This window comes from Pteronotus mesoamericanus, unplaced genomic scaffold, assembly GCF_021234165.1.
Source record: "Pteronotus mesoamericanus isolate MK-2021 breed Mesoamerican mustached bat unplaced genomic scaffold, CSHL_Meso_final scaffold_705, whole genome shotgun sequence".
In the NCBI taxonomy this organism is placed as follows: Eukaryota; Metazoa; Chordata; class Mammalia; order Chiroptera; family Mormoopidae; genus Pteronotus; species Pteronotus mesoamericanus.
This window is the reverse complement of record NW_026555326.1, coordinates 14,973,840-15,097,821: the sequence shown is the minus strand read 5'-3', so window position 1 is coordinate 15,097,821 and position 123,982 is coordinate 14,973,840. Positions and strand designations below refer to the sequence as shown.

The 123,982-nt window shown below is 46.6% G+C and overlaps 4 protein-coding genes and 1 non-coding gene across 12 annotated transcripts; 2 read left to right on the top strand and 3 right to left on the bottom strand.

Moving 5' to 3' along the window:
* Positions 1 to 25,388: 25,388 nt before the first annotated feature.
* TDRD10 (tudor domain containing 10) lies at positions 25,389 to 46,137 on the top strand. Its single transcript, XM_054562865.1, is given in 8 exon segments — positions 25,389 to 25,454; positions 41,931 to 42,030; positions 43,070 to 43,143; positions 43,145 to 43,198; positions 43,460 to 43,605; positions 43,869 to 44,023; positions 45,832 to 45,902; positions 46,105 to 46,137. Coding segments are annotated over 8 exon segments (699 nt in total).
* Positions 46,138 to 47,243: 1,106 nt separating this feature from the next.
* UBE2Q1 (ubiquitin conjugating enzyme E2 Q1) lies at positions 47,244 to 56,743 on the bottom strand. The gene is made up of 13 exons (XM_054562899.1): positions 56,402 to 56,743; positions 54,223 to 54,327; positions 53,799 to 53,903; positions 53,147 to 53,197; positions 51,470 to 51,610; positions 51,171 to 51,255; positions 50,880 to 50,940; positions 50,595 to 50,685; positions 50,418 to 50,476; positions 50,279 to 50,327; positions 49,909 to 50,004; positions 49,488 to 49,554; positions 47,244 to 49,020 (listed from the first exon to the last, which is right to left on the bottom strand). Exons 1-13 carry the CDS (start codon positions 56,726 to 56,728, stop codon positions 48,989 to 48,991), a joined length of 1,269 nt encoding a protein of 422 aa, XP_054418874.1. The 5' UTR covers positions 56,729 to 56,743; the 3' UTR covers positions 47,244 to 48,988.
* Positions 56,744 to 66,461: 9,718 nt separating this feature from the next.
* CHRNB2 (cholinergic receptor nicotinic beta 2 subunit) lies at positions 66,462 to 77,375 on the top strand. The gene is made up of 7 exons (XM_054563030.1): positions 66,462 to 66,589; positions 67,759 to 67,904; positions 68,085 to 68,129; positions 68,554 to 68,663; positions 69,482 to 70,454; positions 73,385 to 73,551; positions 75,653 to 77,375. The coding sequence occupies exons 1-7, from the start codon at positions 66,526 to 66,528 to the stop codon at positions 75,675 to 75,677; spliced, it is 1,530 nt and encodes a 509-aa protein (XP_054419005.1). The 5' UTR covers positions 66,462 to 66,525; the 3' UTR covers positions 75,678 to 77,375.
* A 1,424-nt stretch (positions 77,376 to 78,799) lies between these two features.
* On the bottom strand, positions 78,800 to 121,484 carry ADAR (adenosine deaminase RNA specific). Of its 8 annotated transcripts, none has more exons than XM_054563264.1 (17): positions 121,426 to 121,484; positions 107,152 to 107,315; positions 106,420 to 106,656; positions 99,468 to 100,888; positions 97,492 to 97,675; positions 96,860 to 97,008; positions 96,157 to 96,301; positions 95,837 to 96,027; positions 86,295 to 86,520; positions 85,866 to 86,037; positions 85,473 to 85,566; positions 84,800 to 84,922; positions 84,383 to 84,516; positions 82,615 to 82,797; positions 81,993 to 82,105; positions 81,521 to 81,648; positions 78,800 to 81,379 (listed from the first exon to the last, which is right to left on the bottom strand). In XM_054563264.1, exons 3-17 carry the CDS (start codon positions 106,432 to 106,434, stop codon positions 81,142 to 81,144), a joined length of 3,516 nt encoding a protein of 1,171 aa, XP_054419239.1. In that variant the 5' UTR covers positions 106,435 to 106,656; positions 107,152 to 107,315; positions 121,426 to 121,484; the 3' UTR covers positions 78,800 to 81,141. The 8 variants fall into 8 exon arrangements, with proteins under 8 accessions (XP_054419239.1, XP_054419243.1, XP_054419246.1 ...); XM_054563268.1 differs by having other exon boundaries at positions 86,373 to 86,520; XM_054563271.1 differs by lacking the exons at positions 106,420 to 106,656; positions 107,152 to 107,315 and having other exon boundaries at positions 121,426 to 121,477.
* LOC129062508 (small nucleolar RNA SNORA77) lies at positions 86,703 to 86,808 on the bottom strand. The gene has a single exon (XR_008528294.1). It is a non-coding gene; the product is annotated as a small nucleolar RNA SNORA77 (small nucleolar RNA).
* Positions 121,485 to 123,982: the final 2,498 nt, after the last annotated feature.

The following is a 123,982-nucleotide window of genomic DNA, read 5'->3' as shown; positions in this document are numbered from 1 at the left end:
AAGTTCGGGAGAAGGTGGCAGCAGCTGCACGTCCTGGCCAGCCATGCCACGGAGTTTAGAGTCCCCCCACTTCTGCACTGAGCGGGTCTCGGCCGGGCGCTGCCTTCAAATGCGCCCAGGGTGTGCCACGTGCTTCTCTCACCCCAGAAGCGGGCCAATCGCTCCCCAGGGAGCCAAGTGAGCCGGATCTGCTCCCTCCACGTATTCTGTAAACGTTACTTTTGGTGTGTATGTGTGTGTGTGGGGGAGGTGAGGATGCTCAATAAAAGTGGGCGCAGAGGCAGCGCTGAGGCACCACCCCGCGCCTTGAGAATCTGTCTCTTTCCCGCAGCCCAGGCCGCCGCCGCCGCCTCAGGATTGGTTGCTGAGGAGCGGCTCGCCCCGCCCCCGCCAGTCTCGGAGGAGGCGGAGCACGCAGCGATAAGGCGCGAAGGCTCGGCGTAGGGACTGCGGGACAGACCCTCGGCCCAGGAGAGGTAATTGGTTTCAGGTCGCGGGCTGCAGGCTGAGGGGCGGTGGGGATAGGGGTGTTGGGAATCAGTTGTGGAACTCGCCCCTATTTCCACTCCAGGGTGGGAGGGCGCGCTGTTGCCGAGGGGCTGGCTGGTCGCTTGCTTGCACCGGGGGTGTCTTCAGAGTTATTTTTTTATTTTTTATTTTTTTGTGGGGATGGTGGGAATGGTGGAGATGGTGGGTGGGAGCGGACGGCAGTGACTGAAGGTGTGTAGGTGGGTAGCGCTTTGTGAAGAACTGTCGGTCACTCTATGTTAAAAGAGGCCTCAGCCATCCCCTTCCTTTTTGAAGAAATATTAAAACTTTTTTAGCTTAAACAAAAAAAAAAAAAAAAAAAAAAAAGGGAAAACCTAAATGTGCCACAGCGTCTCATGCAATATGTTCTAAATCCTCACTACAAGCCATGGAGACTGCGTGATCCTGGCCACTCATAGGTTTCATCTGCATGAGCGGTGGTGCTTTGTGAGCTGGAATGGCAAAGAAATGCTTACATCGGCCAGTCTTAAAAATGTTTCTTGACTTTTTAGAAAAAAAGGTTTATGAGATGTAATTTGCACACCATAAAATTCACCTTTTTAAAGTGTGCAATTAAAAGGTATTTAATATTTCTGCAGTACAACCACCACCACAGTCTAATTTTAGAACATTTCTATCACCTCAGAAGGAAACCTGTGCCCCTTAGCAATTACAACTCATTCCCCTCTCTTCTTCCCAACCTAGGCAGCCACTAATCTACTTTCTGTCTCTACAGATGTGTCTATTTTGGGCTTTCCATATAAGTGGAATAATAGAACATTTGGCCTTTGTGTCTGGCTTCTTTAGCATCATGTTTTTGAGATTCATCTATGTTGTAGCATTTATCAATACTTTATTGCTTTTATATTGCTGAATAATATTCCATTATATGGATATACCACATTTTATTTGTCCATTCATACCAGTTGTTGGATATTTGGGTTGTTTCCACTTTGTGGTCATTATTTCATTATTATGATCAATGCTGCTGTGAACATTTGTGAACAAGTCTTTGTGTGAGCATAAGTTTTAATTTCTCTTCTTTTTTTTGGTGGGAACTCTGTACCACTGTTGCGATTTTTCTGTAAATTGAAAATGACTTCAAAATGAAAATTTTTCTCAAAAGTAACTTTATAATAAATTGAGTATGCTGTGTTGAATAAGAGTTTTCATACAAACTCTTTTGATTTCTGTTAAACATATTAAGAGAGAAAAAACTAATCTGCTGTTAGTAATTTTGTTTAAAATGCACTACAGACTGCATTCCTAAGCATTTTCCTAACCTATTTCTCACCATCTGAAAGTGAATGATTCTCTATTTACTCCAGCATTTTTCCTTGTAGTTCCATTTTACTTAGCAGGACTACTCTTATATTTCTTTTTTACAAAATGAATTTTCTCTTTTCCTGATTTTAGTCAGGAATTATAACTATTCCATGTATTGTATACCCTCAATTTTATGCTTAATGCTTTTTCAATTTCATAAATAGTTGCATCATTAAATATTTTGAATTTATATTGGCATTTCTTAAAGTAGACTTTGAAAAACAAACCTGAATATGTAATATCATACTCCTGATGAAGTCAAAGCTCTTTCCCTCCTCTCCCCTCCCCCTTCCTTCCCTCCTTCCTCTTTCTCTTCCCTCCTTCCTTCCTTCTTTCCTCTCTCTCTCATTCTTCTTTCTCTCTCTGTTTTTGTTCTTGCTTGGTGGTATTTTTAAAAATATATATTTTAATGATTATGCTATTACAGTTGTCCCATTTTTTTCCCCTTTATTCCCCTCTGCCCTGCACCCTCCCTTCCATCAGCATCTGCCCCCTTAGTTCACGTCCACAGGTCGTACATAAAAGTTCTTTGGCTTCTCCATTTCCTATCCTTTTCTTAACCTCCCCCCCGTCTATTTTGTACCTACTATTTATGCGTCTTTTTCCCTCTCCCTTTTCCCCCATTCTCCCCCCTCCTCCTCCCCTCTGATCTCCCTTTCTGTGATTCTGCTCCTGTTCTAGTTGTTTGCTTAGTTTGTGTTTTTTTAGGTTCAGTTGTTGATAGTTGAGTTTTGTTGTCATTTCACTGTTCGTAGTTTTTGATCTTCTTTTTCTTAGATAAGTCTCTTTAACATTTCATATAATAAGGGCTTGGTGATGATGAACTCCTTGAACTTGACCCTACCTGGGAAGCACTTTATCTGGCCTTCCATTCTAAATGAGAGCTTTGCTGGATAGAGTAATCTTGGATATAGGTCCTTGCCTTTCATGACTTTGAACACTTCTTGCCAGCCCCTTCTTGCCTGCAAGGTTTCTTTTGAGAAATCAGCTGATAGTCTTATGGGCGTCCTTTTGGGTAACTGTCCCCTTTTCTCTTGCTGCTTTTAAGATTCTCTCCTTATCTTTAATCTTGGGTAGCTTAATTACGATGTGCCTCGGTGTGTGCTTCCTTCGGTCCAACTTCTTTGGGACTGTCGGAGCTTCCTGGACTTCCTGGAAGTCTATTTCCTTGGCCAGATTGGGGAAGTTCTCCTTCATTACCTCTTCAAGTAAGTTTTTGGTTTCTTGCTCTTCCTCTTCTCCTTCTGACACCCCTATGATTCGGATGTTGGAACGTTTAAAGCTGTCCCGGAGGTTCCTAAGCCTCTCCTCATGTTTTTGAATTTTTGTTTCTTCGTTCCGTGCTGGTTGAATGTTTATCTCTTCCTTCTGCTCCAAATCATTGATTTGAGTCCAGGTTTCCTTCCCGTCACTGTTGGTTTCCTGTATACTTTTTTCTGTTTCACTTTGCATAGCCTTCACTTTTTCCTCCATTTTGTAACTATACTCCACCATTTCTGTGAGCATCCAGATTACCAGTGTTTTGAACTGTGCATCTGGTAGGTAGGCTATCTGTTCATCGCTTAGTTCTATTTTCGAAGCTTTGATCTGTTCTTTCATTTGGGCCACATTTCTTTGTCTCAGTGTGCCTGTTACATTGGGAGGGGTGGAGCCTTAGATATTTGCCAGGGCGGGGGCCCCCCAGGTCCCTGAGTTATGATGCTGTATGTGGGGGAGGGGCCCGAGAGGGAACAGTGCTGCTTGCCCAGCTCCTGGCCAGCTTTCTGTCACTTCCCCCACTACCCACAAGCAAATTGGGCTCTTCTGGAGCTGATTCCCAGGTGGGTGGGTTTGTGAACGTTCTAGGACCCTGTGGGTGTCTCCAACAAATTCTCTCGTGAGGCTGGGAGTTTCTCCTGCTGCTGCATCCCCCACAGGTTTTTACACCCAGAGGGTTTGATGCTTTCTTTTCCCGCACTGGAGCCCTGGGTTGCATGGTCTGTTTCGCTCCCCAGCTGTTCTGGGCTTATGCACACGCGAATGTGGGACTGCCTGGTCCACCAGCTGCCACCTCGCCGCATGTCCTCTCCGTCCCGACTGCCCATCTCCACCCTCCTTCTGGTCTGGGTGAATGTTTCTTCTTTAACTCCGTGGTTGTCGGACTTCCTTACAGTCAGATTTTCTGGCAGTTCTGGTTATTTTTTGTTTTTAAATTTGTTTTTCTCCTTTTGGTTGTGCAAGGATGCAAAGTGTATCTACCGACGTGTCCATCTTGGCTGAAAGTCTCTAATTTCTCTTAAAAAGGTATCCAAGAGTGGAATTCCTGGGTCATATGGAATTCATGTTTAACTTTTTGATAAACTGCCACACTGTTTTGTAAAGTGGCCACACCATTTTACATTCCTACCAGCAATATGAAGGTTCCTGTTTTTCACATTCTCAACACATTATTTTAAAATATGTATTTACTTTTAGAGAGAGGAGAAGAGAGGAAGAAAGGGAGAGAAACATCAGTGTGCAAGAGATACACGATCAGTTGCCTCTTGAATACCCCCCACTGTGGACCTGGCCTGCAACCCAGGCATATGCTGCTGTCAAGACTGGGAATCGAACCAGTGACCTTTCCGTTTGCAGGCCAGCAAACCCACACCATGCAGTCACCCACACCAGCCAGGGCCTCAACACATTCTTGTTTGTCTTTTTTATTACAGCCTTCCTAGTGGGTGTGGAGTGGTTTCATTGTGGTTTTGATTTACATTCCCCTAATGACTAATGATGTTGAGCATCTTTTCGTGTGGTTATTGGTTGTCTGTATATCTTTGGAGAAATGTCTATCAGATCATTTGTCTACTTTCTAATTGGTTTCTTTATTTTCTTGTTATTTATTTATATGGTTCTTTATATATTCTTTGTCTTTTTAAAAACACAAATAAGATACTTCTCCAGACCAAGTAATAGAGTAGAAACTCATGATTTTGGAGTCATGTGGTCTGGATTCCAAAAACAGCCTTCTCCATTAATGAGCATAAATTGTTACCTTGGATAAATGACCAGATTATTGTTTTTCAGCCTCCAGGAATTCATCTGTACAATGGGGTAATAACATCCAGCTCTTAGAGTTTCTAGTGAGGAAAACAAATGAGACAACGTATATTAGCTGTTAGCACCTGGCAGGCCCTTAAAGGCATCTTTGAAAGATTTATGCCAGGCCTTTGCTTGGGGGGTGTTGGTGCCTGCCCTGTTCCAGAAGGCTATAGACTCATTTTTGTGGATTACCAGGAAATTGGGACTAACGCCCATAACCCTGATTCTGTCCATGAACCTCTCTGTTTTTATTTATCCATACTTCCATCTTTTAATTATCTTTTAGTTCTATTTAAATTTAGTTGCAGCTAGAGCTGTTGTTTCCTCCCACAGCTGGGAACAATTTAAAGGAAAGAGTTACCATTAAAAAAAAATTTTTTTTTTAAATTTATGTTTCTTCTAAAGTAAAGAAACCTTTTAAAATGACCTGGACAGCTTTTGTATTTGTAGGAAAAAAAGCAAGGCTTCGGAGTCACAGACCTGTGGTACCTCAGTATCTGTTTTAATCTTAAGCAAATCATCCGATGTCCTTGAGCTTTGCCTTTCCCATCTGTAAAATAAGAAGATAATACCCCACAGGTACCCCATAGGAAAGGACTGGTGAAATCCATAAAATGAAACCCAAATGGCCACCATGTATTGAGCTCCTAATAGAGGGCAAGTGCTTTAAGCGAAGTACCTTCACCCACTGATGTAGGGTAGAGGTATTTTGTTTCTGCCTTGGCAGATAAAATGTGCCCAAGGTCTCTGGGCTGGACTCAGAGCCACACCTCTCTAACTGCAAAGGCCCCATTCTGGCCACAGGCTGGCCACTGTGCAGAGGCGAGTGTGGTTGTAGTTTTAAAGTTGCTTGTGATAACTATTTTCTGTTTGCTGTTATGACAGATTGCCACATGTTTAGTGGTTTAACAATACAGCCTACAGCTCTGTAGGTCACAAGTCTGACTTGTCTCACTGGGCTGAAATCCAGGTGTCGGCAGGGCTGCGCCTTCTGGGGCTCCAGGGGAGAACCGCTTCTTTGCCCTTTCCAGCCTCTAGAGACTGCCTTCGTCCTCTGGTCCGTGGCGCCCTTCCCCTGTGTTCAAAGGCAGCAACAGCGCTCGAGCTCTTGTCAGAATGCTTTGATTTATTCTTGCTTCTCATACATCTCTCTGTCTGACCCTGTCTTCTGTCTCCCTCCTTCACTTTGAAGAACTCCTGTGATTACTACATTAGGCCCACCTGTATAATCTATAGTAAGGTCACCTAATTTTCAATAGCAAACTTGATTACATCTGCAACTTTAAGTCCCTCTTACCATGAAACTAACATGTTCATAGGTGTGATATTGTCGTTTATAGTAAGAAATAATATATTTGGGCTTTGTCCAGTTCCTGGCATAGAGCTCCTAAAAACTTTGCCTCAGTGTGGAGAGCAATGAAGGTATTTTTTGTTATATAATGATGTGACTTTGGAAAACCCCTAAGGAAGGGGGGGCTGGTTGCCGGGGGAACCATCCTGTGATTAGAGGGCTGAAATTTTCCTTTGGTCCTCCCCTCTTTCTGCCCCACCTATGGGGAGGGAAGAAAGGCTGGAGGCCGAACCAATTGCCAATGTCCAACAATTTAATCAGTCCTATGGGACTGAGCCCTTAACCTATGGAATCTGACTCTCTCTCCAGGTAGATAGTATCAGAATTGAGTTGAGTTGTTGGATACTGACTGATGTCCGGAGAATTGCTTGGTAGTGTGGAAACTCCCACATTGAAATTGGTGACTAGAATCCTTAATAGGTGCTGGGGATTAGGACATGGACCCCTTTGGGGGGTCATCATTCTGCCTGCCACAAAACCTATTTAGTGGTTACGTGCTGGGGAATTATCCTGGCACTTTAGCTGTGGCAGGTTGGCTTTGCAGGAGAGCCTTCTGGGAAGAAACTGCAGCATGTAAGTCACTTCCATTTGTGATAATCAGGCTTCCTTCCACCGCAGAGCCTTCCCTCCTGCCTCAGGGTGCCCAGAGCTTCGGAGTCATCCCCGGCATTTCTTGCCTGTTGATTAATGGTGGCAAAGATCCAGTGGAGGGCAGTTGGGTCTCAGCCAAAATACTTCATTTCACTTTGAAATGAGCCAGTTGGGTCTTCTCTACTTAGAGAGTAGAATGTAAACAATAGTATTTTAAAAAATTGTTTTATCCTCATCTGGGGACATGCTTATTGATTTTAGAGAGGGAGGAAGGGGAGAAGGGAGGGAGAGAAACCTTAATTGTTTGACTTTTGCACGTACCTCAACTGGGACCAAACCCACAGCCCAGGCTTGTGCCATGACTGGGAATCAAACCCACGACTTTTGGGTTTATGGGGTGATGCTCCAACCAACTTGTCAGGGCAACAATAGTATCTCTGACCCCAGCAATTTTACTCTTTGGGGAGGCCAAACTAACAAGCCTGAAATAATTGTAGAGCCACATAAGCATTTAAAATTTGTAATAAGTGCATTTGAAGATTAGAAACAAGGAAAATGGAAGTACAATCTGCTAAATTAAAGCACTCTTAGACTTTTTGGGGGAGCATCTACTATATGCAAAATAATGTGCTTAAAGTTCAACATGCTTAAAGAGAAATAACCAAGGCTTTGCGCTCAAGGAGCTTAATCTTGGAAGGATGAGAGAAACTAACCTTTGTGGAGTCTTTGCTGCATTTTTCAAAATTTTCCTGGTCTCTGTGCCCGCTTGCCAATCAGGTAAACATAGTCTTCTCTGCCCAAGTTCTATTTTATTCCTCTTATACCAGTTACTATATTTTAATTATCAGGCATGCTCCAGGAAGTAGGCTGAATCCCTCTTTCGTGTGGTTTTATTAAATTCTTATAGTAATTCTGGGTGGTAGGTGTTACCTTCACCTTGGAGATGAGGCAGTCAGGTCTGCAAGAGGTCTGGGTACATAGACTTAGTGGTCAGCCCAGAGTTGAATCCATATCTAGTTGCCCCCAAGTAGCAAGCCACATAATCAATAAGACATATAAATAACTCACCATAATAAAAGATGGACCTATTATGTTTTTATCAGACAGAGAGAGAAGAAAATGGTATTGGAGCACAGAATGAAGAAGTTCATTTTGACCCAGTAAATGAAATCATATTCAGTCACGGGGGTAGGTTGGGGGATTCTCGGAGCCCAGTTCCCCTTCCTGCCCTTGGTAGCCGTAGGCCCTGTTACTTAACAGTGAAAGGAGGCAGGCAGTTTCTGCAGGGCTCAGGGGAGGTGAGGTCCTGAGAAGCTCTGCCAGCTCTTTCCAGTTTCAAAGCCGAGGGTCGGGGGCTTGCTGGGCCGTGCTGTCCCCCCACAGTGATAGAGGGGACCTTTGGCCCTCAGACCCTTGAAAGGAGACAAGCAGCCCTTCCCCCAAACCTATAAACTCAGACTGGCCTCATAGGAAATACTTGAGCTAATGGAATAGGATTTTAGAAAGAAATTTCTGATAATGACTCTAATGTCCTGTTAAGACTTGTAACTTGACCCTAGTTGCAAACCAACAAACTTGGATTAGCCTGTAGCAGTTTCATAACTCTTTGTACAAGATGAAAGCTGTGGATCAGAGATGAAGAATGATTGATTGCTTATAGTAATAACAGTAGCCAGGATCTTGTTCTCATATTAATATTTATTTTTTATTGAGATATAAATCATATACCACAAAATTCACTATTCTAAAGTATACAGTTAGTGGGTTTTAGTATATGCACAAGGTTGTGCAAACCTTCACCATTACTTGCAGAACATTTTCATTTTCCCCAAAATAAGTCCCTTACCCATTAGCAGTTCCTCCTCTTTCCCCCTTACTTCTGGACCCTGGAAACCATTAGTCTACTTTCTGTCTCTACGGATTTGTCTATTCTGGATATTTCATATAAATGAAATGATACAATATGTGGCATTTTGTGTTTTCCTTCATTTAGCATAATATTTCTAGGGTTCATCCATGTTATAGCACAACTCAGAACTTTCCATTTTTATATATATAAATTCCATTATAGATATATATATTTATATACATATAAATTCATTCCACTTATATATATATATATATATATATATATATACACACAATTCCATTATATAACTAAATAATATTTTATTACACGGCTATACCACAGTTTGTTTATCAATTCATCATTTGATGAATTGTGTTTCCACTTTTTGGCTCTTATGCATAATGCTGCTCAGAACATGTATGTACAAATTTTTGTGTGAATATATGTTTCAGTTCTCTTGGCTACATACCTAGGAGTGGAATTACTGGATCACAAAATTCTATGGTTAACTTTTTGAGGAACTATCAAACTGTTTTCCAAAACAGCTGTATCATTTTATATTTACACCAGCAATGTATGAGTATTCTAATTTCTTCACTTTCTCACCAAAACCTGTCTTTTTTTACTATAGCCATCTAGTGGATGTGAGGTGGTATCTCATTGTGGTTCTGATTTGCATTTCCTTAACAACTAATGAGCATCTGCTCATGTGCTTACTGGCCATTTATATGTCTTCCTCGGAGAAGTATCTATTGAAATCCTTCACCCTGAGCCGTGTGACTCAGTGGGTTGGGCTTCATCCCCCCAAACCAAAAGGTTGCCAGTTTCATTCCCAGTCAGGACACATGCCTGGGTTGTGGGCCAGGTCTCCGTTGGAGGCGTGTGAGAGGAAACCCATCGATGTTTCTCTCTCACATCCCTGTTTCTCTCCCTTTCTTTCGCCCTCCCTTCCCCTCTCTCTAAATATAAATAAATAAGATCTTTTAAAAAAATCATTTTGTCTTTTTAAGAGTTCTGTTACTGGATATGATTCTAAATATTTTCTCCCATTTAATTGTCTTTCACCTTTTTTATAGTATCCTTTGACACAAAAGTTTTTAATTTTGATGAAGTCCAATTTTCTAATTTTTTGATTGCTTGTGCTCTAAGTGTCATATCTAAGAAACCATTGCCTATTCTGACATCACAAAGGTTTATATTTTCTGATAAGAGTTTTATAGTGTTAGCTCTTATTTAGGCCTATGATCCTTTCTGAATTAGTCTTAAGCATAATGTGAGGTAAGGATAAATTTTGCTCTTTTGAATGTAGATACCCAGTTGTCCCAGCACCCTTTGTTAAAGTATTTTCTTTCCCCATTGAATTATCTTGGAAACCTTGTCAAAAAACAATTGACCCTACATGTACCATACTAGTAACTACATGATGCCGAATGGATTAAAAACTTTCAAATGCCCTCTGTTTCTATAATTACTACAGAATGGATAATCTGAAAACCCTCTCTCAAGAAAATACTTGAAATAGAGGTTAAAATACAAGAAACACCACTTTTATTTATTTTTGAATTTTATTTTCAATTACAGTTTACATTCAGTATTATTTTGTATTAGTTTCAGGTGTGCAGCATAGTGGTTAGACAATCATATACTTTACAAAGTGATCCGCCCAATATTTCCAGTATCCAACTGGCACCATTCTAGTTATTACAGTATTATTGATTGTATTCCCTGTGGTGTACTTTCCATGACTATTCTGTAAGTACAAATCTGTACTTCTTAATCCCTTCACTTTTTTCACCCTGTCTTCCAACAGCCCTCTTCTGGCAACAACCATGAGTCTATTCTAGAAAACCCCACTTTAAAAAATATTTTATTTATTTTTAGAGGGGGGTAAGGGAGGAAGAAAGAGAGGGAAAGAAACATCCATGTGTGCTTGCCTCTCACGCCCCCATCTGGGGACCTGGTCCTCAACCCAGGCATGTACTCTGACTGGGATTGAACTGGAGACTCTGGTTTGCAGGCTGGCACTCAATTTACTGAGCCACACCAGCCAGGGCTAAAAGAACCCACTTTTAAATGCATAGCTGAGACCTAAGAAAATAAGGAAAATTGAGACTTCTGGCCAAGAGGAAGGCATAGGTAAATAAAATTTGCCTCTTTGCAAAACCAAAAGAAGGAGAAACAACAATTTAAAAACAAAAAATAACCAGAACTGCCAGAAAATCTGACTGTAAGGAAGTCCGACAACCACGGAGTTAAAGAAGAAACATTCACCCAGACCAGAAGGAGGGTGGAGATGGGCAGTCGGGACGGAGAGGACATGCGGCGAGGTGGCAGCTGGTGGACCAGGCAGTCCCACATTCGCGTGTGCATAAGCCCAGAACAGCTGGGGAGCGAAACAGACCATGCAACCCAGGGCTCCAGTGCGGGAAAAGAAAGCATCAAACCCTCTGGGTGTAAAAACCTGTGGGGGATGCAGCAGCAGGAGAAACTCCCAGCCTCACGAGAGAATTTGTTGGAGACACCCACAGGGTCCTAGAACGTTCACAAACCCACCCACCTGGGAATCAGCTCCAGAAGAGCCCAATTTGCTTGTGGGTAGTGGGGGAAGTGACAGAAAGCTGGCCAGGAGCTGGGCAAGCAGCACTGTTCCCTCTCGGGCCCCTCCCCCACATACAGCATCATAACTCAGGGACCTGGGGGGCCCCCGCCCTGGCAAATATCTAAGGCTCCACCCCTCCCAATGTAACAGGCACACTGAGACAAAGAAATGTGGCCCAAATGAAAGAACAGATCAAAGCTTCGAAAATAGAACTAAGCGATGAACAGATAGCCTACCTACCAGATGCACAGTTCAAAACACTGGTAATCTGGATGCTCACAGAAATGGTGGAGTATAGTTACAAAATGGAGGAAAAAGTGAAGGCTATGCAAAGTGAAACAGAAAAAAGTATACAGGAAACCAACAGTGACGGGAAGGAAACCTGGACTCAAATCAATGATTTGGAGCAGAAGGAAGAGATAAACATTCAACCAGCACGGAACGAAGAAACAAAAATTCAAAAACATGAGGAGAGGCTTAGGAACCTCCGGGACAGCTTTAAACGTTCCAACATCCGAATCATAGGGGTGTCAGAAGGAGAAGAGGAAGAGCAAGAAACCAAAAACTTACTTGAAGAGGTAATGAAGGAGAACTTCCCCAATCTGGCCAAGGAAATAGACTTCCAGGAAGTCCAGGAAGCTCCGACAGTCCCAAAGAAGTTGGACCGAAGGAAGCACACACCGAGGCACATCGTAATTAAGCTACCCAAGATTAAAGATAAGGAGAGAATCTTAAAAGCAGCAAGAGAAAAGGGGACAGTTACCCAAAAGGACGCCCATAAGACTATCAGCTGATTTCTCAAAAGAAACCTTGCAGGCAAGAAGGGGCTGGCAAGAAGTGTTCAAAGTCATGAAAGGCAAGGACCTATATCCAAGATTACTCTATCCAGCAAAGCTCTCATTTAGAATGGAAGGCCAGATAAAGTGCTTCCCAGGTAGGGTCAAGTTCAAGGAGTTCATCATCACCAAGCCCTTATTATATGAAATGTTAAAGAGACTTATCTAAGAAAAAGAAGATCAAAAACTACGAACAGTGAAATGACAACAAAACTCAACTATCAACAACTGAACCTAAAAAAACACAAACTAAGCAAACAACTAGAACAGGAGCAGAATCACAGAAAGGGAGATCAGAGGGGAGGAGGAGGGGGGGAGAAGGGGGGAAAAGGGAGAGGGAAAAAGACGCATAAATAGTAGGTACAAAATAGACGGGGGGGAGGTTAAGAAAAGGATAGGAAATGGAGAAGCCAAAGAACTTTTATGTACGACCTGTGGACGTGAACTAAGGGGGCAGATGCTGATGGAAGGGAGGGTGCAGGGCAGAGGGGAATAAAGGGGAAAAAAATGGGACAACTGTAATAGCATAATCAATGATATATATATTTTATATATAACATTTTATATATGTATATGAAAAAAAAAGAAGTAAGGAAAATTAAGGGGACCCAAAATAAACAGGTAACTGAAAAGCAGAGGAGTTTAGCTGATGCCTCAGGGTCTGCCTGCCTCAGAAACCAAAAGCTTGGGTTATGATGCCCATGTCCAGTAGGAGATGACTCCTTGGGCCTGGGTGAGGGAGGGAGTGATAACCGATGCCACTGCAGAAACAGGACCCTTGAAAGGCTAGACCCTCAGTGGAAGCGTGAACCACAAAAGCTTTGGTCACTAGCTCAGGGTGGTGTTGAGGGAAGCCATTTTGTCTTGGTCTGGATCTGGAGTCCTTGGGGCCAGCAGTCTCCCCAAGAACGTATTACAATAGGCCTGGTTTTATGTGAGTCAGGGTTTAAATTCATGTTACCTGCATGATCTAGGAACCTCAAACTACAATTAACCCTTTTAATGTTAAAAAACCCAATTCATGAAGAAACATTTAAACTGAATGGACGGAAACTTCCTAAACCTGATAAAGTGTACCTACAAAACAATGAACAGAAAACTTTATCATTTGAGAAACAGAAGTATTTTAAAATAAAAAACAAGATGTGAGTACCTATGTGACTTCTTCTGTTTAATATTTTGTGGGAGGTCTTAGAGCAAGTGGGAAAATAAAAAGAAACTAATGGTGTGAGAATTAGAAAAAAACAAAACTCATTATTTGCAGGGTAGCTACCTAAGTTGAAAGCCTAAAAGAATGTTAGATGCTAGAATTACTGAGATTTAGCAGCATGGTTGACTATAAGATAAATATACAAAAGTCAATTTCATTTCTATACAACAGAAACCAAAATACAAGGAGGTAGAAGTAATTCTAATAAAAGTTATGTGAGCTGTATGTAAAGAAATGAGATTTTATGGAATGACATTAAGGAAGACCTAAATAAAAAGAAATACCATGTTATGGATAAGAAGATTCAGTTTTGTGATTCTTAAATTGATGATGCCGTCAATGCCATTTTGATCAAAATACACCAAGATTTTAAAAAAGATAAGCTCCTTGTAAAATTTATTTGAAAGAGAAAAATCCCATCAATAACCTTACCTTTCTGAAGAAGAGTAAGGGGCACAGAGAGGAGAGCAAACACTCTGCTATAGTAACATGACCCTGCTGTGGGCACAGTGCTAGATAGTTGATAAATGGAGCAGAAATAGACCGACATATAAGCACTTTGAATGTGTGTATAAAAACCAGGTGGCATCGCAGATCAATTGGGAAAGAAAAGACTATTCAATAAACTGGTTCTGAGATGTTCTGCTACACCTACAGGAAAAATGAAGTTGGTCTTTTACATTATATGGATTCTAGATGAATTAAGGACTTAACAACAACATACAGCAAACATAACCCTTAGCGACACAACTTTGATAGCTTTCCCTTTGAGATTAGGAATAAGATGTGGATACCAGCGATTGCTATTTCAGTCAACAATGTGCTGGTGGTCTTGGTCAGTGAAGTAAGGCACGGAAAAGGAAATAGAATTGGAAAGAAAGAAACAAAAGTGTCATAAATACGGGTGATATGATTGTGGTAATAGAAAATCATGACTAGTTATCTGTATTCCCAGCCTGTCCCTTTCCTTTGAACTCTAAACTTGCGTATTCAGTGGCCTATTTGTTATTTTTACTGGGGTGACTAATAGGCATTTCAAACTTAAAGTGTCTGAGCTGAGCGTCTGATAGTCCCCAGCCTGGTTCTCCTACCCTCTTCCCCATCTCAGTAAATGGTCTGAAACCAGAGAAATATTCTTATTTTACACCTCACATTTTTCTCACTTCAAATTCAAGTCTCAACAGCAAATTTTGCCTCTACCTTAAATGTATACCTAGAATTGAACAATCTTCTGTATCTGAAGGGAGGAGGTTGATAGAGTATCTCTTTAAATGTGTGAAATAAACCCTGGGAGGACATAAAGATGGTAGCCTGTGGTGGAGGAAGGACAAGAGGTGGAAGACGGCAGCACAACTTCTGAATTTACCTCGTATTATTGTTTTGACTTTAGAAATATTTAAATGTTTTGATAATTAAAGAAATCAAAATTACGTGTTGTTGTTTTAAATACTCCCTAAAAACAGAAAACAAATTGGCGATATAACCAGTTTGGTGTTAGAGGAAAGAATTATTCAAGTTGACCTTGGAACACAGTATTTTGACTGTATATCCTCAGGAGGATATACTATAGGGATAAAAAGCATTGCAAAGATATCTTAAATTTAGTAATTTTGTTGTCAGAATAATCCTGGTATTGTTATTCGAGCCTGTTATATATGTAAAGTAGGGTAAAACAGGCAATTAGATTAATGTTAGGAATAGGATTTTTAGCATAAGAGAGAAGATAAAAATAAAAGAAGTTAAATACAAACTATGTATAGCTCTTACATATGGATTGGAATCCCTGATAACAATGATTGTTTTCCTCTTTAAAGACACTTATTTTCTTGCTTTGTCCACTGAAAGACCTTGGAGCTTCTATAACCCAGTAAATTCCTAGCTCCTAGATTGTGTGCTCCAACCACCATTCTCCACGTCAGGAACCTGGCCTTCTTAGGGAAATGACTGATTCCAGAGCCAGAAGGCTAGAAAGCTATCAAAGGCTATTGAGGTTTGATTGAAGGGACTGGTTGAATTTAGAGGCGTGCTATGTGTTTTTTTTGAGCTGATGTTTGCAGATGTAGAATGAGGTATTTGAGATTTGTTTCAGAAGAGATGGCAGCATCCTGGCCAGTATGGCTCAGTTGGTTGAGTGTTGCTTTGTAATGTGAAAGGTCGCTGGTTGATTCCTGGTCAGGGCACAAGCCTGGGTTGTGGCCTGGTCCCAGTTGGGTCAGGTATGAGGCAACAAATCGGTGTTTCTTTCACACATCAATGTTTCTCTCCTCTTTCTCTCTCCCTTCCTCTCTCTCCAAAAGTAAATAAATAAATAAAATCTTTTTTAAAAAAAGAGTTAAGAATTATTATTGCTAAGTGTTAGGTATATAGGCATTTGTTATTTCTATGTTGAAAATTTCCAAATAAAAATAAAGAGACACACGAATGAACGAAAAGGAGGCCCCACAGCTAAGGTGGGACAATTTGTACATCAAAAATACTAATGACTACATTTGATTAAAATGCACTGATGATAAACAAGCAATCACTTGTAATGGTACCGAAGGAAAGAAAGAAAGAGAGACAGAGACAGAGACAGAGAGAGGAAGGAAGGAAGGAAGGAAGGAAGGAAGGAAGGAAGGAAGGAAGGAAGGAAGGAAGGAAGAAAGAAAGAAAAGAAGAGAAAGAGAGAAAGAGAAAGAAAGACTCCAGGGCATAATTGAAGGTAGGATGGTAGTTAATTAATATAAAACTTGATGATTAAAGGAAAAGAGTAAGTGTTGATCTTGCTTTTCCAACACAAATGCTATTTCAGGACAAACAAATGACCCTAGTGGATGAGAGAAAGCTTTTCCTTACAGAGGAAGTCTAGCTTGTAAATGCAGAGGAAATGATTGAAATATAAAGTGATCATTTTGCAAACCATAATAAAAAAAATCTGTTGCAAGCAGGGAGGGGTTATTATTACAGGATAACTTCATTAGGTAAAAAACGTTGGTGGATAGTTTTACAATGGAGGGATCAGGCTGCCACCATCTGAACTTGGTGATTAATTTAGCATCACTAACAGTGAGACGATGTAAAGTATTGCAGTGTTTTTGAAGGAGATCACACTATCTAGAAAGTATTCTAGCCAAAAAAATATAAGTAATAACATATCTAAAAGCTCAGTGGCTAATTTCCAGTCTGAAGAAAATGGCGATAGAAGGTCAAGTTAAATGCTACCATAAGGAAGTACTCTTATCCTGAAACACCAGTCAGAAAGAATATATGCACCCCTATGTTTATAGCGTTATTTACAATAGCCAAGATCTGGAAAACAGCCCAAGTGCCCATCAGTAAATGAATGGATAAAAAAGCTGTGGTACGTTGGAATATCACACAGCTATTAAAAAAAAAAAAGATCTCCTACCCTTTACGACAGCACCGATGGACCTGGAGATGATTACGCTCAGCGAAGTAAGCCAGTCAGACAAAGGCAAATACCATATGATCTCACTTATATGTGGGATCTAATGAATAAAATAAAATGATGAACAAAATAAAACAGGCATGGATTCATGGAACAGACTGACAGCTGTTGGGGGGGAGGGGGAAGGGGGGCTGGATGAAAGAAGGTGAAGGGATTAGCCAAAGAACATATGTGCATATCCCAGGAACTCAGACAACAGTGCCGTGAAGGCCAGGGGAGGGGGAAAAGGGGACACCTGTAATAGTGTCAACAATTAAAAGAAGAGGAGTCCAAGTGATTAAATACATCAAAGCAGTAGGTTAAGTGAGCTGAGCTTTCGAACCACTTTGTAAAGGAGGTTGACTGTCTCCTTGGGAAAGACTTAGTATTTAAAAAGGAAATGATGAGGAAAGACATTTGTGACATCCCTAGAATTCTGCAACCTTAGCATTTTTTTCTAACTCCTTTTTTCCCAAATCCCCAAAGAATATTGTGTACCATAAAGAAAGATTTAAAATAAAAATTTAAATAATAAAAGAAGAGGTATTCTTGTCTACAGGACAGCTGATCTGGTTTCTGTAACAAATCAAAGTCAGGGAGAAATTAAAGTAGAGAATCTGATACAGATTTAAAGAGATTTAGAAGAGACTTGAGGGAAATGACAACCAAATATAACGAGTAGAAATTGGTTTTGATCCTGATTTGGGTGGAAAAAATTTGAAAAGATACTTTTGAGAAGTGGAATATACCTATTAGTTGATAGGAAACTATTGTAAATCATCTTAGTTTGATAATGGCATTGTATCTACATACAAAATTATCCTTTTTTGAAGTGTAAAGTATTTAAGAACGAAATGACATGATACCTGGAGTCCGCTGTAAAGCTCTAGCCAACAGGGTGTGGAGAGGCACATGAAACAGCTACGGCAAGATGGGGATGGCTGTTGAAACTTGGGGCTGGGTGTGGGGGGGGTTCACTGTGCCTTTCTCCTTCTACGTGTGTCTGGAATGTTTTATCACACGAGGTTAGATATATCCGGAACCTGAGCACTGCCTGTCACACCCCCAGTGCCCGCCCTGACCCAGGCCAGCGCCATCTCTCCTGGGCCCTGTGAGCGGGTCTCGGCATCCCTCTGCTCTGCAGCCTCAGTGTCTGCCGTCTCCCTCAGGACTCAGCCAGAGTTCCCCGAGGCCGCACGTGACCCGGTCCCCTGCAGCCCTGTGCCCGCGTCTCCTGTGCCCTCTCTCTTGCTCACCCCACGTCAGCCTCACAAGGCCCTGCTACACCTTGACCCTGCCGTTCCTGCTGAACAGACCTTGGCCCTTGTTCCCTCTTTGCTCAATGTCACGTCAAAGGACCTCCTCGGCCGTTCTCCCTAGGTTGCAGCCCCTCTGCTCCTGTCTGCTCTCTAACTTTATATGTCTCCTTAACGCTTACCGCTATCAAACTTACCATGCACGTTATTTACTCACCTTATTGATTATCTGTCTTACTCAAAGAAGATAGGCCCCGGGGGAGGGGTTTTTGCCTATTCTGTTCACTGTAGCAGAAACCTTTTGTAACACAGACTAGGTAGGCACTTAATGAATATAAATATTTGTTGAATGAATAAGAGAAATGAAGATACTGAGTATAAACAAGTTTTCCAAGGATTTTTGTAATAAAAAGGTAGGAAAACAGGGTGGGAGGAAGAGGAGGATATGTGGTCAAGGCGTCGTGTGTCTGTGGGTACTGAGGTGGCAAGTGTCAGAGCTCACTTGTGTGCTCATGCAGTGGGGAGGGGAGTTGATGCACAGAGAGAGGAGATAATGGAGCCTCAGAGGCCCTGAGACGGTGGGGAAGCTGGGGGGGATCTGGGGCAAGGACAGGGGTTCCACAAAGAGGGGTGCACATGGAGATGCAGGGTGTGGACATTCCCTTTTGATTGATTCTGTCTTCTCAGTGTTACCGCTGAACAGAGTACCTGGAAGGGTTGGGTAGGGAAATAGATGTGTGGGAGTTCTGCGTGGGAGAGTGGGGTCTGATGGTTAGGAACGTGTGGTAGCGATGTTGTGAAGTGCTCTCCACAGAAAGTGTATCTAAGGGGGATGGTGCAGTGAGAAACCAGGGCATCTGCGATGGCTAAAGGGGAAGCAAGGACCTGGTGGGGTGGGGGTGGGGCAGAATGGGTAGCTGGAGAGTCAGGATAGAATCTGGAGTCTGAAGGGTGGTGGGAAAGGGTTTGAAGGATCACAGCCCCAGAGGGGAGCTGGAGAGCCAGAGGTGTGAGCAGGAATGATGGTTAGAGAGCGCAGGGCTGAAGGCGCCGCTTAGAGTTGGGCACAGCCATTGGTGATGACAGACAGGGTCCCCGCGGTGCCCCAGGAAGAAGGGAGCTCAGGTGATGGGGGCAGCCTTTGGATCTTTTCTTACTGTGTGTTTGTGACTTTGATCATTTCATTTATTTTTAAAGGTGTATTTGTGTTGGCATATGCACGCCAATCGACTTTCAGACACTCAGGTTGTACCATACACAATTGTGGCTGTTCAACTCTTTTTTTTATCTGCAAAATGTTAATTTCTTATGGTTCAAACTAACATCTTCCCAGTTTTTTTTGCTTTAAACAGAGCTCCAGTGACCCAGCTTGTGCACCTGTCCGTGTGCCTGTGTGTGAGTGTGTCTAGGACCCGCCCCTGCGTGTGGGATCAGGGCACACACAGCACACACGGCTTGACTAGGAGGGGAGACTGCCCCTGCCCCAGAAGCAGCAGTAGCAGCAGCAACAGCAACATGCCTCTGTCCTGGCCAGTGTTGCTGTTGTCTGGCTAGTGAACTGCTGCCAGTCTGATGGGCATGGTGTTATTGAGTGTGTAGGCATCTACATAACTTGTTTGTCTGGCATAAGTCAGAGGTCCATAAATGCGGGTGCCATAATAAATGGTACGCTGTGGATCCTGTCAATGATGTTTTCAGTAATGATTAATTGAAAGGGATATACTGTTGAGTGAAATAGGTTATGGAGAAGAAGGTACAGCATAATGCCATAATCTTTACATAGCTGTGTAGCGCTCATATTTTGGTGGTGGGTTAGGTTTATAGGTGGTACTCCTATTTTGCTACATATATATATATATATATTTTAAATCCTTACTTGAAGATATATGTATTGATTTTAGAGAGGAAGGCAGGAAGGGGGGGGGGGAGAGAAATGTCTATGTGAGAAAGGAACATCAGTCAGTAGCCACCCGCATGTGCCCTGACCGGGATCAAACCCGCAACCCAGGGATGCGCTCTGACTGGGGGTGGAATCTTCAGCCATCTGTTGTTTGGGACGACACTCCAACCAACTAAGCCACCTGGCCAGGGCTTGCTATCCATATTTTGAAACTTTTCTACAGTAAACATTGAACGCTTTTGTAATTAAAGATTCTAAAAGTTAATTTCATTATTTAAAATGAGATTTAAAAGATTCCTAAGGGGCATGAGGCAATTTTAGCTTAATGTACCAAGAAGCCTCCTGTCAAATCTATAATCGATCTGAAACACTTTTAAATAAATAAAACTGCAGTAGTCTCCCCGTACCTGCACTTTTACTTTCCACATTTTCAGTTACCCACAGTCAACCACAGTCTGAAAATGTTTCTGGAATTTCCCGTTTAATAAACAATTCATAGGTTGTGCACGGATCTGAGCAGCATGATGAAATCTGGTGTTGTCCTGCTTGGGATGTGACTCATCCGCTTGCCCATTATTATATCCATGTCGTACGTGGAGTACAATAAGATATTTTGAGAGAGAGACCACATTCACAATCTTTTATTACAGTATATTGTTGTAATTGTTCTATTTTATTATTTTTGTTAATCTCTTATGGTGCCTAATTATAAATTAAACTTTGTCATAGTTATTTATGTATTAAAACAAAACATAGTCTATATAGGGTTTGGTACTGTCCACAGTTCCAGGCATCCACTGGGGGTCTTGGGGTGTCTCAATATCCCATGGATAAGTGGGGACAACTACTGTATTAAGGGGCAGGACAAAAGTCGTAGGGAGTGTCTCTTCAGATTTTAGGAGTTCGATGGTGGTGATTTTTCTCTCCTCTTACCCTCAAGCACATTTCCTGAAAACTAATACTTCCTGAATCTATTCAATACCATGAAACAGTAGTTTTTGACCTTCGCTGCATATTCAAATAATCTGGGGAGTTTTTAAAAAAATACTGATGCTTTAATCCCAGCCCCAGAGAAAAAGTAACTGTCCAGCGGAATCTCATTTGCAGTCAGCACTGAGAAACATCGCTATGGAGCAAGGGTTGGTGAACTTGTTCTGCAAAGGGTCAGATAGTAAATATTTTATGCTTTGCAAGTCGTATGCCTCTGTTGCAAATACGGTCCTCTGGGATTGTCGCATGAAAGCAGCCTAGATGATAACTAAATGAATGTGTGTGCTTTTGTTCCAGTAAAAGTTTATTGATTAAAAAAGGTGGTGGGCTGGATTTAGCGTGAGGCTCTGGTTTCCTCACACCTGCTATAGAGGATATAAAAATGTTAAACTGCTGTGGTTTTGAATGACATAACGACAAGAATGTAGGATTTGAAGTTAGAATCTCTGGGTTCCAATCCTGACTCTAAATTGGCTGTGTGTCTTAGGGAAGTCACTTAGCCTCTCAGATCCTTATTTTATGCTTCTGAGAATGAGGACGATAATAAAGTACACTTCACAGGATGGTTTTAAAGATCAAATGGATTAAGGTAGATGAAAGTGCTTTATAAACTGAAAATGCTAAGCACATATTGCTTGTATTCACAAATTGCTTGTTGCTCAGCATCTTGTAGATTCATGTGTAATAAACATTAAATATTTAAAAGTAAAGCAAATTAGAAAATTTGAATTTAAATGTAATATAAACATGAAGACTGAGAAAAATGAGTTACATATAATGCATTTCTAATTTCCTCAGCCAGCAAAGTGACTTTAGATTGGTAAAAGTGGCTTTTAAAAGAAGGTTGTATAAATGGCACACGTTTTTTCCAAAATAGAATTTTCTAGGGAAAAATTGGTTTTTATCACAGCAGTGGAGTTTACAAGTGCAGCATGCTGGTGCGGAAGCAGGCGGAGGCTGCGTGGAGAGGCGCAGAAAGGGGTCAGGAGTGGAGGCCCGCGGAAGCGCTTCGAGGCGGGCAGCGGGAGCACGGCTGTGACCTTCGAGAAAGCACTTCAGTAGAGCAGGGACAGGAGCCAGACCGGGGGCAGTTGGGAGGGCGTGGGCGGAGAGGAAATGGAGGCATTAGGCGGAGACAGCTCTTTCTACAGGTTTGGCAGAAAAGAGAAAAAATAGGGTGTAGTTCCAAAGGGCATCAGGGTCCTGTGACCATGTAGCTCAAAGAAAGGGGATGGTGCTCAAACAACCTGGAGACTGAGGGGCCCTAGTTGGCCCAGTGGGGAAGACTGGGACCGGGGACCCCTGGGGAGGGAGGCAGCCTGAGGGCAGGCCCGGAGTTGAGAGTCGGGGTGGAGGGGGAAGGTCCCCTAGCCCAGAGCAGTGGAGACCAGGCTGCAGTGAGAAGAGTGAACGGGGGAGACCCGCAGGGAAAGTGGGGTGGGTAGGAGCAGCCCGTGGGAGGCCGACCGGAGACTGCCCCCACCCACGCCCCGTTCCCCTGCCTCTCTTACTCTCAGACTTCACTCCACCCCGTGGGTAGGACAGGAGATCACCTGTGTTCCTGCTAAACCAGATGCTCCATAAATGCAAGGCTTATGTTGAGTTCAAATCAGTATCTACTGTAATTCTCAGCATAAGGCTTGCACATAGCACGTGTTTGCTGGCTGTCTATTGAATGCATGAAGGGAGAAGTGACAGAAGGTTTCTGTGAGCACAAGACTGAGTCGACCTTGCACAGATAGGGATGAAAGCGAGATAGCCTAGATTATTTGTTCTGGGAGCCCACCCGCTGTTCTTTGTGAGAAGACTGAGTCGACCTTGCACAGATAGGGATGAAAGCGAGATAGCCTAGATTCCTAATAAATTTAAAGTCACTTCCTCCTGGGAGCCCACCCTGACTGCTTCTCTTCCCTCCACATCTGGATTAGATACTCAGACTGTGTGCCCTCACAGCTGCCTGTACCTTCTTATCATGGAATTTATCACCCTTGGTGAAATGACCTGTTAACTTGATTGTCTTGTCTGTAGCCCCACTGGCCTGTTGAGCTTCAGTTGAAGGCAGGGCTTATAACTTTCTTGTCTCTGTATTTGCATCACTTAGCACAAAACCAGGCACACACAACACATAATAGACTCTGACTAAGTATGTGTTCAGCTGATTACAGAGTAGCTGCTTGAGGATCTAAAACGATGAGAATGACTTGTAAGTCTTGTCTCAGGTCTTTTTCTCTAGGAGGAAATTTGGTACCTTCTGAAAGGCTTCAGCCCTCTCCATGTGCAAAATCCCAGTGGCTACAAATGGTAATGACTGTTCTTCCTTTGTTTTCTTTGGGAGGCAACTTCTTTCAGTCCATTTTTCGATGCACTGACACTGCAGGCTAGCTGTTGAGCTCCAAAATCCATACTCACTTTGTCTTGGCAAAGTAACATTTGGGAAGCTCTTTTTTTGTACTTAACCCTCTGACTTGGCAGCTAATATTGTCTTGTCCACACAGCCGTGATTCAGAAACCCAGAGCCCTGTGTTGTGTTTATTTTTTGGTAACATCCTTACTCTGTTTTGTGACTTGAGGTAAGTACCTCCCTTAGCCTTGGTTGCCCCAGAAACTGGACCTACTCCTATTTTCCCTTCATTATTTTCAAGACCGTAAAAGCCCTTTGAACTTTGGGGGGAATAGTATGAAAGAAGCCCAAAGCTATATGTAGCTAGGTGGTGTTCAGTGATAGTCAATGCACTATCTTCTAATCCCCGCCACCCAGCCCAGCCCAAGTGTGGGCCTCAGTGACTTGTACGTGTGTATGTCTGGAACTACCACCGTCTGTGGCTGCAGAAGGGGAGAGAAGAATACCTGCATTGGGGTGTGGCACCTCCTGCATCTCTGTCCTGAGATGTGCTCGGAGCTGCCCTGTCTCCTTCCTTCACAGCTTTGTGTTTGTGGATCTGGGCTCTGTGCAGAAAGTGGCGCTTGCAATCCAGGAGCTGAATGGGAAGCTTTTCCACAATCAAAAACTGTCTGTGGATTCCAACAAAAGCTCTCCTAAGAGAACCAGTGGCATGGCCGAGAGGCCTGGGGAGCTGCAGCTACGAGTTCTAGGCTCTCCATGCCCTGGTGGTTTCGTGCTGCCTCTTCAGAGGGTTCAGACCTGGCCTACTGTTTATCCTCCTTTGGTCTGGTCTGACTGAGGAGAAGACAGGGCTTGGATGCAATCAAGGAAACTTTTATGATCTTTAACAGTCATGGGCAAGGTTGGGTACAGAAAAGTTGGAATTTTTTTAAAAAAGATTTTATTTATTTTTGGACAGAGGGGAAGGGAAGGAGAAAGAGAGGGAGAGAAGCACCAGTGTGTGGTTGTCTCTCATGCCCCCCACCCCCCGGGGACCTGGCCAGCAACCCAGGCATGTACTCTGACTGGGAATCAAACTGGTGACCCTCCAGTTTGCAGGCTGGCGCTCAATCCACTGAACCACACCAGCCAGGGCAGGAAGTTGGAGTTTTTAAACAAAGGTAAGGCTGTGTATTCTGGGCAAGGACAAAAAAGGTGGCTAGGCAAATTAGTCAGGGCTTTTTCAACTTCAGATATTGAAATTGAGATTTTTACTTTTAATGTAGCAAATAAGGAATATCTGTTGCTTGCATAGCCTGTTGGCTGCTGTGGCAAGGTTAAGACAAAAGTGAACAAAGTCTGGTCCTTCTTGGCACAAAGATAAATAATGTTAAAATATGAGGTATGAAGGAGACAGTTAATGGTGGGAGTAGTGCATGGTGAGGGCTGCCTTTGTGGACAGAGAAGGGAAGTTTCCTAACTAACCCCCAGAGTTTCCCTCAGGTGAGGTGGGCCCACTCTCAGTAGCTAGAGGTGAACCAGGCACAAAGGATCCACTTCAGAGCCTGAACTGGTAGAGACTGACTTGGCTGCATGTATGAGAAAATATGCTATGGTGACTTAAATGTTAGCTGTTTCTTTTCTTTCCCTGTAGAAGAATTCAGGAGGCAGGGAGTCCAAGGTTGTATGGGAACTGCATGATGTTATCAGGATTCTGGGCAGGAAGAAGGGGAGAGGCAAAGGGTAGAAAAACACAACTCTTGGCCTTACATGCAAAGGAGGCTGGAAAATGTAGTTTTTAAAATAGGCACATTGTTGCTCAGCTTGGGCTTCTGTCAGCGAGGAAGGAGAGAACACGTTTTGGCCGCAGCTACAAGGTCAGCCACAGCTGGAGAGGCTGGAGATGCGAGTTGAGAGAGGTGGATTGGAATCAGCACAATGAGGTTGTCGGAAGTGGCCCCCTTGCTAGTTCCAAGCCATTGTCTTCCTTTCTCTCCAAACCCTAGCTCTTTGGGAGGGAGACTGTCAGGTTCTGCTACTTACTAACCTTGGAGGCAGCCAGCTCTGCTCGCAAGTGTCCATTTCGAGCATCTCACTCTGCCCCTCCCCTCTTTTGTGCAGTCCACAAACTTAGACAGCATGGACTCAAACGAAGAGCTTGTTCAGCAGCTTGAGGCCTACTTGCAAGATGCAGATCGAGTGCATGTAGGGCGGGGCCTGGGCCTGAGAATTTGCACAAGTGCCAGGTGCTGGAGCTCCAGGTCCTGGGAGCACATTTTAAGTAGCAAGGCTCTAAAGACCATAGGTCAGTGATTAGACTCATTGGGATCGTAAAACCACTGCCCCCACCATTTCTTCATTATTCAGCTCTCTTTATTCCCTCACTTCCCTTCTAAGATTCCATAGTTACTACCACCTTAGTTGAAACATTCTTAACCCCTTACTCTGTAGGTTTTATCTTGCAAAAACCCACTCCGAGCTGAACCCAGCCCTCTGCCTGGTTTAAAGCTGTCCTCCGCTGCTGGAGACAATCCTACCACCTTGTTAACTGGTCTTGGTATGTGTTCAGTCACAGCCTTCCTGCTCCTCCAAACTGGCTTGCCTTGGAATTCTCTAGTTTTTTCACCTATGCTCAGTCTGCTGTTAAGCCCATCTAATGAATTTTCCATTTTAAGTAGTGTATTTTTTAAGTTCCATTTAGTTCTTTTTTCCCCATTTCTCTACTAAAATCTTCCATCTTTTCACACATAGTATCTTTCTTTTCTTTTAGGTTCCTTAAAATATTTATGATAGTGCCCTGGCTGGAGTGGCTCAGTGGATTGAGCGCTGGCCTGTAATCTGAAAGGTCGCCGGTTTGATTCCCAGTCAGGGCACATGCCTGGGTTGCGGGCCAGGTCCCTTGTTAGGGGAGTGTGAGAAGCACTTGATTGATGTTTTTCTCACACATCGATGTTTCTCTCCCTCTCCTTTTCCCTCCTTTACTCTCTGTCTAAAAATAAATAAATTTCTTTAAAAAATATTTATGGTTATAAAATCATTTTCTGCTAATTTCACCAACTGAGTCATTTGTGGCTCTGCTTCTGTTGACATTTATCTCCTTGATTATGGGTCAAGGCTTCTTTACAAATACAGCAATTTTTATTGAGTGTTGGATATTGTGAATGTTACATCGTAGAACCTTTCTATTATGTTCTCTAAGTAGTGTTAATTTTTTTTTTTCTAGCAAAAAAACCCAAATTACTAGCTGGTCTTTTGATCTTGTTCAAGTTGGTTTTCTTTGTTGGGATTGGTATATGTTAGTTTGAGCCTTAGTTCTTGGGCAGAATCCTTTTCCTCAGGGTTGGCTTTCAAGCGTCTCAGAACACTTACCAAGGTCTCTACCCTCGGCTGGGTGGGAGCCCCACGGTTTCCCCAGCGCGGCGGGACCTCCGGTATCTTCTGTTCCCCTCGGAGCTCCTCTCCCTCCCTCACGCCTGCAGCAGCTCTTCTTTCCAAGGCCCCTCAGAACTTACGCTGCACATGGGCCGTTAGGATTCAGCCAAGGACCCCAGGTGAGGCCCCTGGAGCTTTGGGACTTTTCGGTGGCTCCTTCCTCTCTGGTAGCCTGTCCTGCAAATTTCCGTCACCCAAACTCTGACCTGTATGTCTTCTGCCCGGAGAGGCCGCCACTGACCCCTGTGGCGGTGGTCTGTTTCCCTTTGCCGTGGGTGGGGAAACGCCACAGTGAACCGGCGCTCACCTCCTGTGCTTTGCTTTCCTCAGGAAGATGGCGCTGCTGCCCGCTATCGTGATCTGGGCTAGAAATGGTTAGTTCATGTACCGTGTCCTCTTCTGCAGTTGTGTGGGATCGGCGAGTAAGTTCTGTCATGCCAGAACCAGCTACTAGAAAAGAGAGTGTTGGGGCTCGCTCTGTTTTTCTGATGGATATGTTTCCCCAGGAACATTCCCAATACTTTTACATTAGAAAAAAGTAACCAAAGGAACACAAGTCTCCATACATTTGGAAATTTAAAAAACACGTTCCAAAGCAAACAACACATAGATCAAAGAAGAGATTGTTACAAACATAAAAATACTCAGTACTGAACAGCAAGGAAAATACTTCCTGTCAGAAGCCGTGGGACACAGTGAAAGCAGCGCTCAGAGGGAAGTGGATGGTGCGGAGTGTGCAAAGGAGGAGCAAAGAAGACAGGCTGAAGACGAGTGAGCTAAAAGTTGACTGAAGAAGTGATTAAAAGTAAAAATAAACCCAAAGAGAGAACAGGTTAACAAAACTTGAAAAACAAAGTTTTTTTTTAAGTGTGAAATTTGTACACAAAGCTATAGTTTCATGTCAGTTACATATTAATAATGCTGGGGGGGGGCATAAAAAACAAAGCCAATAGTAGACAGTAGCAAAGCCAGAATTTCATTTTTAAAGAGATTAATGCCCTGACCGGCATGCTCAGTTGGTTGCATGTTGTCCCGCCAAGCCAAAGGTTGCTGCTGGTTCATTTCCCGGTCTGGGCATGGGCCTGGGTCAGGGGTTCGGTCCCTGGTCAGGGTGCATCCAGGAGGTAACTGATCGATGTTTCTTTCTCACATTGACATTTCTCTCCCTCTTTTTCTCCCTCCCTTCCTCTCTCTTTAAAAATAAATAAAATCTTTACAGAAATTAATGAAATAGAAAAATCTTTGGCAAGATTAATGAAGAAAGAAGGGGAGAAAAACTAATAAATTACTACTTGTAATGAAAGAGGTAACTACAAAATGGAAATAAATTTAAAATTTGAAGAATTGACATATTCCTTAAAGTACGTCATTTTTAAAACAAATATAAGAATGCTGATTGTCCTATAATCACAAAGTAGTTGAATCATAGTTTATGATGTCACAAAGAAAACATCAGGCCCAGACTGTTTTTATAGGCAAATTTTACCATATTTTCAAGAAACATAAAATCCCAATATTACATAAATTCTTCCAAAGAGTAAAGTAAGAATGATATTCCCCTGTTCATTCTATGAGGCCAGCGGAACCTTGATAACAAACCAGGCAGGATACCATAAGAAAGAAAAATTGCAAGCTGATTTTATTCATCAACACACATGCAACATTTCTAAACAAAATATTGGCCAAATGAAGTCTGTATTGGCTGAGGAAGGTAGTTTATCATGACAAGTGTGGTTGTTTGTTTTTTTTTTTACCCAAAATACATAGTTTAATATTAGAAAAGCTATAAATGTCTTTCACTACATTAACAGATTAAAGAATGAAAACCATATGATCGTCTTGAATAGACACAGCAAAAGCATTCAGTAAAATTCAGCACTCACTTATGATTTAAAAATAAAGATTCTTAGTAGCTAGAAATAGAAGGTTATTCTTAATGTGATAAAGGCTACCAGAACTCTGCAGAAAACAGTGTTTTAATGGGGAAACATTATAAGCATTCTCTTCAAAAATCAGAGCAAGACAAGGATGCCCCCCGCACCAGTGCTGTTCAGCATATACTAGAGGTTCTAGTTTTGTCCAGTAAGACAAAAAAAGTTAAAGGCATACATTTAGGAACAGGAGAAAAAAGTCATTATTTACAGATGATGTTTCTTTATGTAGACAAACTTAAATAATATATAAATTATTAGAAATGACAGTTTAGCCCTGGCTGCTGTAGCTCAGTGGATTGAGCACTGGCCTGCTAACTGAAGGGTCCCCAGTTTGATTCCCAGTCAGGGCACAGGCCTGGGTGGCAGGACTGGTCCCCAGCTGGGGGCATGTGAGAGGCAAGATGTATCTCACACATCGATGTTTCTCTTCCTCTTTCTCTCACCCTTCCCCTCTCTCTAAAAATAAATAAATAAAATCTTTTAAAAAAGAAAGAAATGACAGTTTAACAAGATGGCTGGATTCATAAGATGAAATATACCAAAATCAGTTGCATTTGTATTTGCCATGAATAAACAACAAAAAATTATTTTTAGAATACACCAATCACAAGAGCAATTAAAAAAAATTAAGGTACCTAGGAATAAATTAAATGAAAGGTAAGTGTGGCATATCTGGGGGAAATAATTGAACTTTATTGAAAATTTTTAAGGAAGACTTAAATAGGAAAAGTGCTATGTTCATTGCTAAGAAGATGCAATAAGAGCTAAGGGTCATTTCTCCCCGGCTGACCTACTGATTCTGTATAATTCTGGTCAGAATTCCCACGGTTTTCTCAGGAATGGGGTAGGCTGATTCTAAAATTTACATGGGCCCTGACCAGGTGGCTTGGTTGGTTGGAGTGTCACCCCATGCACCAAAAAGTTGCAGGTTCTGCCTGGTCAGAACACGTACATAGGCTGTGGGTTCAATCCCCAGTTGGGGTGCCCTTCCTCTCTCTCTAAGAAACCAATAAACATAGTCTTGGGTGAGGATTTTTTAAAAAATTACATGGAAAACTGAAAGTCTAAAAATGTTTAAGACATTTGAAGAGGAAGATGGGAGGCCTTACCTGACCCTGCTAGAAGACATGGGACTGTTGGCCTAGTTATAGACAGTATGGCCAGTAAAATAGGATAACCCAAAAGAGGTTCTGTAAATGCAGAACCTATTTATTATTCTGGTAGAGTTAGAGATCTCTGGTGGAAGAATGGACATTTCAGGTGGTAAGCTGGGATGATTGCTTATTCATGTAGCAAAATGGGAAATTATGTCCCTGCCTTACCTCATGCACAAAAATAAATTCTAGATAGACTAGAAACTGAAATGTGAAATACAAAACTAAAACTTACAGAAAAAATATATACAGTATTTTTATGACCCCAGAGTAGAATAAGATTTCTTCAGGTATGAAGAGTTAACTGAAGAAGAATAGATGGATGACTTAACATTAAGACTTTCTCTTCTTTTAGATAATATAAGGGAAGATAAATTCAAGCCAAAACCAAGGAGAAGATATTTGCAACAATATAACCAACAAAAGGACCAGGAAAGGGATCGGCAGATGTTGGCCAGTGGTTCAGATCCTGTCCATTGCCTGTTTTTATGCTGCTGGCACGCTATGAATGCTTTTTTTTTTTTCCCAATTAAACTTTACATTTTGAGATAATTGTAGGTTCACATGCAGTTGTAAGAAACAATACAGAGAGATCCCTCGAACTCTTCTGTTTCCCCCATTGCTAACATCTTGCAAAAGCAGTATCACAACCAGGATATTGACACTGATACAGTCAAGCTACAAAGCATTTCCATCACCACACGGATCCTTTATGTTGCCTCTTTATAGCCATCCCCACCCCCATCCCCACCCTAACCCTGGCAACATCTAATCCACTTCCCATTGTTATAATTTCAAGAATGTTATATAGATAGGATTATATGGTATATAACCTTTTGGGACTGGCTTTTTTCACTCAGCATAATTGTTTTGGAGATTCATCCAGGTTGTTGCATGTCAATAGTTCATCCCTTTTTAAAGCTGACTATAGTCCATGGTGTGGATGTACCACAGTTTGCTGAACCATTCACCCACTAAAGGACATCTAGATTGTTTCCAGTTTTCCTTTTTATCCTCACCCAAGGATATGTTTATTGATTTTAGAGGGGAAGGGAGAGAGAAAAGCATCAATGTGAGCGACACGTCCAGCGGTTGCTTCCGGTAGGTCCCAGGACCAGGGATTCGACCTGCAGCTTTTTTGTGTACAGGGCGATGCTCCAGCCAACTATGTCCCCTGGCCAGGGCTGGATTGTTTGCAGTTTTTGAACAATTATAAAGTAAGTTGCTAAACACTGAGTGGTATGATCATTGCATATTTACTTTTTGAAGAAACCGCCAACTGCTAGGAATGTAGGAGGGGTTCATTGCATCCCCTCCAGCGTTTCATATTGCTACTTTTTTATTTTAGCCATTCTGATAGATCAGTGTAATAACATCTTATTGTGGTTGTAATTTGTGTTTCCCTAATGCTAATGATGTTGAACATCTTTTCATGTGCCTATTGCGATCTGTATATCATCTTTGATGAACCATCTCGTCATTTTTTCTTTTTTTGCCCATGTTCTAATTGGATTGTTGTCTTGCTGTAGAGTTTTGAGAGTTTTTTATTCTAGATACTAGTCTTTTGTTGGATACTTGTTGCAATTATTTTCTCCTACTCTCTAACTCATTTTTTTCATCCTCCTAACAGTTTTTTTTTTTTTGCAGAGCAAAAGTTCTAAATGTTGATGAGTCCAATTCATCAATTTTTCCTTTTATGAACTGTGCCTTTATTTTTTTTTTGCAAAGTCTAAGAAATTTTTAGCCAGCCCTAGATCTTGAAGATTTTATCCTATTTTTCCCCTAAAAGTTATATAGTTTTACATTTTAAATCCATAATCCGTTCTGAGTTAATTTTAGTAAAAGCTGTGAAATGTAGGTTGAGTTTCTTTCTTTTTGCCTGTAGATGTTCAATCGCTCCAGCACTTTTGAGAAGGCTTATTTCCACCATTCTATTCCTTTTGCAGCTGTGTGGATTTATTTCTGGGTTCTCAGTTTTGTTCCATTAATTTATGTGTCTTTTCCAATACCACAGTGTCAGTTACTATAACTATAAAAAGTATTGAAATTGGGTAGACTGATTTCTCCCACTTTCTTCTTCTTTTTTTCAGAATTGTTTTAGCTATTCTTGTTCCTTTGCCTTTGCATATAGATTTTAGAATAATCTTGTCTATATCTGCAAAAATACTTGCTGGGATTTTGATAGCACTTACGTTAAACCATGAGGGGGGACCCAAAAAAACCAGGACTATCTTCTGGAGGGCGAGCCCCTTGTAGTTATAGGCTTCCCCTGCTAGGTGAGTGTTCTAAGAACCTATCTGTATCACTGTACCAACTGACATTACTGTGAGAGGCTGCGTTTGGCTTCAGTGAATTTTTTTTGAAGACTGGTTCAATATGTTTTTCCATTTCATGATGGGAGATTTCCAAGCACACCTGCCCACACTGTGCTGAGTGATCAGCAGATTTTGACCAAAAATGGCGTGACCCCCATGCTGCATCCTCCCTATTCACCCAATCTCACCCCAAGTGACTTTTCTTTTTTAAACTTTTATTTTTTGTTCAAATACATTTGTCTCCACCTTCCTGCCACCACTTTCCCTGCCCCCTCTCCCACCTCCCTCCCTCAATCCTTCCCCACTTTGGCTTTGTCCATGGGTCCTTTATACATGTTCCTTGACTTGACCCTTCCCTTCCCCCTTCCCCGCTCCACGCGCCCCCCGCCCCTCCGCTTCCCTCTTGACTCTGTTGGTTTCTTTTTTCTTTCAATGTTGCTGGTTATATTTTCCTTGCTTGCTTGTTTTGTTGGTTAGGTTCCACTTATAGGTGAGATCATATGGTATTTGTTCTTTACTCCCTGGCTTATTTCGCTAAGCCTAATGCTCTCCAGTTCCATCCATGCTGTCTCGAAGGGTAGGAGCTCTTTCTTTCTGCTGTGTAGTATTCCATTGTGTAAATGTACCATAGTTTTTTGATCCACTCATCTACTGATGGGGATTTAGGTTGCTTTTGACCCTTGGCTATTGTCAGTTGTGCTGCTATGAACATTGGGGTGCGTAGGTTCTTTTGAATTGGCGTTTTGGGATTCTTAGGGTATAGTCCCAGCAGGGGAATCGCTGCATCATAAGGCACTTCCATTTTTAGCTTTTTGAGGAAATTCCAAACTGTTTTCAACAGTGGCTGCACCAGTTCAAGTGACTTTTTTTTGTTTCCCTAATGAAAAAAAGTCCTCAAAGGGGAACATTTTGCCGATGTGGAAGAGATGAAACAAAAAACCAGCAGAAGCACTAAAAGCCATCAACTTTGATGAGATCAAAAACTGTTTTGAGCCGTGGAAAAGCGTCTCACTAGGTAAATAGGTGTATTGCATCAAATGAAGAGGTTTTGTTTTTTTAATTTCCCCTTGTATAGATCAGTTTAAGGAGAACTGATATCTTTATTATATGTTGAGTCTTCCAGTCCATGAACACAGTACTTATTTCCATTTATTCAGATCCTCCTTGATTTTTTCTTCAGCATTATGTAGTTTTCAGCATACAAGTCCTAGCATGTTTTGATATACTTGTTTTTCATTTTTTTTTGAGTGATTATAAGTGGCATTGTATTTTCACTTCTGTGTTCACTTGTTCATTGGTAGTATGTAGAAATATACTAGATTTTTGTATGTTTACTGTGTATCCTGTGACCTTGCTAAACTTACTAGTTCTAGGAGTGTGGGTTTGTTTTTTTTTTAGATTCCTTACTATTTTCTATGTTGGCAATCATGTCATTTACAAACAGGACCATTTTTATTCTTTCCTTTCTGATCTATGAGCCTTTTGCTTCTTTTTCTTGCCTTGGCATGGGCTAGAATTTGCAGCACTGAGTTGCATGAGAGTAGTGAGACTGGGCGCCCTTGACTTACTCTTTCACCATGAACAGCATTCGGTCTTTCACTTACAGGTTTTTTAACAGATGCTCTTTATCAAGTTGAGAAGTTCTGCTTTCCTATTTCTATGTTTCTGAGGGTTTTTTAAATCATGAATGGGTGTTGTATTAATTTCCTAGGACTATAATAAAATACAACAAGCTGGGTAGCTTAGAACAACAGAAATATATTGTCTCACAGTTCTGGAGGCCAGAAGTCCCAAAATCAAGGCGTCCCCAGGGCAAAGCTCCCTCTGAAATCTGTGGGGGTGCTATTCCTTGCCTCTTCCTAGCTTCTGGTGGTTTGCCAGCCATCTTTGGTGTTCTTTGGCTTATAGATGCATCACTCCAATGTTCTGTCTTCACATGACATTCTCTTTATGTGTCTTCACATTATCTTCTGTGTTTGCATCCACATTTCCTCTTTGATTAAGGACAGAGTCATTCATACTGGCTTAATGTTGGTCTGTAGTTTTCTGTTTTTGTACTGTCTTTGTCTGGTTTTAGTAACATAGTACCATTGTAGCCATGTAAAATGAGTTGAAAAGTGTTCCCTCCTCTTGGAAGAGATAGGTAATAGAATTGATGTTAGTTCTCCTTTAAATGTTTGGTAGAATTCTACAGTGAAGTCATCTGGGCTCGGATACTTCCCCTTTTTTGGAAGGCTTTTAATTATTACTGCAATTTCTTCAATAGTTATGGGGCTATTCAAATGATCTATTTCAGATTGGGTGAGTTGTGATAGTCATACCACATATGGTGGAAGTGCTACATTGTGTTCAGTTGTCAGACTTAATGTTTGACAATTAAATTTGTATTTAAGTGTGTAGAGTTGGTCTTCATATTCCCTTTTTATCTTTTTTATGTCTTCAGGGTCAGTAGTGATATCCTGTTTTGTTCCTGATGTTGGTAATTTTTGTCCTCTCTTTTTCTTTGTCAAGCTTGTTGATGTTTGTCAGTTGTATCGATCCTTTCAGAGAATCAGACAATTGTTTCATTGATCTTTAAATTGTTTTTCTGTTTTCAATTTCATTGATTTCTCTTTTAATCTTTATTATTTGCTTTGTTCTATTTTCTTTAAGTTTAATTTTCTTTTCTCTTTTTTTAATGTGAAAGTTGAGGTCATTAATTTGTGACCTTTTTATATTTTCTAATATAAACTTACAGTACTATAAATTTATCTTTAGGTAATGCTTTGCTTGCATTCTACCAATTTTGATATTGTTTTTCATTTTCATTTTTGTTGTGCTTTCATTTTCATTCAGTTAAAAATATTTTCTAACTTTCCTTTTGATTTCTTCATCCTCTGGGTTATTTTGAAATGTGTTATTTAGTTTCAAAATATTTAGAGATTTCCACATATTTTGTATTATTGATTTCTGATTTAATTTTATTGTGGCTGGAGAGTATACTTCATATGATTTGAATCCTTTTATATTTATCGAGACTTATTTCATGCCTCAGGATATAGAATCTTGGTATATATTCCAGGGCACTTGAAAAGATGTATATTCTGCTAATGTTATTTGGAGAGTCCTATACATTTTGATTGGATCCTGTTGGTTGAAAATCTTGAATTATTCTATGTTCTTGCTGAGTTTCTTCTAGTTATCCAATAGATTGTTGAGAGAGGGCTGTTGAAGTATCCAGAATTATAATTGTGAATTTCTCCTTCCACGATCAACTAGTTTTTGTGTTACTTATTTTGCAGTTTGTTGTTTGCTTCATAGACATTTAGGATTGCTATATATTCTTGGTGGAGTGACTCTTGTATAATTGTGTAATAATATCCCCTTTGTCTTTAGTACTTTTCTTTACTCTGAGGTCTACTTTATCTGATATCAGTGTAGCCACTTCTGCTTTCCTTTTGTTAATGTTTCCATGATGTATCTTTTTACTTTAAAACTACCTATAGCTTAATATTTGAAGTGAGCTTTTTGTAGACAGCATATAGTTGGGTCGTGTTTTTTCTTTTAATTGTAATATTTTTATTTTTTAAATTCTATTTTTTTCCATTACCATTTATGCTCCCTCCGCTCCCACAGTCACCACACTGTTTGTCCACATCCATGAGTCCTTTTTCCTTTTTGCTCAGTCGCTCCACCCCCTAAGTTCCCCCACCCACAGCTGTCAGCCTGCTCTCTATGTCTGTCTCTATTTTGCTTGTTAGTTCAGTTTGTTCACTCATACCACATATGAGTGAAATCATTAGTCTTCTCTGACTAATATCATTTAGCATAATCTTCTCCAGGTCTATCCATACTGTCGCTAAAGGTAAAATATTCTTTTTTATGGCCGAGTAGTATTCCGTTGTGTAAATGTCCCATAGTTGTTTTATCCACTCACGTACTGATTGACTCTTGGGCTGCTTCCATATCTTGCTGATTGTAAGTAACGCTGCAGTGAACATAGGGGTGCTTATGTTCTTTCAAGTTAGTGTTTTGGGTTCCTTAGGATATATTCCCAGAAGTGGAATCACTGGGTTGACCAAAAGGCAGATCTATTTTTAATTTTTTGAGGTACCTCAATATGCTTTTCACAGCGACTGCAACAATCTGCGTTCCTGCCAACGGTATACATGAGTTCCCCTTCCTCCACACTCTTGCTAGTACTTGTTGTTTGGTCATTTATTAACGATGGCCATTCCAGCAGGTGTGAAGTGATATCTCATTATGGTTTTAATTTACATTTCTCTGATGATTAGTGACACTGAGCATTTTTTCATATGTCTATTGGCCATCTGTATGCCCTCCTTGGAGAAGTGTCTCTTCAGTTCCGTTGCCCATTTTTTAGTTGGGTTTTTTGTTTTTTTGGTGTGGAGTTTTGTAAGTTATTTATAAATTTTAGGTATTAACTCCTTATCAGAGATATCAGCCAATATGTTCTCCCATTCTGTGGGTTGTTTTTTTATTTTGTTGATGTTTTCCTTTGCTGTGCAAAATCTTTTATTTATTTCTTAATAAATTATAGTTTATTGATTATGCTACTACAGTTGTCCTGATTTTCCCCCCATTGCCTCCTTCCACCTAGAACACCCCTTCTCCCTCAGGCAATCCCCCCCCAAAGGACATGTCCGTAGGTCATGCATGTAAGTTCTGCGTCTACTCTATTTCCTCTACTGCATTTCCATCCCCATGGCCTTTCTGTAATTACCTATTTGTACTTCGTAATCCCCTCAGCTCTTCACCCATTCTCCTCCGCTCCCCTCCCACCTGGCAACCATTAAAATGCTCTCTGTATCCGTGATACTGTCTCTGTTCTTCTTGTTTGCTTATTTTGTTTTTTAGATTTAGTTGTTGATATGTAGTTATTGCCATTTTATTGTTCATAGTTTTGATATTCTTTTTCTTAAATAAGTCCCTTGAACATTTCATATAATAATGGCTTGGTGATGGTGAACTCTGTTAGTTTTTTCTTGTCTGGGAAGCTCTTTACCTGCTCTTCAATTCTAAATGATAGCTTTGCTGGGTAGAGCAATCTTGGTTATAGGTCCCTGCTCTTCACAACTATGAGTATTCCTTGCCAATCCCTTCTAGCCTGCAAAAATTCTTTTGAGAAATCAGATGACAGTATTATAGGAACTCCCCTGTAAGTAACTAACTGCTTTTCTCTTGCTGTTTTTAAGATTCTCACTTTGTCTTTAACCTTCGGCATTTTAATTATGATGTGTCTTGTGGTGGGCCTCTTTGCATCCATCTGTTTGGGACTCTGTACTTACTGGACTCATATGTCTATTTCCTTTAGCAAGTTAGGGAAGTTTTCTTTCATTATTTTTTCAAATAGATGTCCAATTTCTTGCTCTTTCTCTTCTCCCTCTGACACCCCTATTATGCAAATGTTGGATCTCTTGGAAGTTGTTCCAGAGGCCGCTAATACTGTCCTCATTTTTTTGGATTCTTTTTTCTTCTTGTTGTTCTGATTGGTTGTTTTTTGCTTCCTTATGTTCCAAATCATTGATTTGATTCTCAGCTTTATCCACTCTGTTGCTTCCCTCTAAATTGTTCTTTATTTCAATTAGTGAATCCTTTGTTTCTGACTGGATCTTTTTTATGTTGTTGAGGCCTTCCCTAAGTTCCTTGAGCATCCTTGTAATCAGTGTTTGAGCTCCTCATCTGTTAGATTGCTTATCTCCATTTTGTTTAGCCCTTTTTCTGGAGTTTTGATCTGTTCTTTCATTTGGGCCATGTTTCTTTATCTCTTCCTTTTGGCAGCCTCCCTGTGTTTGTTTCTATGTATTAGGTAGAGCTGCTTTGACCCCATGTCTTGGTAGTGTGGCCTAATGTAGTAGGTGTCCTATAGGATCCAGTGACACAGCCTCCCCTATCACCTGAGCTGGGTACTCGAGGTGTACCCTTCATGTGGGCTGAGTACACCCTCCTCTTGTAGTTGAGCTTTGGTTGCTGTTGGCAGTCAATGCAAGGGATTTACCCAGGTCAGTCAGCTGCAAAGACTGGCTGTGACCACTGACCATCAGTCTCCACCCTCTGTGGAGGATCAGCTGTGCAGGGGCAGGGTCATGGTGCTCTGACGTGGTCTGTCGCTGTCCACTGGGTACACAGGCTCTGGGGTTTCTTGGGTGGTGCAGCCAAAGGTCAGCCCCCACCTGCCTTTTGCCCGGGGCCGCCCTGCCTGGGCTATAAAGCAATCTGAGATGGCTGCTACTTGTGCTGGGCTTAGAGATTCCCAGGTGAAGCCAAGTTGTGAATCTAAGCTGGCTGCTGCTAGTGCCAGGCCTAAGCTACTTAGTAAGTGGTAAAGGGTCTAGGGGCTGGCTGAGGTCAGCTGTTGCTTGTTTGATAGGATTTAGGAAGTTGTGAAGCATGAGCCAAGACCAGTCATTCATACAGAAAAATCACTGTTAACAGCTTGGGCGGACCCTGTCAGTTTGGTGGGATGGAGTCTCAGGATCCCCAGGGTAAGGCAGACAGTGTTAGCCAGATTGTTGGAGTCTCAGATATGGCACCTGCCTGTGGGCTCTGTGGCTTTGTGCAGGGGGGGTTCAGAAAAGGGACAGTGGCCTCTGCCCACCTTTCTGTCTGGGAGAAAGCTGTCCCCCAGCTCTCACCTTCATGCCAGACACTTCAGTTCCTCCCCATATGCCACTGGTGCCCTTCAAGCTGCTACCCTAGTGCTGGAGCCCAGAGGGAGTGAGTCTGAGTAAGTCTGTGTGTGGATTCTTTAAGAGGAACTGCTTGGGACTCCAGAATTTTCTTCCACCCACCCAATCACCACCAGTTTTAGCAGCCAGAAGTTATGGGGACTGATCTTCCTGGCACTGGAATCCTGGGCTGGGGGTCTGGTGTGGGGCTGGGACTCTTTGCTCCTGAGAGATCCCTCCTGAAATTTTTATCCACCACACATGGAACTCATTCTGTGTCTCAGCCCCTCCTACCAGCCTGGATGGATGTGGTTTCTTTAATTCCGTAGTTGTCAGACTTCCATTCAGCTTGATTTCTGACAGTTTTGAGTGATGGTCGTTCTATAATTTAGTTGTAATGTTGATGTGATTGAGTGAGGAGGCAAACCATGTTTACCTATGTTGCCATTTTGACCAGAAGTGACAGCCATCCAATGTTTTACCTGTTTGTATTCTTATTGTCTGCTACCAAAATATGAACTTCCTAGTGGCAATGTTTGGAATGTACATATTTTATAAATACTTGTAGAGTGACTAAACGTGGGCTCCCTGAGAACAGGGTCTGTGTCTTTTGTCTTCGTCACCCAGTGCCTGGCACGTAGTAGAAGCACAGGGTGTATAGCCTGGAGGAGAGGGAAAGCCATTGAGGGTTAATGTAACTGTAAATGTTATATTTCTACCAAGATGCGTCTTTCGGGTAGCCCCATGTACAGTTCCCTAGGTGGGGTCATGGACCTTGAGAGATGGCCCAGCCCTGGCTGGTGTGGCTCAGTGGATTGAGTGCTGGCCTGCGAACCAAAGGGTTGCTGGTTTGATTCCCAGTCAAGGCACGTGCCTGGACTGCAGGCCAGGTCCCCAGTTGGGGGCGTGCAAGAGGCAACCACGCAGTGATGTTTCTCTCTCTCTTTTTCTCCCTTCCTTCCCCTCTCTCTAAAAATAAATAGTAAAATCTTAAAAAGAGAGAGATGACCCAGTGTGACCAGCAGCAGTCCAGGAGTGTGGGGGTGAATGGAGTTGGAGGCTGTGGGCAGGGAAGCTACTGCTGTTCTTTGTGAGGCGTGAGGCCTGCACTGCTGCTGAGCAGTAGAACGAGAACTTCTCCCTGGGGTGTGACGGGGAACCGGAGGACCCCCAGCCGCCCTGAAGCCTTCTGGCCGCTGACCTTTGTGTGTCCTCTTGTTTTCTTTCCCACTTCTCAGACTCGGCAGCATCATTCTGTACTGGCTGCCTCTTAGGACATTTGGCCAATTGGTACCAATGTCCCAGAACGAAGTAAAGAGACCATTAATAGCTGGTGATTGATCTGGGCAGGAGGGATACTGTGCTTATAGCAACAACAGAACTTAATTAAAATCACTGGGTCTGGCAGAGATTGAGATGCTGCCTTGGTGCCCGTAGCTTCCAGGTGGCCACTTCTGTGCTACACGTACATTCTGAAATTCATGGTTTGTTTTGGGTGACATGCCTGGATGATAATTATGTAAATTTTCCTCTGAAACTTAATTTCACAGTCAAAAAAGTCTTGTTATATTTATCTCTTAAATCATTAGGAAATAACAATTAGACCAAAAATGGTTTAAAATGTTTCTGTATTAATAATTTTTAGCTTGAAACCGCTGCTGATAATTGATTCTCAGAATTGATACAGGGAACTGTCTTGGGAGATTCTAAATAAAAAGTCCCCTTTTGTGCTTGACTAGAGAGAGTGGTTTGCACTGTCATTTGCTTCGCTGTAGGTGCACAGGTGGAGCAGAGGGTTTTGTGTGGCGATCCCGCTAGGGTCTCTGTGATGGACAGTGGTAGTTAGGCGCTGTGGAGGGCTTACTCTGCAGGCTCCATTATCCCTTTGCTGTGTGAACTCATTTAGTGACAGCAGTAGGTGCTGTTACTCTCCCATCCTGCAGATGAGGACCAGGTAACTGACCCAAAGTTAAGGAGCCCATCAGTTCTGGAACCAGAAGTGGAGCCCAGATAGTCTGACTCCAGACCCCGCAGTTTTAAACCACTCTGTCATACTGCTTCCATTTATTAAGCACCTACTGAATGTCATGCCCTGAATAGAACTAGCCCAAGTGTATCTTCTCATCAGTGCAGATGTGATTCATACTATAGAAGAGGAAACCAAGGCTTAGAGAGTTAATCGTTTTGCCCTGGCTGGTGTGGCTCAATGGATTGAGTGCCGGCCTGCATACCAAAAGGTTGCTGGTTGGATTCCTGGTTCCTGGCACATGCACAAGAGACAGCCATACAATGATGTTTCTCTTCCTCTCTTTCTACCTCCCTCCCTCTCTGTCTAAAAATAAATTTAAAAAATTAAAAAAAAAGAGTTAATAGTTTGTCCTCAGTCATTTCTTCTTCTTTCCTTTCTTCCTCTCTCCCTCTCTCTCATTTCTCCCTCCCAATGCTTCCATCCCTCCATCCCTCCTATCCCTCCCATCCCTCCATCCATCCCATCCATCCCATCCATCCGTCCATCCATCCATCCATCCATCCATCCCATCCATCCATCCATCCATCCATCCCATCCCTCCCATCCATCCATCCCTCCCATCCCTCCCATCCATCCATCCATCCATCCATCCATCCATCCATCCATCCATCCATCCATCCCATCCCTCCCATCCATCTATCCCTCCCATCCCTCCCATCCCTCCATCCATCGCATCCCTCCATCCATCCCTCCATCCCTCCCATCCTTCCCATCCTTCCCATCCCTCCCATCCAGCCCATCCATCCATTCGTTCAGCATCTGTTTACTGAGAGTTTAATATGCACCAGGCATCATTCTAGTCCCTGGAGCTACCTCAACGATCAAGGTAATTGTCAAAAGGCAAATGTGATTCTCATTCTCATGATACTTATTTTCCAGTGGGAAAAGACATACAATAACCTATAAATAAGAAAATTCCAGATAATAAGTACCAATTAAAATAGGTGATGTATAGGTAAACACGGCTCACCTCTTCACACAACCACATCAAAATTACAATTAAATTACAGAACACCCATCCCTCAGAACTGTCAGAAATCAAGTTGAATGGAAGTCTGACAACTACGGAATTAAAGAAACCACACCCATCCAGACTGGTAGGAGGGGCAGAGAAGTGGAATGGGTTGGTCCTTTATCCATGTGTGGTAGATAAAAATTCAGAAGGGATATCTCGGGAGCGAGGAGTCTGGTAACTCCCAAGAGACAGAGAAACTGAGGACAACCTTCTTTGCAGTTCCCATGGAAGTTATGGTGTTTGACATGAATAGGGGCCACCAGAGCAAATGGTGACTATAAACATCATTCAGTCTCTAGAGGGTAGAGTCAGGGGTGGGATGGGGATGAAGTTTGCGGGAACTCCTGCACCAGACCCCCCAGTGATCTAAGAAATGTTTCATATTTATTTATTTCTCCATTCATCCTCACTTGAGGACATTATTGATTTTAGAAAGGGGGAGGGAGGGAGAGAGAGGGAGAGAAACATTGATTCAAGAGCGAACATTGATTGGTTGTCTCTCATAGGCGCCCCAACGGGGGACCAAACCCACAACCCAGGCATGTGCCCTGACTGGGAATCAAACCCGCAGCCTTCTGGTCTACGAGATGTTGCTCCGGTCCGCTGAGCCACACCAGCCAGGGCTGTTTCCATTTTTGGACAGTGAAGGCCTGTGACTCTTTCCCACCCCGGGATACCATGACATCATCATATCCACCATGTCTTCTGCTTTAACAGTGGATACGATTGTTAATGACAGGGATGCCAGAATAATCTGACTTGAAATGCTGTAGGATGAGTGGTTTTGGTTTTTTTCAAAGCAGCAGGTTTGCCTTGCTGACCGTATGTGTGACTTAGGTGATAAAGTTAGCGGAGTGGGAAGACGAAGTTTGGCATGTGTTAAACACAGGGAAGAGTGATTTGGAGATTGAAAACGTGTCCTGGGTTTCGGACACTCCACAGTGGCATCATGTAGAGGTTCCTGAAGCAGCTGGCAGACTCGGGACCAGCACAGGGAGGGCTCCGGCCTGTCTCTGTGGAGTCCCTGGTCTGTTTTTGTTTCTCTCTGGACCACCCCTTCCCAAACTCTCGTGTGCCCCTCTGCCCCACTGGCATGGTGCTGCCTCTGTTCTGCATTATGCACTTGTCCCCACCCTGGAGGAGGTAGACCTGACCCTCCTTCTGCGCAGGGTGACTGTCCTGCTCGGACCCGCCCTGCATCCTCCAGGACCAGTGTTGCTCAGACTGTTCACTCATTCACTCCCTTCTCTGTGTTCACTGCTTTCCCCCCCTGGAGGCCCCTTCCTCGTGCTGCTCGTGAGGGAAAGCCCCCGGGACCTGAGATGGCTGGCCACCCGACGGGCAGCAAGGTGGCGCTGCTGGTCCTCAGGCCCTGTTCTTCTGGGCCATGCACATCACGGAGGTGTGGGCTCGTTGGTGACCCTCCTGGGCTTAGTGTCCTCTCACACAGCCGTCCTGGGGTGAGCGTGGTGATGGCCGGTCAGTGGTGGACTCGAGAGTGACCACAGTGTGATCTCTGGGTTCCGTGTCTTTCTCCCTCCCACCTCATGCCTTGGCTTCCTTGGGGCAGATTAGTGGTGCTGGCGTAGCAGGTGACATCTGCAGAGACAGCTATGTGATGTGAGGCAGGCAGTGAGGCCCGTTGCGCGTATGCCACCTACAGACTCTGCACCAGAACTTGCAGGTGCTGTTCTGCACCCAGGCCAAGACTGAGGAGCAGCAGCCCTACCTGCCCGACTCAGCCATGTGGCGTGGGAGCTGCTGTCTGGTCCGGTACCAGCTGGGCGATTGTGGGTGGGCCTGGAACAGGTATGTGCCAGGCAGGGCGGTATAAGAGAGGCCAGCGGACAGAGCCACTGCCTTTTCTCGTCCCTCACTTGGACTCTGGTTTCCTTCCTGCTGCTTCCTCTCTCAAGATCTCTGATTATTATCACTTCCCTGACCTAGGGAGGAGAAAAGCAACGGAAACACTCTGCTCCTGTTAGCCTTGACCTTTAAGCCCTCTTCGTCGAGGACCACTGTGCACGACACCAGGCAGAACAACCCTCCTTTCCCTCCCTCCCCCTGACCAGGTGCTGGGTAGTGGACACGGTGGCTACCTGGGCCGTGGTCATGGTCATCGACTGCAGCTGGGCGGCTACCATCCTGGCAGAATCCCTGCGCAGCCTGGATAGTGATGACTTAGGGACCGTCCCGCCTCTGGCTCAGCCATTCATTCTGGAGAAAGGTGAGGTGCCCTCCACCCTCCTGCTGAGGTTCAGGGATGGGAGGTGCTGTGCCTGCCTCCAGGACCTCAGCTGGGCCTGGCATGGGGCAGCCAAGGCCCCAGGGTGCCCTTCAGCCTCCGTTCGTTTGGTCTTACCTCAGTTTTTGGCATCTGCCCCTCGCAAAACTGCCTCTTGAGTATTAGTTTTCACACTTGGGCTCCATGGGCCCCAGCAGGTGCTGTCCGGAGCCTGAGCTCTCCGGGTGCAGGGAGGGAGGGCAGTCTTCCTACTTGCCCCTGCTTCTGCCAGAGCTGCCCTGCTGCCATCTGTTTTATGTACATTGAGTTTTGCTAAAGATTTCATTGGAAAAGGATTCTGTTATAGAAGGAAAGCAGAATTTGAAAACCAGTGCTAGGGTTTAGAGCACTTAACTCCAGGTCTTCTCCTGATGTGCTATTGTTCCCTTCGACCCAGACACCTGTTGGGGCCTCAGACTCCACACCTGAGAAATGGAGGAGCCCCTTGTTTGCTCTGCTCCTTCTCAAGATTGGGTAGGTGAGCTGTGGAAGGATGAAAGGATGCTGTGGGAGATCAGGAGGAGGAGGAGAGGTGAAGGCACACGCACATACGCACACACAAATACCCCCAAAATGCAGGCCCAAGGCCCCCTGGGAGGCTGAGGACAATGGTGCCTTGTGGTCAGGGGCGCCACCCACAGGTCGGTTTGTGTCATTGCATGAAGAGGACCCCGCTGCCCTGCCTGCCGAGTAACAGGCGCACGGCCAAGGCTCTGGAGTTGGAGGCAGGCTGAACCTGACTGCTGGCCCAGGGTAGAGGCTGCCCCTGCCCTGAAGAGCCGCTTCCAGCCCGTCGGAGGGGCCAGAGTGCCCGCCCCAGATACGGAGTGTGCTCAGCTCCCATGGGGACTTGGAGGCGGTCCTGAGAGGTCAGGCAGGCGGATGTGCAGCCCTCCCTGTATGGATGAGGAAAGTAAGGCTCAGAAAAGTGAAAGGAACTTCCTGGCCTCTCATAGCAAGGAAATGGCTGGGGATAGGAATGAGATCTAACTTTCAATATGGCCATACATACAGTTTCATGCATACAGACAGTCCCAGAGTTTGGCAGGATGGCAGGAGCTGAGTAAGGGAAGACTTCTTTGTTTTTTTAAATGAAATTGCATTTAAAAAAAAAAAATTTTTATACCTTTATTTTTTGAGAGGGGGGAGGGAGGGAGAAAGGGAGAGAAACATCATTGTGTAGTTACCTCTTGTGTGTCCCCTACTGGGGACCTGGCCCACAACCCAGGCATGTGCTCTGACTGGGAATTGAACCAGTGACCCTTTGGTTCGCAGGCTGGCACTCAAACCACTGAGCCACACCAGCCAGGGTATAAGGGAAGACATTTTGACCAGTGGCCTGCCCTGCCTTGTCCTAGCATGTAAGAATGCTCTCTTGCCATGGTGAAAGCGCTTCTGCTTCTAACTCTCTCTGCAGCCCAACTGCCCAGAGCAGAGTTGAACAGTTTTTGGTCCCCAGAATTTCCCTTTAGAGAATGTAAAATGCCAGACCCATGTAATTATTCTAGCAACAATAATAACATCACCTCCTTTTATACGCTCTTACTATGCCCTCCCCCCTCCCACCTTTCCAGCGTTTATCTCACTCTATCCTGGCAGCAGGGAGTTAGCACCAACGAGCAGAGACTTGTCGCAGGAGCTGGTCCGCAGCCAGAGCAGTTTCCCACAGCCCCGGCCTTGCACGTCCCTCCCTTACTCCTCCTGCCTGACCCAGTGCCACCAAGGTTTTGTTGTTGTGTTTTGTTTTGCAGGCATTTTGAATTCAAATCAGGTGATCTATCACATCCTCAATGGGAACATCACTGGTGCTTTAAACTTGGAGGTAACTACCCCTGTATTTAATTCAGCCCTCTCCTTCCCCTCCCACCCTGGGGGTCCCAGCTGCAGGCCACTGCCAAGGCCTGGATCTGTGGGTTTACCTGGCATTAGCCTTCAACAAAACAAACTGAAGTTATCCAAGGTTTTGGGTGGACTGGCTGTGGGCGATCCTTCTTTCCCACTGAGACTTTCTCTTTCTCTTCCATTTGCACACCCTCAAGTTTGAAGAGTTTAAATAACTTAGATAGCGTGGCCAGCATCAGCCCCTTCATACTCAGCCTGTTCTGCCCTGTTGTCCCCTTCCGTTCTTGTCTTTTTCAAATCTTCACCAGAGGAAGGGAAGGAGGGACGGGGGAGGCATTGATGTGAGAGAAACATCAATTTGTTGCCTCCCGTATGTGCCCCAAATGGGGATCCAACCTGTAACCTTTTGGTGTATGGGACGAAGCTCCAAACAACTGAGCCCACCCAGCCAGGACTCCCCCTTCCATTCTTGAGGCTTTGAGGGTGAAAAAGGCCACATCGGTGCTCCAAATTGATTTGATTCCTATTTGCCTGTACTCTCAGCTCGTCTCTCAGAAAAATGAAGTCTCTCAATTTGTCATGTGTTTTTAGTTCCCCACTCAGCATGAACATCTGAATCAAACTTCGGAAGGTTACATAGAAAGCTGCAGGGGGCCATGTATTTCTTTTTTCTGTTTTGTGCCCCCAGAGCATGATATAAATTGCCCGAACAGACTCTGGAGAATGGAGGGGCCCACTGCTTGACTCGCCCGGTATTCCATTGTAGAATCAGGTGGGGAGCATTTAACCAGTGAGCCATCACCATGATGAACAAGGTTGGCATGTTTCCCGGGTGTGGGGTGACTGGTCCCAGTGTGGCCACCCCTCCCCGGCCCTGCCCTCTCCGGCCACGCAGCAAGATGAAGCTGCTGCGTGCCTCAGGTGCCCACTCAGCTCCGGTGTGACCTTTAGCCTGGGAAAATGCTGCTTGGGATTAGGTTCGTTCACACTTGAGGTATAGGATACCGACCTAACAGCTGGTTTCATGTCTCCTTGCCTTCTTGGGAGAAAATGGATTCAGGATCACATGGCAATGTTGATTCTATGATTTGTAACTTCATTAGAAACCATTTACACTTAAGGTCATAAAAGGGAACGTTAGGTTCGACAAGTGGAGAGTTCTCTGGGAGTCAGGGTACAATTTACAGGAGCTGGTGCTACCCTTTATGGCAGGGGAACATGGACCCCGTTATTTCTTTAAAAAATTTGTTTAGAGCCAAACTATTTAAATAATTTTATTTGTTTCATCCTTTGGTAGATGAGAAAAATACATTACAAAATACATTATACAGAGGACAGCTCACAGTACACATTACTAAAACACAATCTACATTTCAGCCAGGGCTGGTGATAAGTTCAGAAGAAAGCCACAGAGGCCTTGGAAACCAGATTTCAGCTCTGGGGTCCCCACTTTATCTAAACCTTAGCATTTTTTAGCACCCCATGGCAGGTGGGTGTGGGTAGAGTTAGAGCAGCATCGAGGGGGCTGTTGAACTCTCTATCCACCTGAAGCAGCAACACATTAATCCCTTAACAGAAAATGGGGGGAAATGACCAATGTTAAAACAAAGCATTACAGAACTCCTGATATCCCACAGGTTCCCAGGCAGCTGTCTCAGGTCTGGGCTTTCTGAGTCTAGCGTCTTCATTTAGCCATCTCTGGCTTTTGTCATTGTAGTCATCATCCAGTCTGTAGGCATAGTCTGTCCCTAAGAGCCTGTGTCAACCCCAAAGCAAGCTGACCAGGGGAGGCAGGCAGCTCATGTCACACAGACACCATGATGCCTGTACTTTTAAACAGCATGTACAGACAACACACCGACAGTTCGAGCTCAGCAGATTTCCCGCCTCACTCTCCCTTTCCCCCAGCAGTTCCCAGAGCCTGGGGCAAGGACACAGGTATATACAACAACCCCCTTAAAGCTAACCTTCTCAGAGGACCCACCTTACAGGAGTGGCTTGAAAGAATCCACAATTCTTCAAGCTAAACAATTTCAGAGTTATGCCTGCTTTCTCTTACAAGACCAAGCAAAGCAAGAGATAGGAGGGTGAGCAGAGACACTACCCACATGCTCCCTTCAGTGCTAGCTAGAAACCCTTTCCAGGGAGGGAGGGACCAGCCAACACCAGCGTTGTAGCATGCTGAGACCAGCGTGACCGAGCACACACTTGAGACTGTGCCCCCAACTCTACTCAATTCATTTAAAAGCAATTCTGTGAAACAGCCTCTTAAGCACCTTCCCAATTTTTTCTTAGAAATTTGAAAGCATCTGTGACTAAAAGAGAAAAATAGTCCTAAGAATTAAGGTTATCATTTCAGCCTGCTACACTGCTGTTCAGTGGGCCAGGCTCTGCATGCCAAGGGGGGCAAATGCTGGTCACTCCATAGGCCTTCAGAAGAAATCTGAGCGCCAGGCATGTGCTTCAGCTCCACCTTTCTCTGGCTTTAGTGGTGAAGTGCAGCCTCTCATCTCTACCCCTCCCCCACCACCCAAGTAGTTCAGGGGATGGGGGTGGGGTGGGATGTTGGAATAAAAATAAAGATGAGTCAAGACTAGCATCTTCAAATTAACAAACTGTAATTGTTTTCCCAAAGATACATTTTTTCATACACATCCATCATACACTGTAACCAAAAAAAGCAGTGTACATGAAATAAGAGAAAATAAATTAAAAATCCATAGCATAGGTAAAGGAGGCTCTAGTCTGGAGCACAGCTGAGTTTCCAGCAATATAAGGAGGCTCGAAAGTTTCTTTTATAAGAATGCCTGCTAGCAAGGGTTCCAGCCAGGTGGTTGGTTGGTCTGTACGTCAGTCTTGAGTACTTGAAACAGTTGTGTGTGTATGGTTTGTTTGTTTTTCCATAGCGTTTAGAATAGCCATCATTGTCCTGCAATAGGCAGAGCTATTACGTCCAGGAAAAATGAGGGAGGGAACCACAGAGGCAGCGTAAGATCCAAATACAGCATTCAAAGGTAATTGGTCCAGTGGTGCCTGGGGAAGGAGGAAGGGGACGACACTCCGGGGTTAGCCATCTTCCTTTGGGGGTGTGTACCATCCTGCAAAGAAACCCAAGAAAACATGAGGTGGAGGCTGACGTCCCTGCTCCCAGGCCTGATCACTGAAGACACCTCCAGGATTACAGGTCAAAGAGCCTAGGAAGGGCTTCTCAGTGTGGGGGGAGGCGTGTGGGACGCTGAGAAACTGCCCACCTGGAGATCATAAGGAAGGGGAGAGTGACATGCCCAACCTGAGGTGACAGAAGAGTGAGGTGAGCTTTCTCAAAGGGTGGTCGGGAAGAGGGGCAGCACCAAGTCCACACGTGGAATGATCGTTGGTGCTTTTCTGGGAGAAGAGGTTGTGGAGATAGCCACCTCTCCAGCCCTTCTTTGGAGAACAGGGGCAGATGCTGTGGTATTGGGTGGCAGAGGCTCAGAAACCAAAATGGGGTTCTTGCTATTTAGCTGGAAGTGAAAACCTCAGGGCTTCCAAGTGTCCGAATCTTGAATTCTGCCTTCAGCCTCACCGTTTTTTTCGTGGATCTGCACCAAGGACTTGTAGGACTGCTGTGCTCTTGTCAGACTGTATTGAGACTGGGGAGAGGAAGCCACCAAATCAGGCCATGGACAGCTATGGCCTTATGCCCCTCACCTTCCACAGGTTCCCACCCAGAGTCCCAGGAGTCCCCACTCCAGACCTTGTGCTCTGTTAACACCTGGAGGTCCCTTTCTGGTGCAATCCCATATCCTTCCCTTTCCAGACCTGTGACCTCTTCAAAATCTTAGGAGGTCCCTCAGGCCAAGGCCTGACTCCTGTTCCCCCTGAGGATGTCCCAGGCCCACTCATCAGATGCCACTAGCCCAGAGGGCTTATCCTCTTGGCCTGCTAGAGGCCCAAACTATATCTGGCACCAGCCAGTGGCAGCAGCCCCAGGCCCAGGTCCTTACTTTGTTGGCTCCAAACTGTACTCGTGCTTTTCCCTTCACCAGTGTGGCGCTGATCTGCATAATCACTGACTCTATGGAGTAGGCACTGCTCCAGCCCTGCGGAACAGGGAGAGACAAAGCAAACAAGTCAGGAGAGTTCCCCGAAACCCTACACTTGTTCTCTAGCAAGGAAATGCACCTATGGAAGGGCCCTCCCCCTTCACTCCTGGAACAGCTGTCACCTGTTTGCCTAGGTCAATGGGTGCAGGCTCTGCTGGCAGAATGAAAGGACCACATTATGCCCATCACCCAGCCAGTGGGGGTGGTGTGTGGTAAAGCACGGCTGAACTCTGCCCGTGCCAGCCTGGCCAAGAGCAAGAGACAGGCTCACCTGTTTGGTGAGAAGTTCCATGCAGATGGCACCTCCGCCCAGAACATACCTGCAGAAGAAAGGTTAGTCAGCTGTGCCGGGTAAAAGCACCACGCCCCTTTCTCACTCTCTGTAACAGGAGCTGCCCTTGGCCACTCACCCTCCGGAAAGGACTGGAGACACAACCCTGACAAACGGTGGGTCAAAGGGAAAGTTATCCTGTGAGAGAGACAAAGGCAACAATTGGGGAGGGGAGGCCAGTATCCACCACAGGGCTGTGCAGTGGAGAAGGAGGCCTAGGCCACAGAAGGAGGGACAGGAAGGGACATAGTCTTACTTTAAAGGAAAAGTTAAGTAGGATGAAGTCTGCGCCTTCTTTTTCTTTGAGGATCTGGAGATCGTTGTGCAAAGCGCTGTCCTGGTCAACTCTATGAAACAGGGAATCTGGGCTCAGACCCCTGGCCCCAGCTTAGGAGCCTCAGGACAGCTCCCCCTCCCCCAGGTTAGCAGCAGAGGGACACCGCCTACACCTGCTCCTGGCACTGCCCAAGAAACTCCCAGCTCAGTGGCTCCACACATACTATGCCTCAACTTCCTTTCCAGTCCCAGAATCCTCACTCACTTGAGGAGTTTGACATTCCAATCATACAGACTGTCATTCACGAGTTCAACTGCATAGTTTCCTGGAAGGCGGAAGAAGATAGGTGTTAGCAGGATGGTCCGGGTTGCAGATCCCTCTCCCAGGCTGAGAGGAAAAAGTATTAAAGACTCTAGGTTCACCCGTGATGGACATGTAGCCAGAATAAGTCACGGGCTTGAGGAGCTCCATATGGCCTGAGAAGTTCATAAGCATTCGTGTATGTTCTTCCCTATGAAAAGGTCCTGTTCGGGCCCCTCCCTGAGGCCAACTCACCACCTTTGAAACTCTGTGATCGGTATATATCCCTGAGCTCCTTCATCAGCCGGTCAGTGGCCTGCACCGAGCCAGACACTGCCCCCTGCAGGGGAGCAAAGACAGAAACAGCTCAATGGTCACACAGTTTGGAAACACATACTAGACCCCAGGGGCAGTCTGGCGGCTTGCTTAGGATTTAAGCAATGGTTAGGCAAACCCGTGACACCTCAAAAAGGAATCTGCTCCCAAGACTGATGGGTGTGGCCTGCCTGTACCCACCACCCCCTTGGCCCAGCCTCTCCCTAGAAGGTACGTACATTTAAGTAATCTTGCCTCTGGTTCTTTTTAATTTTCTCTAGTATGGCCAAGTTTTCTTTTCCAATGCCATCATCTTCAGATTTCTTGCCTTCAGCTGGTTCTTCCTCTTTCATTTCATAGTGATCTAGGTCTTCTGTGTCCTGGGGGAGGTATGGAGTGGGAGTGGGATAGAGAAAAAAACACCAACACAGGTTGTGGAGAGGGGCCATCACCTTTCCAGTCCTACTTGGTCTAGAGCTGCAAGTTAAGGAACAGTGGTCTATCTAGGAGGCTAGAAACACAGCACCCTGTTTCTGCAACAATTTCCAGCCCTACTCCCTCCACAATCTAAAATGCAAGGCAAATCTCCCCTCCCATTCAGTTCTCCAGCAGAACTATCAAGGGCCTAGCGAAAGCAAGCAGGGAGGACTCAGTCGTCTTGTTTCCCAGAATGACTCCGCTCCAACTGTTTCTAAAACTCTCCCTTGGCAGCAGCAGCTCTTAATTCCTAGAATGACTTTGGCTTGACACTGTGACTCAAAGCTCATGTTTCACCAGGTGACTATTGTACACAGGAGTTCTCAGGACTCCAGGTCTAAAGGAGAAACCTGTATCAGAAACCTCATGGCCTCCCAGGTGCATGACCTGATTCAAGATACACAGAGGCACCCACTGCCAGGAGGGAAATGAGGAAGGAGGTCCAGGGAGGGAGATGGTGGACGTCAAGAATAGAACCAGCCCCTTACTCACCCTGCTCTAACTGAGCAAGCAGTTCACTGTGCATGGGGGAAGAGCCCATATTTGAGATTCCAACCCTCTATTAGATGCTGAAGGGACGGCACAGAGGGCTTGCTACTCTGACAGGAATAAGTTTCATGTATTACAAGTTCTTTATGTGTCTTCAGTCTCTAATAAAGTTATAGAACCTGAGACATTAATCCAGTGCTAGGACACAAAGTGATCAGAGCAATCTCCTGACTCTAGCAGGACATGGTAATACCTCCTAATTTTTACATCAACTGACACCTGATGAACTTTCGGTACCATACAAGATGCCAGATAAACGCTAGCTCAGTTAATTCTTATAACCACCCTCCATTCCCATTATCCCCATTTTATGGATGAGAAAACTGAGGTCTAGTGAGGTCAAGTCTGGTATCCAAAGTCACACCTCTAGCGGGCTAAATTGTGAATCAAATTCGCTCAGGCTCTGAAGCTCAAGTTCTTAATTGTAATGTTACATTCTGCAAAAGTATCTTTTTAGAAAATAGATAAGTGCAAACTTATGCACTGCATGAAACATCTTATGTGCAATGCCTTATTTAATCTTCAAGACAACCATATATAGTAGATACATAATTCTGCTTTATAAATAAGGAAACTGCAGCTTAGTGATCTAGGTAAAGTTCTCCAGTTAAGATAGGCTCCAGACTCCAACTGAGGTCTGACTCCAAAGCCATCTGAAACTACATTGTTGCTATTTGGTGTAAACACATTTGCACTTAACTGTCTTCAGTGGTTGGATGTGGGTGCCCTGTCTCTATTACACTGGCCATTCTTCCAGGTCAGTAAATCTGCCTTTACTCCTTTGGCATTTTTCTCTCCCAAGTTCTAGACTGGAGTTCGTATACTGTGGGTGCTCAGTGCTGCTGACCAAAAGAGCTTCCTGCCAATGCTGCCTCAGGTGGCAAGCCTACCTCGGGCATCTCTTCATCTTCATCTTCTGAAGACACGTCTTCCTGTGTGCACTGTGGTAGGGAAAGGAAAGGAGATAAGAGCCCAGTGGCTTCCCCGAATGCAACCTCTGACCTACTCCCCTGGGCCTCCAGGTCTAGAAGCTATATGCCTGTCCATACTGCCGCCAGCCTCTCCACCAGCCACATCTGAGTGGAAGCAACAGCTCAGGGAACGACTTCACTAGCAGCCCATTGCTCCTACCATATGCCAAAGAATGAAAAAGCAAAATGGCTGTTTCTGTCACCCACCTCGAGATCACAGTTTAATTTCCACAAGAATGCCTCTTTTACTTAGTTGTCTTCAGATTGATTATTGCTTTCTTGGTTTTTAACAAGGGGCTTGAGACCTTAATGGCAACCAACTGCTACTGGTAAAAATCTCCCCCTTCTTCACATGAGGGATACTGCCCCTGACAGTAAGTTTTGATAAGAAGCTCTCCTATCAGGGTCCCATTTAAGCTAGATTCCCATCTGCAGAAGAGTCCAAGAATCACAGTATGTATGTGTTTGGAGTGGGCAGGAGTGAAGAGAAACTACTGCAGATTTGTCTCAATCCACATGAGCACTGCCTGAGGGGAAGCTGCGCAAGGCCCAAAGCTCCTGAGCTGCTCACCTGCTCTGCTGGCAAGGGCTGATCCAGCATCTCCACATCTGGATGCTGAGGGAGGTTATAGAGTTTACACAGGTCGGAGATGATCCTCTTCAGGTGCTGCAATAGCTGGGGGTAGGGGACCACAGTGACATCAAATACTCCTTTCCCACCCGAATCTGGACTGGTACATGGGTGAGCTCTTAGCTCAGACCCCAAATTGGTACCTAGTTCCCTAAACTTTATGGGCCATGAGGCTGTGGGAGGAGTGTACTGGGCCAGTCCTGGGACTGGTGCAGGTCTCCCTCCTGGCTTCCTTACATAAGCAACTCCCCTAAGAAGTCCGCCCCTATGTTCAACCTACTGCACCACCCACTTTCCATATACATTGCCCTTTCACAGATTGTCTTCAAGACACAGGCCCCACCTCAACACCCTGGCCCCTCACCAGAGTATTCCCTTTCTTTATGTCCACCAGCCTCTCCAACACAGCAGCCAAGTTAGGGTCATCAGACTCCACCGACCAGATTGGGGGCACAGCAGGGTATGACTCCTAATGGGAAAAGAGCAGGGAGAGCCGTCAAGATGGGCAGCTGTGGGAAAGGCTAGATTTTGCCTGCCCTCTGCTCCCCAAAATTCCTAGTCCCTCTGCTCTTCCCCCAGCTCAGCAGGTCAGTATCTAACCAAGCAGCTTTCCAACAAATCCTAGACTATAAGAAGGGAGGAATGGATCATCTCACCACAATAACACTGATGTGAAAAAAAGAGACTACAGATCACTTTCGTTTTAGCTAGGGAAGGAGGCATTAAAAACTAGATTGTATCTCCAGAACCTAAAAGTGAAAAGGCAGCAGGCAGAATTTCCACACCCCACTCCCAACAGGACACCTCAAAGGCCCATGCTCCCCAGCACTCCCTTGGGAACCTGCCACCCTCTTCGTCCAGACGTAGGCTGTAGGGCTCCACATGGCAGGCTGGAAGAAAGAAGCCTACGCTGCTAACATTCCCAGCATTCCTGAGCCATGGTGCCAAATGCAGCCTGACCAGACTCCCCCTCTGCCTCAACCAAGGGGGCCAGTTCAGGCCAAGTCTCCCTAACAGGGGCCACAGAATCTGAGAATCGTCTAAATTAACTTCCTTTCAGACACAAAGACAGTAGGTGGCCTCTGGCAACTGGAAGGGTAGCTAGAAGGGGGCAAGCCTAGCCTTAAGGGATTAGAAACAATTTGGCAACAAAATTAACTCCTGAGGTTTCTACACGTGCCAATGAAACCATATCCACGTTTACCACTGGGGATTTTAGCTCTGCCAGGGCTCTAATCCTCAATGCTGAAGGAAAACAAATTACTAAAGATGCTCAAGTCTTCACCTAAGCCACACCTTGTCCTTTAATCTTAACTTTTTACTTTAGTAAGAAGAAAGGTGGTGGTGGTGGTGGTGGTGGTCAGTGGACGGGGCGGGGATGGGAATGGAAGAAAGAAAAGTGGGACACGTGAATTTTGGTGGGGCACCATCCCATCCGAGCTGAGGCTTGCCTCACCAAACCTTGACCTGGTTTGATGGAAGAAAGGGATAGAAAACAGGAACCAGGTAAAATAAGTTCAGGCCCCAAAAGTACTACACAATTCACAAGTCTGTCTTTCCCCAGACTACTACCATTTGCAGTCTGCCTGCCTGGATGAAGTGCTGTCCCCTGGCTCCTTAACCGATGCCTGGGAGACCACCACCACAGCATGCAGCACCAACCACTGCAAGTGCTATACCATGCAGCAGCAGATCTTCCTGGATTACCAGAGGCCAACTGTCTTCAAGGGATCTATGAGGGTGGACTAGGCAAGGAGACATGTAGGATTCTCCTAGTCCAGCATGCCTACGGTGGAATGATGTTTACTGAACAGAAGAGAAACTGTTACTGCTTAGAATGGGACAGCCCTCAAACATTACCAACCACCATTACTAGGAAAGGTAACAAACTACCCAGGACAATTGGATACAGACAGGGAACAGGAGGGGAGTGGCAGATCTGCTACCAGCTGGGGCAAAGGAGAGTTAGAGGTTACACCAGAATAAAAGGGAATCCAAAGGAAAGGAAGAAGAGTCAGGGTACTGGAAACTATCACTTGGTAGAATTCAGAGAGCAAAGAGGGGTGCATGAGAGATGCCTGGGCAGGGATCCCACAGGTGGCAACATCCTAAGTTAAAGGTACTATTAAGAAGGGGGCATCACTGAAATGTGCAGAGTTCGCAGCCAAGTCGTTCCAGCTGAGGTCAGTGCAGAGGCCTGAACCTTGAGATGAGAGTGAGGGGGAAGAAAAGGGCATTCGGAAGTGGCAAGGTAAAGTGGTGGAGTACCCAAAATCATGAACCTTGGGATGTGGGTGGGTTAGTGGAAAGGGGTAGTGGAGGCGCCATATGTCGGTGTCTCTCACTATGAAGGATCAATGGTAGAGATTCCGGGTGCTTGGCAGAACGTCAAGTGGCAGAAACAAATGTAACCTGGAGAAAAGGAGCCAGCTCCAACAGGGGATTCGGCCTCCCAGGTCTTTTGAGATCAAAAAGCTGTGCGGGGTGATCCTGAGTCCCTGACAAGGGGCCCCCCCGAGAGGCGCACGCAAGGGGGTCCTCACCGTAATGTTGCAGTGGATGCGGACGGGATCCCCAGGCACCGACCCCCGTGCGGGGAGATGCGGTCCGGGCGCGGCCCCCGCCCCGGCCCCTCCAGCCCCAGCCAGCAGGAACTCGCAGCTCAGCTCGTCCAGGCAGGCGCTGGCAATGCGGAAGCGCTCGTGGCCGCGGTGGAAGATGGACTCGAGCAGCTTCAGCTCCCGCCTCAGGCAGGGCCCCGGCCCCGGGCCCCCGCCTGGGCCGCCCCCGGCCCCCGGCGCCGCCCCCTGGCCCCCCAGCTGCTGCCCCGGCCCCGGCTGCTGCTGCCCCTGCGGCTGCGGCTGCTGCATCCTCCGCTCCGCTCCGTTCCGGGGCCGGCGGGCCGGGAGCCTCCGGCCTCCGCTCCGGGCTCCGCCGCCGCCGCCGCGCCGCCGCCGCCGCGGTCCGCACTTCCTGATCCCCCCTTCGCCAAGATGGCGCCGCCGCCACCTCCGGGACAGGGTCCCCCCTCCGCTCGCCGTACCCCCCCCAGCCGCCGGAAGCCGCGCGCCTCTCCTCCTCCTCCTCCTACTCTGCAGCCCCGCCTCTGGCCTCCCTCACGTGACCTCCCCTCGCTGGCCTCCTTCACGTGATCTTTCCTTCTTTTCCCGCCCCCTTGTTCTCGATTGCCGCTCTTCACATGTGACCCAGGGCTTTGGGCTCGCGGCTTTCAGTGCTTCAGTGCGTGTTTACGTATGGCGTGAGTGCGTGCGCGTGACGGCCCTCGCTCGCTCTCCCCTCTCACATGACCCGGCGCCGCGTGCTCCCAGGGGCTACCCGCGCGGGACACCGTTTCCTGCTCTGGGGCCTTTTCCCTGCCTCTTTCCATCGCGGCCAGCGTGCTGGTTGCTCGGTTGGCAGAGAAGAGAGAGTGGGAGCAGCTATGGCTCCGGTGCCACCTTAATCCTGCCTCCCCCCACCCCCACTGGTCCTCGTTGCAGGGTCCCCGAGCCCTTGCTCCTGTGGGGGTGTGCATGCTCTGTCGTCACACTGAATGAGGGGCGTGTGGTTTGGGAAGGAGCCAGGGACCCAGTCACGAGTCTTGGATTCTTGTCCTGGCCATGCGGCTAGTTCGTTGTGTGACCCTGTGTTAACCATCCGTGCAGTGACTGATGCGAGTAATATCTGTTGTGCCTACTCCCAAAGATTCGATTCCAAGAGACCCTGAACAGTCGTGTCATGTATGAGGCGTCGTCGATAGCTGACCCTTCGCACTTACCAGACCCAGGGGGTCTGGACAAGGTTGGGGGAGGGGCAGTGGAATCGAAGTAGACAGGCCCTGCGGGGAAGTTTGACCGACCACAATCTTCGTCTCAAGCTTAGAGAACTGACACCTTGTCATAGTAGTCGGAAGTAGGCGGCAGTGCCCCCGGGCTCTCGCTAGGTGGCACTATCACAAAGGACGAAGCTGGCTGACGTTCTAGAGAACCGGAGCCGGCGTTCTGCTAAGGGCAGGTGCGTTATCCTGGGGTAGGGACGGATGAGTTCTGCTGTGCCAACTCCTCACTTGAGCCACTGGCGAGTTGCCACCTTCCTCTCTTCCACATGGACCAAAATGAGTGACCCTTTGCTGGAAGTCGACCTTGGTGCTCAGTGCTGGGTTACTCATTTATCCAGTCAGTGACCGTTGATATGGGCCTTCTTTGGTTAAGTTGGGCTCTGGTATTTAAAGATGATTGAGACATGTCTCCTTCAGGGAGCATGGACAGTTAACTACATGTCACCTTGGTATCTGTATGTGCAACTTGGTAGCATACAAGACTGTTGTAAGAATTCCCATTTATTGAGCACTTCCTAAGCCAGGGTATCTTGCAAATATTTATAATCCTTCTCCTCCCAAACAGCGTTGCAAATTAAGCATTTTCTATTCCTGTTTTACAAGTGGGGGGAAGGAATGACTGCCCAAGGATGTACAACTAGCAGAGTTTTGGGGTATGTCTCCAAACTCAGTGTCCTTCTACCCGACTCTGCCTTCCTCTGACCTTCCCCTGATGCTTGCTTTCTTTTTCTTAAGCCTCAGCCCTACCTCTATCCCGGTGTCCCACATCTGGGCAAGTTAAAAAGAAAATCTGGGTGCTTGTTCGTCTGATACCAGTGGGAGATTCAAACCAGGCAAGACCCTGTCTGAATGCACAAACCCTTATGTGGGCTCTGCCCCATGATGACCTATTTTTGCCTATGAGAGTTTACCTATGAAAAGCACTTTAAAACAGCTCCTGGCATGTAGTAAGTGCTATGTAGGTGTTAGTCATCACTACTATTGTGATTGCTGTCATTGGTGGTGGTAGTCTCACCACTGGAGAAAAGGACTGACTGTCCCACCCCCTTCCCCACCCACACACGCACATACTTAGGACTGTCACTTCAACCCTGTGCCAGTCCTAGAAGGGGCCAGAGTGATTTACCGTCCCAACCTCCACTTTTCCCTAGATAGTAATCCCCCATATTAGATATGGCTGGTTACTCATTCATACTGTGGACAAGAAATTCCTAAATAAGGAATTCTTGGAAACAAGGACCTAACTTCATGTCAACCTCTCAGTTAAACTTTTCCTAATTTGCTCACATAATGTTTACCACAAACACTACTTCCAATGTGGTTCTATGGCCCTGCACCATCAAAGCATTTGCCATACTACTGGAGTCCCTATATACTTGTCTCTTGTTCCCACCAACTTGTACGGCTTCTTATGGGTAGGAATTGGGCTGGCTCATTTCTGTATGCCCTTCCTTTTTTTTTTTCTCACTCTAAGTTGGCCTTCCAAAAGCGCAGCTCTCTCTGGTTATCCTTTTTGTGACTCTCAGACAGCCATGTTTTCCAGATCCTGCTCAGCCCCGGCTTGTGCAGACTGTGAAAAGTGAAAATGAAGTGGGTTCTCCTATGCAGCCAGAGGATATTATAGTAATTTCTTTATAAGCTTTTCTTTTATTTATAGTATTTTAATCATCATTTATCTGTAGGACTTGAAGTCTGGGCATCACCCATATTCGTATTCCTTAGACTTCCTATCACAATGTATAACTTATGGTGGGAAGCTAATTAATGAATAAATAAGCCCAAGGTGTCTGGAAACCTCACTCTGCCAAAGAGGTGTTTACAGTTAGAGACTACCTCTTAGCAGAGGTAGTCAAGCTACAGTGTAGTGTGCGCGCTCTCTCTCCCTGGTGCCCATCAAGAGATTTCATGTCATTTGACTCTAACTCTTACCCAAGAAACCTACAAATGTAGCCATTTGGAAGATCCTGAATTTCATATTTTATAAAGGACGTTAATGAGAATAAAACAAGGTGACGAGGTAGTCCCACAATTTTGCACAGACTCTAAGTCCCCCATGGAGGAAACTCCAAAGTTGCGGTCACTATAATGAGGTCTGTCTCCTCCTCTCTGCTGATCTGTTCAGTATCTCAGCTCTCTGGCTGAGAGAGCCCTCTGGCAGAAGCCTAGTGTGGAGTCATATCTGGTGTTCTGAAATATGAAGGGAATGGGCATTAGAAATGGAATGCAAGTAGTGAATATATTCATTTAGTGAATTCTTTGTTCTAGGGAAACAGGGGTAGGTAAAACAAAAATTGCTGCCCTCATGGAGCTTACGTTCTGCTGGGGAAAACAGACATGATAAAGGTGGAGTCTACAAAGCTGACTGACTCCCTAGATGAGAGAAAAGATAAGGAAATATTTACTGAGCACCAACTACATGTGAGGCACTGGGGATGCAGCATTAAATGAGACAGAACCAGTCCCCACCTTTTCTGTGTGTTCAGCCTGGTAGAAAGTCAGACACTTCATGAATTGTTACACATCCAGTCACTTAATTGCAGTTACGGTAGATGCCTCAAAGACAACCAAGACTGGAGATCTGGGAACATGTCCCTGAACGAGTGACATGCTAAATTCTTAAGGATAAGTGCAATTACCTATGAGGGGAGGAAGGGCTGGACACTGGCACAGGCAGAAGGGACAGCATGCGCGAAAGTTTTGAGGTCGGACCACGGCAAGTTGGAGGAATGGAACGAAGGCCTGTCCGGTATCTACAACAGGGAGAGAGAGACATGTTAGGTAGGCAAGGCTTAAATCTTGGTAGACATTAGAAATCATATTTGGGAACTTGGGCTTTATTTTTAGATCCAGGAAGAATGAAAGATCTTCAGAATTTTGAGCTCTGAAAGCCTGGGCAACTAACAGTAACAGCAGTAACAGAGAAGGAGACATCTCAAAGGAGAGCCGAGTTTTGTGGGAAGGGTTGAGCTTTGGGTTATAAATATGCTGAGTGTGTGGAGAAAGGGGGGCTGTGGGAAATTCTCCTGGGGACCTCCAACAGGCATGAGTTCTGAGCTCAGGAGAGAGGCAGAGCCACGGGCATTCATTAGAGAGTCAGCTACACAGAGGGCGCAGCACAGCTCAGTGGAAAGAGTGTGGACTCAGTAGTCAGACAGAACTGAGTTTGGATCAGACTTCTTTTGCTTTGCTAGTTATGTGACCTTGGGCTAGTTAGTTAATTTCTGTGAAACTCAGTTTCCTTATCTGTAAGATGGGCATGATACTCTCCTACCTTGCAGGGTGGATCATTGTGCCCGTTTAGAAGAAATGAGGTGTGAAATGATTAACACTGTTGGGCACACAGTGCGCTGCTCAGCAAATGCTAAATACTACTATTGCTACGATTACAGGTACTATTACAAAATCAAGAGGTACTCATCATTTAGTAAACATCTATGGGACTTTGCTAAGTGTCAGATACTGGTTCAGGTATGAATGTACAGCAGGAGGCAGACAAGATCCCTGCTCTTGTGGTGCTTATTTTCTGATGCAAAGAGTCAGACACTAAACAAATGAATGACCAGAAGAATGACAGGTAAGTAGTTTCGAAGAATTAGAGCAGGGTCATGTGGAAGGAAATGACTCAGGGTCACTTTACGTCCAGTAGTCAGGGGAGATCTCCCTCAGGAGGTGGTGTTTGAGCTGAGATTTGGAGAAGGCAGGCATGGCAGGGGCAGGGAAGAGCATTCCAGCAAGGAGAACAACAATCTCGGAGACCCTGTGTGAGTACAAAGGTGGCATGGTCTAGCCCTGGCTGGTGTGGCTCAGTGGATTGAGCACCGGCCTGTGAACGAACCAAAGGGTGGCAGGTTTCATTCCCAGTCAGGGCACATGACTGGGTTGCGGGTCAGGTCCCCAGTAGGGGGCGCGTGAGAGGCAACCACACCTTGATCCTTCTCCCCCTCTCATACTCCCTCCCTTCCCCCCTGTCTAAAAATAAATAAATAACATCTTAAAAAAAAAAAAAAAGGTGGCCTGGTCTAGAAGTAGGAAGCTAATGATATTCTGGCTGAGAGCATGGGCTTTGAACCCCAGCTCTGTCAGCTGTTAATGGTGTGACTTAGCCAGTATGTACTTCACTTTTTAAATCTGTAACACAGAGATCATAACAGTACCTACCTCATAAGCCTGGTGGGAGGATTGGGTGAGATAACACATGAAAAGTGCTTAAAATGGTGCACATAGTAAGAGCTTGGTGTTTCAAAAATAGAGAGGGGATCAATATACCTTGAGTCTCATGAAGAGAGAAAGAGGGTTAGGCGATGAGGCCAGTGAAAAAAGCAAGGGCTGGATTATAGAGACAACAGTAAGTTGTTTGGGTTTTATTCAAAGTACAGTAGGAAACCATTGAAGATTTTAAGCTGTGAGTGGCATGATCTGATTTTAAATTTTAAAAGATCATTCTGGCTGCTGTACGTAGAGAGAATTGAAGGGATTTTTTTTTCTCCCAAAGGTCATGTGTTATCAGAACAAGCAGATGCTCTTATGTAGGGCAGACTGAGCATCCTCTTCCTCTGACTTGCTCCCAGAAGCATGTATAAGCACTCTGTCACTGACTCACAAATATGTCCTGAGCGGTTGTGCTTTGTCAGGCACTATAATGGGCACTGGGGATGCAGAGACAAATAAGGTACAGTCCCTGTGGGTAGAGCTTGGCTTCATTCCTGGCACGGAGGAGGGGTTCCTTACATGACAGCTGCTACTCGTTTTACCAGTTTTGTTGCATTTCTTATTCCTGCCCTCAGGAACACATGGTTATGGATGTACCCGGGCCAGATATAACCAACCATAACACAATGTGGCAAACACAATAATAGGGATCAAAAAAGGTAAGCTCCTTGGAGGGTGATATTAGCCAGGATTAACTCCCAAGAAAGAATGTGACAGAAGTTCCTTAGAGGGAAAAGGAGGACGTTCTGAAAGAACTGAGCCTTAAAGTAGAAGGAGGTTGGGAATAATGGCCCTAAGATAAAGGAGGAATGACTCAGGAGAAAGGAGGAAGACAGGAGAGCATAGGTAAGACTGTAGAGATGCTGACCATTGGTGCTTTAGCCTGAGGCCCCAGGGTAACCCTTACAGTGTTAATCCTTCTGGAGGTAGAATAAAATGATTAGTTAATTATTTATTGCTAAATAAAATAAATAAATAAAATAATTAGTAATAAATTAAATAATCAAAGACCTTTAAAATCTTTCACCCACCAATTTCATTTGAAAGTTATATTAAAGATATGTGCCAAAATGTACCTATAATGGAATACTATGCAACTGTTTTAAAAGTGATTAAAGAATACTTATTGATATGAAAAGATGTTTGAGACATAGTAAATGAAAAATGAAGGTTACAAAGCTATATTACAGTGTACTTTTAAAAAATAAATTAAAATGTAAATGATTTAGTTATATACTCAGCAGAAACGCATATATTTGTACACAAGAATGTAAATAAGAATGTTCATAGAAATATTTCTAATAGTAAAATAGGAAACAACCCAAATAAATGATAGTGTATTCAAACAATGGAATATTCTACAGCAATGAAAATGAATAAACTGCAACTACATTGAACAATATCCATGATTCTCATTAACATAAAGTTAAAAAATGCGAAAGGTCATGATTTCATTCAAATGAAATTCAGCAGGCAAAAATGATCTGTGCTCTTAGAAGCTAGAATAGTGTTTACTCTTTTAGTCATTTTTTTAGTTGTGGTAAAATACATATAACATAAAATTTACCACTTTAACCATTTTGAAGTGTACAATTCAGTGGGCATTCAGTACATTCACACTGTTGTGTAACTATTACCTCTACCTAGTTTCCGAACTTCAGGCAGTACCGATGGAGCAGTCACTGCACATTCCTGCCCTCTTGATGTTACTTTTGAAGAGGAAAAAATAGTGATGGAGGGGAGACATTCTGTGGGGGCTTCCAGATATTACTAATGTTCTATTTTTTTAAATGTGGGTGCAATTTATATGACTGTGTTTGTGTTGTGAAAATATATCTAGCTATACACTTATAATTTATATACTTTTGTATGTATGTTAAATCTCAGTACATATAAATGTGTAGATAAATTGATTGTAATGCTCTTCAGAAGAAAATGTTTCTTACCATCAGAGGCAGAGGGAGTGCAGCACCAAATTTTGCCTGGTCCCTATTTTGCCTCATGGCTGATACTTCTCTATCTGCCTATCACCCTGCATGGTTCCCCCTCTCCCCCAGCTGTCTTTCTTCCTGATGGATATGGAAGGAGTGTGTGTGGGAGACAAGGGAGAGAGGATGTTCCAGTTCTCCTTGGCCACAGGGTGGTTGTGCTGAGCGGACTCACTCCCTGCCAGGTTGGAATTAATCTTGACATAAAAGCTGGGGAATTTGAAAAGAGAAGGTAGAGGCCAAGGTGAACAGGCTGCCTGGACCAGCCTAAAGGAGCATCAGGGAGCAACCAAGGGCTTCAAGAGAATAAATGACCCTGTAGTCTGTCAAATGAGACACAAGAAACTACCCCAGAGAGAGATTTTCATAAAGGAAGCCTTCTTCAATCACCTAGCACCCACCAAAAGAAGAAAGTACTAAGTAATATCTACATGTAAAGCCCTCTGTCCCTCTCTTTCAGGAGTGCCTTTAGGCCACCCTTGTCTTAGTGGCTTACTCAGTTTTTAAACCTTGATTTTTACCTCCACCCCTCCAGGCATGCAGGCACTATTAACCTCTCCCTCCTCTGTGCTTCCATAGCACCTGGTTTATAGCTCTACTAAGCAGCCACCATATTGCATAATAAGTCTTTGTCGCCAAACTGAGATCTCCTTAATGGCTGGGACTAAGTCTTTTTGATCACTGCATCCTCAACACTTATACAGTAGACACTCAACAAATGTTGACCTGATTGTTGAAGGTGGGTCTTCTTCCTGCCTTTGACCCTTTCTCCAAGTTGTGTGACTGTATACCCTTCCCTTTTCCATTGGACGTTCCTTCCCTTTTCCCTAGGCTTTTATTCTTCAATCCTTTCCTTGGTTCCAAGACTTCTTTCATTCTTCAGATGTTATTAAATGTTTACACATGCACTTGCCTTGAAGCTTGTGGCACGGATTTATGGCCCGCTTTCATGTGCAGTACGGGACTTGTAGTCATTCCACTTCTCTCCAGCCCTCCTTTTTCTGGTACTTGTCCTGCTTTCCCTCCACAACTCCAGGAACTGAGTGTTTAGAGAAGAATATCCCCTACACATTAAAAGGTGTCAGTCCTGGACTAGCCCTTTTCCTTATTTGTTGAACCATCACAATATGCCAGGCACTGTGCTGGTTCATGATCTAGCAGGAGAGGCAGCAAAGCCTTAGACTGATTCATTTATTTATTGGTTATCCTCCAGAAACATACAGCAAGTTACTGATCTAGTTTCTGGTCAGGCATAGCTTTCTCGAGGAACTGACATTTCTGCCAGATGTTTAAAGTTAAGTAAAAAGTGGTTGAGGGGAAGTGGGTAACAAAAAAGCCAAGGGAACTACATGTTTAAAGGACCCTGAAGTGTGGAAGATGGAAGGGACAGACTGTTCAAGGATCATAAAGACATTGCCAATATTTGAAGTGTGGGGCTGGGGGTAGTGGCCCAGATGAGGTTGAAGAAGTAGGCAGAGATGGAATAAGACAGGGCCTTGATGTATGATAAGGCTGCTTTAGTCAGGAGTCTTTTGGTTGAAAGTGACAAAAATCCATCTAAGGAAAAAGGGAAGCCTTTATTGGCTCACAAGCTAAAAGTTCAGGGCTTTCAAGATCAAAGATGTCATTGAATTTTGACACCTCTTTCTCTGTCTCATCTTCGCTCTCCTTTGTGTTAGCTTCATTCTTGGGCTGGCCTCTGTGAAATGGTCTTCTGATCCACCGTGTCACAGAGGCGCCAAAGATTGGCGTAGAAGGGAATGGGGGGTGAGAAAGGCTAATTGATAAGAGCCACTTACCCTTCCACTCTTCAAAGCCTTCAAGGTCACCTTCTTTTCAGGCTATGTCCAAAAGTCCTCACCTTAGACCCCTTGTGGGAGGACAGAAAGTTTGGCCTTTTAAGGGAATGTACGGGGCTGGAGGTAAAGAATTGGGTGGGTGAGGGGCCCTGTCCCCAGAATCCAAAACTGTTTTCTTAAAATAGGAAAGCCACATACCCCCTGTCTGTTTCCCTAAGGGCACTTTCTCTGCCGCATCCGCGGCCTTCCCAGGAGGCAGGGTCATTTGGGTTTGGTAGAAGAAAGGGGGGCGGGGCCCCAGAACTTCCTCCCGACTTCCGCCCCTCGGGCTGGCCCCAGTCCCTCGGTACCGAGAGGGTCCTGACCTAATCGTCTGACTCGCACTGTGTCTCCAGCCTCTTCTCAAACAACCCCCAGCTTCAGGGCTTCAGAACTCCTCCGCCGTCCGATGACCTATCCTTTCGCTTCACGCACACCCTAACTCGGCAGGAGCTGCCAAAGACTACCCTACCTGGGGACCCCGTTTGTCTGGGATCTGGCGCTTCCGCCTCCGGGCGGAGACTCCTCCCCCTCACCGTCCCGCTTGCATTCCTCGGGAGAGCAGCCAGAAAAGCCTCCGCCGCTCGGACCGGGACAAGCGAGAAGCCGGCTCTTTCTCGCAGGCGGCTCCTTCTCGCAGCCCTCTCCTTGCGCCCCACGATCACCGCGGCATCCGACCGAAGGCCCAGCTCGGCCGGGCGCCGGCGGCGCGGGCGCGGCTTCAGCACCGCGGACAGCACCCACCGCGGCGCGGTCCGGCCGATCTACGCCAGGCGGCGAGCTATGCCCGCAGCATGGCCTGTCGCTCCGGCTCCATGGCGCTGTTCCTCGGCTTCGGCCTCCTCCAGCTGTGTTCAGGTAATGACAAGGCGCCGCGCTCTGTCTCACCCGGCCGGGCTCAAAGGTGGAAGGAAGGGATTCCTAGAGGTAGGGGCGCCTGCTGGGGTTAGGGGAGAGACCTTCGGGCCCGGAGGGAGACTGAACTGAGACGAGTAGTGATGCAAGGAAGAGATGGAAACCTGGGCAGTGGTGGCGGGGAGGGTGGGCACACAAAGGAAGGAGGGAGGGAATCTCCCCAGGCTTTGTAGGTCGTCAGGAGGGCAGTTTCCGTGGCTGAGATGCTATTTGACTTCTTGTGAAACATTATAGCAAGAAATCTCCCTGGTTCAGCATCCTTCCTTGGTTCTCCATCATTTCCTGTCTACCACCTGGGGCTCCTGATTCTGATCACTCCACAGGGGCAAGGAAGGAGGGGGAGAGAAGTGACTCTTCACCTGTCTGGTAGGGTGGGACGGGAGACTTGGAAGGAATAAACTCTGCCAGGCTGGGGGTCAGGGAGGAGCTCTCTGAGGGGGTGGGGTGTGTTTGTGCAGAGTTACAGAAGAAGACAGAGTGTATAAAGAGCGGGCGCAAAGAGAATGTACAACCTAATGAGACTTCCATACCTGCATGTCATCTCCTGTACATGTGAAATTTGGGACTAAACATATGCCCTAACCCACAGCTTAGAAATTCCAATTATTCTACTCCAACCCAGTGCCTTTGAGGGTGAGGGTGGGGGTGCCTTTGAGGGTGAGGGTGGGGGTGGGGTCATGGCCACAGTTCATGTGGAGACACATAATGTGTCTCACATGCACAGATGAACACTGACTGAGGGGAAGGGGTGCATGGTGGGATGTGAATAACCTTTCCTGAGTTGTAGTAGGTATCTTTTAGGAGAAGCCATGGAGACATGAGTTTCTCTTGAAACCACCCTATGAGATCTTAGAGGAAGAGCAGGTCTCCACTAATTCTTGCAGAACAGTTTCTTGGTCTGGAGTCATCTGTCTGGGCAACTAGGGGCTCTCAGGGAGGGGTTTCTCTATGAGAGGCCTCTGTGGGTAACCTAAGCATTTTGATATATCCTCAGGGATGGAGCCTTGGGAAGCTACAGCTTCTTGTTTGGGCCTGGATTGACCCACTTGCCTAGGGTGGGCGGGCCTTTCTTTCCTACCTACTTACCTCTTGCTCCTCAACCCCTTGCCCAGGAGTCTGGGGTACGGATACAGAGGAGCGGCTGGTGGAGCATCTCCTGGATCCTTCCCGCTACAACAAGCTTATCCGCCCAGCCACCAATGGCTCTGAGCTGGTGACGGTACAGCTTATGGTGTCACTGGCCCAGCTCATCAGTGTGGTGAGTGGGGTTCCAAACTCCCTGCCCAACTACTGAACTCAACACAGCCAGAAAGTGTTCATTTTAGTGTTTACTCCTCTGGAGTTCCTGAGGTTTGGGAGATGTGGGGGAGGCCATGGGTGGCTGTCGTGGGCCCACAGGCTGGGAGGCCTTCACAGCAGCTTCTCTACTTTCCTGCAGCATGAGCGGGAGCAGATCATGACCACCAACGTCTGGCTGACCCAGGTTAGTGCTCTTTCCACCCACACCCCTCATCTTCTCTTTCCTCATTTTTTATTTTCTTTTTTATGAGCTTTTCCCTCTTTTAATCTCCTAAAGAGAGGCAGAAAGATATAAACTTTTGTGTCCTAAATAACTGGATTTGAATCTTGGTTCTTCCACTCACCAGCTTGGTGGCTTGAACATGTTAAACTCTGCAAGATTCATTTTCTCATTTGTAAAATGTAGATTCTAATATCTTGGCTTAGATTTGCAATTCAAATGAGAAAGTATTTTATGAGCCACATTTGCTGGGCAGAGTAGTCACTGTGGGAAGGTGATGGTTTGAAAAGCTTCCTTAAGCCAGATGGGCCCCCTCTTGTCCCTGACCTTAACCTTGAGCCCCTCGCAGGGCTGAGGTTGGTGCTGCCTCCCTCTCTCCCTTTCCCAGGAATGGGAGGATTATCGCCTCACTTGGAAGCCTGAGGAGTTCGACAACATGAAGAAAGTTCGACTCCCTTCCAAACACATCTGGCTCCCAGATGTGGTCCTATACAACAAGTAGGTGACCTTGGAACAACGGGAAGGCTGGGGGAGACCATGGGAGTGCTCAGAGAAGGAAGAGGTCTTGGGGGAGGTAACTTAGCCCATGCTGGGTGCAGAGAAGTGTCTTTTCCTTGGCACAGATGCAGTCACTACCCAGATAGACAGAGCCAGACCAGTGAGGTGTATACGGACAGCCAGAGTAACCCGGCCCATAGTCAGCCCCTACCCAGACAATTAGGAGTCCCAGTGTTTGGAGCTGCAGTGGGATATAAACAAGGACGGACAGCCCCCAGTGCCTAAACTGATTCAGGGATAGGCTTTCCTGGAGGCTTGGGCAGGATCAGAGAACCTGGTGGTCTCACTGTCTCCTCCAGGTGCCATCCCCTCTCCTGAAATAATCCCTTTCCCTCCAGGATCCAGAATGATTAGTGGGACCATCTCCTGCTCCCACCTGCCTCTATCCTGCACCGTTGCTTGGGGTGCCTCACTCTGGCCTCCCTGGCTTCCCCAACTTTTCCACCCTTATGTGAAGCAAACAGCTCACAGAGTGCATGACAAGTAGCGGGCACGTCCCTCACCTCTTCATCCACTTCTTTATCTCTGCGGGGCCTCACAATTCTTCTGAGAAGAACACCCCTTCTCCCCACAGACCCACCCAGATACCGTTCTTGCTCAGTTCCTGCTCTACGTCCCTGTACTCTGGATGGCTACCTCAGACTTGGGCTTCCCCTCCCGTATCCCCCTTTGGCTTTCCTCTCCTCCTGGTCAGGGCCGGGCTGATAGATGGGGGTGGAGAACGCTGAGGCTAGAGCTGACTGCTCATCCCTTGGCAGTGCTGATGGCATGTATGAGGTGTCCTTCTATTCCAACGCCGTGGTCTCCTATGATGGCAGCATCTTCTGGCTGCCACCTGCCATCTACAAGAGCGCCTGCAAGATCGAAGTAAAGCACTTCCCATTTGACCAGCAGAACTGCACCATGAAGTTCCGCTCATGGACCTACGACCGCACGGAGATCGACCTGGTGCTCAAGAGTGATGTCGCCAGCCTGGACGACTTCACACCCAGTGGCGAGTGGGACATCGTGGCACTGCCGGGCCGGCGCAATGAGAATCCCGATGACTCCACTTATGTGGACATCACCTATGACTTCATCATACGCCGCAAGCCACTGTTCTACACCATCAATCTCATCATCCCCTGTGTGCTCATCACCTCGCTGGCCATCCTTGTCTTCTACCTGCCATCTGACTGCGGCGAGAAGATGACGCTGTGCATCTCTGTGCTGCTGGCACTCACCGTCTTCCTACTGCTCATCTCCAAGATTGTGCCACCCACGTCCCTCGATGTGCCGCTTGTTGGCAAGTACCTCATGTTCACCATGGTGCTTGTCACCTTCTCCATCGTCACCAGCGTGTGTGTGCTCAACGTGCACCACCGCTCGCCCACCACGCACACCATGGCGCCCTGGGTCAAGGTCATCTTCCTGGAGAAGCTACCCACGCTACTCTTCATGCAGCAGCCACGCCACCACTGTGCCCGCCAACGCCTGCGCCATCGACGGCGCCAGCGCGAGCGTGAGGGCACCAGGGCCCTCTTCTTCCGCGAAACCCCCGGCGCCGACTCCTGCACGTGCTTTGTCAACCGTGCGTCAGTCCAGGGCTTGGCTGGGGCCTTTGGGGCGGAACCCACGCCGGCAGCTGTCCCAGGGCGCCTGGGGGGGCTGTGTGGCTGTGGCCTCCAGGAGGCGGTGGATGGCGTCCGCTTCATCGCAGACCACATGCGCAGCGAGGACGACGACCAGAGCGTGAGTGTGCTGTGGGGTCGCGCGGCTGAGGTGCGGGGCTGCAGTATCTGGAAAGGAGCCTCATGGGATAGGCGTGCAAAGCTAAAAGGACTAGATGCGGGAAATGTGAGCTGCTGTGGGGCTGTGGGGCTGTGGGCCTGGGCGCTGGCCGGGGCTCTCAGTTGGCTTCCAGGAGGGGGAGCCGCCTAAGTTGGAGTCTGTACAGGATGAACGTGCGGCTTCCTGAGGACTAGCATCCAGGGTGTCAATGCCCCGTCTGGGGCATCATTAGTGTCAGGAGGGCAGCGGGAAGGGGAAGAGGCCCTTCTGCGTATTTTGTTGGCTTGTGGCCGTGTCCGCAAGAGTTCCTACCCACCGCTTGCATTCCCAAGTCCAAGCTGTTAATTTTCAGCTCAGCGCAAACCAGGACTGAGTCCTTTGTGTACTCCATGGGAGGCAAAATTGAAGGCAGTCCAAAGGGGTGTGTGTTGGGAGGGTAGGTTAAGAGTTTCCAAGAGCCTACTGGTGGGGGGAGGACAGTCCCCAATCAATATATTCTTTCTCTTCTTCTGGGTCCCGGGGGATGGCTTTGTGAAATATTTATGGAGGTGGGGGCAGGTGGCGGCTAGGGCTTCCGAGACCTGCCCCCCAACTTTCTGAACAGCAGGTGTTTTCTATGGCAGTTCTTCAGAAGAGGACTCTCTTGATTTCTGCATCTGGGAACGAAGTATAAAGAGTTGACATGCCCCCACTTTGGGTTGTGGCTGGCCTGGCTCAGTCTTTGGGTACCTGGCTAGTTCCTGGCTGCTGCTCAGCTGCCACCATGGTGACTGGCGATGTTTCTGCTGGGTCGTTGCCATTCTGGTCTCAGGGTGAGGAAGGGTGAGCTCCCGCACTACTGTTGCGGGGAGGAGGAGGAGGACCTCCCAGCCTGGCGTTTGAGCAGGCCCCGATGGAGGAAGAGGGCTGCCCAGGTATGAGGCTATGGGGTGGAAGCCTCCCAGCCAGCAGAGGCCGCGTGGGAGCTGCGTGGGTGGGGGTGGGGGTGCAGCACTCAGCCAGCTTCCTCAGGGCCTCTGCCTCCTCTGCTGCAGTCCCCTCATGTCATGTGCATTACCTGAGCTGGGCTGATGAGGCAGTGACCTACTTGGATGCTTCGCAGGCACCTCAATCGTAACATATCCCAAATGGAGTGCTTAACATACATCCCCACCCACTCCTCATCTATGTTTTAGTAAATGGAATCATCACCTTCCACCTGATGATTCAAACTAAAAACCCGGAGTGATGCCTGACTTTTCATTTTCTCTCTTATGTCCCTCACTGTCCGAATCATCAGCAGTCTCGCCCTGCGAGCGCCACCTCCGACATAACCCGCAGCTTCACTTTTTCTTCACCCTCTCCACTCTGTGCCCTGGCTGTAGGCGTCCAGCAGCTCTTGCCTCGACCAGAGCAGAGACCTGTGTTGGTGTCCTTGGTTCAGCGCCTGCGTTCCTCCGCCCAGACAGCAGCATGCCCTCCCCACCCTCACCCTGTGCCGCGCCCCCTTGCTCAGCTTGCTGGCCTGATTGTTCTAAGCTAGCCAAGCTCCTTCCTGCTCAGGATTACTGCATGTATCCGTCTCTCTGCTTGGAATGCCCTTCTTTTTTCTTTTTAAAAATTATTATTGTTAATAATTTTTGATATTGTACTATTGGAGAGTAAGTTGTAGGCATGGTGACCCTTTATCCCAAGTAGTACAGCATGTCTTTCCTAAGAATAGGAACATTGCCTTGCACAAACCAGGTTCAATGATCAAATTCAGGAAATTTAACATCAATACAATATCTAAAATCCATAGTACATTTTTCCAATCTTCTCAGTGACGCCCTTTGTAACATCACCTTCACACCAATCCATGATCTTGAATTGCATTTAATTGTCCTGCTTCTTTCGTTTCTTTTACCTTGGAGCAGTTCCTCAGCATGGTGCCAGGTACATAGTAGGCACACATGTGATGCGAATGAGTCATCAGCTGCTGGCTAAATGAAGGCGCGCAGTCTCCTTCTTCCATCCCCCCAGCCAGCTGGGCTGCAGCTGAACATGTGTACCAAGGCCCAGCGTCAGGCCGGAGTGGAGCAGCTCCGAGGGGAGGCCAGCGCTTCCCCTCAAACCCACAGAAGTCATTGTCTTTTTGACTGATTTGTTCTCATCTGGGACCTAGTCTTCGTCCTTTGGGGCCTGCATGCTCAAGATGGTGCTTTTGGATGGGGCTTCCCATGCAGTCATGTAAAGAGCAGAGGGAGTCATTCATTCACTAATTCAAGAGCCATTTACCAGCACTCTGTGTTCCAGGTGCTGGAATTGCAAGGATGGATTTGATGGGTCGCTGTAGTTTAGGAACTGGGGAGGTGGGGGGCAGACATGCAAATTGAAGTGATAACACAGTGCAGGGAAAATACTATGATAGAAATGTATGTCCAGTGCTAAAGGAACCCAGAAGGGACAATGGTTCATTCTGATCGGGGGATCAAGAAAGCCTTAATAGAAGAGGTAACATTTGATTTGGGCTTTGAAGGATGTATAGGAATTCAACAAGTATAGAAAGGGAGGACCAGCATTCTAGACTGAAAGGAAACCCAAAGGCACAGAGACCTGAGAGGACACGTTGGGTTTGGTAAATCTTAGTTATAGCATGGAGGAGGATTGGGAGTAGGCCCATATTGTCATGGGCGTGTCTTAATTCCAGATTTGGGAGTTTGGAGAGGTCCCGGAGGCAGTGGGGCCACTGGAGGCTTTTAGGCAGGCAGGATTGGAACCATGTTTTGGAAAGGTCACTCTAGGATCATGGAGGGAGAGGAGCGATGTGTGTGTGTGTGTGTGTGTGTAAGGTAGGACCTGCTTAGAGCCATTCCATTCCTATCCTGCATCATGTGACTGATATACCAGGGTATCACTTGTCTCCTGTCCAGGTGAGTGAGGACTGGAAGTATGTCGCCATGGTGATCGACCGCCTGTTCCTTTGGATCTTTGTCTTCGTCTGTGTCTTTGGCACCATCGGGATGTTCCTACAGCCTCTCTTCCAAAACTACACCACTGCCACCTTCTTCCATGCAGACCACTCTGCTCCCAGCTCCAAGTGAGGCCCCCCAGCTCCGCGCTCCTTCACCCCTTTGCCCTCTGTTGTACAATAGTTTTGGGTGGAGGTGGATGAGCTACCAGGAAAGGGTCACTGCCCACAAAGATCCATCTTCCACATCGCCTGGAGCCCCTCCCCCCACCCCAGCCCACACACAGCCAGCTCCACCTGGAGGCCGGGCCAGCCGCTCTCCTTCTCTTGCACCAACCCAGGCAATAGTGTTGCTGGTCGAGGATGAAGGCTGAGAAGAAGAGGACAGAGATGTCAGAGACTTCCAGCCTTAGGGAAGCGTGAAGGCGAAGGGGCCAAGACGGGGGCAGAACTGCCTCCGAATCATGGGAAGGGGTGTGGCGGAGCGGGGGAGGAGGAACAGGGGCTCCGACCTGTGCTAGGCTGGCTGGCTGGGCACAGGGCGCTCCGCTCCGCCGAAGGAGCAAGAGGAGAGTGGCCTGGGTGTGACCTGACACCTGCCCCCGCTCCAGTGGACAGCCAGTGGACAGCAGCCGGGCTGGGGGGCCGCACGGCGGGCAGAGGTTCCTGCCTGGGGGTTAGCCTGGTGCTGCCATCAGACTCCTGGGGGAAGCTCCCACCCAGCCCTGCAGCCCCTTGCTCCCAAGGGGTCCAGAGCCCAGCCCCAGTTCCCCTTCTCCCGGTGAGGAGTTCTCCGCAGCCCCTGGATTTTTCTCTCCTCCCTGTCTTGCTCAGTCAGGGTGTGGTGGGCAGGGCTGGGTATTGGGGAGCCTCTGAGTTTTGAGTCTTTGTGTGACCTGCTTGGAGCCTGAGGTCAAGTTCACAGGCTGCTTTTTACCCTAGTTGAACTGACCGGTTGTTTGAAGTAAATGAAGGAAAGATGTGAGCTGTAAGCAGGCCCGGCCTTTCTGGAAGCTGAGCTGCCTGCCCAAAGAGAGGAGAGGGCCGGCTGCAGAGTCCTGCGGGAGCACCGCTCTGCCCCGCCCCTCTCTTCAGCGCTTGTCCTTCCTGCTCTCGCCCCACCTCTTCCCTCACCCAAACCTGAGCCAGGCTGCAGTCTGGCAGGGCTGCCCTGCTGGCAGCCCCTCTGAAAGCATCCCGTTCTGGGAGTCCCTGGACGCTGTATTCTGACACTGCTCCCAGGGGACAGCTGGAGGCAGACCTGTTTTGGGATCTTCCTTCCCAGTCCCTGCCACGTGACTGGCTCTGATTTATGGTCCCAGCCTGCGCCCAGTGCTAGGCCAGCAGGTGGCCGGTCACAGAGGGGTCAGCCTGCCAAGTGCACTGAACGGCCTGCCCCTCACGGGCCACGTGGTTCTCCTGGCCAGCTGGGCTCTGCTTCCCCAGGCCCAGCGCAGTTTGGGGTGGGGGTGGGGTGCCGATGGGTGAGAGGAGACACATGGCATATGTGAGCACTGGGATCACTCTGGATTCTAGTCCCAGCTCTGCCACTTACTCAGACATCTTGAGGAAGTCTTTACCTTGCTGGATCTCGGCTTTCTCGTCTGTCAGCTGTGGACAGTGGTGCCCTCTTTATGGGCTTGCTGTGAGGACGAAGCGGCGTTTGTGAAGAAGCCCAGTGCTCTCCTGGGTGCAGAGGGGATGCTCTATGAATGTGAGGAATGGGGTCGCCTGTCACGTCAGCTGCCCCCCCAGGCCTTCACTTACCCTCTCTCTTCCTCGAACAAACTAAGTCCCCTAGAGCAGGGCCTGGGTCTGGGGAAACTGAGAGCTGGAGGGAATGCTCGTGAGTCTAGTAGGAGGGTCTCTCTCTGGAGCACCTTAAGCAGTTTCATTCCACTCCCGGGCTGGGAGCTCTGGCATTGGCCTTGACCTCCCTTCTCAGTCAGTTCCTCCCAAGGTAGGTGTGCGCTCAGGGCCCCCCTGCTGACCTAGTCCTGTCTGGCGTTGTGGGTTATGCCCAGTGTTTTTACCCACCTGCCACAACAGGCTTCTGGACATCTCTTCTGAGGGACAGTGTCTTGGCCCCATGAAAACGCCCTTCTTCTAGAACAGCAGATTTTTTTTATTGTATTTTTTTCTATTTCCATTTAGCCCCCTTAAGCCCCCTTCCCCCCTGCAGTCACCCCACTGTTGACCATATCTGAGTCCTTTTTTCTTTTTGCTCAAGCAAAATAGAACAAATTTCCAGTTGACAGTATGATGCCGGGACCCACCTCAAACTCCTAGCCCTGAAGACACGTCCCAGAACCTGAAACAGCAACTGGAAAGGAACCTTTCCCCAAAGGGCTGATATCTCCCTTAGAAGGGCAGGGTGCCGGCCTGGGGCTCACCCCGCCAGCTCTCCCGGGCTCCTGGCCCCAACCAGCTGCCGCTGTTGTCCAAGTCAGTCGGCAGATGGCTAGGGGGACTTAGAGGGCAGCTTCTCCGAGTCCTCTGCATGACCCACCTGGCGTTTCCAAGACACATGGAAACTGAGGCCTGGAGTGTGTGTGCTGCCTGACCTTGTACGAGCACCTAAGTCTGAACTTGCTCATCCTCACCTGTGAAATCAGGGTGACAGCGCGCCGAGGGCTGCAGCAAGGACGAGGGATCGATGCACATGAAGCGTTAACTGGGCAGGGTCCGCGGGGCAGTGCCTTCCCTCCTCCCTGCCTCTGGCTGCAGTAGGGAGAGGAGAGCAGGAGTGCGGGGAGGGGGACGCGGGCGCAAGGGCCAGGGCCAGGTGTTGCACGTCAGTAACCAGGAGGCTTTGGACCGCCCGTCTCCCCCGTCCTCGGGTCCTCTGTCCTCCCTCGGTGCTGTCCGGGCAGCACCTTGCCCCTTCTGTGGTGGGGCTGTCTCTGTAGAGAACTGGGTACCCAGCTCAGCGCTGGGCGAGGACCAGAAGCCCCAAGTCTGAAGGGAGGGGGAGACACTAGATTGTAACCAGAGTGAGGTCAGCTCGAGAGGAGGCAGTGAGGAGACTTTTGAGATGGTCTCCATCAGAAACGGCTAAGACCGCAGGGGATCTGAGAGCCATTTTTGTCAGAAAAGCAGCCCTGCACAGACTCCCTGCTTTTGACAGCTGGCATTGCAGCAGGAGGAAGGCAGTTTCCTGTCAATGCGGGAGCTAATACTGGAACAGCTGGTACCAAGTTATTGAAAATTTAAAAGCAAACAAGACAGGGGCAGCCCCCAACTGGCACTTTCCGCAGAGGAAGGCTGCCTGCAGAGGACGGGCCGCCGCTTCACCGCGAGGAAGGCGGGCACGCTCTGGGGGGGCTGTGGGAGCTGTGACTCCCGCCGTCTCCTCCCAACTGCAGCATTAGTTGCTGTTCGCCAAGAGCTGGCTCCGTGCCACGGGCTTCAGGGTACCGTCCTCCTTCCTCACCAGCAGCCCTGCAGGGAAGGGGCCCTGCTGACAGGAGGGAAAACCGGGCTCAGAGACCCAGTGACAGCCGGTGAGCAGTGCTGGGTCTGAAACCTAAGACTTGTGATCACAGAGGCCACGTGGCCTTGGCGGCAGGCAGAGGGAAACAGGGGCATTTGGGTCTTTCCAGAATTTGTTCCCCGAGCCAGTGGCCCCGGATCCAACTGTCACCCTCTGCTTCTAGGCGTTGGGCTGGTGTCAGTGTCCCTCACAGCCCACTGGTGCTGACCAGCCTCCCACTCACCCACCCCAACTAGACAGAGGCAAGCAGCCATCTTTTGATACGCATCCCAACAAGTCCAAGAGGTCAGTGTGAGAGTCACGTGGTTCCTAAGGGACTGTAGGTCTAGGAATCGTTAGGACACGTCACTCACCCCCCCGCCCCCCGCCCTGGGGTGCCGCCTTCTCCCCAGCACTGGCCTTGGTGGGCCTCCCTTGTCTGTCTGCCTGGAATATTTGCACTAGTTTAGCCTGCTCCAGGCCAGACTCATTGGGAACTCAAGATTCTTTACGAGAGTAAAGATAAGTTGTTTCCAAAGATGTTTTGTCTCTTTTATTGGGAGGTGGGGGGATCCTCATGGACCGTGGTTGGCAAATACGGGAAAAATGGAGGCTGCTGGGAAAGTGGCACTGATGGAGTTTTCTAAAGAAAACTAAAGCAAAGGTCAGTGGTAACAGTTCCAGTATTGTGATTTGTTGCCTCACATGTTTATCCATCAGGTGGAAATGAGTGGCTGGACCTGTAGTAGACAGACCCCAGAAAAAGCTCCAGGGGAGGACCCCAGAGAACAGGGCAGCGGCGGGGACCAGTCTCGTGGAGACAGGGATGGCTGGGGCCTCCTCACAACCCGTGCTCTGGGAAGTCAAGGCTGAAGTCTGTGTGGAGGCCAGACCTGCTCCCAGAACACTGGTTTGATCTGGGCCCAAATCCTGGAACTGGTATTAAATACTGGGCCCTCTAGAATAGAAATACAAGAAAATCCTGTGGTCCCTCAGGGCAGTCTTATTTTCCTGCCCAGAGGTGGGTGGCGGGGAGGACAGCCTTGTTCCCCCCCAGACCCGTGTGGCAGTCACCTTGGGTGCGAAGGAAGCTGTCCACTTTCTAAAAGACCTGGATGTTACATTTCCCTCCAGGTAGAACCGGGAGCTGCCTGAGAACAAGACAGGCACTTGAGGTTCCCGGTGCAGCACGGGGGCGGGGGGGGGGCAGACACGTTATCTGCCCCCCTCACAACCGTCTAGCTCACCCAGCACCCGGTCAGCAGACTGAGTGACACCCAGAGTTGTTCTGTGCTCTCCAACACGTCACAGTCTCCCCCAGCTCAGCTGTTACATCTGTGTAATGGATGAGGATGGAGGCTTTGTTGTGACTTCATCTCCCTGTGTCCTCTGGCACATCATTTTTGAAAGGTCAAGGATGCCTCTTGTAGAAATGCTGGACTACATGACGATGTGGAAAGTGGCGCATTCTCTTTGAAATTCAAGATGAAGAAATATTCTGGATGCCATCTATGAAGTAAAAAGCCAATGGCCTGCAGCCAAGCCAGCCCTGGTTCAGATGCAACTCGACTCCAAATGCGCACATCCCAGCAGGGAGGCTCCATGAGCGGGGCTGGGGGAATGCAGAACCGCCCTCAAGGAGCGGGGAATTCTGTGTGTGACTGAAGATCCTGTCTCAAGGGAGATTTTCCTCCCCTGGGCCTTGAAATCTTGCCATCAAGCTCTGGGAACCAGACATTCTGCGGTGGCTCTGATGGGGCTGGGAGGCGTACCTCCCCCAACCCAGACACAGGCTCAGCGCCCAGCCCCAAGTCAGATGCAGCTGTGCCGCTGCCGGACGTCCTCCTGCCCCGCTTTCACCTCCCCCAAGGAACCAAGACTTGAAGCTTTCTACCAATTCAGATTCTTTTTTTATTTAGGAGGAATGTATGTATATGGTTAGTCACTGTTACCAAGGGACACACAAAAGCGGAATCAAAAACTGACTGCAGCCATCGTGGCACCCAAGTCCCCGCCTGGGCTCTTCCCTACTCTGCTCTTGGGAGTCTCGCGGCCCCCCAAAACCAACAAAGCCCCTTCGAAGTGAGTAAAGGAAATAGCTTCAAGCAGCGACAATTTTTATACGTGATTACTCAAAGAATGCACAATAGCCACAGTTCAGACAAATCAACTACAAAGATTTAAAAAAGGTGGGGGGAGAAGGAAAAGGGGGTCCTGCTTATTAAAAACAAAGATTGGACAAGAAGAGAACAGTGTAGGCAGGGGCTCTGCCTCCTGTCCTGTGTGACTGAGGGGCATGGGGGGCAGCGACGGCCGTGCAGGGCCTGACACACGCTTGTCCCCAGAAGACACGGGATTCGGGGTACCTTGCTTTCGTCCTATAGCAGAAACCACATACTGCAAGGTTGCTAGACAAGACCAGGGCCTTTTGAGAGCTCTGTGCTCCTGGTGAAAGAGTTAAGTTGGAGATTCTAGTGCCTGAGGAGGACCAGAGGGGGAACATTCTGAGGAATGAGTGCCCGACACCCTCCAGCCGGAAACACGAGGAAGATCAGCTGCCTCTGAGGCAGGACTGACTTGTGCCTTCAGCAGATCCACGGGACGGGACAGACAGGCCCCCTCCACTCCAGAAGACGGGACTGTTTCTGTCCGAGCTCCTTGGGACACTTTGGTGTTCCACAAAGATATACTTAGTGTGCTAATTAAACTTGGGTTTTCTCTTTTGGTTAATTTTTGGGACTAGTAGCCCCAGGAATGAAAGTGTGAACGTGGATGTATCTGCTGCTGAAGGAGCGAGTCAGTAGTGGGCAGGGCTGGGGGAGGACAGAAAATCACCCGAGGGCGTGGGCTCCGCAGGCTCACCCACCAGCAGCCAAGAGCCCGTTAGAGGAAAGAGGCCGGCTCGGGCCTCAGGGCCTCTGAGGAACTTGTCTGCCTGACTTCGGCACAGAGTCAGGCTCCAGAGGTGGACAGCCGCCTCTCAGACCTTGAGGACAATCTGCCGTTTCCCCCATGACTGTCATGCCAACCCTAAAGGGGTTCCCTACCAGGAAGGGAGACCTCAGGTGTGCGACCTGCCCACGAATAGCCTCCTGAAGCTGTCTGGCAAAACAAAAGCATAATAAATGCTTGGATAAATGGAAAATTGTACCTGAAATTCAACCTGTGCCCTGACAGGTTTTGGCATTCTTTTAAATATCCCCAACTCACCCACGACTTAACCGACTTCCCCTAGTTGTCACCGTCATGAGAAACATGCTGCATGGAGCAGTGATCTGACTCAACATCATTTTTTGCCCTACTCCTGCTAGGTCCTGTTTATTTAAGAGAAAAGGCTTTGCCCTCCAGGCCCTAACCCTCGCACTGGCAGGACACATTCCTAGGAACGCGCTAGGAGGGACAGCTGGGAGCGGGGCAACATTCCAAGGCGCGTCTGTGCTGCTGGGGAAATGGACTGTGTCACCCCTGCAGGGGCCACCTTGGCGACTGCCTGGGCAACTCCCTCAGCCCGCCTGGCTGGCCCTCACCTTCCCTGCCACCTGGGGAAGGACCGCACTTTGCAGAGGCAGCCGTCCCTCTCGGTCCCCCTCGGCCCCTCCCCTGAGCTGGCTAAAGTGCAAGACCCGAAGGTCGCTGAGCATTACCTGCAGCTCCCAATCACACTTGGCACCAGGAATGAACTGACTGCAGCTTAAAACTCCTGCCCTTACAAATGCCTCACCAAATTCTTTAAGTTCCCCTCTTTACCCTCGTAGGGGAAAATGAGAAACACGACCACTGAAGGGGCGGAGGGGGGGCACAGGGGCTCGCAGGTGAAATCACCCACCAGTGAGGTCGTGAGTCCCTGACGTGATTCACAGAGCTGACTGGAACCGAATCAAGACCACGAGAGGTCAGGGAAGCAAACAGAGGGAAAGGAAATGGAAAAAACCCCAAACAGAACTGAGGAGGAAATGGGTTGTGGGTGTTCAGTGACTACTTACGCATTGGGCGGAGAAGAGAGAACCTCTTTGCTCTCCCCTCAGGCCTCTGCCTCTTTGCTTGGGAAAGAGAAGGGGCCTGGAATTCCCAAAGCAGGATAAACAGGAACCCCAAGGTCTCGGTATCACCAATGTGGTTCCGTTAAAAAGGGAAGAGAAGAGAAAAAAACCCAAACCAACCCCATGACCAATGTGAAGAGGGACGCTGGGATCTGCCTTTCTCGCACCCTGGTGTGAAATGCCCCCCGCTCAGCCACGGGGGTCACACTATACTGGGCAGAGGTAAAAATTCTTTTCCTCCTGGGGTTTGCTTATCCAGTTCCCGTAGCCCATGTCCTTCAGGCTTTTTTTGAAATAGTTCTTGGCTGCCTCATAGTCACGGGCAGCTTTCTTGGCCTCACCATAGGAGAGTTTAAGTAGATCCCGGCGGCCCCGGAAGGAGCAGAGCCTCTTAAATAGAAGAAAAATGTTCTTTTTGGAGACCCGGGACAATTCATTCCGTGGCCTGGAGAAACAAGAGCATTCATTACTCACCTGGGGCCAGGAAAGGAGGGGAGCCCTTGGTGGAGATGCCACGGTGGGAAAGGCAGCTCTGGAGATCGGAAACACGTCCCTGCGAGTCATTGCTGTGCCCCCTGCTCCTTACCCGTCCACGGTGCCCCTGGTCCCATCCAGGATCTCCAGGTCATAGCCGTCAGCCAGACACCAGTTGACGCTTGTCTCCTTGGTCTTCCCCGACTGCCTTTTGGAATCATATACGCTGACCCGGCCTACCTAGGGGTCCCAGGAGCACCAAGAGAAAGATGGAAACCGCTCAGGAAAAAGGCGCGAAGCAGGGACTCGAGACTCACAGGGAAGAGGGAGTGAGGGCTTGTGACCTTTCCCCCTTATGTAGCATTCTGTGTGACTGTGACTCGAGGTGTACGGACTCCATAGACTCAAATTAATTCAAGACAAAAAGCAGCACAGCTGTTGGCATTCAAAAGGAGAAAAGGGTAAGTTCTTGGGATACCAACTAAGGCTCCCCTTGACTACACTGTATATTTTTGCTCTGCAAACAGATTACTTGAAAAGGAGAAAAATGTCAAGGGAAAAATGCATGGGGTTACATAGAGCACCTTGGGGTGGTTGACAATAAAGGGGTATCGTAGTCCATCCTCAAATGCACTCCCATCTCTTGTCACACGACAGCAAATGGCACGAGTCAGATGCCCTTGGCTGAAAAGGTAACCTAGGTAAGAAGAAGAAATGTACATGACCATGTTTGCACCTAATGTCGTTAAGAGGCAGAGGCATGTTGGGGGGCAGGGGTGTCTGAGAGTACAAAACGGTTGTCAAGACCAGAGAAACAGCTCCCTTGTTAAGAAGCGCCTTCTGACTGTGGCTACCTAGGACATACATGGGATCATCACCAAACGTGTAAGCGAAACGTGTAAGGTTCCAGGTTCCAGGTACAGCTAAGGGCTGGGGAGATCAAGAAAAAACATTGCAGCTTTAAGCTGCTGTTTCTTTAACTCATCGTGAAGCGACCCGCCTGCATGTCCTCACCTGGGCTCGCTGCCTAAACCAACCTCCCCCTTGGGACGGACTGGGCACTCAGAATCAATTGCTGACAGCTGAGCCAAACACACTTTGAAGGGGGTGATGTCATGCTAACACCTGGCAATGAAGCATGCAGCCTGCTGAGGTCCGGGCACTAGGAGGACAGATTGGTCCTGGCTCCCGAGACAGGTCCCTTACCCAGTGTGACAGATTTGAGATACACAGGCTGCAGGAAGTGGGTCAACAGTGCCCCTTGCAGGCCCAGCACGTTCCAGCGCAGGATTTTGTCACTACAGGACATGGTACGGAGTCTCTCCCCAAGCCGAATGCCGTCCCACGTAGGCACAATGTCACTGGACTCCACTGGGATTGTGCCTTCCCCTGTGAGAGACCTGGGTCAGACTCCTGGGCCAGGGCACTCCAGGGCGTGTTGCTTGTACCTTAGACTTGGGCCACAGGCCCCTCCTTTGTTCTTCGTATATCCCATAGCACCTTCTATGTGCTGGGCACTGTGCCTCATGCTGGGAAATCATGGTGAGCAAAACCGGGTGAGATCCTTATCCTCCCAGAACGTTTATGGAGGTGTGAGGACAGAAAGGGAACGGACCAGACACCAAACAATGAACCAACACAGACGCAAGGCTGCAGTGACCGTGCTCTGAAGGCTGGGAGCGAGCGCAGGGGACCCGCTGGGGTAAAACTGTCGGGGGCTGAGGCGCGAGGAGAAGGAAGAGCTGAGAGTGTCTCAGACACATGGGAGAGCAAAAGCAGAGGCCCAGAGGCAGCAAGGGGGCCGGCTGTTCAGGGAGCTGACTAAAGCAGGCGCGGGCGCAGGGTTTGCTTTCATGTGACGTGTATTGGGAAACCATTATAGGGTGATGGTTTGTTCTTTTCGAAATAACAGCTTCAGTGAGAGAGAGAACTCATTTATTTAAAGCATACAACTCAAATGATTTTTTTAGTATATTCAAAGTTGTGCGACTGTCACTACAACCAATTTTAAAGCATGTCATCGCTCCCAAAAGAAACCTCCATTAGTAGTCGCACCCCATTTCCCCCAGCCCCTCCCACCTCGATGCTACTAATTTACTTTGTTTCTATGGCTTTACCTCTTCTGAACATTTTATATAAATGGAATCGTATCATGCTATCTTTTGTGTCTGGTTTCTCTCACTTGTAATGTTTTCAATTTCAAGGTCCACCCATGTTGCAGCACGTCTGGGTATTTCATTCATTTTCATGGCTGAATAATATTCCATTGTATGAATATATCTCATTTGGTTTATCCATTTATCAGCTGATGGGCATTTGGGTTGTTTCCACTCTTTGCTATTATAAATAATGCTGCTGTGAACTTTTATGTACAAGTTTTGTGTGGACAAAGGCTTCCGTGTCTCTTGGAGAGAAAGGCCTAAGAGCGCCTCTGTCTGCACTTAAGGATTCTGAGCGGGGAGGTGACATGCTCTGACTCATGTTTGGGGTCGCTCTGATGACTGCAGAAGGAAACCGGAGAGGCGGTGAGGAGACAGTGAGGGGCATCAGAGGCCAGTGGAAAAGCAGCTGGCAGACAAGGCGCAGATGCAGCAGCAAACCAAGGGGACCCAGGCACGCAGCGCCCCCTGTCCCTCTGCAGGGCTTGGCCCTGCACTGCTTTTTCTCCTCTCCACCCTCCCCGGAGGTGACTCTATCCACTCCCACAGCTGCAAAGATCACCCATGGGAGGGTGACCCCCAAACTGTCACTTCAGCCAGGCTCTCTCCTCTGAGCTCTAGGCGCTTACCTCTGCCTCCCACTTGATCTTAATCTTCCTACAGACCTGCCCCCGACCCGGACCCTCCCTTCTCCCTGGAAACAAGGCCCTAGCACCCCAGCAGCTAATGGCAGAACCTCGGCAGTGTGTCCTTGTCCCCGCGAGGGGCCGGGGCTCCGCAGAGCCCGTGTGTGGGAAGGAGCCCGCCTCACTCACCGTTCTCCACCTTGGTGCGGAGCTTGCCTTGCTTGGGGTTCTCAAAGACGGGGTAGTGGCGGGAGTCTGTGCTCTCCACTGCACGGTCGCTGCAGGATTTGTCAAAGAGGGCCCCGTCCCCACATGGGGCCGTACTGCGAACAGGGGCATCTGTTAAGACTTGCCCGTGCAGGTGTTTCCCATTCCCTGAGCTCAAGGACTGTCCCTTGCGGTGTAAACAAGGGACTTTCTCTGAGGCCTGTCACAGGCGACTGGGGCGGGAAGGGTGTAGGTGGGACTCGTTCCACACCAGGTACGTGCAGGGCTGAGCGGGGCCTGTGGAATCGGCTCTGATTTACGGACTAGGAGAGCACTCGGACGCCCCTCCCGGGAGGTGTGGCGGGGCCGGGGGTGCAGGCGCAGACGGACGATGCAGACCTGATGTAGAGGTGGAACGACACGGTCTTCTTTATCTGCAGCTTCTCTCCTCCCCTGGCAGGTTCAAATATACTGTCCTTCGCAGTCTGGGGGTTGTACTTCATCAGCTCGTTGTACAGAAACCTACGAGGAGCAAGTCTGGCTAAGATGACGCTGTGATTCTGGGAAAAGCAGTTGCTTCTGCAGTCTGACCTCAAGTAAGAAAAGCCTGAATGCTGCAGACCTTCCTCTGTTTCCCAGGCTGCAAGAGGTGGTGGAGACTCCCCACGGGAGACCTCAGCATCTCCCAAAGCCAGGTCAGCCGGGGTCGGGTGCACTTCTGCCAGGAGCTTCCCGCTCTGGCAGGCACAGGGGCTCCAGGGAAGAACAGATGGGTCATGGGCCACAGGGGGGCTGCGGCCTCTCCCTGAGTCTCTCCACCACACAAGGGGAACCGGAGGGGAAAGCTGGCAGGCCAGGGGGTTGTTTAAAGATCCTCAAATGCAGATGGGGGGCTTCCTCATCTCTGAGGTCATCTTGCGCTTTTTAAAAAAGGCACGAAGCAGAGTTAGCAGAGAAAGGGAGAGCACTTCGTAGCAGGCCGAGCAGCGGGGACAGCCTGGGTCGCAGGTTCAAATGGCCGACACTGCGGTCAGTGGCCTGCCGGCGGCTGCCGCCCCACGACCGCGCTCACCTGATGAAGCCCCTGCGGGAGATGATCTCTGCATGGCAGTCATTGACGGTCTCTCCCTTCAGGCTCAGAGAGTCTCCTTTCACACAGCGATTTCCTGGAAAGGCATCGACAGTAAAGGGGAAATTTCCAAAGGAAGTGATGATGAAGAGGGTAGAGGCTGTTTGTTAAGGCCTGAAGGCAGGAACAGCCTCAATTCACCAGATCCTGACTCCCACACGCCCTTCCCTAGGAAATGAGAATTTGCTCCCCACTGAGTTAACTGTAGCTACACTGAAACGTAAGAAAAGCCTTTCCCCCACTACCTTGAACTTGCCCCCATGGGACGCCAGGAGAGAACGGCAGCACGTGCTCCCAGGCACCGTGCTGGGGGCGACGCTTCAAAGCCTCACTGACCTGTCCCCAAGCTGACCACAACCCCCAGGTCTTCAGAGTCTTTTTTCATGATGATTGCAGCCAGGATCTTGCGGCCGAGCAAGGAAGGCTGGAAACTGTTGGTGAGAGTGTTGAAGCACCGGTGGCTCAGCATGGCTATCTGGTCGTGGAAGGTGCTGCCGGTGAGAGGGAGCTGCGGGGACAGGAGGCCATGTCAGGGCCACAGGCCCGGGCGGCGGCCGCCACGTCTCAGATGGGCGGGGAGATCACATTCACGTGACCGTGAACCGTCTTTCCCCCTCTCATACCTAGTGTCCTGGTTCCATGTTCTATGAGGCTAATATTAAAGCCCAGGAATAATTCATGAACTAGCAACTTAAAAGCTAACTCCACCCAGACAGGAGCTGGCTGGACCCCCAAAAAAGAGAGCACAAAAGTAGACGTCTTAACTGTCTTTGGCTGTGCTTCTGGGGACCTTGAGAGGAGAAGCATAGTTCTTCTGAGACTGGCCCCTGTCACTGGGGTTACCTCTGTGAAACCCATGCGCTCTGCCTTCTCGTTCTCCCCAATCAGGACGCGGAGAGCGGCGTCCGCTGCCTCCTGCTTGCCTTGCTTCTTGCTGTGTGCGCAGACGGCTGGGAACCAGCGACCCCCGACTTTTGCTTGGTAAACAAACCTTTGGGAAAAGAAGTCAGGGATCAAGACAAGCACCTGAGCTGATGGCAGTTGCAGCGAAGGGCTAGTTTTGCTCGGGGCAGCCGGTCCGGCAGCGTGAGGCCCCGCCCTCACACGGCTCTGTTTCCAGACCTGGGACATTCAGGGGTCACAATGTGGTTTCTTTCTTTTTTTTTTTTTCCCCCCCGTGTCCCAGGGCAGCTGCGTCACCCTTGACAGGTCAAGGGAGTCACAGTACCCTGGAATGTTTCTGTGGCAGACGAAAAAAGCATCACAATGTGGTTTCTGCTAGACTCAGATACCACCTGGACTACTACTGATGTAACATTTTCCCCTAAATTGATTCTTTCAAAATGCAAACACATTTGAAAAGAAAAATTCCTGTCACTGTTATAAATGAGAAACCAGTATCATTTGCTGTAATTCGAAGATGGTTGTAAAACTGAGTATGATAAAGTCATTAAATTCTGACTAGACACTATTGCTTGTAAAGACTCTAGGCTGGTCTTTATTATAAAGGAACTTGTAGCAAGAAGAGATGGTTTAAAGAAATACTACCACCAAATGTGGACTTTCTTCCCAAGCAGAAATGGGAAAGAAATAGCTTTCTCCCCACTTGAACCACCAGTTTTTAATGCTCCGATTTACCTGGTTTCCATTTCCTCATTAGCTCAAGAGGACTTAGCCTAGAGCAGTCAAGATGTCGAGGTCTGCCGTAGACCAGGGAACCAAACTTCCACGAGGAGTTACTTTTCGATTCCTCAAAGCCCTGAGGTGGCTACCAGGGGACAGGAGGTACCTGGGGCACGTGAGCTCTGCTGACTGTACAGGCCTCGAGCGGAGCAGGGAGGTGGGCAGCGCTGCTGGGGGCACCTCCCTTCCTGGCAGGATCTTACACACACACAGGAAGCGCAGGATGGAGCAAAACGGCTGGGGCATCAACCAGGCAAGGGTTCAAGAACCCTAGATTTCAACCAGATCCTAATCTGCTGGTCGGGGACCCTGCTTTGGCTAATCCAACTGCATATGGGAAAGGCTTCAGTATCAAGACTGAGCAGCTCAGGACTTCTGGCCTAGATGGAGGCGCAGGAATAAACACTTTGCCTCCTCACACAACCAAAAAAAGGGCAACACATTTAAAAATAAAAAATAACCAGAACTGCCAGAGAATCGAACTGTATGGAAGCCTGACAACCAAGGAATTAAAGAAGAAAGATTTATCCAGACCAGCAGGAGGGGCGGAAATGGGCAGTGTGGCAAGGCTGCAGCTGGAGCACCAGGTGGGCGAGGCGGCAGCTGGCAGACCACAGAGCCCCACATTTGCATGATGACAGACCGGGAGGAACAGCTGGGGAGTGAGAGAGACCACACAACCCAGGGTTCCAGTGCGGGAAGAGAAAAGTCTCAAAACCTCTGGAGGTAAAAACCTCTCTGGGTTGCGGCAGCAGGAGAAAATCCCAGCCTCACAGGAGAGTCCCTTGGAGAGACCCATGGGGTCCTAGAATGTACACAAACCCACCCGTCTGGAAATCAGCACCAGAAGGGCCCAATTTGTTTGTTGGTAGTGGGGGAAGTGACTGAAAGCCTACTAAGAGCCGAGCAAGTGATACTGTTCCCTCACGGACCACCCCCCCACAGCATCACAACGCAGTTGACCTGGTACCCCTCCCCCCGCAAATACCTAATACCTAAGGCTCTGCCCCTTCCAACATCACAGAAGCGCTGAGACAAGGAAATATGGCCCAAATGAAAGAACAGATCAAACCTCCAAAAATAGAACTAAGTGATGGACAGATGGCCAACCTATCAGATGCATTAATTCAAAACACTGGTAACCAGGATGCTCACTGAATTGGTTGAGTATGGTCACAAAATGGAGGTAAAAAATGGAGGTAAAAGAGAAGGCTATACAAAGGAAAATAAAGAAAAATAAAGAAAAATATATGTGGAACCAACAGTAAAGGGAGGAAACTGGGACTCACATCAATTTGGAGCAGAAGGAAGAAAAACAATCAACAGAACAGAATGAAGAAACAAGAATTCAAAAAAATGAGGAGAGGCTTAGGAACCTCTCGGACAACTTTAAACATTCTAACATCCGAATCATAGGGGTGCAGAAGGAGAAGAAGAGGAGCAAAAAATTGAAATCTTATTTGAAAAAATAATGAAGGAGAACTCCCCCAATCTGGCCAAGGAAATAGATTTCCAGGAGATCCAGGAAGCTCAGAGAGTCCCAAAGAAGTTGGACCCAAGGAAGCACACACCAAGGCACATCATAATTAAATTACCCAAGATTAAAGATAAAGAGAGACTCTTAAAAGCAGCAAGAGAAAAGGAGACATTTACCTACAAAGGTGTTTCCATAAGACTATCAGCTGATTTCTCCAAAGAAACCTTGCAGGCAGGAAGGGGCTGGCAAGAAGTATTCAAAGTCATGAAAAGCAAGGACCTACATCCAAGATTACTCTATCCAGGAAAACTATCATTTAGAATGGAAGGGCAGAAAAAGTGCTTCCCAGATAAGGTCAAGTTCAAGGAGTTCATCAACACCAAGCCCTAATTATACGAAATGTTAAAGGGACTTATCTAAGAAAAAGATGATCGAAAACTATGAACAGTAAACAGAGGGGAGGAGGAGAGGAAAGAATGGGGAAAAGGTTCAGGGAATAAGCAGCATAAATAGTAGGTACAAAATAGGCAGAAGGAGGTTAAGAATAGTATAGGAAATGGAGAAGCCGAAGAACTTACATGTACGACCCATGGACATGAACTGGGGGGGAAATGCTGGGGGATGGGGTGGTGGAGGGGAATAAGGGGGAGCAAAAAATGGGACAACTGTAACAGCATAATCAATAAAATATATATTAAAAAAAGAAAAAGGAAAAAAGACTTAGCAGCTCAGGTGGTAACAGGAATTGACCTTCATTGGCAACCACACGGAGCCTCTCACTAGCCCTGGCTTACCCTGAGCACCGAATGCCTTCATTCCCTCCTTTGCTGCTGCCAGCAGGTCCGAGCAGGGCAGCGGGCTGAAGTTCCGTGAAGGAGAGGGCAGTGGACTGACAGACAGTGGAGAGCGGGTGGAGGGCTAAATGAAGTAGGATCTGTCAGGGGGATCCTGAGAATTTCATGATGGTTCCATGTGTTTGAACATATACATGTATCTATGATAAAATTTGTGCATTATGCCACTAGAAACCTTTAGAGCTGCACTGTCCAATAAGGTAGCCACTAGCCACGCGAGACTATTAACTTTAATTAAAATTCCATACAATTAATAATTGAGTTTTCAGTCACACTGGCCACACTTCAAATGCTCAATAATCACAGATGGCTGGTGCTTAGCCTTCTTAGTGAAATGCTAGGGACAAAAGCGCCATTGGAATGAGTTAAGAAGTGAAGACAAAGGTTATAAATAATTCTTTGAAGAGTTGTGGCTGTGAGGGAAGCAGAGAGACGAGGTGGCACCTGGAGGGAGACGTGGGGTCAAGGGGAGGTTCCTAAGGCAGCACGGGCACGTCTACAGGGATGGCTCAGCAGAGGGTGCACCTGGTGGTGAGGGAGGGCGGCAATCAAAGGGACAGACGAGAGGAAGGGGCCCCAGGCACAGCGATGGAGGGAGGGTGCTCCCTGCATACGGCGCAGACACAAGGACACATGTACGCAGGGAGGTGAGTTTGCTGATGGCAAGGTGAAATATTTGTCATATGATTATTTTCTCAATTAAGTGTGAATGAAGGTCACCAGTTTAGTGTGAGGAAGAGGGGTTTTGGTGGATATTTGAAGAAAGAGACAAAGGTCTGAAATAGTTCTTTTCAGAGTAGGAAAGAAAATTTAGTACAAAAATATAGTAGGAAAAATGCTGGCAAGAGGGGAAAAGTGGGAGTGGGGGCAAGTGGCAGTCCCTTACTTAAAACCCTTCAATGGGTTTCCACTGTTTGTATGGTAAAAGCCTACACCCTCCAGCCTCAGCCGGCGCCAGGCCTCCAGTGCGCTCGGCCCCACGCACACGGGCGCCCACGGCCCCGCCGCCCCCTGCCGCACTGGGGGCTACTGGCCTCTGCCCAGCACCCTCCACCTTCGCCTCACCTCCACTGTAACGCTGCGCTGTGATACGTGTCTGCAGCATTCTCTTCATCCTCCTCATTTCTCAGGGAAGCCCTCTCCCCTCTCCTTACCAAGTCAAGCCAGGCCAGGTAGATTCTCACTGCATCACGCAGCTCAAGCCCTTTGTAATGCAAATCGATGTGAGAGCTACATTTCATGTGATTATTAGTTATCTGGCTCCTGTTGTAACAAGTAAGTATCTGTTGAATGAATGAAGTAGGGAGATCAGGACAAGACCACCAAGGGTTACACCAGAGAAGACGGTGACTTAGTCCAGAGGGTAACAGTGAAGGTGGAAAGAGGAGGAAGGGATTTGGGATAGAAATAAACTGAACTTAAGGATGGACAGCAGCATCAGCTCCCAAAATGGGAAAGACCCAGCACAGAAGAGTGTAAGGGAGCAAAAACCAAAGCTCTGCTTTGGACGTGTCATATTAGAGATGCTTATCCCAGAAGACAGGACAAGGAAGCAGCTGGATAGAGTGGCGTCTGGAGCTCCGAACAGGTCTCCAGCATTTCAGTAATAAAAGTCATAAAATTAGTGAAGGTTGCCAAGGAGAACAAAAAAAAAAAAAAAGAGGACCTAGAATAATTCACAGAAGGAAGTAACGTGTGTTATCATACTAGACGTTCACTAATTGTAGTTTCTGAATTAGTGCTCCCCCTCCCCGACCCCCCAGGAGGGCCTGGCCACACTGCGCGCCGCATTCACCTCCACCGCGACACTGCGCTGCGATCACGTGTCACCAGCGCACCGCGGCGCAGGCGGTTTCCGTATCCTCAATCTAGTTCACAGTAAGCTCTTAAGTTCTGAATGAATGACTGCCTTGAAGTCCTAGAGAGGATTTTAGAGAAGATTTTACTGAAGAGAAAGAGGAAATGGATAAACCTCCCACAAGAAGGATGAGGTTAAAGCCAGGGGGTGTGAAGAGTGTGAACGAGAAAAGCAGCCGGAGGGAGGCTGCTCCCCAACCTCCTGAGCTGCCTGTAAACAAAGGGCCGAGTGCCGCCGCTCTAACTCTTTCTAAATGCAGCTGACCCAGCTAGGCGGACTGTTCTAAACTGGGGCATGCTGGTCAAATACTAGTTTTTTAAATGACATTAAATGCTCTTATGTGTCCATATGGAGTTAACGAGCCAAAGGAAAGATAGGTAAGGACAAGAACAGGTAGTTGACAGAAACGGAAGTACAAATAAAATATAAACAGGAAGATGAATAACATTATCTACTATTAAAACAAATTAAAATATAAGATACCATTTATGAGTTTTCCTTAATGATTTTTAGAAACTGAAACAGACTACCACACGAGTAAAAATTCAAAGAGTTAAGAGTGTAACTTGTAAAATGAGTGTCCCTCTTTCCCTAGAAGCAAATACAATTAACAGGGTTTCTTATCTTTCATGAGAATATTCTATGCATATATAAATATGCTACTTCTCTCTCCCCCCCAACTTTACGCCTTGGTTTTTCATTAGGAATACACCTTGAGGTTGTTTCATATAGATTGCATTTTACTCTTTTTTAGTACTGTTTGGTATTCCTAAGTGTCGATGTGCCGTGTTTTACTTAACCAGTCTGCAAATGATGGAACGTCACATCATTCGGAGTCTTGTGTTATGCTGCAATGAAAAGCTCTGTACTTATACCATGTGTTGTGTGTGTGTGAACTCCTGAAGGTGGCATTGCTAGGTCCAAGGCACTACTTTCTGCCCTTGGCTATAATGTAGACGGTAAGTTCCATCACTGTTGCTTAAGTCCATCAATGAAGTGTAATTTAATTGACAGAGCGAGGATGAGCACTTGATCATTTACTAATAATTCATTACTTTTATTTTTGTTTTTTTATTTTTCTATTAGATTTGAAAAAATCCTTTATATATTTAATATTTAAAAATTTAGCCTTGGGCTGTTGTTTATCACAAGGGCTTTTTCCCCTCACGTGGTCCTGCTGACAACATACCAATTTTTCTTATGGTCGTATTTCTTTTTCCTTTATCACTGTTTTATATCTTGACTGTAAAGGCTTTCACCACCCCAAAATTCTAAAACTCCCCCCAAGAGTCCCTACTTTTTATCGAGTGCTTTTATGATTTCATTTACTTTATATTTAAATCCTGGATCCAATGGAAGGAGACACCCAACTGTTCTTTTTAGATGGACAGTCAGCAGCTTCAGCACCATTACCGAATGGCCCATCACTTCCCCACTGAGTTGAAGCCTCGTCTTTCTAATGTACAAAAATCCCACTGATGTCTATGTCTGCTCTTAAGCGCTTCATTCTGTTCCACTGACCCGCCTTTCTATCCACAGACCAGTACAGCATTATTTTAATGTCTGCTAGAACCAGTTACTTTATCATTCTTTCAAATTTTTCCTATCCTTGCCTCTTTATTTTTCATATGAACTTTAGAATCAAAGTTTTCTAATTCTAAAATCAATTTTAGTTCTAAAGAAAATAAATTCTAACGGTGTTTTACTGGGATCACATTAAAGGTAAAGATTAATCTGGGGACAAGTGCTACCATTAAGTTATTCTATCAGTTCACCCCCCAACTCCCAATGTAATCAGTTTTCCTTTATAGTCTTCAGTGGCATTTTACTTAAGGCAGAGCCCACACACGATGTTGTCTGTCCGGAAAAAGCCCAGCCACTGTTAACATAATGAGAATGGTTGGCACGACTTCAATGTAACCTGGCAGCCAAGGAGGTGGACTGGAATGCGCATGTGTGAACAATGATGATTTCACTGTACTAGTCAGTGGGGGCGGTAGATGATGTTGAGTGAGCATGTGTACTGTGTGGCCACTGCATTCAAAATGACTGAGTAGAGTAATGAATCTGCATCAAGTTGTGTGTTAAGCCTGAACATTCCTCCACGGAAACTAATATGATTCAGCAGGCTGCAGCTATGGGCAACTGGAGACTGGCAGCTTCATCCCAACAACATGCAGCGTGCAGAGTTTTTTGGCAAAACATCAAAATCATCCAGGTGGCTCAGCCCTTTTACAGACCAGATTTGATGCCCTGTGACTTCTGGCTTTTCCTGAAACTAAAATCACCTTTGAAAGGGAAGAAATTTCAGACTCTTGATGAAATTCAAGAAAATACAATGGGGCAGCTAATGGCGATTGGGAGAACTGTGCGGTCCCAAGGTGCCTATTTTGAAGGGGACTGAGGCATCATTGTCCTATGCACAATGTTTCTTGTATCTTCTTCAATAAATGCCTCTATTTATAGAAGACAGACACCTTCCAGGCAGACCTCATACTTCATATTAGGGATGTGCCTACATCATTTATTTTTTTAGTTGCTATTGCAAATAGGGTATTTCCTGCTACGTTTTCTAATTGCTTGTTGCTGTATACAGAACAGTTCTTTATTCTTATACATTATTTTGTAATCCCCCACTCTCCTAGATTTTCCCTGTCTCTAATATATAATTTTCTCATGAATATTCCATGTATTCAATCATCATCTGCAAATAATGATAACTTTACATCCTCTCTCCTCTCTTTATACTTATTTTCCTCCAATGACCGCATTAACCAGCAGTTCCAGAATAATATTAAATAAGGATACTGGCATCCACACCTTCTCCTGACCTGGGGGACCAGCTCCAGGCTCAGCACTACGTAAGCTGCTGGCTCTTGACTTCAGACATGCATCTTTATCATGCTAAGGAGGCGTTCAATAATTTAACAGACTGGGTTTTTAAAAAAATCTAAATGAATGTTGAATTCTACTGAATGACTTTTTGGAATTTCTCTTGATGATCACGTGGTTTTTCTCCTTTGACCTATTACTACGGTAAATTATAATAAATATCTGAATGTAGACTAATCTTTTCACTGTAGTAACATGCCATTTTTCACACTTTAGAATGGCAAAGATAAAGAAGTTGGTAACACCATACTGGCCACGGTGTGGGGAAAAGCCATTCTTCGTGGTCATGGTATCTCCTCTGCCAGGTAAGCACGGAAAAGCCATTCTCACATACAGGGTGGGGCAGAAGCAGGTTTACAGTTGTTCGTGTGGAAATACTATAATTAATAAATAATACAAGAATAAACTGTGTTTTGCATACTCACAACTGTAAACCTAATTTTGCCCCACCCCGTATTGTTGAGGGGAGCATAAGCTGGTATAATTCTCATCAGAGGATGGCTCAGTTGGTGGGAGCATCCTCCTATGCACCAAACGGTTGTGGGTTCAATCCCCGGGTACAGGAGGGCAATGGTCAGTTTCTCACTCACATCGGTATTTCTCTCCTCCCCCCACCTTCCTCTTTCTCTAAAAATCAACAAACGTATCTTCAGGTGAGGATTAAATAAATAAATAAAACTTAAAAAACCCCCGACATGACCCATGGCCCAAAAATTCCACTCCTGAAACTTTATACCACAGACGTGTTTACACACATGAGCAGACATACATACAGTACAAGGAGTTACTGCAGGAGTGTTTTTAATAGTAAAACCAAAACCAGCCTGGATGTCATTGGAGGTTGGTTAAATAAATTATGTAAGGGAAATTATGTTGGGCTTCAGCAGTACCAACATTTACTTTCTTAAACAAGGTGGACTGTATCAGTGTTCATTTTAGAAAAGACCTTTCATATCCCTGGTTTAATGAAACCATTTTAAAATTGTCAGCCTCTATTCAATGAAATATTATATAACTGTGCAAGAGTCTGACACATCATACATGCTGATTTGTAATGATCTCTAAGATACATTCGTAAGTAAAGGAGTCAAAGCATAGCATAGAAGATATGTTATATACTTATTTTTCTTTAAAAAGAGGAAAATGTGCTAATATATGCATGGAAATTTCTAGAAGGACTCAGGAAACTGGTAATAGTGTATATGGTGGAGTATGGGGAAAGAAACTAGAAATCTGAGATAGAAATGAGACATTTTGTTGCATACTTTCTGAATCAGCTTGAATGATTTTCTATGTATATATGTAGTTCTTTCAAATTAAAATTAGTTAAAAAAATTAAAAAGGATCATGTTCATTGGAAAAGTGACTCTATTCTCAAGATGGCTGATCTTCTAGGGGGTCACAGAGACAGGGCTGGACCTGTTTCTCTCAACTTGCCCCTCCCGTCCTGTCATTCACAGCTAATGCACATTCTTTCTTTCCCTGGGTTACAGGCTGTCCCCACCCTGTGACTCACGGCTGTGGCCAGGACTGGAACACTCACTTGGGCTCGTGAGGAGGTCCGGACTGGTCAACCAGCTTGAACTCAGCAGCAAAGCCGTGGGAGCGCGCGTATTCTAACAGGCCGCCCACAGGGTTAGTGTTCAGGTATCGGACGAGCTCGCCAATCCGCCTAACCTTGTTGGGCATCGCAGATTCCAAGTTATCAAACGATTCTGTGTTGGTACTTCCGGGCTGAAACAGAATTAACCAAACCAAGAGGAACTCTAAACACTTGAGAATACTCTGAGGGACTCATGGGCAATCCTAAGCCATCGTGTTGCTAAAAATGACCTGTATCTTTTGAGTAGGGAATGGCCCCACCTGGTTATCAGAAGGTGTCGAGTTGGTCGCCTCCCCATGCAGGGCCTTCATGGCTTCCTCGGCAGCCATCTGCTTTGCTGCTTTCTTGCTGGGGGCACTGGCAGTGGGGAAAGTGTGGGTTCCCATCGCAACACAGTATTGGAACCTGGCAGGAGATGAAAGAAGAATTAAATTGGTTTCGATTAAAGAGATGCACCTAGCCTTGGTCAGGATGTCATCCTTTAGGACTTGTCATTTCCTTGCACACATCACCTCTGTGCCTTGGCTCATGCAGTCACTTCTGCCTTGAAGAGCTGGTGCCTTTCTCCCTCCTCCTGCCCCCAGTCTCGCTCAGCCTAGCTGACCCCTACTCAACACTTAAGCATCAGCCTAGTTTCACCTCCTCCGGGAACCCTTCTCTTGAGCATGTAAGTGCAGAGCCTCAGAGCAGAGCTTGTCACGCACAACCCAGGTCTCGTACCGTTTTGTCCCACCACCAGTAACCTCCAAGCCGGCATCTCCCTAGCGCTTGGTCCCTGCCGCGCCCTTTGAATTCCTAGTCCCAGATTCTCTGCCATGCCCTCAAGGCCCCCCTTCTTCCATATCGAAAACAGGAGTGATCGCTCCGTGAAATAATCTGCCATCTCTGAGGCGGCAAGGAGGAACTGTATCTCTCTCTTTTTTGAGAAAACCTCAGCAGAGATACATGATACAAGAGATGTACTTGGGGTCATGGGCAGGGCCTTCTCTGGATAGGAGGCGGAATTCACAGGAGCTCCCCAGCTTGTGCACACACTCAAGCAATGTGGTGACGGGGTTCTTCCCAGAAAAGAAGGAAGTTGCTGAAGGGGTGGTGGGCTGGGACTCTGCAGTCTGGAGAAAATGAGAGACAAAGAAAAACAAAAACAAAACAAAACAACTAAGAAAACATTGGCTGGTCTATCAGAGCAGAGAGAATGGCGATGGGAGAATTTCTTTTGGTCGACTACACGTTAGGGCTGGCCCTCCGAAGGTAGAGGGCTGTGGGAATTTTGTAAGCATTACAGGAAAGGGTGAGCTATTTCAATGTCTGGGTCTCTTTTCTTATCTGGTGATCGGGCTTGATGATCTTTACTGTCTCGTTCAACTCTGCTATCCATAGTTCTACTTGGTAGGGGGCAAGAAGAGGAGCTGGGCGAGAGGAGGTAAGGTGGGCTGGCGGGGGCGGGGGGCGGCGCACAGGAACAGCAGGCAGCTGACACTGAGATAAGGGATCAGCTGCGAGGCCGAGATTGTGTCACGAGGGCCAGCTCCGGTCCTGATCCTTCACGGACATGGAAAAGTAACTGATACCCTCCCAGAGGGCAGGGCACCTACCTTCTCCGGTTCCCTCTCCGTGGGACCGCAGTGCGATTCTTCCGGCCTTCCACTGTCCTTGGCTTTCGCTTCCTCAAGCAGGACGGTCATGGCTTTCACAGCTGCATCCTGCTTGGCCACTTTCTTGCTGCCAGCTTCAGCTGGGGGAAACTCTCGGCCATTGATGACAACTTGGAATTTAAATCTTGATGGAAAGTGATTAGATGTGTGAACACTAGTCTAGGCCTCCCTTCTGCCCTCTCCAAAGAGATCTTCACCCTGGAATTCCTGCTACTCTAAGGGGCTTTCCGATTTGTGGAGGAGATGGAAGGTAGGCCAAGGGGCTCCTTGTCCCTTTGGAGGCTCAGCCTGTCCCTACTTTCTGGAAACAAAACAGCCAGTGACTACCTCCCCGTAGCTCATTAGAGCAAACCCAGCCACAGGCAATATGGAACTCGCTCAGGGGACCCACCACCTCTCATCTCTCAGCAATGAATTGAGGTAAACTCTGTACAAAAAGGATGAGTTAAAACCGTATTAGTCGTTAGCAACCGAAAAGCCTTCGTCCTAAAGAATTGTGATAGACTGCCCACCTCAAGGGCAGGTCCTAAAGCAAGTGCACGCGCCTCGCAGCGCAGTCTCACACTCCCCGGATGCCTACAGGGGTCAGACATCTGCCACTTCTCGGGGCTTGTTTTTGTCCCCAACCTACCCACAGAGACACGCCGCTCATATTTTGAGTCATTCTAAAGCTCTGTTTGTCTGAAGCCTGAGATGAAAGGAATTTCCCCGTTTATATAGAAAACCAAAAAGTGTGTGTTCTAGGCCTCTGGACTGAACTTAGACTTCCTTTGTTCAAGCTTGCAAATTTGTTCAGCTCTTTGCTCAATCTGGGATTTCATTTAGAAAAGTAGGTCAAATTTCTTATGTCCTGGGTCTTCTGAAATATTCGAATATGGCATCAGTGTTTCTTATAGCTGGAGTCCAAAGAGAGGTTAGCGGCAAAACCCACTGCTTTCCCCAACCCTGGGGAGGGGGCAGAGGGAAGAGAAGGACAGCCATCCAGTCTTTACCCCAAACAGAAATAAACCAGTCCGGTCCGCCAGCTTTTGGACAGACACACCCTCTTTACTTAACAGCTCTCCCGCAATGATGACAGTCACAATAAGGGGTAAAGGTCACGCTGGGAATCCTCACTTTTGGACAACAGCCTAGGGTAATGCCCCCGCCCTCATGGCGTGGGGGTGGGGGGTCGTCACTTAGCTTCAGGGGGTTTGGCCTTCTGCTAGGCCCTGCGGCAGCGCCTTCTGGGCCCGCCTGTCTCCCTCCACCTGTGCGCCTGTCTCCCTCCCCCTGTGCGCTGGCCTGCAGGGGCCTGGCCAGCTGTCTGAATGCAGGAATTTCCAATTTCACAGCTTAGGAGCAGCAGCGAGCACTAGCCTGCCCCTCTGTGCAGAGGGCGTATGTAAGATCAGAGCCAGCACTTCCAGGAGGCAGGCGGCAGGCGGCCGTGCCCACTCCACGCCATCCTCTCCTGACAGTGGCTGGGGGCGGGTGTGAATCCTCCGCCACTGCAGCACAGCGCGCCCTTGCTCTGGGCGTGCAGCCTGCCCCAACCCATCTGTTCTGTGCCCTCTCTGGGGATTTAGTGCAGGGAAAGGGGGAATGGCACATGAAGAGATGCGGGCAGGGAGTCAAGTCTTCATTACCTCTGGCCTTAGAAGGCCATGAAACTAATCATCTCCCAAGAAGCTTCATTTTAGCCAACAGGGTCAACCTCCCTCTTGTTCAGCCAATATTCTGGCTAGTCAGAGGTCTACATTCCCTGCTCAAGAGCTAGAGGAAGGGCCAACAAGGGTGCTTTAGCCAAAAGGTAGAAAAGAAAAGAGGGAAAAGACAGGGGCCACCACGCGGCACTGCTCATGAGTCAGCAGAGACGGCGTCAGGAACCAGAGCGTCTGACCCCAACCCTAGGCACAGTTCCTGGGGTCTCTTACCGAGGTTCATGGGGTGGTCCGCTCTGCTCTATCAGGTTGAACTCACAGGTCTGACTAGCGAACTGGGCATATTCTAACAGCCCGCTGATGGGGTTCTTCAGCTGGCACTCTGTCAGCTTCTTGTAGGGTGAGCACCGTGGCAAGCCGTGACTGTAGAAGGACGGCATCTCCATGATGGCCCGAAACTCACCCGGGGCTGCGTGGATACTATTCAAGTCATCTGGGATGTCATCTGTGGCCCACTGGCCATTTTCAAAGTCAACGTACCCTGTTTTTGAGGGGCCATTGTCCCGAACAGGTGGTTTCGGTTTTACTGGTTCTGGTGTGACCTCTTGCCTACCTTCTAACTTTATGACTGGTTCTTGCCCATTCTCCAACTTTTCTGTGGTTACGTTGTTTGAGGCATCTGACACGGGTGAGTTATTGCGGGGGAGCTCTATGCTTCTTTTGGTCTCAGGAACAGCAGGTTGCGTCGTTTCAGGAACACTGTTCGTATTTCTCTTGATTTGTATCCTCTCCCGCTTCTTGTCAGTCAAATACCATATTGGAGGGGTTGTCCCTTGCCTGTAAACATCCCCCTGCCTTTCCAAGTCAATCAGCACGGCATTGACATCTCGGGCTTTTGTGAGGCCAATATTTTTAGCCAAATTCAGAGCGGAGGACTTGAACACATTAAACAGGTAGTTGCAGATTTCTTCCTTGATCTCAGCCATGTCAAAAAGCTCCTGAGGATCTTCCAAGTTAGCTGCGGGGTTTCTGTCTTCAGTTTCCAAACTAGGGTCTGGAGCTCCCTGGCCACAAGTGTATGCTCTCGATACTTGGTCGCGCTGGCTCCAAGCCGTAACTGAGGCTGCAACTCTCCACAAAGGGGGCCTTCCTGCCTCCCGGTACACCTTACCCTTCTGCGCTAGAGAGTACAAAACGCGATTGACTTCCTTCTTTGGGACTTGGAGCTTTGCGGCCAGATCCTGAGCTGTGGTGACCCTCCTTTCGCCAAGCTCTTGCAAGAGCTCTAAGATCCTTTGTTCCTGATCCTGGCTGATCCTCAGGTCCCGGAAGTGTGAGGAAAGCCTATCAACACCTCTCCATGGCAGAATGCTGCCACGTGGGGAAGGAGGCTGGAACTCTCTCTGGAGCGCCTGACTTCTGAGAGGTGCGCCCCTGGGGACACCCCAGGTCTCCGGTTGCCTGCCTCTGGCAGGGGGTCCTGGAAACCTTGGCCAGAATTCAGGGAGGGGAAGTGGCAATGTTGGTGTCTGTTTTCCAATTAGTGGCACTTCTGGGAGCTGCCCCTTGAGAAACTCTATTTGCTGAAGCTGGAAACTATTAGGGTAAGATCCTGGCCCCGGTTGCTGGTGTCTGTGTTTGCTGTGCTCATAGCCTTGGAATGGATGGGGGTGGTATCTGTTCAGGGAAAACCCCTGCAGAACAAGATGGGAGAGAAAGTGAGTTAGGACTGCAGTGCGCACTGGCGCTTCCCCTGCCGGGGTGGCCGAAGAAGGTGGGGCTGCACCTGACTGGAAGGTGTGACGAGGGCTGGGGACCAGCTAGGGTGACTTGCCCACCTTGTAAGCACTGCCTGTTGACCCGCCAAAGCTGAGGGAGAGGTGCAAGTAGCAGAACACACAGAGCTCCCAGGAGTAGCGAGGCCTCTCCAGCAACCCAACTCATTCTTTTCCCTTTGGCAGAATTTTAGGGAGCTGAGAATGAATCTTCCCACTCATCAAAACAATTACCCTTTTAAAAATCAGAAAAACAAATGTTTTGTTTTAAAGAGAAACAAAAACAGGATAATAACCTGAAATGTGAAGGGAACCAGGGGCCCAGAGAATGGACTGCAGCACAGACAACTTGTCTGTATCTATCTAAACTCTAAGACCTTTGGATGATTAGAAAAAACCAAGTGGAAGCCCAGTCTCCCGAGACTGTAAGGGGGAAGGCTCCCCACCTGGGGAAGGGCAGCAGGCGCACACAGGTTCATCTGCTGGTCACTGCTAGGATTTGGTTTTAGGGCAGCTGGACGATTCCTTTAAAAAAAGATAAACTGTTCTGATACTCTGTGTGGTGCCCAGGCTTGGAAGGGACACTGGGTCTTATTTCTTTCTACCCAAACCACCCAGGTTCACCTGGGCAAGTGGAGCTGGCAGGGCCTATTCCGGGCACCTCAGCGCTGCCTCTCACCCTCCCTTAGCTCCCTCCCAACAGCTGCTTCCACCGGGTATCCTTCAGAACCCAGTGCTATAGGGCGCACCTTCACCATGGCCTCACAAACTGCCATATAGTTACCAGGACACTGAGCCCTTGTGACCCCTTCTCCCACCCACACAGATCAGTGCACATCCTCTCCTTGCTGGGGGTGGAGGCAGGATGTACTTAGGGGACCCAGGGTGGGACTGTCAGAAAACACTCTGCTACCTTCCTCTGGGGCTTGAGGACCTGTGTGTGCATCAGGGTGGGGCAACAGCTAGGAACGTGTTTCCTCATCGTTGTCCCCTTGCCTGAATCTCCTGAAGGCTCGGGGGGACCTGCAGGCAGCTGTGCCTCTTTTTCAGTAGCTTCAGCCTTCTACTCCCCCCGCCCCGCCCCCCGCTGCAATGAGGGGATTTCAGCACACTCGCTGATTCTGCTGCTCAGGTACCCTGGCTGCCGAATTCCTGAAGGGACCACGACCATTCTGACCGTTCAGCCACGTGAGTGGCTGGCCTAGCTTCTCACTCAGTCTCACTATTCACTCTAGTTGGGGCCAAACCTCAGACCCTGAAACTCTTTTCCAGGGGTCAGGACATTTTTTCTAGAAAGGGCCAGATGAATCTTCAATTGCAGCACAAAGGCAGCGGCCCACAATATGAAAACCGTTAGACAGGACATGGGTCTCAAGGCCTAGGGAATTCTAAATGTCGTTTCTTGTTAACTGCTAAAAATGTGGCATAGCATTTTGCAGAAACAACTGTAAACAGAAGAGCTGACCTGAGCTCAACTGGGATGAAAGCGGCCAAGTGCAAAGAAAAAATTAACATGTAATTGCCCAACGGTGTGCATAAGCAATGGCGAAGCCATCTGGGGAGGCGGAGCTTTTGGTGTGAATACAGCCTTTTACTTGCTGCACGCATCTATAAAACTACTGTCATGCCAGCCCAACAGACCACCCTGAACCCCTTGAGTTCAGTAACAAAACTTCCTTTACAAAACAGGTGGAGGGCTGCACTTTGCTGACTCCTGCTCTTTTTCTGATGAAAACTTTCCCTGTTTCTACAACTTCCTCTCGGTATCCATGCGATCCCCCATGTAGCTGCCGGTCGGCCAGCCCGGCCAGCCCCACTCATCCCCGTTCTGGGTTCACACACCTCCTCGGTCAGCCTGGGTGCCATGGTCAGCTCCCTTTCCCACCCAAGGCTCACTGTCCCCTTTTCATGGTACTGGAGAAGAACGCCGGCTAATGGGGTCACATAAGTTACTCCTCTTGAATGTCAGATTTTCACTACTCTTGGGTGGTTAGTTCAGTTCAACATTGGTTCACTGCGGACTGAGCTCTTCTCTTTGAAAATTCTCCTCCCACAGTTTGGTGACAGCATCAAAGGTCTCCTTTCACCTCTTTTACCTTCTGCCTGTCCCCGTCCCTTTCTCCTACCCCTTACATATAATTGATCCCCAAGGTTTTGTCTAAGGGCTGCTTCTTCCTTCCCCAAGTTGATTTCATCCACTCCCTCAAACTAAACTAGCCCCCTTAAGAAACTGTTCAAATCGATCATCTCTAGCCACCACCTTGTGCCGAAGCTTAAGACTTGAATTTCCAAATGCCTAGATAACCTGTTCATTTAGGTATCCTGCCAGTACCTCAAACGCCGAGTATTCCAGTGGAATGAAGCCAGCGCCTTCTGCGCTGTTACTACCGTTAATGGCACCCTTCTCCTTCTAGTCATTAAGGCTGGAAACTGGAGTCACCTTTGCGGCCTGCCTTTCAGAGTCTCCAACATCTAAAACTTAGGTAGTTGCTGAGTCCTATGTGGTCTGCCACCTCCACGTTTTTCTTTAAATGTGTTGTCTACAGTTCCAGACCCTCCTCACCCGTCCCCAGGGCTAGCAGGACAAGAGCCTCTTATCTTTCCATCCCTCTGCATTCCAATCCTCCTCCTTAAGGAGAATTCCGACTCCATCTCCCCAGCCTCATGTCTTTGAACTCCTCCTACTCAGCACATGTTACACTGCTTACTTTACCTTTTATCATTGCTATTGTTCTTTAATATTTCATTTTTATTTTTTTTAAATCCTCACCTGAGGACCTTTTTTTCCATTGCTTTCTAGAGAGAGGGGAAGGGAGAGAGGGAAGGAGAGGAAAATTGATGAGAGAGAAACATTGACTGGCTGCCTCCCATACATGCCCAGACCAGGGATTATATGCGCCTGATCAGGGATTGAACCTGCAACTCAGGCATGTGCCCTGGCCTGGAATCGAATCCACAGCCGTTTGGTTATGGGACGAAGCTCCAACAACTGAGCCACACCAGCAAGGGCAGCTATTGATTTTTAAATGGCACACACAGAATGCAGTGTATCTGAAAGGTGATTAACAGTATTAGGTGCTCTGGAAATTATACTCAAATCTCCACTCCCAATATTCCTCATGTAGATTGGTAGGGGGCTCAGTCAACTCCACGATAAGCTTCCAGGGACAAGGAGTATGCTTCAGTTATGTCTGCGTCCCCACACCTAAGAGAGCACCTGGCACAAGGCTGATCTCAAACCATCATCTGTAGAATTAATGGCTGCACAAACAAGACAGCCCTACACTCCCAATCCCTTCTCTCTTGTCCCTCTTGCTGCGCATGACCACACACCCGAGGCCGAGCTGCGTGTGCACAGACTGGGAGCCTGGCTCACCGAGCTGAATTAGGAAGATTTCAGTGCTTTTTCTGATTAGTTCTTTAAGTGACCTTGGTGCAAAGAACTGTTTCAAAGTGGCTAAAGTCAGTTCCCAGCTAAATGCTTTCTAGATTTAAACTGCCTATACCTACAAAACATTCCCATGTTCATGTACATAAAATGTAGAATAAATCAGGACAAAGTCATGCTATGGAAGAGTACTCACAGTTTTTTTTTTAAAAAAAAGTGTTGCAATCTATTTGTATTCACCTGGAGAAAATTTAGGAATAAAATGTTAAATTAAGCAAACAAACAAACAAAAAAAAAACCAAAAGAAAAAAAGCAAGCTGGAGGGGAACACGTATGCTATAACCGCCTTTCGGTTAAACAAAAGAAAAACCCCATAAATACATGCGTGTGTCTGTACACACTGGAATGAGCACAGAGAAAAGAAAGTCTACATTTGTTAACAACAAATTACTTTAGGGAAAGATTAGAGGGAGATTACTAATTTTTTCTCCCCCCTGCCCCGCACCCGAGGCCCCTGAAAGCCAAGCCCAGCCACCACTTGACAACGACAGCCGTTCGGAGAGTCGCTGCTCGGAAGCGAGAGCAAGCAAGTGGGAAGCCAACTCATGGCGATCGCTCCAAACCCCTCCACATCTCTGCTCACCTACTGCACGTCTATTTATTATGCAGACTGTGGAACAAGCCATTTAACATTTACTGCCTTACAAAACTGCACTCCACCCAGTCTCATACATTTAGACTCAAGACCCACTTTCACCACAGGGGCTCCAGGTGTCTCTAATTCTTTTAAAGAAGGGAGTTATATCTGCGTGTGTGTGTGTGTGTGTGTGTGTGTGTATTATATGATTGTGATGGTAGTTATAAGGCTATCCGTGCTTTGATTCTAGTGAGTCAAAACTCAGAATTATACACTCAAAAGGGTAAGTTTTACTGCATGTTAAATTTACCTCCATTTTAAAAGACACATAAAACACATACAAGGTGAGCTGTAACAATCTTTTATTCCAAAATCATAAGGATGTTAATTCTGGAACATAACAATATCACACTTAAGCACACCATGACATTTTAGGTGAAATGTTCAGATTAAAACTATAAATTATTACGCCCATATAATTATTCTACCAACTACATTCAAGCAGGTGTTGCTTCTGTTGGACCCTGCATGTTTTTTTTTAAATAGAGGTAAATTTACATACAGTAAAACTTACCTTTCTTAGTGCGTAATTCTGAATTTTGACTACATGGAGTCAAAGCACACATGGCCTGTAACTACTACCACAATCAAGATACAGAATATTTCCATTTCCCAAAAACATTCTCATGTACTTTGCAGTCAACTCCTTCCACCTCCAACTAGACCCTGGCCAAGCACCCATCTGTTTTCTGTCCTTTTAGCTTTGTTTTTTTCCAGAACAAAGCTAAAGGGACTCACAGTATGCAAGCCTATTGCTTAGCATAAAGCACTTGATATTCACCCACGTTGTTTCATCATTTTTTCCTTCCTTCCTTTTTTTTTTTTTTGACAAGCAGTAGTCCATTCTACAGATGGGCCCCCCTCCCCCACTTTTTAAAATCTCATCACCTGTTGAAGGACATTTGGATTTTTCCAGTTTTTAGCCATAATAGACAAAGCTCCTATAAACTTTCTCCTGCAGGTTAAGAAGCGTGGTTTTTCATTTCCCAAATGCCATCAGGAAGTTTAAAGGGTGCAGAGAGGAGAATGCTAAAAGTAAAAGCACGTTGTCCAAGTGGGAATAAAGAGCGGGTGGGGGCGTGCATCGGAGGTCCAAGCAGCAAGGGAGAAGGGGCTTTGCCTTGACCTGGGCTCAGGTCTTGCTTCTCCGACCGGGGTGCATTTCCCTCACAGGCCCTTTTACATGTATCACTCAACACTGCACTGTTGATTAGCATGATACAAATTACGAGAACAGCAATTCTGCTTGACAAGAAAACACGCGCGGGTGTTCACGCACACTCACAGCGCACACAGACCCGGGACGGAAACACCACCGCACAGGAAGTGGGCCAAGGCGCCGAGTTCTGGGTGGCCCACACTTACCTGCCTCGGGTCCATGGCGCCCCGGAAGCATGTCCAGGCAGCGCGACCCTCCCCGCGGTGGGACCCTCCCCGCGGTGACGGTCGGTGTCCAGGGGCCAGGCTTCCGCTCGTGGCTTCGCAGACGAGGGGGTGTCCTTGGAGTCCAGACAGGGAACACCCCTGGGCAGGCGGCGGGTGAGCTGAGCTGTGAAATGGCTCCGGTTCAATTTCACTTTCGTTTCTCGGCAAGGACAGCCCCTTTGGAAAGTTTGGTCGAGGGGAGGGGCTTGAGCAAAGCTAACAGGAGCCGCTGGGTTTCACGCTGATTATAGCTCTAATCCTTCCTTGCATGAGTACTGGGCGGGATGCTCTTTCTTTAGGAAAACATTTGTAAATTCTGAGCTCGTAGTGCTACTAACTGGCCCTCTCAGGAATACAGGGGATAAAGCAAAGGAAAACAAAGACAGCACCAGGAAGCCCAACACCGGAGAAATGGCCTTAGGCTGTGTCCTCCCTCCGACACCCTGGTCCAGCACTAACGACTGTGGAAAGCCGTGAGGTGGGGTTGAGGGGCAGATCTCTTCAACTGGCTAACACGCCCACTGTGCCTTACTTCCTCATATTCCTTTAATAGGATAAACCGACGCCACTAAAATGCAAGACAATAACAGCATCTGAACAATTTAGGATCGACATCATAAAACCTTCCCACTGCCACCATTCAGCCGTCCAAGCGAGAGTGAAGTCTTTTACCTGCTTGTCCCCTTAATCTTCTTCACAACAGCTTTACCAGGAGGGCACGATTCCCAAATTACAGAGGTGGAAAATGAGGCTTTCCAGGGCTGACTGTGGAAAACTCATCATCATTACACTCGCTCCAGTTACACCATGACTTTCCAAAAGATCACTTGTATTATCTGGAGGGGGAAAATTCAGTTGATTCCATGATAATGCTTATATATCTGCTGTACTTTGTTCAAGATGTCTAGGATAATAAATTCTATATATCAACTTCAGTGCTCAACGAACCCTCACCTGTGAAGATTTTCTTTTTCTGTGTTTAATTTTATCCCACTGCTTTTGAGATTTACAAAACGCCTACTATGGCATTATCACCAGCTGATGTCCCTTCTCCACTGTCCCCATATTCCATTCACCCTAAGTGTCGGTCGCCCCAGATTCCACAGGTAGTGTAGGCCGTGTTCTCTCTTGCTTCTGTGTTTTTGCACATTCTATTCCCCAGCCTAGAATGTGCTTCCTCCATTGCTTCTGGTAAAGCGGCCTTTCAAGATCTGGTTCGAGTATTACCTCTGAGGGAGCCTTTCCTTACGCTGGGTTGGGCGAGCAGGTGCCATTTGTGGTTCCTCATTTTGTCTTTGTTACTCTGCACTTACCCTACTAGAGCATGTTCTCCATCTCAGAAAATGCCCCGTTGAATCATCTGGCACTTTCCTAAGCACCTGACATGTGCCAGACATGTGTTAAGTGCTGAGGATATGACATGCACAAGAACCCCCATCTTCCAGCTAAGAGTCAGCCAGGTGGGGAAGGCTGGTGCTTGATGATGTGCTGGTTCTTGGCTTGGGTGGTGGCGCCATGTATGGTTGCTTTCCAATAGTTCACTGTTACATACTTGCTCTTTATGCTCTATGTCATAATATTATAAGGTGAAAAAACAAGAATTTCTTGCTATAACAATTCCAGCCTAACTCCCCGCATTCTATTTTCCATTTAAGTCAAAATAACCTCTGCTTTCTTGCCTTTGGGCTAAGCAACCCCACAGCCCTTAACCCTTTTACAAGAATATTCCAGAAGAGCCTTAATCACAACAACTGGGCAGGGGAAAGTACATTGCTGCTTCCCCATCCCTTTTATAATCTAACATAGGATGCAGTGGCGAAGAGGAAGGGAAATTTGTTTTCTAAGCAGAGGGTCAGTTGGGCCTTGAAAGGACAACTGCTCTTGTAATTTAATCTTAGCAGCTCAAGTAACTGCAGCCAGGCTTATTCATAAACATTTCAGCCTCCCCGCCTCCAGCAATTGTTTCGGCTCCCACAGGGTTGTGAGGTGGTGACATAAATCTTTGTGTTGTTCTACAGTATGGACTTGATAAGTTGGATGAAGCTCTTAAAAAAAAAACAAACCAAATGTAACAAGTTGATTAGAGAAAATTTCCAAAAATACAGAAAAGCAAACAGTCAAAATGCCCCCTATTCCTCTCTTGTTAATTCACCAGTGCCTTCCCTTCGCGTGTTTTCCCTGTGCATAACGGCACCAGCCCTCGCCGGCGCTCCTCAGCGGATGCAGGGCGCTCCCTCCCTGGGGGTCCGAGAGTGCCTGCTGCCCTGCTGTGAGGGAGCCGAGGGCTACTCACTAAGAACCACCTAAATGATTTAAGAGTTACCATCGAAAATAAGGTGTGCACAAAAAGCCCCTCACTCGGAAGCCTGGCTTTCACGTAACACTGCCAAGCGCCGGCTCCGTATGTGCCTTCACGGGCCTCAATGTTCCTGTCTTGGGGAAGAACGTTATTATCTGGCTACTGAGCTGGTTTTAGTTTCCGATCCCCACTATTCTTGCTTTTTCACTATAAATAACTATTCATCTGGCTTGTTGTGGATATTCTGTTTAACCTTGCTGTGTGCAGGAACGCGGATTTACAAGTCTTTTTAGTCTACAGTTTCCTATAACCAGACTACTGCACACATGCGCTACATCCAGTTGGATCGCCTATTCCCTACAGTAAAGCAGATGTCTGCGAACCCCTTCAACATTTGCTCCTACAGGGTTACAGCAACACAACCGTCCTGCCTGTGAGCATACGCTACTCAACTTGCAATGTATTACCAAAAAGTAATAGGTAATATATTGAGTTATTTTTAATTACTGGGCCATTGTTTTAGAAAAGGATATGCACATAAACTCATGTTCTTTAGTTCTAGGTAATACAAGTACATAATATACATAATAAGCAATTCACAGAGTTGCAAGGCACAAATTTATTGTCCTTTTTTTGTTTCTTTTCATTATCATTGGGTTTTTTATTTCACTGTAACAGTTCATGCCACAGCAACATAATTTCAAAAATCTCAGGGTCTTCCCACAGTACCCCCCCCTTGCTTTGGTAATCTGCAAGGCTTTCTGTAGACCTGTGAGTGAGTTGCCCAACCAGCCAAGTGGTGCTCCATAGCTGTATTCATGCTGCTGTCTATGCTCCATTGATGTTAATGACTAAATTGGCTTTTAAAGTTACAAGCAACAAGAGATGCCTCAGGTATCCCCAGAAGGAACAAGTCTCCAAAAGTGGACAAGTGCTTGTACCCTAAGTTATCCAGTATGTGAAAAGTGGTGCTTATAACTACCTATAGGCGCCAGGCATTGTGATAGTAGGTATTATCATATATTAAGACTATCATATTAGTATCAAAACACCAACAATGGCTAACAGGCCTGTGCTGAATATTTTACATTGTAAGTGTAAACAGTTAATGTACATTTAGTCTCATAACTCCACAAGATTACGCTATATGACTTGGGATTTTATGCATTAAGTCTGGACGCCCTAGAACTGCCTTCCTATGCTAGGCTGGTACAGCATGTACCACCTGACTGCCCTCTAGTTTGGCTCTGACCAGCACAGAGAAGTTCAGCTACTGGCCCGCATCTGGGTTCCACTGAGTCAGGATCTAAAGCGGGGGGTCACCTCTCCCTCACTTTTGACTTTTCTTCCTCTTCTTCCCCATGACCCAGCCCTCACAGAGAATGAGTGGCTGGGCTGAGTCCCACCTTCCAGCGAGGGCAATGTCCCCATGTCCATGGCTTGCAGGAAGCAGAGGGGACAAGTGCAGCCTTCTTCTAGACAGGCCTGAAGACAGCCTCTGCCCAAGTCCTGCAGGGTGTTCTAGGGAAGCAGACTGACTTCACCAAGAGCCAACTGCAGAACGCCAATTTGCCAAATGGCCAATTCCCTAAATAAACAATTTACTAAGCAACCAATAGGCTGAACTGATTTTTTTTTCCTTTAAGCTCTTAATTGACCAGTTTTTATTCTGTCTTCATAATAGTATTAGAGAAAATGTACCCTGCCCATGTCCCTGTTGCTGTAGAGCTGGAGTCTAGGGGACAGAGGGGGTTGGGGTGGGGAGAGGCTGAGGTGCTCTTGTAGAACTGATTTTTCAATGAACTGATTTTCTGGGAACTGATCTAGAGCCATTTCAGGTGTCTACAGTCTTCTTTCCAAAGGGAATGAACAAGGCTTTGCTCTTCCTAACACATATCATTAAGAGCATTACCCTCAACACTGACAAGTTCACAAAAATTTCCATCTACACACATAGAAAAGACAGTGCAGAAAGAGACTGGAAGATTCTGGCCTTAAAGACTGGAGTGATGTGGCCACAAGCCAAGTAATGCAGGCAGTGACCAGAAGCTGGAGGAGGCAAGGAATAGATTCTTCCCTAGAGCCTCTAAAGGAGCGCAGGCCTGCGACACCTCAATTTTGTCCCAGTGATACCGATTCCTGACTTTTGGCCTCCAGAATGGCAGGAAAATTAATTTGCTGCTTTAAGCCACTAAATTTGTCACTGCTGCTCTATGAAACCAATACACCATCCTTGATGGGCAGGGCCAGCACAGACCTTGCTCTGCAGGTGGGGGTTCTGCATCTGAGGCTATGGAAGGGAAAGGGCCGAAACCGACCAGCTGTCCTTGATGACACATGCACAGCTACAATTCCCACTTTTTAGTTAAACCAAACAGCACAGCCTTCTCATTGCTGGCCAGCAGAATTAGAGCTTTTTATGTTATTTGAAAAAAGGATATTCTTTAATAGAACGAAGATTATCATAAATAAAATAAGAAATGAGAGCCACCATTACCACTATTACCTTATTTCCCCAATTGTGAGATGTACTCCAAACATTTCTGATATTGGGATGTGAGTTGTAACACGTGTACATTTCACAGAGTAGCTCCCAAAAGCTATTATTAAATCGATAGCATGTTCTTATACTCAATAGTCTTAGAGTCAAATAGTATTTAACATTGATTTGTAAATTCTAGCATATTCTATAACACAAAACAAATAAAAGATAAACTATTAAAAAAGGAAACAAACCCAGATTATTTGCAGATGATAAGATCATAACCCTAATTGATACAGGATTACCTAAAAAACTCTTAGAACCATCATCAGTCAAGGAATGTGGCTGGATATGAGAGAAATATACAACCTCCTTTATGAAAAATACTATATTCTTAGTAGCAAATAAACCATTATTAGAAAGAAACATTTATGAATAATCTTAAGAAATGTGCAAAAGTATGAAACTCTGCTGATGAATACACATATGTTAAATAGAATATACCCCCCAAATGTGATGGTCGAATAGTTTATAAATGACAATTAGTGCCAAATTAAATAGCAGTTTACTGAAAATTCTAATGAGGGTAGAGACAGTAAGGAGTGGCTACCTAATGAAATGATTAATCTAAAGTTCCAGTGCAAGAACAAACAGGGAAGAACGGCTAAAATAATTTTTTAAAAAAGGACAGCTATACTGATTAAGTCTAGGCAGTTCTGGCATAATGCAAGAATGGAGCTGCAGACTAAGAGCAGAAACACAGTGCTCAAAACAGACCCTCCTGTGTGTATGGATCCAGTGCCTGACAGGTAGGGAGCCTAAAGCAGCAGTGAGGGGGAGGAGGGTTAGTCAGCAGGGAGAGCCGACTGGTTGGCTTTTTGGAAAAAACAAACAATTGATAGCCTTGTCTTATATGAATAAACCAATATAAATTATAAGTGGATTGAAAGGCTTGTAAAGCATTTTAAATAAAAACACTAATAAACAAACAGTGCGCGTGACTGGGCCGGTATCACAGCGCTGGAATACATCCCAGAAGAGAACCCTGGCATCTGTTCACTGCAGATAAATTCTGTGCTTCAAAAAAGTGACGTAGCGTTTGAATATGTTCATAGTAAAAAGTTAAAGAAACATATGAATACAAAAAGGAAAACAGACACAGAATCACAGTTAAAACACATATGCAAGACAGAGTTAATGTGTATTTACGTATAAAGCCTGTATACTTAGATAAGATAGCATATACATACACAGTGCTCATATGGGTCAGCACTGTTAGTTTAGTTTTAACCCTCATGACCACCTTATGAAAGGGGTACATTATTACTATCCCCACATTACAGAAGAAGAAACCGAGGCAGAACAGAGCGACAGAGGTCGTTGAAGGTAACAGTCGGCACTTTGGCTCCACAGTGGCTGCTCCTGGCCATTACACGAAGCGGCCCCCACTAACACAGCAGTCAACAAAAGGCACCCCACCAAAAAGGAAGCACAAAGGCCTGTGAGGCATTTGGGGAAATAACCAATCACACTAACAATTAAGGCCATGAAAATGTGATACAATTACATTTTCATTAATAAAATTAGCAATTAAAAAATGAGACTAACTCGGTGCTGGTTGGGGAATTCCATGGCCACCTTCACAATCTAATCTTACACTCTAGGAATCTGCTCTGGTCCCCTCCAAAATGTTCTCATATATGATTAGGTCGCCGCCACCTCCTTTCTGTAAACCCTTTATTTAGTGGCTACCCATTGCTCTTTGGAGAAAGGCCCAAGTCCATTACAAGGTTTGCAGTGTGACCCCACTCCACAGCCAAGCCTACCCTAGCCAGGCTTCACAAAAGACACCTTCCATCCTGTTTGCCCAACAGCCACAGAACACTCTTCCCGCTTGGGAAAAAGCCCAGTCACAGTTTTCTCCTCCACTCCCGTTCCTACATCAGAGAGCAACGGTCTTATAAAGTCTGGTACTCGTAACCCTAGGAAGCTTCCTTCGGAATCCTTATCACTAGCTGTAGTTACACATTTGTATGACCATGTAAGTTGTACTGTCTGTCTTTCCTGAGCAGAACAAGTCTTGTGGCCCCATGACCCACCACAGTGCTTTGGCTGTAGAAGTACTCAGCAAATATTTGTCAAGTGAATATATATTGATTGTATGAAAGAAAGACAGAAAAGGGAAAAATAAAGAGGAGAAATAGGCACTCTACTACGCTGCTGGTAAGACTAAACTGTTTGGTTCAACTTTTTACAAAGCAATTGCACAATGTATAGCAAAGTCTTAAATATGTTCATAACCTTAATTAACAGTCAACAATCATTATTAATAATGTAACCCTATTATTAATAAATATAATTAATAAAAATCTATCTTGAGATAGATCATTTAAAATTTAGCACAAAACCTTATGTTTGCTATAGTTTTGTTTACAATAGCAAAAACTGAAAACAGCTTTAAGGTCCAGAACTGGAGACACGGTCAAGTAGATTTAGGTACAGTCATAGATTATACAACACATAAAAGGGGTATTTACAGAGTGAGTACCATGGAAGATGTTTGGTTCATCACAAGTGGAAAGAACATAAAACCGTAAACAGAGAACAATTTTGGCTTGGAAAAACAGTATGTCCAAATGGCAGATAGTGCTGTCACCCCTAGACCTGTGCCTTCCTTTCTGAGGGTGCCCCCACTCTGTCCACCTCCCTGGTCAAGGCCAGGCTCCCTGTCCAGACTCACAGGAAGGAAGCCGACTAGTCTACTAGTCTAATAACCTGGCCTTGGCAAGTCCATTTCTCTTGTCAATAATGCAGGTGATACAACTCTGGTCAAGAAAACACAAAAGGAAGTCAGTCAGGGGCTTTCTGTGACAAAGGTTCCCGGCTGTGGAGCAGTGATGTCCTAGGCTGGCGGGATGGAGGGCTGTGGGGGGCGCTGCTGAGCTGCAGCCCTGGAACGGCCTCGCCTGTGGGGTAACCCACACTGCACTGCACGACAGACACCCAACTCTCGTGATGGTGCCAGGGAGCTGGGGTTACTCATGATTGTAGTCATTGTAATATTATTGTTTTCTATAACAAAGCATCTATCACCCCTTCAATAGGAAAAAAAAAGTTAATAGGAACAAAAGGATAAACATGTATTGCATGAAATTTGCCCTTAAGAAGCTCAGGACAGTAATAGAAACAGCCATGTAAATAAATTAAAATATGATGTGATAAAACCACAATAAGATACCACTTCACAGATATCAGAATGGCTAAAATAAAAAACTCATGATATCTAATACTGGTCAAGAGATGGTACAACCAGAAGTCGCATACACTCTTGGTGGGAATGTAAAATGGTATCACTGTTCTGGAAAACCATTTGGCAGTTTCTTCTAAGGTTGAGTAAGAACCACCTTCCTTACAACCCAGCAACTGTACACCTGATACTAACAGAAAAATGAAAAGAAATCACCATAAAAAGACATAGGAGAATGGTCATAGAACCAGGGGTAGGGAGAAGGGGAAAGGGAAGTTGCTGTTTAATACGTAGAGTTTCAGATTTGCAAGATGAAAAAGTTCTGGAGATGTTTCACAATGTGAATATATGTAACATTACTGAACTGTGCCTTAAAAATGGTTAAGACGGTAAATTTCGTTTTTTTTTTTTTACCACAAAACACAAAAGAATGTTTATAGAGCTTTATTCTTATTTTTTTCTCTTTCCTAATCCTACCAGAGGATATGTTTATTGATTTTTATATAGAGAGAAACATCAATGTGAGACAGAAACATCGATCGCTTGCTTCTGGTACGCGCCCTGACCGGGGACTGAACCTGCACCTGGGCATGTGCTGGGACGGGGGATGAACAGCAACCTTTGGTGTGTGGGACAACGCTCCAACCATCTGGGCCACCCAGCCAGGGCAGAGCGCTTTATTCTTAATAGCCCCAAACTACAAACAAACCAAATATCCATCAACTGATGAATGAACAAACAGGTGAGGTATATCCATACAGAAGATACTGACACATGCAACATGGTTTAACCTTGCTAAAAGAAGCCACTCACAAAAGTAAAATTCCATATACAAGAAATTTTAGAACAGGCAAAACTAGTTTATGACAATAGACATTAGAATAGTGGCAGTGTGGGGATGGTGGTGACTAGAAAGGAGAATGAGGGAACTTTCTGGTGCGATGGAAATGTTTTCTTTTCTTGATTTGAATGGTGATTAAATGGGTACACTATCCAGTTGTCAAAACTCAATGAATGACACATAAATTATGTGCTGTTTATTGCATATAATTATATCTCAATAAAAAAGAGTTAGGGAAACAGTGGGATAAGGGCTCCCAAAGAGGCTAAATTCATCATCATGGCTACACACTCAGAAGCTGTTAGCGGAACAAGGGAACTCTTTAAGCCAGACTGACAGACACAGATAAACACTGTTTCATGCAGCAATTTATGGAAATGCTAAGAACATTAAAATTGGAAGAATTACACATGTACTTGAATCTCAGTTTTGTGGAGCAAGCTTTGATGTTTTGATCAATTATTTTAAAAAGGAAAAATATATGATATATACACTAAGGCAAAGATCTTTAAAACAAAATGTAGACCTTTATCTAATTCAAACTGATTTTATTTAAAACATTACACAGTATTTTTATCAAATATCTTGTCATACTTGGAAAACCGAATATTAACTTTTTAAAGTAGTATGTCAAAAGCAAACCATAAAATACTACAATACAGAATGAGAAAAAACATTTTAAAGCTTACAAGCAATTTGTCTACAGAAAAATATGTATGTTTAATGATAAAGCCAAAATTATAAGGCCAACACCAACTTGGAAAAATATTCACAGAAAATGAAACAAAATATTTTGTTTGCTTTTTTTAAATAATGAGCATATACTCATTTAATTCATAAAAGTAACATAATTAAGTGACCAAACATATTAACTGAAAAATTTAAACACAGAAATAATAAAAAATGGTTAATAGGTATATTTAAAAAGTTCAAATTTAATCATAACAAAAAAGCAAATTAAAATGAGATGTCATTTTTCAGTTGAGCTAAGACTTTCTGTTCGCAGGTAGAACAGCCAGTGCGGGCGGCCGGCTGAGACGGAGCCGGCCTGCCGGGGGCGCTGCGGGGGAAGCTGCTGTTCGCCTTTTCAGGAAGCTCGTCAGGACTGAGCTCTCACTGTAAGACGGTGGGTTAAACAATAGTGTCTCACCTCTAGGCTCTACACCATTTTCGTGAGAACTATTCTTTTGTGTTAAAAGAAACAAATGGGAATTCCCCGCCTCCCATTTTTAATTTTTATTGCTTTTTTTGATTGGGAGGTGAGTGTGACACGGATGGCGTTCAAGGCGCCACAATAACCAGGGCGCTGGGGGTGGGTGGGAGGTCGGGGCTGGGCCTACCCTGGGAGGGTGCTGAAGGGCAGAGCTCACTCCGGCCGCTGGTGTCCCAGCCGGCTCCGCCGCGCCCCCAGGCAGGGCGCCTGTCGGGAGCTGCGGTGGGCGCAGCAGAAGCGCCCCGAGGCCAGCTCTGGAAAAGGCGGAGTGCCGAGGGCACGTAGAAAGAACGAGGCTGCATTTGGGTGAAAACCAAGCAGCGACAACTTTATTAGTAGCTGTGACTGTAAAATCCTGAGGAAAGGTCAGGAAGGAGACACACATCAGACTATTGCTAGCAGCTCAACCTCCGGGGAGTGAGGTAAACTGAGGCAGTGGGGTCTCATTTCTTTTGTAATTTTCTAATCTGGATTTTTTCTTTCTATAGCTTTTCTTGAGTGTTTTTGGTACTTGAAAAATGTTTTAAAGTTCGCAGGCCCTGATCCCACAACTCTGGTCAAAGAATGAGTTGTTTATTGATATAAAGGGCTTAGAACAGTGCCTGGCATGCTGTAAGTGCTCAAGGAAAAGTTTTAAAAATAAATAAGGAAAAAGACTCAAACTACAGAAAAAGCCTTAATATACATCCTATCATAGTTCAGAAAGGTTTGAGGGCGGCACAACATCTCACGGGGCGCAATTTCCAGGTGGCTTCTCCTTGGGGCCTGACCCTTGGTCTCCGCAGGCTCAGACAGGCGCCCCTGGCGGGGGGGCTCTGTCTTTCCGGGCAGCCCCTCGCAGTGCTCGAGTTTACAGACATTTACAGTGAGAACTGTATCTATCATGTAGCTTGGAGTCCTCATCAACATGAAGCCGGCATTTTCTCCCTGTGGGCAGATTTTCATTCATGCGTTTAATAAACATTTATTAAGCACCTACTACGTGTCTGGCACTGTCCTAGGCCCTAGAGATACAGCGGTAAACAAAACGAAAATTCTTTTCCTACTGTTTTCATGAAGCTGATGTTCCAGTGAGAAGACAGGCAATAAACAAGTAACTACATGATGTCAATTGGTTGCACTTGCTATGAAGACAAAGAATGCCAGCTAAGGATGGGAGGTGAGGAACACACAGCAAAGAGCACCTCTGTTCTCAAGGGCTCTCAGCCCAGAGAAGTGACCAGTTTAGACAATCATCCAACAGAAATCAAATCCACAACTGGGTTGTGCTGAGGTGTTTAGGGGAAGGGTTGCCTAATTCACTGATGGAAGCAAGCGAAGGCTTCTGGGAGGAGAAGCCTGACCTAAACCCAAAAGGAAGGCGTCCAGCTGAAGCGGGGGTCGGGGCGGGCAATGGCATGGAAGGGCAGATGTAAAGGCATGAAAGGGACAGAGGACACATGGTCAATGCCAAACAGAATAAACGTGTGAGGGACAAACAAAACTAGGCTGATCCATGTCAGCTGGAAGGCTCAGAGAAGTGGATATGAGCGCACGCACAAACACACATGTGCGTGCAGACACACTCCGTGCAGGTGTCTGCTGATTTTGCCGGCCCAGGTCCTCTGTACTTCCCCATCCCCTGTGGTACAGAGGGGCAGTTCACTCTTTCCTCCCAGGGGCGAGCCTGTGACAGACTTGTCCCAGCATGCTATCCCTCTCCGCCTGTCCATGCCTGTCCATGCCTGTCCACGGTAATTACTTTACGAGGCTGGGAGAGAGCCCTAAGGTCACAGGCTTGGGGCAGCCAGTTGTCAGTCTTTTCAGTATGTATAGAGAAAACAGCAGGAGAGATTGAGGTCAACAAACAAAAAGCAGCAGAGAAAGGCAGGGCCGAGAGAGTCCTCCAGATTTCATTTCAGCCTCATGATCCAGCCATGCCTGAAGCTCCTTTTTGGACTTCCTAGTTAAACCTCCTTTTTTGCTTAAGTTAGTTAACACTGCGTCTCTGCCATTTGCATAGGCTAATAGATCCTCCTTTTGGGAAAGAGCTTCCCTGTGTGCGTGGGGTCGGGGATAGAGCGGGAAAGGGAGGTTGAATTATGTTAGAGGGTTTCTCCCATTGAGTTTGATAAGACGGTGAAATAGGTGGCTTCAAGGTGTCTGGGAGGGTGTAGAAGCAGCAATAAAAGCTCTCTGGGGTGAGGGTAAGTCAATGTTTAGGTGGACGAGTTGTATAAACCTTGTGAGTTCCTAACAATTCACTGTACAACCCTGAGTTGTCTTCAACAGAGGGCCAACAGGGAACACCGCAGCCAAACATGAAGAATGTCACCTGTTTAAACCCGCTTTGCTATTCTCACATTAATGCATCAGTCACAGATCTTTCCCAAATACATAATTTTGTAACAAACTAGTATTTTGAACTCTTTATCCCTGATACCAAAAAATGCGGTGTTCTCCAGCTAACTCAACTCAAGCAGCTGTACCCATTATGGTCCAAGTCTAGCAGATGTTACAGCAAAATAAACTGCTGTATCTCAAGAGATCACTACAGAAGCCTAAGAGCTTAGATTCTGTTGTTCACATATCTGAAAGCTCTAATCAGTTGGTCACAGATAATAATACTGATCTTGGTCTGAAACACAGCTTCAAATCTTTAAATCCACGAATCAGAAAGATGCTCATATTACATATAGCTTGGCTTAAAGGAGCTTTTGTGCACTAAGCAATGGGTCTCCTTTTGGCAGAAATAACAATACCTTAAGATTTTTTTCTTCTTTCCACAGGCATTTGCCAAATACCTATTGTGTGCCCATGGTCCCAGCACTGTGTGCCTGTGAGCCTTTCCTTTTTCTCTGAGAGAAAAGGCCAAATCTCATTTCACATGTGGCCAAATATTATTTTTTTAAACCCCACCTGAGGATATGTTTTTATTGATGAGAGAGAGAGAGAGGGAGCGGCGGGGAGAGAGAGAGAGAGAGAGAGACAGAGAGAAGAAACATCATCGATTGGTTGCCTCCCAGATGTGCCTGACTGGGGATCGAACCAACAACCTAGGTATGTGCCCTGACCGGGGACTGAACCGCAACCTTTTGGTGCACAGGATGACATCCAACCAACTAAGCCACCTGGCCAGGGCAATGCTGGCCAAAGTAAAAGCTAATTTATCACGGGACAATTTGAGATGTTATTCTTGCAGCAAGTACTGGCCCTCTCAACTCTGCTTATGCCTCTTTTCCTCCACTGCACAGGTTCACATTTCTGGGACTCCAGCCACAGAAAAATAAGAAGACCCAAAATACAAGCCTGAGAGCCTGGATTCAAATTCCAGTTCTGCCATTGGCTAGTGTCAGGATCTTGGCCAAGATTCACCTTCTGCCTGGTAAAATGGCTATAATACTTAACTATTGCTCTGGGTTGCTGGAGGGATTAAATTAATTAGGATATGTAAAGTGCTTGGTACAGTGTAAGGCGCCTAACAAGTGCTCAATAAAAAGAAGCTATAATTAATAAAGTGAGGCCTTAATTTCTTTCCAATTCTATGATGTTGAGGTCTACAGTAGAGAGGTTATGAGTTTTGAGATTTTCTTCCCACCTATGCCCCTCCCCCACCCCATCTGCTTTATCATACCTGGCAGAACAGCAAACATCCTAAATAGCAAAAAGCTCTGTTTCTCAAGCAGCTGTACCTTCAACGGAGGGAGGGAGCAAGTTCAAGTGCCTGGGGGCAGTGCCCTTACTAATAATAGCTGGACACTTCAAATTCTGACAGCAACCCCGCAAGGTAGATAAAATTATCCTCATTTTGTAGATAAGACCAAGTAGGAGTGGAGAAGCTAAATAATTCACTCAGTGTCATACAGCTGGTAAACGGCAGGCCTGACTCCAAAGTTCATGCCTCCTTCCACTGCCCCCCCCCCCCATACAGCAAGCACTGAACTGTTTGTTAAATAATGAAATAATGGAAAAGATATTCCAGGACCTTTGAAACGATGGGAACAAGCCTTGTTGGGTAAAGAAGTAGTTGGCATCATCATTCACATTTGCTCGACAGTTTCATGCTCCTGTGTTCCCTGCTCCCAATGCCACAGTCACTGTGCAGACCTGTCTCCTCTTGGCCGCTTAGACTCTGTTCCCTCAGCTAACCTCATGCTGGGACCCTCCACACGCATTTAAAATGAAAAGAGACAGGTGTCTCTTTTGGAAGGCAAGTTTCCCAAACTCTGTCACCAATATGGAACACCTAAGGCAGTTTTACCTTCTAACAGGGCGCAAGAATCATGCCAAGGAGATGAAGGATGGGAAGGTGACGCAACTAGGCCTCCTGCACCAGGGCCAGACCCAGGCAGAGCACGGCAGCCGTGACCCCGCCGTGGGCTCTTCACGGCGGCCGCCTACGCCATCCCTGTGTAAGGCTTGCCAAGGGCGGCGGATGTTATCCCAAGGATGCGGCGCGAGCCTCTGCAGCTAGGACGACACGGCTGAGGAAGGTGCGCACCAAAACCAGTCGCAGGCGCCTCGCGATCCAGTTCCTCTCCGAGGCGAGAGGGAAACAAGGGCCTTTGGTACCCAGCTATTGGGCTCCGGCTGGCACGAGCGGCGGAGCATCCGTGCGCAGCTTCTGCCGCCCACAGCCGCGCACACTCACGAGCGCGCACACACGCACAACAGTACACGGGCCCAGGCGCCCGCCTCCCTGGCAGGCTGCAAGCCCAGCCGCGGCCCCCAGCCCCCGCATCCCCACGCGGCCCCGCGGCCACCCTCGGAGCCCACCCGGGAGCCTCCGCGCTACCCCTTCCATCAGTGTCCGAGCCTGGAGAGGCGGCGCGAGCCGAGCGCTGGGCCCAGGAAGGTGATGGCGAAGAAGGAAAAAGCCTCTTACCCGGTCTTGTAATTCTTCGGAACGCAGCCCACAGCAGAGGCTGCCACAGCCGCCGGACCCTCCCCCCGCCCGCCCCCACCACGTAGCCCTCTCTACCTTCAGTCAGGAATCAATGGCCCGGACGCGGCTTGGTGACATCATTGGCGCGCCGCGCGTGGGAGGGAGTACCACGTGATTCCTCCCTCTTTTGTTTGCGTCCTAGTTAAGCTAGGATTTTGTTGCTCTCTTCCTTTTTACCGATCTGTTAATGGCATTGTCGGCACGTTGGGGAGTAGGTACTTGGGTGTGGGATGCTGCCTTTTTGCTCATAGCCTTGATTAAACCTCTCAGTCATTCATAACATAGTCGAGCCTCAGGGCTTGGAGGTATGTGCGTACCGTACTCACATATATTAAAATATATGTTTATTTAAGTGGACTTCAAGTACAAAGAATTAGTAAAGCACTGTAGTCAGTAGTCTTTGGGAGCCCTTTTATATTAAATTATTTTTTTAAATTATGTAACGAACATCCCCTTAACCCGCCACCTCGCCACCATAACCCAAGAAGTAAAATATTACCAATAACATTCTCCATCCTTTACCACTGCCTCGCCCTCAGAAATAGTCTCCATGATCTGGCTTTACACAACTCTTACATTGCTTTAATTTAGTTTCACATTTATGTGCATTATTGAGCAGTATATTTTAATTAGTTTTTGTGGGTTTTGGAATTTTATCTAGTGTTCTGGACTTCTATTTTCACAAACATGTTACTAAATGTGTTAGTCAATCCGAGCCCTCTAACAAAATACAAGATTCGTAAACAACACAAGTTTACTATACCCTTAGTTCTGGAAGCTGGCAGCCAAGGTGCAAGCATGGCGGGTGACGGCCTTCCTCCAGGTGGCCGACTTCTCCTATGGAAGAATGAACTAGGGATCTGTCTGGGTCTCTTTCATGGGAACATCAATCTGGTTCTTGAGGGTTCCACCCTCCTAACCTAAGCACCTCCCAAGGCCCCACCTCTTAAGACCATCTCATTGGGCATTGGGATTTTAACATGAATTCTGAGGGGGCATAGCATTCAAACCATAGTACCAAGATTCATCTTTCTTGTTGAGTGAAGTTGTTTCACTCATTTTCCTTGCTACATAACAATCTATTATGTGACTGTACCATAATTTATCCATTCTCCAGAAGCTAAACATTTATGCAATTTCTATTTTTTTCTGCTATTTCCACCAGCATTGCCTTTTGGTGCTTCTGTACAACGATTTATCGTGAGACCTGACTGGTGTGGCTCAGTTGGTCGGCGTTGTCCTGCAGAGCAAAAGGTCAACGGTTAAATTCCTGGTCAGAGCACATTACAAGGTTGCGGGTTTGGTTCCTGGTCAGGGTGCGTGCCAGAGACAAGCAATTGACATTTCTCTCTTACACTGATGTTTCTCTTCCTGTTTCTCCCTCCCTCCCAAGAAGGAAGGGAGGGAGGGAGGGAGAAGGAAGGAAGGAAGAAGGAGGAAGGGAGGAAAAGAGAGAAGGGAAAGATTAGATAGCTTTCTCTTAGGTATATTTACCTAGGAGTGGAATCGGTGGGCCTTGGATATGTCAGTGTTTAACTTAATATGATATATCAAAACTTTATTCCAATTGGTTATACCAGTTTACAATTCTTCCAGCATCCATATCATCTCTAACACTTCAGACTTCTTGATTTTTAGCAATGAAATTGGAGTTAAATGGTGTCTCATCCTGGCCTTTGTTGGCATATCCCTGACATTAAGCCATCTGCAGCTCCTTTTCTATGAAATGTAAGTGTTCAGGGTTCGAGGAATTTCAAGGCAGAGCAAGGAAAAATATGACCACGAGGTGGCAGTAGCATTCATAAGCTTCACTTGGATGATCTTTGACGGTTCTGCGTGCAGAAGTCCCTTGCAGAACCAGTCGATGCTAAGACTATGTATGGGGGGGAGGGTGGCAGGAACACATCCATAAGCAGAGAAGGGCAAGGAAATCTCCAGACATTTAAAAGAAGTTGCTCAGAAGGCCAGCAGGAAGTCTGGGTCAGAAAGCTCTGAGGGCATCAGCAGCTGGAGGACTTCACAACCATAAGGTTTATCTTATCTATGACTAGGATGTACTGGGTACAGTTTCGAGAAGCACGCAAAGCAGGTGAGGCAGCTCTAAATGGCTAAAAACCTGCTTGTTGGGGCCATGTTGAAAACAACTGGATGGGGGAGAGGGGTTGCAGGGTTGGGTGAAAAAGGTGAAGGGATTAAGCAAAACAAAACAAAACAAAAAACAAACGTCATAAATGTAGACAGCAGTACGGTTAGCATTGCGGGGTAAATGGTGATGGAGGGAGACTTGACTTGGAGTGGTGAACACACAATACCCTACTCATATGATGTATTATAGAATTATATACCTGAAACCGATATAATTTTATTAACCAATGTTACATCAATAAATTCAATAAAAAAGTTTAAAAAACAATTGTAACAATTTTTAAAAACCTCTTGGAGTGAGCCAGAGTAAAAGAAAAGCAATTAGGGATATCAAGTATGTTTTGTCACAAGT

Excerpts from the sequence above, each read along its gene's own strand:
- UBE2Q1 (XM_054562899.1), bottom strand. The coding sequence starts at position 56,728 with ATGCAGCAGCCGCAGCCGCAGGGGCAGCAGCAGCCGGGGCCGGGGCAG. Across the intron at positions 51,256-51,469 it reads AGAGGCAAGATTACTTAAAT|GGGGCAGTGTCTGGCTCGGT; the intron begins GTACGTACCTTC and ends GCTCCCCTGCAG. Across the intron at positions 50,005-50,278 it reads TGGAACTTCTCACCAAACAG|GGCTGGAGCAGTGCCTACTC; the intron begins GTGAGCCTGTCT and ends CCTGTTCCGCAG.
- CHRNB2 (XM_054563030.1), top strand. The coding sequence starts at position 66,526 with ATGGCCTGTCGCTCCGGCTCCATGGCGCTGTTCCTCGGCTTCGGCCTC. Across the intron at positions 68,130-68,553 it reads CCAACGTCTGGCTGACCCAG|GAATGGGAGGATTATCGCCT; the intron begins GTTAGTGCTCTT and ends TCCCTTTCCCAG. Across the intron at positions 68,664-69,481 it reads GATGTGGTCCTATACAACAA|TGCTGATGGCATGTATGAGG; the intron begins GTAGGTGACCTT and ends ATCCCTTGGCAG.
- ADAR (XM_054563263.1), bottom strand. The coding sequence starts at position 101,448 with ATGAACCTGTGTGCGCCTGCTGCCCTTCCCCAG. Across the intron at positions 86,038-86,294 it reads CAGAAGCACAGCCAAAGACA|CTCCCTCTCACCGGCAGCAC; the intron begins GTTAAGACGTCT and ends CTGTCCCCGCAG. Across the intron at positions 81,649-81,992 it reads TTATTGTCAACCACCCCAAG|GTAGGCCGGGTCAGCGTATA; the intron begins GTGCTCTATGTA and ends TGGGACCCCTAG.